General features: G+C 36.4%; 5 protein-coding genes across 7 annotated transcripts; 3 read left to right on the top strand and 2 right to left on the bottom strand.

The window, feature by feature from the left end:
- The first annotated feature begins 14,623 nt into the window (after positions 1–14,623).
- LOC131167765 (membrane-anchored ubiquitin-fold protein 3) lies at positions 14,624–31,312 on the top strand. Its single transcript, XM_058126648.1, has 4 exons — positions 14,624–14,876; positions 15,188–15,442; positions 22,270–22,440; positions 30,722–31,312. The coding sequence occupies exons 2-4, from the start codon at positions 15,313–15,315 to the stop codon at positions 30,775–30,777; spliced, it is 357 nt and encodes a 118-aa protein (XP_057982631.1). The 5' UTR covers positions 14,624–14,876; positions 15,188–15,312; the 3' UTR covers positions 30,778–31,312.
- A 443-nt stretch (positions 31,313–31,755) lies between these two features.
- On the top strand, positions 31,756–33,622 carry LOC131167763 (pollen-specific protein-like At4g18596). Of its 2 annotated transcripts, XM_058126646.1 has the most exons (3): positions 31,756–32,388; positions 32,470–32,798; positions 33,056–33,622. In XM_058126646.1, exons 2-3 carry the CDS (start codon positions 32,621–32,623, stop codon positions 33,400–33,402), a joined length of 525 nt encoding a protein of 174 aa, XP_057982629.1. In that variant the 5' UTR covers positions 31,756–32,388; positions 32,470–32,620; the 3' UTR covers positions 33,403–33,622. The 2 variants fall into 2 exon arrangements, with proteins under 2 accessions (XP_057982629.1, XP_057982628.1); XM_058126645.1 differs by having other exon boundaries at positions 31,756–32,798.
- A 5,811-nt stretch (positions 33,623–39,433) lies between these two features.
- Positions 39,434–42,646, bottom strand: LOC131167766 (omega-hydroxypalmitate O-feruloyl transferase-like). Its single transcript, XM_058126649.1, has 3 exons — positions 42,572–42,646; positions 41,537–42,007; positions 39,434–40,546 (listed from the first exon to the last, which is right to left on the bottom strand). Exons 2-3 carry the CDS (start codon positions 41,978–41,980, stop codon positions 39,689–39,691), a joined length of 1,302 nt encoding a protein of 433 aa, XP_057982632.1. The 5' UTR covers positions 41,981–42,007; positions 42,572–42,646; the 3' UTR covers positions 39,434–39,688.
- An 8,789-nt stretch (positions 42,647–51,435) lies between these two features.
- LOC131167768 (large ribosomal subunit protein eL8y) lies at positions 51,436–55,309 on the top strand. The gene is made up of 7 exons (XM_058126652.1): positions 51,436–51,602; positions 52,531–52,578; positions 52,763–52,964; positions 53,923–54,092; positions 54,203–54,331; positions 54,433–54,525; positions 54,865–55,309. Exons 1-7 carry the CDS (start codon positions 51,600–51,602, stop codon positions 54,994–54,996), a joined length of 777 nt encoding a protein of 258 aa, XP_057982635.1. The 5' UTR covers positions 51,436–51,599; the 3' UTR covers positions 54,997–55,309.
- A 781-nt stretch (positions 55,310–56,090) lies between these two features.
- On the bottom strand, positions 56,091–79,266 carry LOC131167767 (actin-related protein 2). Of its 2 annotated transcripts, XM_058126651.1 has the most exons (16): positions 79,108–79,236; positions 78,842–79,008; positions 77,267–77,377; positions 66,402–66,536; positions 66,215–66,286; positions 66,029–66,107; positions 65,780–65,829; positions 65,139–65,242; positions 64,962–65,030; positions 64,811–64,874; positions 64,301–64,369; positions 63,228–63,311; positions 62,334–62,392; positions 58,222–58,288; positions 56,562–56,645; positions 56,091–56,476 (listed from the first exon to the last, which is right to left on the bottom strand). In XM_058126651.1, exons 2-16 carry the CDS (start codon positions 78,881–78,883, stop codon positions 56,396–56,398), a joined length of 1,170 nt encoding a protein of 389 aa, XP_057982634.1. In that variant the 5' UTR covers positions 78,884–79,008; positions 79,108–79,236; the 3' UTR covers positions 56,091–56,395. The 2 variants fall into 2 exon arrangements, with proteins under 2 accessions (XP_057982634.1, XP_057982633.1); XM_058126650.1 differs by having other exon boundaries at positions 78,842–79,266.
- Positions 79,267–128,155: the final 48,889 nt, after the last annotated feature.

Genomic DNA, 128,155 nt, shown 5'->3' on the forward strand with positions numbered 1-128,155 from the left:
TTCGTCGACGCAGCTTGCCCAAATTACCACTTTACCCTTCTTTCGAATATTTAATCCATATATTACGGTTCGAGTTCTTACAACCTCCCCTCCTTACAAAAATTTCGTCCTCGAAATTTGGAAAATCTCATTACGAACTCAATCATACTACTGAATACATACATACTCTAAGAAGAACCGGCGGCCATTTATACGTAGTCCTGTCACAATACATATATACATACTCTAAGAAGAACCGACAACCATTTATATACAGCCCTGTCACAATACATACATACATACATACATACATTCCCTCACTTATGGTGAAGGAATACTGTGGTTACATATATACATGGCCTCGGGAGCTCATAATACAACAGGACTTTCCCAAAGACTAACCACACAATACTAATATGATAACAGAGTACTACATACATACATACCCATACCAACCCTGGTATCCAACTACTACTCAGAACAACTACGGATACTTTCGGCATATTTCCGTTTCTAATTCCCAAGAAACTTCCTCAACCGCGTGATTCCACCACAATACCTTTACTAACGGTATTTCCTTGGTACGCAACTTCTGAACCTTCCAGTCCAGAATCTGAACAGATTCTTCCTCATACGCCAAGGTATCTCCAATCACCAAAGACTCATAACTAATAACATGCGATGGATCCGACACATACCTCCTCAACATGGATACGTGAAATACATCATGGATCCTCGAGAGCACAAGAGGTAGTGCAATCCGGTAGGCCATCAGACCCACTCGTTCTAAAATCTTGAATGGTCCGATAAACCTTGGGCTTAAGTTGCCCTTCTTCCTGAATCTCATCACTCCTTTCATTGGAGTGATTCTCATAAATACCTTACCCCCCACCTCGAACTCTAACTCATGGTGGTGAACATCTACATAGCTTTTCTGCCAATTCTGAGCCGATTTAATCCTCTCTCGGATCAAACCCACCTTCTTAGATGCCTACTGTACAAGTTCAAGTCCGAACACCTGACATTCACCAACCTCATCCCAATACAGAGGAGATCGACACCTCCGACCATACAAAGCCTCGAACAGTGTCATCCCAACACTAGCCTGGAAGCTATTATTATAGGTAAACTCCACTAGTGGCAGAAAATGAATCCAACTAGCACCGAAGTCCAATACGCAAGCCCGTAACATATCCTCCAAGATTTGTATTGTTCTCTCCAACTGTCCATCAATAAGGGGGTGGAACGCTATACTAAAAGTAAGTTTCGTCCCCATTGCTTACTGCAAGCTCTTCCAGAATCGAGAAGTAAACCTTGGGTCTTGGTCTGAAACAATGGACACCGGTACCCCATGCATTCTTACTATCTCATGTACGTACAAATCCTCTAACCTACTCAAAGGGTAGCTAACCTTCATCGGTACAAAGTGAGCAGATTTCGTCAGCCTGTCCACGATTACCTAGATAACATCCTACCCATGAAGCGTTGGCGGTAATTCGGTAACAAAGTCCATGGAAATGTGCTCCCATTTCCACACCGGAATAGGCAAAGGCTGTAATAGCCCTGCCGGCCTCTGATGCTCGGCTTTCACCTGCTAACACGTCAGACACTGCTTCACGAACCGGGCAATATCCCTCTTTTTACCACTCCACCAAAAGGACTTGCACAAATCCCGATACATCTTTGTACTATCCGGATGCACCGTATACAAAGAACGATGCCCTTCCTCTAGAATCGTCCTTCTAATCTCATCATCGTTTGGAACACACGGCCTAGTCCCAAACTTCAATACACTTTCGTTAGAGATGTTAAAATCCGCAGCCAACCCCTGCTGCACTTTCTCCATAATCGCAGCTAACTCCGCATCATTAGCCTGCGCGACTCTAATACGCTCAAACAAAGTCAACTGGATCACCAAGTTAGCAATGAAAGCCTGACGATCACTAGATACCAACTCTACTCCAAGGCTTTCTAGATCCCGTTTGATATGATGCTGAGCTACAACTGCAGATACTGCTACATGCTCAGACTTCCGACTCAACGCATCTACTACCACATTAGCCTTCCCCAGGTGATAATTGATTGTGCAATCATAGTCCTTGATCAACTCTAGCCACCACCTTTGCCTTATATTCGACTCCTTCTGTGTGAAAAAGTACTTGAGGCTTTTGTGGTCAGTGAAAATCTCACACTGAACACCGTACATGTAGTGTCTAGATCTTCAGGGCATAAACAACGCAGCTAACTCGAGATCGTGCATGGGGTAATTCTTTTCATACTTCTTAAGTTGCCGAAAAGCATAAGCTACTACCTTACCCTGTTGCATAAGCACACATCCCAAACCCTTCAGAGACGCGTCGCTATAGATCATAAAACCTTCATTCCCCGAAGGAATGGTCATGATCAGAGCTACCAATCGCCGTTTCAGCTCCTGGAAACACTGCTCGTAATCCTCAATCCAATCAAACTTTACACCCTTCCTAGTCAACCGTGTCAGAGGCCTAGACAACTTAGAGAATCCTTCCACGAACCGACCATAATAACCCATTAGTCCTAGAAAACTCCGAACCTCCTGCACACTATTCGGTCTCGTCCAGTCAACCACAACTTCAATCTTGCTAAGATTAACTGAGATGCCGCCCTTAGACACCACATTGCCTAAGAACGCGACTTGATTCAACCAGAACTCACACTTATTCAGCTTAACATATTGTTTCCCCTCTCACAGAATTTGTAGTACCAACCTCATATGGTTTTTATGCTCTTCCGAACTCCTTGAGTATACCAGAATGCCATCGATAAACACCACTACGAACTGGTCTAGGTACTCATGGAAAACCCTATTCATCATATCCATGAACACTACCGGAGCATTGGTCAAACCAAATGACATAACCAAGAACTCATAGTGGCTGTATCTAGTTCGAAAAGCAGTCTTCACTACATCCTCAGATCTAACCCTCACCTGATGATACCCTGACCATGGGTCAATTTTTGAAAATACCAATGTTCCCTACAACTGGTCAAAGAGATCATCAATACGAGGCAACAGGTAACGGTTCTTCACAGTCACCTCGTTGATCTCATGGTAATCAATGCACATGCGCATCGACCTATCCTTTTTCTTCACAAATAAAACTGGAGCTCCTCAGGGCGATACACTTGGTCGGATAAAACCCTGGTCCAGTAGTCCCTGCAACTGCTCCTTCAACTCTCAAAATTTTACCGGAGCCATTCGATACAGAGCTTTAGAGATCGGTGCCTTACCAGGCAGCAACTCTATTGCAAACTCCACCTCACGATCTGGAGGTAAATCGGGTAACTCTTCCATAAACACATCTGGAAACTCATTGACCACTCGAATATCCTCGAGCCTCAACTCCTCCCGCAATGGTTCCTTCACACAAGCTAAGTACCCCTGACATCCATTCAAAAGTAACCTCCTCGCCTGTAATGTCAATAGAATTTGTGGCGTCGAACGCACACAAGATCCCACAAACTCATACTCCTACTTCACAGGAGGTCTGAATAAACTACCTTCCTACGACAATCAATCACCGTATAACTAGAGAATAGCCAATCCATCCCCAGTATGACGTCGAAACCAGACATGTCGTATACTACAAGATTCACCGGTAGCAGCCTTCCCTGAATTACCACTGGCCAGATTCCTAACATCTTACTACAGTTCGTCACACTCCCAATTGGCGTAGCTGTAGACAACCTCTCATCCATCACTCGGGTTTCAACCCAATACAACTTCAAAAAACTAGCAGATATAAAAAATGGATTGCTCCCGAATCAAATAAAATAACAGCTCTATTCGAAAGTAGTAACATGGTACCTGTCACCACGTTCCCAGCATGTTCCGCATCTACTAGGGAAAGTGAAAATACCCTCACCGGAGTCGTGGTTGCCCGGTCGTTTCCCTGAGGCACCTAATTACTCCCACGGTTTTGGCTCTGTGCAGGCATATCCCTCCTTGGTGCCTGACAGCCCCGTGACATGTGGCCCGGCTTGCCACAGTTGTAGCAGTTACCCCATAACGACTGACATTCGCCATCATGCCATTTACGACACTTGGCGCACGGTGCGAAGAATGGATCCCCCTGAAAATTCTGCCGCTTGGTACTCCACCGATAACCTGAACTGTAGTTCTTCTTCTTCTTCCACTGTCCCTGCCGAGGAACACTCTGAGACTCAGAAGATACTGGCATCTTCCTCTGTTCCTGCACCACCTCATCTCCCCGAAGGTCGGTCTCAACTATGGTGGCTTTATCCACTAAAACAGAGAACTCACGCATCTGCAGCATCCCCATAAGACGGCAGATGTCTTTCCTCAGACCCCTCTCAAATCTCCAAGCCTTCTCATACTCGTTCGGAACCAAATACGATGCAAAACGAGATAACTCGATATATCTGAAGGCGTACCTCTGTACTATCAAAGTCCCCTACATCAGGCCCAAGAACTCATTGGCCTTCGCATTACGAGTGGAAACTGGAAAGTATCTCTCGAAGAATACCTCCTCGAAGTGGCCCCACGTCATACCCGATGGACCAGTTCTCTGCTTCTCAAGCAGACTCACTGCAGTCCACCAACACCCGACCTCTCCAGACAGCTGGAAAGTAGAGAAAAGAACTCTCTGCTTATCTGTGCAGTGGAGGACTTCCAAAATTCTCTCGGTCTTTGTGACCCAGTCCTCTACTATAATTGGATCGGGTCCTTTTGAAAATGTCGGAGGGTGCATACATGTGAATCTCTCGATGGTACACCTCGCATCGGTAAGAGAGCTCCCGTGTCTCTTAACACTCCGCCCGATCTCTCGCATCACCTGCCTCGTCAAACCACGAGGCATAGAAGGAGTCTCATCACTCGCAGTTCCCTTGGAAGCTTTTTCCAAGTTATTATCCTTGGGCTCCATTCTGAAAATACAATAGGAATCGGTTAGAATTCCTATATCGTACACAGTTAACACAATTAATCACCTAATAATGTTAATTACTAATCCCACGGGTCTAGGCCTGTCCTGCCACACCGACATGAATCCATCAATGGTTTGCTATGATCTTTATGAAATTGTCATTCCAGGAAGGACACAGAACACCGCCAATGAGTCCCCATTTAGCAACAACACAATCCTTGGCCTACACTACCCATTTCCTACATCCTATACTCTGGTATGTACACATCAATACACCTAACCAAGTCTACAAGATCTAACAACCTGGTTAGCTCTGATACCAAGTTGTCACACCCCAAACTCACAGATGGGTCCCAGGTGTGAAAATAGTAACCTAATTTGTCTCTGTATCAATTAAAACATACATGATACCATACAATAAGAGGGTCCGACCTCGTGGGGTATACAGATGCCCTATACACAAACACATATACATTCATACTCATCAAATACGCAGCAAAAAATGTTTAATCTATTCATATAACATACCATACCAGAGTCTATATAACTCTAGGATATACGAACCCATACAACACTAAGATATATAATCCCATAATTACTATACATACTCTGGGCGTCTACAAAAACCATCACGACAACACAGTTACAAAACTCGTACCTAATCAGGCACTAAATGTAGCTAAACGACACCCCCGCTTCCGGATGCTAGGATGCTAGTTTCGACTACCCGAAGGACTTGAAAACATTTGTATATACATTTAGGGTGAGACACCTCTCAGAAAGGAGGAAAGCAGGTTATATCAGTGTGTGGCATACCAATGTTATTTTACGTACAACATAATACCATACAATACGATACACTTCAAAAATATTTCCATACAGTTCCATATAGTTCTAGTATTTTCAAAAATCCATTCCAGTACATACGATACCCAAACAAACGGTCAGTGTCGTCACACTAATATGTAACTACTCTATGAAACCCGAAGCTTCACAGCCATTACGTTGCCAATATGAGCACCCAATACCCTATGGAAATCGAAGCCCCATAGCGATATCGTTGCCACTACGGTGTAGCGCAAACCCATCAGTGACCAGCCGGAACACACAGGCGATATTTCACACCCTCAGATATAGAGCCCGACACTCTCACTTACGATTTTGACAGCGGTACATGGCGTAGTATACGGTAATTAGCCGCCACATAGCTATTTCAGTGTATGGTAATTTGCCTCCACTAGCCAATTTCACAAAACCTGGAATCATTTTAGAGCTCATACTTCTATACATATCAGCGTACGGTAATTAGCTGCCACTAGTTGTTTTACAAATACCTAAACCAATTACATACAACCATACATTCTACACTTATTTGGTTTATGGAAAATCATATCGTTTTCCAATTCAAGTATACAGTTTTATACAAATATGGATAACAGTCATGTCAATAATACAATTTAAACATAACCAATAATTTTTCAAACAAAGTAGAGATGATCCCCGAAATCCTTAATTTTACTGAAAACTGTAACCCAAAAATCTCGTATTTTTACCCAATAGATTTCCCCAAATAAGTTATCAAAACATATATATGATCGTAACCTGTAGGTTTACCAATCCTGATTTCAAAAAGTAACTGATATAAACCACATCCCCTTACCTTAACCCGAATTCCAACTACGAACTCTACGGTCCCCAAAATTACGAACTGAGACTCCAAAACCTATAAACCACAGTACAATACAAGCTTACAACTCATACTACTATACATATTTAGAATCAGAAAAGAAAACCGAGCCTTACTTCGATTTGGCCCGAAACCCAAAACTGCTCGAAACGAGATTCCGATTCGCTAGAAACGTAGAGAATCCTTCCCTGATCCTCGCAGCAATGTCGGATTTATGAATCAGGCGACAAACGGCGAAGAAATCAAGAGAGAGAGATAGATTCGAGTTCTAGAGAGAGAGAGAGAGAGAGAGAGAGAGAGAGAGAGAGAGAGGATATTTAGCTAAGTTAGCTTGGAAGTAACTCAATTGGATATTTATAACCCTTTGACTCGGCCACCCTCATCAACGAGATGACGCCCTCGTCGACGAGTCCCCTATTACCTTCGTCGACGAGTCTGAGGTTCCAGATTTTCCAAAATCCCTTGGGATCTCCTCATCAACGAGACACTGAGTTTCGTCGTTGAAAACAAAAGGGACTTCGTTGATGAAGCTAGGTTCGTCGACGAAACTTGCCCAAATTACCACTTTACCCTTATTTCGAATATTTAATCCATATATTATGGTTTGGGTTCTTACAGAATGCACCCCCCTGGGTGAGGGCAATCGGACCAGCAGTTAGAGCTGCGTGTACTCGCGAAGTATGTTAGCGGAGAGTATAGATGACTATTGTTTGGGTGGATCCCCCAGGACAATAGTCTAGCATTCGGGCCGTACAACCAGTGCCATGGGGATGTAAATGGCGTGTTTTCTACAGGGAGTGTCTTAGATGCATATCTGTTAATTTATGTGAATACGAATAATTAATAAGATAATTTCGAAGGTTTGCTGAGAAAATGAGTGCTCTAGTAACAGTAATGGTATTAGAGTAGAGAGAAGCTACTTGTATGGGCAGATAATCTTCCCTATCCTCGGCTAATTGTGTGTGTGAGTGTAAAATAAGAATGTTTTCATAAGTGTGTCTATCTACTTAGTGAACTGGTTATTTTCTGTACACCAAATGCATGCTGGCCACACACTGACATTAACTTAGTCTTTCCCTTACTGAGCCGGGCCTCGCCCCTACTTTACAAACTATCTTTTTAGGAAATTCTAGAGAGCGGGTCTAGTAGGCTAGAGGAGCTAAGCTAGAGGTGCAAATTTATGTAGGTAATGTGTAAATAGAGATTTTATTTTTGTTTAGTTTTATGGGATGTAGTTATGTGGAAATGGATATATTTGTGTATAAAGATAGTTAGAACTCTGGTAATGTAAATTGAGGATTTTATATTTTATTTTCGCTACGTATGTGTGTTTTATATTTGATGAATAAGATATCAGGTACATTGACGTCACTAAAATAGCACTCCGGGTCCACGTGGCGGGTTGGGGTCGTTACAATATATATATGTATATAATTAAATATTTTTACAGTTTTAAGGTTAAAAGTTTAATTTAACAATCATAGTATATGATTATTAAATTTATTTGTTATAGTTAATAGTAAAAGTTTTATGCAAAAATTTTTAAATTTATATTTATTTTAGAAACATTTTTGAAGTTATAATATTAAATATTATTTTACGAAATTTTAAAAGCTTATTTTGGTCACACACTAATAATAATCTTATTTACTTACTGAACGTCGTCTCACCCCAATCATATTTTACATTTTAAATAACTCTGAAGGGCATATCGGAAATCAGGTATAACAAGCATGCGGGTGGGATAGAAAAATAAAACTTGATTAGAAATATTCGTATGATGTCAGATAATTATGTTTGTGTAATTTTTCTTCTTTTGAAAATAATGATTGTAATACGGTTAATTAGTACTCTAATTTAATAATAATCGAATTTATTTACTTCCGCTATAATTCAATGGTACAAAGTAAATATCTCAGATCCTTCGGGATTAGGGTATTATAGTGAACCTAAAATCAAACAATTTTAATTGGTTAAACAAGCTTCAAACAACTATACATTGACCTTATATCCATGATTAAGTAAATCAAACTCTATATTTAAAAAATATATATTTTTATGCTAAAAAAATAATTTAAATAACATATTTAAAAATACTTTTAAGATAACGATTTAATTAAATTTTGAGATAAAAGACACTCACCTCCCTTAAAATTTGATAAAAAGATAGAGATTTTTTATAAGGTTTAAAAAAATTCACGAATCTCTCCATGAGGTTTGTCAGAATCAGGGGTGGTAAAACGGGTTAATGGTCCGGGTTGGGGCGGGTTAAGAAGAGCAAGACAGAGCTGCCGAGTTGCAACTAGAAACACCGAATCCAAAACAACACTTGTAGAGGAAGACAAAGCAGGAAATATAAGGAAAGAAGAAAATAATTCTTCTCATTCTATTACCTCATCTAGAAATTACAATGCTATTTATATAATACAATGGCAGAAAATAAAAAAACAGAAAGAATAAAATATAACTGAATTTGTTTTAACAAATACAACTGAAAGTTAGTTTGTAAAACAGATATTGAAAAACTGCTTGAGTTGCTGGAGATGAATTTCTGCAGATGAACTGCAGCTCTGTAGAAAATACAGAGGAGAATAATTAGCTGATACGCCCCCTCAAGATGGTAGTGGGGAAAATACATTCAACACGCCAAGCTTGCGTAGAAGAAAATGAAAAACATCAGAGCCCAAAGCCTTGGTAAAAATATCAGCTGTTTGATGATGCGTGGAAACATGAAGGAGACGTAAAAAACCAGCCTGAACATTATCACGAACCAAGTGACAATCAATGTCAATGTGCTTAGTTCGTTCATGAAAAACGGGGTTAGAAGCAATGTGTATTGTAGCTTGATTATCACAAAACAATGAAATGGGCAAAGAAACCAAAACACCAAGATCACGAAGCAGATTAGTAAGCCAAGTCAGTTCGCAGGCAGTGGTGGCCATAGCACGATATTCAGCTTCAGCAGAAGATCGTGAAATAGTTGTCTGCTTCTTAGATCTCCATGAAATAAGAGAATTGCCAAGAAATATACAAAACCCAGTAACAGATCGACGAGAATCAGGACAACTTGCCCAATCAGAATCAGTAAAACCAGTGAGCTTAAGAGTAGAATGAGCAGGAAAAAATAAACCCTGTCCAGGAGATGATTTCAAATATCTGAGCACACGATGAGCGGCATAAAAATGAGGTAAACGTGGTGCATCCATAAACTGAGAAAGAACTTGAACAGAAAAAGCAATATCAGGTCTCGTAATTGTTAAATAGAGTAATCTGCCAACAAGACGACGATACTACAAAGGATCATTAAGCAATTCACCATCAGATCTGGAAAGCTTAAGAAATTGGGTCATGGGAAATGAAACTGGTTTTGATCCAAGAAAACCAGTATCCTGCAAAATATCCAAAACATATTTTCTTTGACAAAGAAAGAACCCTTTAGAAGATCGAGCAACTTCAAGTCCTAAAAAATATCTTAAACAACCAAGATCTTTAATTTTGAAGTTGGAATGTAGAAATTGCTTAATAGCAGTAATGGAGTCCATACTGGAACTGGCAAGAATGATATCATCAACGTAGACCAAAAGAATAGTAAAATGTGTGGCAGATTGTTGATTAAAGAGACAAGAATCAGATTTAGACTGAATAAATCCGTAATCAATAAAAGTTTTGGCAAGCTTCGAAAACCATTGCCGGGATGCTTGCTTCAAACTGTAAAGACTCTTATGAAGTCGACAGACCAAATCATTTTTTCCTTGAAATGTATAACCAGGAGGTAGTTTCATATAAACCTCTTCATATAAATTCACCATGAAGAAAAGCATTGTTTACATCAAGCTGATGAACAAACCAGTGTTTTGTGGCAGCAACAGCAAGTAAACATCGAATTGAAACCATTTTTGCAACCGGAGAGAATGTTTCAAAATAGTCAATACCTTCCTGTTGAGTGTATCCCTGTGCTACTAAACGAGCTTTAAATCGCTCAATTGAACCATTTGAATTATATTTAATACGATACACCCATTTGCAGCCAATAGGTTTGTGACCATGAGGTAATGATGTAAGGGACCAAGTTTTGTTTTCTTCAAGTGCCTGTAGTTCAGCATTCATAGCTTCACGCCATTCAGAAAATTGTACAGCTTGATGATAATATTGAGGTTCAAATTGCATAGAAACATTTAATACAAATGAACGATAAACTGGAGAAAGATGAGAATATGACAGAACAGAGGATAAAGAATATGATTTACCTGAAACATTCTGAACTGAACTGTGAAAAGAAGAATGAACTGAGTTATTATTTCTGGCCAAAGAACAAAGATAGTCACGAAGATAAGAAGGAGGATGTCTGGATCTCATTGAATGTCTAAGAGGAATGGCATGTGAAGTGGATGGAGTAGAAGATGAAGATAAGGGAATAACTGAAGATGGCAAATTAGAAGAAAAATTGAATTTAGTAAGAACAATATCTGATGACTGAATAGGTAAAGGAATATCACAATTTGAATGTTTTGTAAGATAATCAGATGGTAATGTGGCAAAAGGAAAAATATTTTCACGGAAAATAACATCTCGAGAAACAAAAATTTGATGATTTTGTAGATCAAATAATTTGTATCCCTTGATGCCAAAAGGATAACCAAGAAAAATACAACGACGAGAACGAGCATCAAATTTATGACGATTAAAAGGAAGAGTGCAAGCAAAACACAATGCACCAATGACTCGCATGTGAGAGTATGAAGGAGACTTACCAAATAAAACTTCATAAGGAGTTCTATTTGACAAAAGAGGAGTTGGTGTTCTATTAATAATATAAGCAGTAGCCAAAATGCAATCAGACCAGAAAACAAGAGGTAAATGAGCTTGAAAACGAAGGGATCTAGCAACATTAAGCAAATGCTGATGTTTTCTTTCCACAACTGAGTTTTGTTGTGGAGTTGCAACACAAGATCGTTGATGTATAATCCCATTTGAATTATAAAAGTCTGACATATGGAATTTAGAACCATTATCAGTTCGTATAATTTTAACTGTGGTCTGAAATTGATTTTGAACGAATGCAAAAAAAGATTGAAGAAGTAAACGAGTTTCAGATTTAGATTTCATGAGATATATCCATGTGCATCTTGAAAAATCATCAACAATGGATAAAAAATAACGAAAGCCTTGTAATGAGGGAGTTGCAAAAGGACCCCAAATATCAGCATGAATTAACTGAAAATTAAAAGTTGAAACAGATTTACTAAGTGGGAAAGATAATCTGTGTTGTTTAGCAAGTGGACAAATATTACAAGGTTCATTATTACTTGATGGAGAAAAAGAAATACAATGATGTAACATATGTAATCGTTGAAAAGAAATATGTCCTAATCGTTGATGCCATCGATCATACGATTGATTTACATTATTTGAAGAAAAAGAGTTAACAGCTGATGAATCAGAATGAATTTTATTTGAGAAAGGAAGCAAGTAATAGAGGCCATTAAACAGTTGGCCCAGTCCAATCGTCTTCCACAGCTTCAGGTCCTGAATATAACAGAAAGAGGAAGAAAAAATTAGACAACAAGCCAAAGACGATGATAATTTGCTAACAGAAATGAGATTGAAATTGAATGAAGGAATACAGAGAACATCATGTAAAATAAGAGATGATGATAGTGAAACAGTTCCTGTATTAGTTACAGGAACATGGGTACCATTTGGGAGATTAACAAACGATTGAGCTGAAGAAGTTATTGTAGTTAACAGAGAAATATCACCAACCATGTGATCAGTGGCACCCGAATCTATAATCCAGGAAGTGGAAGAAGATAAAAAAGAAGAACAAGTAGAAGATATACCTGTCATAGACATTGAAGGTAAAGAAAAACTACCATTGGAATTTGTTGATGCAATGAGAGCTGAAGATGATGGAGGTGAAGGATGAAGTAGAGCCAACAATTGATTACATTGTTCTTGAGTAAAAGGTAAAGTATGAACATCTGAAGTGACTTGATTTGCAGAAGATTCAATTCTTTTGGATTTTGTGAATTTAAAACCTGGTGGAAAACCATGAAGTCTGTAACATTTATTAACTGTATGGCCTGAAATTCCACAATGAGAGCACACAGGTCTGTCTTTCTTAAAAGACTTAGAAATATTTGATGATGGTGAAGAAGCTGTAATCATAGCAGCAGAATCAAAAATTGGAGTTGAAACAGATATAAGCTGCCGTTGTCCTTCATCTCGAAGAAGAAGAGAAAATGCCTTGTTAATGGTGGGAAGAGGATCCATCATTAACAATTGTCCTCGTATTGCTGAAAAAGAATCGTTTAATCCCATGAGAAATTGAATAATGTAATCAAATTGTTCACGATCAAAAATTTTCTGAAGTGCTCCACATGTACATGACGGAGAACAAGAACAACATGGAGCCGGCCGATAATATGGATTTGTGAAATCATCTATGGTACATGAATTTGTAAATGTGGAAGAATTTGCGGAAGCCATGAAAACAGAGACTCCAAAAAAAAACACAGCTATTGCTCTGATACCATATAAGGAAAGAAGAAAATAATTCTTCTCATTTTATTACCTCATCTAGATATTACAATGCTATTTATATAATACAATGGCAGAAAATAAAAAAACAGAAAGAATAAAATATAACTGAATTTGTTTTAACAAATACAACTGAAAGTTAGTTTGTAAAACAGATATTGAAAAACTGCTTGAGTTGCTGGAGATGAATTTCTGCAGATGAACTGCACCTCTGTAGAAAATACAGAGGAGAATAATTAGCTGATAGGAAAAGCTTTCGAGATGATGGTCGATCGGTGAGAACTAGTAACTGGTTAACTGGTTCACTGGTTTAGGGTTTTCACTTTGCTGGGTGCCGAACTGCTAATTGTTGTCGCCGAAGGCTGAACATGGTTTGGGGCTTGGGCGAAATGGAGAATGAGGGTTACCCCATAAGCCACTTGCGAGTGACGAGTCTATGTATTGGGTAGCAGGGACTGCGTCCATCTGCGAGGGATGAGTTTGCCATTTTCTCATTTCTAGGTAGTGGACGTGGGTGGCTAGGTGCCGAGTGTCGAGCGTGAGACTACGTCTAGTTATCTATGACTCAACGAGTGGAGTTGTGGTCCTGTGGAGTGAGTCAAGTGACGAGTGGGTATTGGGTTACTGGTAGTAGGGTGATTGGGTGAGGTGAGGTCGTGAGACACAAAGGTTGTGAGGTGAGGGACCGAGTGACTGAGGGAGGGAGAGGGATATGGTAGGGTTAGGTTTTATTTTTATTTTATATATATATATATATATATATATATATATATATTAAGATAAATGAGTCACTCGGTAGGTGCCTTGAACCTGCCCACCCCGTTTATTAAGCGGGTCAAATTCGAGTTGAATCGTTTATAAAATGAGTCATCTTGTATTTAACCCAAACTTGAGTTAAATGGGCGGGTCACAGGTTACTCATTGAGTTTCGACCAATTTTGCCACCCCTAATAAAAATTGACTCAAATCTTTTACGATGTTTCAAAAATTTTACAGACCTCTTGTCAAAAAGACACAAGTCTCCCCTAAAAAAATTTGTCTTTTTGTAAAATACAAATGGAGGTTTGTATTTTTTGATAAACCTCATGAGAGAGGTTCATGAAATTTTTGAAACTGCAGGGGAGACTTTTGAAAATTTTGAAACTTTAAGGGAGGTCATTATTCTTTTGTTGGGAAGGTTAGTGCTTTTTGTCTTAATTTTTACCACAATTATTGCTATCGCCAAAATTAATTGGGCTTTTTAAAAAAAAAATTGGTCGTCACTAAACATTCAAAATTATTAAAAATCTAATAATTGTTTAACAAAATTATGGCAATTTTAATTTAACAATCTTGGTTGAAGTTTAAGTATCTAGATTATGAAAGACAAATGGCGAAATATAATTGGCAGACGTATTTGGACAAGAAGTGGCGAGCAACGGAAGATTAAAACCCGTCCTTACAGAAGTGGGCCCCTTGAACTGATATTTCCAAAAAAGTCGTGGCATTAGTCACTGACGAGATTCGAACTCGAAATCTCTCACTTTCCTGAGTCGGAAAATCAAAAAGAAAAAAAATAAAAAATAAAACGTAAAAGCAGATAATACACAGAGGAAGCCATCAAGAGCGGGTCTAGGGTTCCTCCGAGTTATACCTTGTCCTCTCTCTCTCTCTCTCTCTCTCTCTCTCTCATGGTTTGGATCCCGGGAAAAGTTCGTCAATATAGCTGTTCGTTTGCCAGTATCATAGTCGATCTCTTGCTGTAAAAGGTACATGTTCTTTCATCAATTTTTTTGGAGTTTAAGAATCAATTTTGATTTCTTTATTATTGGGGCAATTTGGACGGTTTTAGGCTGTTTCGGGCATCGCGTAAGTTGAGAGAGAGAGAGAGGAGAATTTTTGATTATGGACTTAGGTTGGGGCAGTTAGTTGTATGCGTCTTGCGATTCGGATTAGGTTTCTCTCCGACCGGCGTTTAAGAGTTCAATCATTTCTATTCTTTTATTCCTTTGTTGCATTTGTAGTTTGTAATTTGGTCAGTGATAAAAATAACGCGCATTGACTTATTTGACGAGCGTAGGTATGTCTGTTGGGTTTCCTGTGGTCTGGATTGAGCCTTGATTCGTGAAGATTGAGGACTGTTTGTTGGGAATTTAGCGGGGTTGCGTTTTCTTGAATTTTGGATTGCTGGGAAGTGAAGTTCAAATGCCGGACGAGGACCTCGTCGAGCTCAAGTTCCGCCTGTACGATGGATCAGATATTGGTCCGTTCCGGTATTCGCCTGCCTCAACAGTGGCGATGCTAAAGGAGAGAATTGTTACAGAGTGGCCGAAAGGTTCGTAGCTTGTCCTAAGTTTGCTTCTTGTTGGTTCTTGCCCTGCCATGCAGTGCATGGCAATCTATTTTATGGGAATTGGGAAGTTTATGTGAGTACAATTTTGTCCACTGCATTTGTTGCTGTTTGAGGCTGGACCCAACAGTTATTGGATTACTAAGAATTAGTGAGTTCCTAGATGGTTGCATGGTATTAGTACATGCCATGATATTAGCCTTGTTTATGAGGTGCTCATAATTTAATGGTAATCAAGTAATTTGTGACATATTGCACTATCCAAACTGCTGAAGGCTTCGTTCATTATGTTTTTACCAGTTTTCTGCTTTTGCAGTTTTAATTTTTAAAATTATGCCCTTGTATTCTTGTATGATGTTGTATACTTGAATCTTGAGAGTTTTATGGTTGTAAATCTTGAGTATTACTTACCAGCCAAATTTTAGGTGATGGGCTTTCTAATGTTTTTTCAACAAGATGGGCATTTTTTACAAAAATAATGAAATTGTCCTCAATAATTAAATCTAAGAATATTGCTGCTTTTTTAACACAGAGTTTTGTAATTTTCTTATTGATTTTACGTGTAGATTGTATCTTGAAATTATACTTTTGTTTATTAGAAATTTGCATTCCAAAGTGTTTATAGTTGGAGTGGTACTGATTCTTTTTCATGCTTGGCACTTCTAATACTTGAAAAAAGTCATTATTTTTTCATTCGCATCATTGCATTTGTTTCATCATTGTGGTCCAAATTCTTAATTTATTGGCAATTGGCGATGCAAGGTGAAGTTAAATAAATTAATGTTAATTTAAGTGAGTTCTGGGTTTACAATGATAAGTAATATGATCATATTCAAGTACAGCGTACTAAATGAGTAGATGAATCTTGTGGAATGTTGTGGAGGGCATGGTTCATAACAGTAATACATTATGTTTTGTGAACTTTTGAGGCTGGCAAGGTTCATGGTTAACACTTGGCAAAAATACACAAACCAAAATAGTTAAATTTACATTCATACATGTTAAAGGGAAAATGGTTGACATGTAAAAAATAATATACAAATTGTTAACAATGATCATGATTATCTTCACTTTCTCTGCATCTTCCCCTTGTTTCAACCAAATAAAAATGCAAAAATTGAACCATACACATACTTGTGTAGTATTAAAAATACACATGCATAAATAATAAACATTCGTAGAGGTTTTCTTTGGAAAGAAACTCCCTAGGCACAATGTGATTAGGAGTAAATATGGGCTCCATTGAAGTGGGTAGGAGACTCGAGGAAGTGGTATCATCTCTCATGTTTGTCCTGGGAACTTTGTGTACCAGGTTGTATGTCAAGTATTTCCTCTCACCATCCCAAACTAGGCAATGGAAATAGAGTTTGATTAGGTTGTTTGTGTGGCTGAGGATCTTTGGAGCGGGAAGTGCCTCGATTGTTGAAGCTTTCTTCTTTTCACCGTGCACCTATTAGCTCATTTTTTCCTTCCTATGGGGAGTATCCTTTTGTGCAATTTCCACTTTCTCAGACATCTCAACAAAAGAGAGGTCCATTTCTTCCAACCCTTTCCCTTGGAGCCAAATCATTTGGAAGGTTAAGGTTAAGATTTTCATTTGGACTGTGTCATTGGATAGACATAATATGCATGACACGTTACAAACAAGATATCTCTAAATGTATCTTATCCCAATATGTGTTTGTTGTGCAGCGAGTCCAATGAAATGAACACCCACTTGCTTCTTCATTATGGTGTCATCGTATCTTTGGAATGTTCTCTTTTTGTGTCTTGGAGAAGCACGAGTGGTGCCCCGGAATGTGAGAGATCTCGTCAGTGAATCATAGTTGTTCAAGTAGTTAGGGACATGCTCAATGGAAAGGGGTAGTTTTTGCGATCATTTGGACATTTTGGCTTGAGAGGAACGAGAGGACTTTTAGGGGACTCTCATCTAGCCCACATTCATTATGAGATAGAGTGGTTTTCTTGTTTTTGTTTTGGGTCATTTGACTCATTTCTCTTGGTTTCTTTTGGGGTTTGATGCAACCTGAGCTTCAAAGGGACCGGAGGGCAGCTCTTGTGTAATCTTTTTGGTCTTTTGATCTCTATTTGTTGTTCTATGTGGACATCTTGCCCTAGACTTCTTGTACTTTTGTTTGGATATTAGTAAACTTTTCTCTTATCCAAAAATAAATAAATAAGTAGATGACACTATAAAGCTTTAACAAAATACAACAAATCTGCCTGATTATGTTCTCTCGTTTGTTGTTGTAGTAACAAGTGGCTTATCTAGGTGGATTCCTAGATAATTATGTAAATTGATTATGTTAGATAAATGATTATGTTACTTCTGATTGTTTTTCAATTGTTTGTTTCACATTTATTTTAGATTTTATTTCCTTTTCAACAATCAACATAGTCATCATCTAAGCATTGAAAAAGTGCACTACATTTATGCAAACTAGTACTCAACAGTTCATTCGGGCAAAAAATGTGCTTGACACTAGTTTTGCAGAAGTGTGCTGCTCTTACAATATTACTCTTGCATGTTTGCCAGTTAGAGATAGAAAAAAGTTACTAATTTTGAGGAGAGGCAAAAATTAAGAGTGATAAGAAAGGGGAGATGATTGAGTCATCCCTTTCTATAAAAATATAGACTGTAAGCATATATATGGATTTTTAAAAAATAAATTGAATGTATATGTCAATAATTTGAAAAAAAAAAAAATTGAAATCATTCATAATTATTCCTTTATAAGGTTATGTTAAAAAAGATTCACGTTGCTATCCACAAGGCAATAGGATTCCACCTCAGTTAAGTGGAGTTTGTGTTTGTCATTTGATTATTTGTTGACAAAAAATTTACAATCTTGTAGGTGTTAGAACTATTTGTGTTCACCAAGAAAATTGTATTGCATCACAATAAATTATCAAAAACATTGTAATTTATATTTTGTGTAAAGCATGATTACATATTCAGAGCCTTCAATCCTAATTTACAAAAGCGATTTTTTTTTCCTTTAAATTTTCTTTGGTTAGGTTCCATTTTAGAGAAACTTGAGTGCCCATTTTGCTTTAGATTTTGGTCTTTTGGAAAGGATATTTCTCATCCACTTAACTTGTAATGGGCTATGTTTGGAGAATGGATGATCACCTAAAACAATGGCTTTATAAAAGGACTTCTCGTATGAAATCAAGCTATTGTGAGGTAAGTGGGAAGAATGGATTTCTGTAGATCACCTCAAAATGGAATAGGAAGGTAGCACAAAGTTAGAGTTGGATATATGTATTAAAAAGTGGAAGAGAGAGTAACTTGGACAAAGTACTTGAGCATCTATATCCCCACTGCGTTGAATTGCAAGTATTGATCTCTTTGTTAATTTTTTTAACATGATTTTCTTCACAAAATTAAGTTTCGCGGAACAACAGGAGATAGTGTAGACGCTGGAGTAGGATAACTAGCTTTATTAAAAGGGTAGCAAAAGAGATTTGAGGTGACTGTAGAGGAAGATTCTTGGCTAGCAGAAAGAGTTGGTGGTGAGATCAAGATGTCCAAAAAGCTGTGAAGACAAAAAAATTGGTTTAAAACATGACAAAAAAATAGAAACATGGAAAATTTTGAGGAGTACACAAAGGCAAGAAAAGATGCAATACATGCAGTTAGCGAAGGTAAACATACAACACATAGTAATTTATGTACTAGACTAGATATGGAAGGAGGAAAAGAGATGTATTTAAACTTTTTAGAGTTGGAAAAGAAAGAGTATGGACTTGGGTAATATACAAGAACAACAACAAACCAAGCCTCATGTCCCAAACCCAGCAGGTGAGAGGTACTATAGTGAATCTTTTTCCACCAATTTACTTGATATTGGGCAATTTTCTCCTACAATTTTGGGGTTGTTAAATCCTTAATAAATAAGAGGACATAAAAGATATGACGAAGTTACTTTAGTAAGCTATTTAATGAAAAATAATTAGAAGGCTTAAACTTAGAATTGGAAAATGAGTAAAAGGATGAAAAATTGAGATTTATTTGCAAAATTAGAGTTAATGAAGTTAAGTTTGTTTTAAAAAAGATGAAAAATGGAAAAGTTATAGGATTGGATAACATCACAATTGAAGTTTGGGAATGCTTAGGTGATAACATAGTTGTTTAGTTGATTAATTCAGTTAACACAATTATAAGAAACTAGAAACTGCCAGACAAATGGAGGAAAAACACTTCAATACCTATATACAAAAATAAAGTAGATATTCAAAATTGTAGTAACTATCGTGGAATTAAACTTAGTCATACTGTGGGAAAGAGTAATTGAACAAAGGCTAAGGTTGGAAACAAGGGTTTCAAAAAATAAGTTTCATTTTATGCGAGGGAGTTTGGCTAAAAAATTTATATATTTTATGAAGATTAGTGAAAAATTTCAGGAAAAAATGAGGGACTTCCACATGTTTTTAATTAGAGAAAGCATATGATAGGATGTCTAGGGAAGTTCTATGGTGTGTTCTATAAAAAAAAAAAAAAAAGGAGCATGCACTATGTATACCGGTGTCACTAATGTGCGATAAAGTAATGATTAGCATTAGGATTACAGGTGGAGAGTTTGGGGAATTTTCAATGACAATTGGTGTATATCAAGGATCTGCTTTGAGCCCTTATAGTTTTGCATTAGTGATGGATGAACTTATTAGGAGTATCCAAAATTAGTTTCCATGGTGTATGTTGTTTGGGAGGTTGGTTCCTCAGGGTTGTTCTCTAAATCTTTTTCTTCACATCTCCTGAAAGCTTTTCGCCATCCCCGACCCTTTCCTTTGGAGCCAAATCATTTGGAAGGCTAAGATTCCTTTGAAGATTCGGACCTTGATATGAACTATATTGTTCGATATAGTCAATAAGCATGGCATGTTGTAAATAAGAAAGCCCTAAATTCATGGAAAAAGAAAGCTTTGTTCATGGGAAATGATATATAGGGAGGACAAAAGATCCTTGAAAACAAATCAGGAAAACCCAAAAGAAACAAATATAAGAACAAGAGATAAAAGCAAGCTAACAAAGCCCTGCAACCGTGCTCATAGAAAACTGCAATGCCAGAACAACCTGATGAGAAAACTCACAGCAAAGTGAAGGAAGCAATCCTGTCCCAAATCGAATCAATAGATGAGGTGCAGGCTTGAAAAGTATGAGCATTTCTCTTGTGCCAAAGTACCCATAAATAGCAAAAATTATACACCACCACAAAGTCCTTGTATTCTTACGCATTCCATGCTCAATACTCTCAGAACAAAACCAAAGAGGTTGTTCCATGAACACCATGTCAGAGAGCAATGAAGAAAAAGATATCACTGACATAATGCATGATGTGCATCAGGAGATAGAGCAATATAAGTTCTCTAACTTGCAACAGATTTTTATTTTTTTTCCCGATAGTACCTGCAACGGATTGTGAGTATTTCACAATTTATAGACCGGAAAGTTCTCAAGTTTGTTTTTTTAACAGCACCAGTTAGCATGTCCCTTGTTATCCTTATTGTCAGTTTTGCTCTTCTTGTCACCATATGAGATCATTAAGGAGCTTGACTCCATTGTTTTCATCACCCTAGGAGCCCAGTAGGAGGTCAAAAAGAGTCATGCTCATACTATGCAAGGTAAAGAATGAGTATACTTTGTTTTTTGGTTAATTTGCATCACTATGGATAGTGATAGACGAATACTGATGACAGTTTCTTGTATTCCATACCTTTTTGGTGCACCTCAAGCGAATGGAAGAAAGGTGGAGTTCAGGCCCAAGGGGTTTGTTGCAAAGTTATGGAGTGAGGACTTGATTTCTGTTACCTTCTGATTTGGGGATATTTTAATGAGCAAAATGGCTAGCCTTTTACGAGCAAGAATGAGAATGAGGTGGATGGAGGTTGTTGCTAATTGTCGTGGGGGGCTTGACCACCAGATATATATGGGCTTCTGTTGAAGCTTTGGAACTTTGTAGACAGATTGACTTGCCGTTGCCATTAATGAGTTTTGTACTGGAGAAATTATGTTGATGATCTTTTCACCAGAGTTTCCCCCCCTTATTTCTCAAGTATTTTAGTGCAGAACAATGTTATGTTTTGGTTCATGGAAGGGCAACGGGATTGCGGTACAGTACATATACATTAGGTGTATACATTGATATTGGTGAAAGTGTGCAATGGCACTTCTATATTTTGGGGAGGAGATTGAGGTGCTTCTAAATCTAGAAGAGATTTTCCTTCGTGAAACAGATAAATAAGGAATAAAAATATATTTGAATTGCTAGATTTACTGTTTCCAGAACAAAAATGTATCATGTTTCAGGATGCTCATACCGATTCATGGTTCATTAGGGTGTTAGCGTTTTACAGTAACTGTGGTGTAGACCATATCTCCTACTGATCAACGTCCTTTATTAGCTTCAGTCTGAGCTCCTTTGTGTGTGAATGAGCATGCGCGTGTGCATGCATTTTGGTTGCTTGGAGATGTGCTTCTCGCATGGAATTTCTTATTTCTTGGTCTTTCGTGATAATTTATAAATCCCTGCTCTTTGAATCAGTTGGTTTTCTGGGTTCAACTCACTTATTGTGATTTTTTATTTATTTATTTTTTGCTTTTGAATTTTCATGCTTTATCAAACAAGGGGCTGAAAGATGTATTGGATTGAATTGGTTGTCCTCACCATCATGCATCTTGTTCTTGTTCTTGTTCATTGTCTCACCATCATGCATCTTGTTCTTGTTCATTGTCTTAGTCTTTCCTTTCTAGTTGCTCATTGGCATGTTTTTATTCTTTCATTAAATCTTAGTGTTTGGGTTTGTTTCAGATAAAAAAATTGCTCCTAAGGTTGCAAATGATGTCAAACTAATAAGTGCTGGGAAAATTTTGGAAAACAACAAGACCGTTGGGCAGTGTAAAGTGCCTTTTGGCGACCTTCCCAGAGGGGTCATCACCATGCATGTTGTCGTGCAGCCATCTTTGGCAAAAGCAAAAACAGGTAATTCTCATATACTCAAATTACTTTTACAAAAGCTGAACTATGGCATATGTTTTTGTGTAGGTACCCCCCTCCCCTCTTTTCATTTTTCCTCCTTTATGATAACTTGATGCATATCTACGAACTTTTTTGCTTCTTGGATAAAATCCCATGCTCCTGAGACTTGGTTGCTCTAAGTCCCTAGAGAAAGGGGAGGGATGGATTGACTTAGTAATATTTTTTACTGCTGAAGGTAGCAGTCCTTAGTATGTAGTGCAGGTTTTTCCTCTTTCTTGGCTATACACATATAAGCAGAGTCAAATTACGCAGGTGTAAATTTGCTATTCTTGCACCACTTTCCAATGTTGTGCTGTCAATTTTTCATGAATCTAACTGATGGATTTTAATATTCTATACTTGTGTATTGTGTATATCAGAGTTCGAGTTGGTCATATATTAACCATCCCATGTGCTGACAATTATTTTTGATAGAAGAAAATTTTATCAAATACCAAAATTGGAGCACATGATTTAGAGGACAAGGAGTACTCCCCAACCAGCTAGAATAGCTGAAGAAAAACTGTAACAGCTAGGAAAATACCTAGTTAAGAAAAACAAAAAAAAAAACAACATAAAAAACCCGTTACAAGAGCGCTTCTTCCAATCTCTAACAAGGTCAACAGTGGAAGACCCCCAAAGAAACCAGTGAGTGCATCCACAAGGAGGCTAGGAAAGCTGCTCTATATCCTACAGAAGCTGTGAGCAGGTTGATCAGCTTCTAGAAGTCCTAGCATTCCTCTCTATCCACAAGATGCAGAGCTTCTAGAAGTCCTAGCTGTTAGCCCTAGTGGCTAAGGGTTCTCATTCCAGCTTGTTTTGACGAAAACAACCCATTAGTGGTTCTTAGGTCTGCTAATATTTTTCCTCAAGTTTAGTTTAGATATACAAGACAATTCCAAAGCAAGCATAAGGGTCAGACATATATCGAAGAAGCAATGAGCAAATGACCATTACCAAAGTTCAACACATGGAACATCTGGAGCACAACCAACCAAAGCGTATATGAAATCTTACATTGTTTGTATAATTGTTGGGTTGTGTGAAAGGTAGGATTAATGTTGTAACTCTTGTGCGTGTGACGTGTTCAAGAGTAACTTGCAAGAGACGAGCAATTGCATATGCATTTAGTTCATAATAGGTTAGAACATGAAAACCGAGTTTACACATGTATATCGAGTCACTTAATTGCATAAGATGTCAAAACGTCTTTCAAACATGTTTTATCAAATCAAGACATCTTATAAATGGTAAAAATTAATTCTAGACAAGATTGGATTTTAACTTGAACAAAAACTATTTTTGAACTTGTCCAAATTCATTTAGGTCTTTATTTAAGTAAAACAAAGGGGCTTGTTGTTGAATATAGTGGATTCGTTGACTAGCACATACGAGGAACTTGTTGGTGTACATAGGGACTTGTCGACGAAGAGATCCTGAGAGCACCTAAAATCTCAGAGTTAACTCGTCGACGAATGCATGGGATTCGTCAACCAATGTATGAAGGTGGCTCGTCGACGTATACAGGGGGGCTCGTCGACGATGAGATACCGAGACCTAACTGAAACCTGCAGAAAAGACTCGTCAACGAATAATGGAGATTCGTCGACGAATACAGGAGATTTGTCGACTGACGCATGTGTATGACTCGTCGACTAGTCCATGGACTCATCGATGAGTGTCAGGCGGCGAGAAGTTGTAGGTGATCATGTGATGTAGCACTCGAAAAACAACGGTCAAGTCCTTAGATTCTGGCTTGGCTACTTTAGGAATGTTAGGGTCTCCAGTTATTAATTTCAAAGCCTCGAGCTAGTTAAACCAGTTGTATCCCGTGGGCCATGTGGCCTTAGGAAGACTTTGAACGGGGTAAAAATTACAGGATATGACCTCAGAGAACACTTGATCAGACAATCTAATGACAGTCCCCCTAACCGTGGAATAAGCGGCACAACCTCTACAAGATGGGGCAAAATTTGCATAAAACTCGTAAACCAACTCGTCATAGCGACTCAGTAAGATTCAACAAACAAGCTCCAACCCTCTTGCTTTGAGTTTTTCACACAGTTTGGAATTTTTTCTTCGAGAAACTTAGATGGAATGATCTTACCATGAATAATGTCCCACTTGGAGATATCATTTCGGTAGCGGTATGCAGCTTCTGAGGAGACAAAACGTCTGTCAGTTTCTTTTGCTGCCTTGCGGGATTGCTCGGTGGGAGGGTTTTGCGAGGAACCCTCGCCGGTTTCTAGTGTATGAGAAGACCCGACGGCTCACTTCTTTGATCATGGTGCCATGAAATTGGCTGGAGTTTAGGGCTTCAAGGGATGTGGGGGATTTGAGCTTAGAAGATGAGGAAACGTGGAGAATGGCTTTACAACTTCTCGCCACGCAAGGGCGGGCGAGACTGGGTCACTCTTGGAGATGTTTTTGCTATGTTTTGCCTTTGGAATGGTAAGGGCATCTATTTGCCGACCGTCATCGTACAACTCATGGAGGAGAATTTGAAAAGGCAACGGAGGTGCTTGCCTTACAATTGATTGCTCACGGTATTTTTTGACCACTTTGGAATTCTCCAAGCAGGTATGCATAGCATTGTACCTTCTCCAGAGGATGTCTACGCTGATGCTAACCTTCGTAGGATGTACTTTGAGAAGGATGAGGACACCAACACTTGGGTGAAAGCTTATGAGCTGTGCAGGGCACCGGTGGATGATGTGGAAGCCGCCATGGACGAGGATGAGGCAGCCGAGGAATAGCCAGTTGATCCCGTCCTAGAGCGCTTGAATGGAATTCAGTTTGCCATGACACAAATGGATTAGAGGAACTGTGCCCGTTTTGACTCTCTCGACACTACTCTCGCCACCATTCTTGCCAAATTAGATCTCCAGCGGTAGCAACCCCGTGTTTTTGAGAATGGCAAAGGGGGAGAAATGGTCATGATTGTGTTTGTTTTTGGATGGTCATGACGGTGTCTGTTTTTTTAACTATGGCTCGTAATGAAGGTGTCTTTGGAAAACAAGAAAGTTTTCTTGGATATTACTGACTGTTTGCATCCTAGATGCAAATCATCTCTTTTTGTTGTAAGATTAGTAATGAAGAACAACTGTTGGGATGCTTGATCCTTCATGGATATCACTTTGTTAAATATACTGAATTGTTTATGTTATAACTGAAATGCTTGAGTTGAAATGCTTATGTTGGAAATATTGAATTGCTTGTGTTGGATATACTGAAATACTTATGTTGGACATACTGAAATTTTTGGGTTGATCATACTGAACTGCTCGCATTGAATGGAACATTGCAAAATACTGAGTATACTGAAATGCTTGTGTTGAATGGAATATTACTGAGATATTAAATTGCTTCAGGCTTGTATATATGAAAAAATGCTCTATTTAAATGCAGCATGCTGCCGAAATTTTAGTTGATTTTTCCAAAATAAAATATGATAAAATGGTCATAAAATGCATACATCAAGGGGAAGGAATTATTCAAATCTTTTAAACATGTATGCATATTTTGAGGGAGAGCATTTTTAAGAAATATTTTTCAAAAGAACACCAATAATTTGCCATCATCAAAAAGGGTTCTCATTCCAGCTTGTTTTGATGACAACAACCCATTAGTGGTTCCTTAATATGTAGTGGAGGTTTTTCCTCTTTCTTGGCTATACGCATATTAGCGGAGTCAAATTACGCAGGTGTAAATTTTTGTGCTGTCAATTTTTCATGAATTTAATTGTTGGATTTTAATATTCTATGCTTGTGTATTGTGTATATCAGAGTTTGAGCTGATCATATATTAACCATCCCATGTGCTGACAATAATTTTTGATAGAAGAAGACAATTTTATCAAATCTGAAAATTGGAGCACATGATTTAGAGGACAAGGAGTACTCCCCAACCAGCTAGAATAGCTGAATAAAAACTGTAACAGCTAGGAAAATACCTAGTTAAGAAAAAAAAATATATATAAAAAACCCTTTACAAGAGTGCTTCTTCCGATCTCTAACGAAGGTAGTCAACCAGTTGGAAGACCCCAAAGAACCAGTGAGTTTCATCCACAAGGATTGCCTAGGAAGCTGCTCTATATATCCTATAGAAGCTGTGAGCAGGTTGATTGGCTTCTAGAAGTCCTAGCATTCCTCTCTATCCACAAGATGCAGAGCTTCTAGAAGTCCTAGCATTCTTCTCTATCCACAAGGTGCAGAGGATGGCAAAAGTGGTGTGCCATTCATCCTCCCAGAAGCGAACTTTTTGCCATTACCCACTTTGAACTGAATTAGAGGAAAGAACTGACTAGCAACGTAAGAGGCAAATTTCCAATGACATGCGTGGGATATGAAGCTCTGCTCTTCATTCTCCCACCCATCCTGTTTGATCTTGGACTTACTCTTAATCACCTTATTTTCTGGAGGGAACCTCCAAAGCCATTTACCTGTAAGAGATATGTTCTTGGATAACGCATACCTAATACCCAGGCCCCACTCAGACTTAGGTTTGCTAGCCATGTCCCATCTAAAGAGATGGTCACTTCTACCCTCCCTGGGACCCGACCAAAGGAACTCTCACATCAACCTCTCCAAAGATTTGCCCACTCTAGAGTAGACTCTAAACTAGGATAGGTAATAAATCAGATGTTAGTGAGAAAAGCACTAACGAGAGTGGTTCGGCCTTGAGGGAATAATAAGCCCTCTTCCATCCCTCCAATTTCCTACCCACCTTTTCTAGGACAGGATCCTAGAAGGCTTTGGAGTTTGGATTACCTCCAATGGGGAGGCCAAGATATGTTAGGGGCCACTGAATACATCCACACTCAATTTGAAATTCTGAAGTGTCTTCTCTCCCATGTTGATACCAGTCAATGTTTTAAAAGGTGAAGGCGTAAGCCTTTTGAGAATTTGTTTTTAAGATAAAAATATGTTAAATAAATTATATATATTTTAAAAGAAAGAAAAAAATAAGCAAAATCACAAACATAATGTAAAATATAAAATTAGATATACTTTGCAAACTACTTGTTGCTCATTCAAAAATTGCTGATTTATACATAACATGAATCATGACAAGAGATAGTATTACAAAGTTTAAACTATTTCATGATCTAATATACAACTCTCGATTATTTTGGAAAGGTTGAGGTCCAAGAGTTTTAGAAATCAACTCAATATTATAATATCCCTTTTATACAAACATGTAGTTAAAGTTTTCTAACCAATTCTAACTTGAGAATCACACACCCAAAACGCGTAACCCTCAACTAAAAATGCGCAAACGGTGTGCTTTTTGTCAAAATGCATAAGCCTCAGTATGTAATGTGTTAGCCTTTTTGAAATTTGGTATTTTAGTTTGAGCCTCATGGCGCTTTAGGCATGCCTTGTCACCTCAAGGCGAGCCTCGATTGAGCCTTTTAAAACGCTGATACCACTTGTAGCACTCTTGTACAAGTTGTTCTTAAGACCTGAGATCTTCTCAAAGATCTCAATCAACAGAATGGTTTTCTTGAATTTTGTTACTCTGTCCTCAAGAACTAGTTGGGTGTCATCAGCAAACTGGAGGCGCGATATCTCCACTTCCTCCCTCCTCAGCCCACAAACGAGCCTCTGATCACCCCCTAGCCTGTGTTGACAATAATTACATCCACTAGTGTATAACTTTAACTTTTAGTTTAGAGAGCCATAAAGGTGGAATTCTTATAGATAATATATCATCTGGAAATTTGGCCGTGGTTAAATAACTAGACTTAGCTGTTGTTTTGTGAAAAAACAAATCATATCAATGATTTAGACGGCAAAGGCATAAGGCGAGGCGTTTTACCCTCCGCAAGGTGAGGTGTAAGCATTTTGGGACTGTGTTTTTTTAAATATTTAATAGATAAAATCAATTTATATATAGTAAAAAAATGTGGAAATTAGAATAAATGTGGAAATTAGAATAATGGAGAAAAATATAAAAACATAATTTTTAAATATCATATAGGCCAATTTTAACTAACAAACACAAACAATATATGTTAAAAAATAAGCAAGAGCCATAAGAAAAAACCAAATTAAAGCATCACAATGTCTCATCATCCCAGATTCTATTTCTTAAAGGGGCCGCTGCACTTTACCTTGAGTTTTAGAGACAGTGGCAGAGTACTAGAGGGTTTTGGTCGAGAGAGACGAAGGCTGCATATGGTTGCCTCGGCAGAGAGACGAGAGGTTCGAATGGGTAGTCGGCGAGAGATGAGATGTCGGAAGGGGTCGTTGGAGGCAAATCAGTGGTTGTAAGGGATCGTCGACTCGTCGGAGAGACGAGAAACAGGGGGAGTATTCGAAGCCAGACTCAAGCTTTCGAAAGAGACGATAGCTCCAAAGGGTTCTTCAAAGGGAGGGGATATGTCGGAAGGAGTCGTCGGAGGCAGATCAGAGTTTGGAAGGGAACGTCGACTCGTCAAAGAGACAAGAAGCTTGGAGGAATCATTGGAAGCAGCCAACGAGTCGTCGGAGAGATACAAACCTTTGGAGGGAAGAAGATTCGTCGAGAGAGAGGGCGTTTTGCCGCTCCTATTAAGCTGCGTTTATTTATTTATTCTTTTTTATATTCTAAAAGCAGGTGCTCCCGAAGGGCGTTCGCCTTTCCAAATGGGGCATAAAAAGCGAGTTTTTCTCATTGAGGCGTACGGCTTATCCCCTGAAGCGTACGCATTTGGTGCTTTACGCCTTTCCAGTTGGGCATTAGGGGGTTTTATTCTCAAAATGCTTACGAATGCCTTTTAAAACATTGAATCATATAAAAAAGCTACAGAGTGGTATAAAAATTGTCATTTTCAAGCATGGTGCAATTTGATCCTCTCTCTGTAGATGCATGCACACAGTTGCACACTGCTTTTGCCAACCAACTATTTGATTCAGTTTTGGTCAACTGGGATAAAAAAATAAAAACTGTTAAATCCTCATTGGATGTAGTTGTCAACTTCAATTTAAAATGCAGTATTGACTTATATTTTCATTTAAATGTTTAAAAAGGAGTTGTCAGCATTTTCCAGTTTAGACCATGTCCAAGTCACTTGTTCACTTTTAGGTATTAGTTTTACTGTCTTGGGAGTTGAATGTCTCAAAAGGTGTACAGTTTTCTAGAATTTAATAATTTCACAAAGATACTTTCATGTAGGTGTTGCCCTTCATATTTTTACCAGCGCATTCAGTTGGACTGCTAGAAGATTGATGAAAGTAAACAGATAAAATATAACTCTTGTCCAGAGAGCCCATAATGCAACATTCAAACCAATTTTTGTCGATTAGCAATATAAGAGGGGCTCTTTATGTGCATATCCCTTTGTATGAACATGTGTGAAACGTCATTGACACCTCGTGTCTGGTTTGGAACTTGTTTTTCATTTGTGAAAATGAAAGCGCATGGAGAACACCCCCATTTTCTGGTAAGCGCATTTGTTAGTGGTTTTAATTAATTTAAAATTCAAGAAGAACTTCCTGTTGTTTACTGAAAATATTTAAAAACAATTTACAAAATGAGTTTGTTTCTTTGTTTTTGTTTTTTGTTTTGTTTTGTTTTTTATTTTGGGAAAGAAAACATAAATAAAATGGCTGTCAAACTAGCTTTTAGTTTTTCTTTTCTAGCGTGGCTGGTTTTGTTCATTAAGTGGTAGACAAAGATGGGCAAACCAGGCTTTCTGTGTTTTTATGATCTTTCTGTTGCATTGCTATGCATTTTGAGATTTAAATAACCGTACTCTTTCTTGTTTTTTGAATTATTAGTTTTCAAAAGAGTAGATTTTCTGCTCTGAAAATTTCTTGTTGCTTCCAGCTCCTTCACTGGACATGATAATTGTTTTGAGGTCAGTTATGGTCCTAGTACTACTACATGACCATGACCACCATTAGTACCATCATTGCCTAGGATTTCAAGAACTAGGACTAGCCCAAGATTTCAAGATTTTTTGAGTTTGTGGCATGTGAAATAAAATTTATGTGCTGTCCCTAAAAACACGCTCCTTACAATTTCCAGATGTAAATTCTTGCCATTGTTGTTGGGCAGCTAAAATCTAACTCGATTGGACTTGTTCTCTACAGTTTGACTTTTGTACTAGTTGGCTTTGCATTCCAACATCAAGGACCCATACTTAAGTGCAAATTTAATATTATTGTATGCATTGAACCGTATTAGAGCTTCTGATAGGACTATATATTTCCAATTTAGTTTCTGAAAGCTATTTTTGGTTGTTTGTCTGTCTGAACAGAAAAGAAAGTGGACGAGGCCCCAAAGAAAAACGCGTGTTCGTGTTCCATATTGTAGGAGAGCTTCTAATTCAGATTTCCGGCCTGTGGGGGCTACCCGGGGGGGTTCTTCTCAGGGATGACTGGACTTGGGAGTTGAGCAGAGCTGCCAGAGGTAGCTGGAGAAAGGCAAAATAAATTGTAAAATTGGTGCCATCCCTCCATTGTTACGTGTACGTCATCGTCATCGTCTGAGGGCATTCCTTCTGTAACGGTGTATGTTGGTGATTTATGTCTTTGCATTTTATTAAATGGGTGTTTAATGTATTCCTGTAGTTGCAGTCGTTTCATGTGTTACAATGCTTGTTGAATTGGAAACGTTTAAAAGGGCTATATACATAGGAGTTACTATAAGTGTGATCCATACTTTTTTAGAATAGCAATTGGTCTTGGTTTCATTTCACTCATTTGTCGTCTGTCAATGTACCATTTGAGTACACCATGGTGTGTTGATGAATTGATGTTGGAAACTGCGAGGAAGCTCACTTAACATTTCATCTTTGGTTGCATATGTATCTTAATGGAGTTGGTTTAGGGCATTTAAGCCTGCCCCCCTTTCTTTTTATTGCGTCTAACATCTATTAAATGACTCAGTTCTTTAGTCGTGCTATTTGATTTGTCAATATGCATGTATAACTCAAGTCAAAATCAGCTTGTGCTGTTGATAATAATAATAGTAATAATAATGATAGCAACAATGATGATGATTAGAAAATGATAAGAATATGGTAATATAGTATTTATTTGTGAAATTCTTTGAGTATGAAACCTCGGAAATTGCTTTTGGGATTGTCAAAATAGAACTCTAAGCATGAACTTGAACTTGTGTGAAGTTTGAGTGAACTATTATACAATTTTAGATTGAATTTTGTCTAATCCCACTGTTCTGAATTGACATTTGCTAAATATTACCACAATGAAATAAGAAGAAAATTTCAGAGAGAGAGAGAGAGAGAGAGAGAGAGAGAGAGAGAGAGAGAGAGAGAGAGATGTGCTTCAGAAGGGAAGATCACACTGTTAATTCAACACCAATGCAATGCAGTCCTGACGAGAATGCTGAGCAGCATATTAACAGCATCAGCATTTCCATTTCACGCCTATTGAAGAGTGGACATCACTCTTAATAGCATATCACAAGATTTCCATTTCCTGCAGGATGATGATACTCGCAACAGCCTCTCTCTCTCTCTCTCTCTAAATCTTCAACTTGGTCCATACAACCATTTAATGCATTATCCTTGTGTCTTTTGAAATCTAAAGCTCAAACGACACGCAGGAGAAGAGCATTACGCATAAAAGAAAAGAAAGGAAAAGTAAAGAAAAGAGGGAGGGATAGCAAAAGAGCATTGATTGAACTGGTGAAACCCACACAGCACCTGTAATTATTGTGTTGGTGTAAACAGAACAATGGAAACAGCACCAAATCAAACCAAGCACTGCTTCAAATCCTCCATTACACTAAACAGTTCACCTCTTTGATCACTTCCCTTCATTTAAGCTTCCATTCTTAGCTCCACCACCCCCACCCGTGAATCTGCCCAAGGACCCATCTTCCCTATCAGCACAGAAAAAATAAAAATAAAAAAATAACCCTCTCACTCTCTCTCTTTCCCATACAAAAACACACACGGTACTATCTGCCAAAAGACGTTCACATGTTTTTGTTGTTTGTGAAGGAAAAAGGTTACCGATTTCTCTTGTTTGTTTGCAGTTTGTTCTCCACTAGCTACAGGCCCTCATTTCATCAACACACAAACCCATCTCCAGGTACAATAATGCTTCAGAAGCAATTCATCCTCAGGTACTAACCATTTATCCCATCCAAAGTCTCCTGGGTTGAAGTGAACTCCTCTCTTATATTCATGGCTGCCATGAATCCTCTGGTGCTCCTCTTCCTTCTCTCATCTCTGTCCATTCCTTCACTCTCATCATCCAAAGCTCAACCAGCAAAACCCAACTCCCAAATCACTGTAATGGGTATTGTTTACTGTGACATCTGCTCCAACAACACCTTCTCCAGGCACAGCTACTTCTTGCCAGGTAATGTTATCCCAAAACCCCATCTCTAGCTTCAATTATCCTTCTGCATTTCACAAGATTTTTCTGTATATGGGTTCTTCATCCTCTGGAGTATACTGTATAACTATTTGTGGCCATTCTGATAGTTTTATATATATGGCCTGTGTACTGATAAAAAATACACAGAGAGTGGATGGGAGAGAGTTCCTCAACTTTACAGAAGGCTTTAGAGGGTTTTGGGTTTTAGGAAAAATGAGTTTTTGGGTTTTGATTCTCAGGTGCAGAGGTCAAAATAGACTGCAGATTCAAGGTACTTTCACCAAGAACCACAGAAGAGATTTCATTCTCTGTCAAAAGAACCACAAACAAGTTTGGCGTTTACAAGTTGGAGATACCATCAATTGATGGGATTCAGTGTGCAGCAGAACCAGCAATAGAGTCGGCCTGCCAGGCAAGTCTGATGGGGAGTTCATCCTCTTCATGTAACGTACCTGGTTACAAAACCACATCAGATGAGATAACCATCAAATCAAAACAAGCCAATCTCTGCATTTACAGCCTCAATGCTTTGAATTTTAGACCATCCAAGAGAGACAAATCTTTGTGTGGAAATGAAAAGAATTAGGGCTTCTGTGGTTCTCCCCATCTCACTTGATCTCCAAAATGGCATCAATAAGATGAGTTCCTACTTTGTTTATTGCATCAGTTTTTTTTTCTTCTTCTTTCTTTTTTGTTTGCTAGGTGTTTATTGCATTGCTTGATTGGGTACATAAGGTGTTCTATTTGTCATAGAAAACTTTTAAGTGCGTAATGATGAAGATCAGCCTTTCATCTTGGTTCTGCAACTGCATATGAATCAACTCGAAGCATGTGTGGGCTATGGTTGTGATGGTTTGAGAGCATATTCAATGTTCCAAATGTATAAACAGGCAACACACACAAAGGAACATGCATATATTGTTAAATTTCCGAAAAAATAAATTGCTTGGATTGACAATCCTGTCCTGTTGCTTTTGAAGAATCTCTAGTTCCCATTTCTCCCATCTAAACCTATCATCAGCACAAAGAACAGGGGAAAAGAGAAGAACAGAACAATATTGCATCTGTACGGCAAATCGACGTAAATAATAGAAAGCATGGTTTTAAATGGCGTCCATGAATTTTATGTATTTTAACATCCCATTACATACCACGATAGCAGCGGGAAGAAATCACAATTGTAGCGGTGGCTGCACATTGCTATGTGAAGCATAGGGGGAGAGGAAGATTAAAGTAAGAATGATACATGCAAATTTACTTATTTTTTTGTAATAGTCACAAGATATGTACTAATTACCAATTTGAAATTAACAAGTTTTTGTTAAGTAAATTTTGTTTTATTTTGGTGATTTTAGCAATTAGGTATATCGATTCTATATTCAACTTTAACATTCTTTTCTTATCATTCCTATTTCTTGCCTTGTTTCAGTTGTTAATAATTTATTTTTTAAAGATGAGTCTTGTGATTATAAAGTTATGACACTCTAATTTTATAGCTTGTGCAAAGTGTAGAAGATGACATACCTCAAGTGAACAAGTGTACAAAAATGGTACGAAGAAAATAGCAATGACAATGCCAGATGGTGAAGAGTAATTGTCAATAATGTTATTTTTCGAATCAAGTACGTAAATATGTCAATCCAGATTGTCAATAATGTTATTATCGAATCAAGTGCGTGAATATGTCAATCGAGAGTTGGAGTTTAATTTCTGATAATGCTAATATCGAATCAGGCAAGTGAAGAAATAAAAATTATACACCAGAGTGCTAGACCCTAAAGGAAAGAAAATACATTATCAATGAAATGATTATGATAAATTCCTTCAAGCCACTTCAATGAAATCCTAAAAAATTAATCCTCATTTTTCTAGAATTTTGAATTACTTAATATACTGTTAGATTAAAAGAAATATATCCCGTATAGAGTATGGGATCTCCACTAGTTTTTGTATATATCAATACAAAGAAGAGCATCCTAAATTAGGTAATTGAGCTTCATATTCAATTTGGTAATAATGCATGGGCATGAAGTTACAATATATGGGTGCAGGTTATGTGCGTTAATAGATTGAAGTGACATGTTATCTGCTCTAATCGATTCAGGTGACATTTGATGTGCAAGGAAGAGCGAGTTGTCATGACAGAAACATTTGCAGCTAGGGGGTGAGCGTAATTTGATTTTAACCGAATTAACAGACCAAGTTCGGTCAATTTGGTTTGATTAGTTTTTAATTCGGTTAGGTTTAGTTTTATAATTTGATAAATTCAGTTATTCGGTTTTCGATTCGGTTATGGAGAAAATGCATATTGGTTAACCGATTTAACCGAATCATGTAATTAATTAATAATTAAATATAAATGATATAATTTAGGGTTTCCACAATTTCCTAAATTCATAAAATTCCTAAAGTATGTAATTAATAAATTATGTAATTAATTAATAATTAAATATAAATTATTAAGTTGAATTTTGAAAGCATACGAATTATACACTCAAATTTTTTTCATAATTAATTATAACTTGTATTAACAGATGCTATATCACAGCAACAATAGTTATCTAACAGCCAGCTTTTCAGCTCTTCATCACAATGCTGCTATAGATCTCCTGCAATGCACAACAGCAGTTTCTCAACTCTCCATCCTTCAGTTCTCTATCGAATGCAACATAAAATTATTCTCTTAAGTTTCAGTATTAATTAGTTAAATTAGAACACAACAGAGTTAGCCATAAACAGTTACAGACTCTATTATCTAAGTTGTTACTTTATTCTATCATTGTTAATTCAGTTGCTGTAATTTTGTATATATACAATTGTAAATTCTCTCTTCAAATAATATACAATATTCAAGATTCTTTTACAATTTTAATATGATTAGGTTAAATTCGGTTAATCAAAAATTCAGTTCGATTGGGTAAGGTTCGGTTAAGGAGTGTAATTCGGTCAGTTCAGTTATAATGGAGAGTTAACTGAAAAAATTTGGTTAGTTGCACACCCCTATTTGCAGCAATAAGAGAGAGAGAGAGAGAGAGAGAGAGAGAGAGAGAGAGAGAGAGAGAGATTTATGCGAAAGTGAAAACATAAAAGGTATTTTTTTAATTGACTAAAATGCACTAATTAATAATATGCTCAAATAGAAATCTAAGGGACAAAAATTCAACCAATCAAAAATAATTTAAAAACTTAAAAATTTAAGATTTTCAGAAAGATTAAGATTTAGAGTTTGGAGGATTCTGAAACTACAATAATCCTTTTAATATATAATAATATATTAAGATATTTCTAAAACATTTTCCATATTTAAGTATTTCAATCATTTCCTTGATTGCCAGTCTCATACATGGCCATGGCCTCCATTTACACTATTATTTAAAGAGCTCAAACCCCCACCGAATTACCACAAAACACCTCCCTTGAGTCTCCATGTTTGCAACATAATTTGTCTTTCTGGAGGGTAATTTCATCTCAACTGCCCTCCCTAGGGTTAGCCATCCACCCTCTTACCGTTAGAGTTGACAAAATGGGTTCTCAGGTCAGATTTGGATAGGTGGAAATTAAATGAGTTTGAGTTTGCATTTAGGTTAAATTGTTTATTAATGACTGACTAATTTTTAAAATTTAAATCACCCGTTTAATAAACGGGTACCCCATTAAACAACCATTTAAAAATATAGTTTATTTATTTTAATTTTTTCTTTAATATTTCATCAAAATTGATTTAATTTTTTATTTAAAAAAACAGCACTTTTTCTTTTTTATAAAAAATGTAGCTTAAAAGTGGGCGGCCCAAAAGCAAAAAAAAAAAAGTTAAAAAAGAAAGAAAGAAAATGTAAACGGGTCATCTGGTGGGTACCTAATCCAAATCAGCCTAACCCATTTATTAAACAGGTTGCCTCATCCCAAACCCAACCCGATCTAAACTGACAGATGGCAGATCACTCATCAGGTTTTGACCAATTTTTCTACCCTTATCATAGGAAAAAGGGTGATTATCCTAGTAATGCGTTTCTCAGTAATGATATATGTGTAACAGAGAAAGTATGATGATTGAAGTAATAAAACTCAATCATTGAATTTCTTCTCTTTATAAATAAATGCAATCATTTGGAAGCAACCTTCTCAAAACACAAATCTACATCAATTAACTCTAATGTTCTCTTAGCTCTCCAAAGATTCATTTAGGAACATAATCTCTATAGTTCTTTCCTAAACATAAAATTCGAAAACTTTTCCTAAATAATCAATAAAAAGTAAGGCCCCATTCGGAACTCAGAAAATATTATTGAGAGGAAAGGAAAGAAAATGAAAATATCATGAAATCTTCATTTTCATTTTGGTTATCAAGGAAAATGAGAAATATATATATATATATATATATATATATATTGATCTTATACATTATTATAAACAAAAAAAATTGATCTTATACATTATTAATATTTAATTTTTTGTAATTTTTAATCATACTAAAATAAACTTTTATTTTTGATAGTATTTAATAGAGAATGCAAATGTAAGGTAAAATGATTTTCTTCATTATTTTCTTTTTCTTTTCTTTTCTCATATAAAATCTTTGATCCAAACGGACCCTAAATGAAAAATTTTTTTTCTTGGACAATAAGTTTCGGGGTATGAAAAGTTAGGTGTTCAATTAGTGAAAAACTAAAGTGTCATTTTTTTTTTTTGCAAACAACATTCTCAAAGTTGATGTATCCAAACGCTTAAAAAAATTTAGTATTGTGCATTTATTTATTTATTCTATTTGACTACAATCAATTAATATATTTTCCCTAAACTAGTGTTAGATTTTTTTTTCTTATCATGCAACTCCTTTACCCTTGATCTCAACATCCCAATGTCCAAGAATTTTTATTTTTATATTTATTTTTAAAAAAAATACTTGTATCTGTATCCTATAGTGCTCAAATTTTGTTTCCTTGAATCTCAAAGCTGCAAAGTGATTGATGCGATTCTAATCAACAAAATTTGATATCAAATGTTAATTTAATAATGAATCAGTATAATCTTTGTATTTTTATAATGAAGTAAAATGTCGTTTAATTTAATCTCCTTGAAAATCGATTTGCTAATTCAAGGGATTGAGATGATTCCTGAATGAGTTGATGGTGGACCTTTCAGACGATCAATTTGACGATCTATAGAATGTGAGTTTATGTGATTTTGGATATTTAACAAATCTGTCAATTGAGGGCACACTGATGGATCTTTCAAATGATCAGTTTGACGATCTGTGAAGGTAAATTTGTTTAATCTTTGATTTGTTTAATGAGATCTGCTAATTTGATGGATCTCTCAGATGATGAAGTTGATGATTCATCGAAAGATAAATTTGTAACTAATTTTTGTGAGTGTCGGCTTGATCACGAGCAACGATGCTTGGAAGAAGAATTGAATGACTGATGTTGATCAAAATTTTGAGTATTCCTTGATTGTCGAGGTTGTTGAAAAATGAAAGCCTAATGTTTGATCTTTACCTCTTTCTTTTTCTAAACCAAGTCCCTTCTCCTTTTTGCTTTTTCATGTAAGGGTCATAAAGAGTATTTATAGAAAAATTTAGAGTTATATGGAAAATTCACTTTGGGTCCTTAGTGAATTTCTAATATAAATTCTTTCCCCATGCATTGGGAATGCTTACATCGACCCATAAGTCTAGAACCAAATATATATTTAATTATTCATGTACAGGTCTTGATGAGAAGGAGAATTCTTTTAGTGATAGAATCTTCTTCTTCTTCTTCTCGTGGTACCTTTGGAACATGTATGTCAATTGATCTATGTTATTCGTCCGTCAAAAGTGAGGATTTATCAATAAATAAATGGAGGTGTCAAAAGAAAGATCTATGTTAGTTAATAGAATTTGAGTCCCTAAATATTGAGGGACATGCTCAGATGGTTGGTGAGGTCTCATTCTTATGAATCACCTAGTCCATCAATCCAAGCATAATAAGAAGTTTTTAGACAATTCGTGGATGTTACGGAAGACCCAAATCTTTAAGCAGAAGACTTGTACAAGTCCAATCCCGGTTAAGACGGGTTCGGGTCTATAAGCAGGTTAACCTGTGACCTATTCGTTTATAGACGGGTCAATCCGAATTTGAGTCGAATCATCCGCCGAGTGACCCGTTTATTTACCTGCGGATGACCCATTGATTTACCTATACATATCCATTTAACCAAGAAATGTAAGTGAGTTGAACTGAAGAATTAAAAATGTCTTAAAAATTGTACTAAAAAGGGTGGCATGCTTAAAACTTGCAAATCTACCAACACAGACAATGTTGTGCATGTCTTTAGAATTCATGGCCAACACAACCACTTTCCTGTTTATTTAACATCCGCTACTCTAGTATTGGTCCCACATCGGATGTGTATTAGGGAGATCTCGGACTTATAAGATTTGTTCATACTCCAATTAAGTGAGACGCTTTTTATAGGACAAAGCTGTGAAGCAAGTGAGTAAAAGAGAAACTACTATGCAACTTGTGCGTTCAATTACTGACAGCAATGACTAACTAAGACTAGATTACCCATTTCCTTGTTAAATAATCAGGATGTATGTAAATGTGACAGCTTGAACACAATAAACGTTGTTGTGTGTTGGAACATCACATACCTTGGTTTGCATTTGAGTAATCATCTCAGAAAGAGTTATCTTTTGAGTTTTCCAAGTATAACTAGGAAGAACATGAACAATTTCTTGTTGAGCTTAATCAGCCCAGAATACAAATGCCCATATAACTAAAAAGAACAGAGGAAAATAGAAATGCTGTGAACTTGCTAACCTTCTCTGAGTTCAAACCCCCCCACATAGAACATAAACTCATTCCTATTTTAACTTGGAACTTTATCTAGATATGCATCAAGTCCTGGAAGATCTTCATGGCAGGAGCAGGCAAACCCAGAAGCACATTAATGTTTTTCCTCTCTTTCCCATGAGATAGAAACAGTATCACTTCCTTCTCTGGCAGAGCCACCGGCCCCGATAGAACAGGCTCTCCCCAGCCAAAGTCTGTAGTGTGGAAAGGAAGCCTAGACCAAGTAGTGATCAGCAGGGTAGAAGCCAGGGAAGGCCTAGCTCTTGTTACTTCAAAGTAGTCTATAGCTGATCTCATGTAACTGTCATCAGCCTTCTTAATTGCCTTCTGAACTAGTCCAACTGCAAATGAAAGTGGATTCTCCAATAGTTCACCTGCTTTGCATATAGAATTTGTCAAAACAATCCCATTTCCAAAGTACCCTTTTGGCAGTGGAGGATTAAATTTGGACCTCCCATCAACAGCAAATAGCAGTTTAGTCTGTTGGTCAGGCAGAAACTTCAATGCCCGGCTTCGGGCTCTCCACACAAATGCTGAAAGGGCTTCAAAAGTAGTGCAGCTGCTTAAAGCTCCTCCTTCGATGGCTTTCATCTTGAGCTTTTGTAATTTCTCTGGTTCAAAACAGAAGGAGTTGTAGAGCATTTCTTCTTTATAAAGGTCTCCAACCATAGACTCGTCTTCAATCTCAGCGAATTCTTGGTGCGGATGTTCTATCCTTGGTGGATTACGGGCGCTGAGTAGGCTTCTGTTGAGGAATGGAGGGACACTCAGTGGCAGGCCCCTGGCTGTTTCACCCCACGAGTTGACAAATTCCATAGCACCGATCCCATCGAACATACAGTGGTTCATGCATAGCCCAAGAACAAATCCCCCACACTTGAATTTTGTCACCTGGATATTAGAATAAATGTAGACAGAGGGGAAGAAGAGAGCCCTTTGATACCCTTTATAACTTTGGTTAAAATTCATGCAATGTTTTGAAAGAAGATGAGAAAAGAATTAATATATATTTTTTTTTCGATTTCCCTGAATACTTCCACTTGTATCATTCCATACCCATACAAAGGGGCAGTTAATTAAAAAAAAGACAAGATAAGAGTCATAAATTGTGGTGTTAACATGTTTTATGTGAGCAGAAGTATTAACACAATGAAGAAAGGCATTGAAATCTGTGATAAATCATATGAGCAGCTTTCAGCATGAAACAAAGTGAAGGAACTCATGATGCTAAAATTTCATCACAATGCATAGTTGATGAAACCAAGGTCTTAAATTTCGATTTTGACTTAAATTTAGAAGCTCCAATATATTATAAGTAAATACATCTATGCTGTCCATGTCCCATGAGGTGGAGAAGTTGTAATATAATATATGCATAAAAAATTTTGTAAGATAATGTCATTAAACATATTTAGTGAATCAGTTAATACAAATGAAATTCATAAATCATTTAAATATTATTTATTATACAAATTATGATAATTTATACATGAATGGCTAAATAAAATGTTGTTGTGAGTTTACTTTTTCATAAATTTTAAATAATAATCTTTTGTTTCGATAAAAATAAATAAAATAAATTAATAGAGAAATTTCTCTTCACTTTTAAATCTCTCATTTGCATTCCGGGGAAATTTCATTGCATAGTTCAAATTTTGACAAGTTTCGCTAAAATTTCGAGATTTTGATAAAACTTGGATGATTCGTTGAAATTTCGATAGAAATTATGTAAGACGGAAATCGACTGCCATTTCGTCATTTTGATTTCGAGAAATGACTTCGAGGGTGACGGAAACCAAAAATTTCGACAATTTCGTGGAAATTTAAGACCATGGCTGAAACCCCTTTCATAAAAAACATAGTTATGGGTAATTCACTAACCTGAGCCACCAGTGGAGGTACCTCCAGTATGTTCTTTGCACCAGGAATGTCATACACCAGCTTTCCCAAAGTTAATGGATTAGGCTTTGTTATGTCCCCAATCTCTTGCACTGCACAGTTTGCCTGTGCCTCCACAAAAACAGCACCTTCACCACTGCAGTTCACAATGAGCTTCCCCTCCGAGCTGATCGTAAGCCTCCCGGAAAGTGGGTAGTACTGAACAAGAACCTTTCGTAAGGCATCCCTGATGACTTCTCCGGCCCTCTCATTCCCCCTTGCATCCAACTTGAAGCAGTATATAGTACGAACCATCACGGCGATGTTCTGATCAAGGTTTGAGAGGTAGTAGAGACCCTTCTCTGTTTCCTCCGCAGGAGTAACCAGACTTGGTTCTCCTCGGCTCACACCGAGTTGAAAGATCTCCCCATTAGCAATATTCTCCATGGAAGCAGGCTTCTCAATCTCCAGAATCTGAGCCAGAAATCAAGCAAAGAAGATATGTCTAGAGAGTAAATTAGGCAAAATGCTGATCAGGAAGAGTATTGTTTATGCTCAAATGGCTAGAAATGCAAAGCTATTAATTGTGTAAGCAGTCAAACAGGATGTATCTGAGAGTTTCCCGAAAGAAGAACTGAAGAAAATTCTGAGAACCCAAATCAAAAGGTAACAGAAATCGAACACTGAAGACTCAGAAACATGGATTGCAATGCAGCCAGCAACCCAATGGCCCTCCCACAGAATGGTCTGGTAGATTGGTATATATATAGATAGTTAAGTGTACGCGTCACAGATTCACAATCCCAATTCCTAACTCAATTATTATTTTAAGAAAATGCATGGGCATGAGTAGAGGTACAGTTTCTGTGGAGGGAGAGAGATCAGCTTCAACTCTTGATTCTTGGGTATAGTCTTCTGGAGAAAGCATCTGTCATACGGGTGGGAGTAGGTCGCTGGTCATGGAAAGAGAGAGAGAGAGAGTGTGTGGGGCAAATGGGTTGGAGGGGTTGGCATCCCAATTTGCTTACTTGGTCTAACCTGCACATGAGAATTCTGATCTTCTCCCAGTGCTAATAGCCCAATACTGGTTTTTCACTTCAATTGTATTGTCCTGCAAGCATTGCATTTGGTTTGGTTGTTTTTACCCAGTCATGGTTCACGGATATGCTGGCTGGCAGGCTACCTGACCTCTCCCATAGTCCACACTTCCATACCTTACAATAGAAAAATATCATAACCCCCTCTCTAAAGATCTTGTTGAGAAACCTTTTTCCCTTTTTGGGTTAACCAAAGAAATTTCAGTCAGTGCATCTTTTTTTTGGGTTAACTATTTTTCTATTCATTTTGGGTAGGGCCGTCTATGAAAGAAAGAGATTTGCTGACAACTTGCAAGATTAATTAGCTACAAACTAAGTTTCAACTATGGTCTGACTATTATGTCCAAACATAATCTATTCTCAAATGTAAGTAACTCTATGTTTAGAGCATTTTTGGATTTAGATTTGTATTGAATTTGGATCAAATGTAATATAAAATTATATTGAAATTTATCCAAATTTATTCAAATCTAAATCCAATATCTGAAATTCATGCTCTCAAATTCATTTTTCATTCTTGTAAATAAGTTCATGCTTTGCAACGGGACAATTTAAATGTGAAATTAATTTCAGAAAACAAAACACAAGTATACAACATATTAATCTAACGAATTCTACACATTTCATTCAAATATTTTTGAACAAATATAATATATGAGTAATATATATTATGATAAAAAATATAAGACTATTTGCAATTGTTAGCTCATTTTTTGTTTTACAATTAAATAAATTTCCATGCTTGTAAAAATTAACTATTTGTATTTGTTTGATGTTTTTGTAATTTATATTTTTTAAATTATACTAATAATAGTTTTAGTTATTTATATTCATATATATGTAATTAATTGTAATATTTGAATAACAATATCAATCTGGACAATTTAAAAAATTAAATATATCATTTTCTTATAATATAAAATACCTTCTCATAAGTTAAGTAAAAATAAATTTAATATTCAAGAATACTATTTTAACTTTCAATATATAAATAATAGTTTAGTTATTTGTATTCATATATATTATTGATTATAACAAAATAATATCAACTTTAATGGTATCATTAAAAATTGGGTTAATTTTATAATTGGTCATTGAACTTGTCGCTTTAGTTCAAATTGGTCATCAACTCCAATTTGATGTGTCTCTTGCATTGAAATTTTTGGAATTGAAATCGTGTCATTCAATTCATAATAGCAGTTAAATCTACTTAAGCGGACGCTTATGTGACATCCTAGTAGGGATGAGTATTCGGTTGAAAAATTTCAGTTAAAAAATTTCATTAACCGAATCGATCGAAATTTCATATTTAGCCAAACTCAAAATCGATCGAACTAAATTTCGGTTAAATAAAATATTTTAATATATATATATATATATATATTAAAATATCATCTCTAAAGTCAAAATCTTCATAAAATATAGTAAGAACAAGATGGTAAACACTTTTTTATATTGTCATTGTTCAATATCTTCACCATTTTCGTTAAATCTTCTTATATATAAATAGTTTAGTTTAATCTTGGAGCATAAAAATTGTTACAAGAATTGTGAACAACTTGGACAAGCAAAGTCATAACTATAGCACACATTACTCAAAAAACACAAAATACAGTACACATTTGTAAAAATAGATTGATTTAATGCACCGATGAATTAACCAATTATTAACAATTGCTTATGTTACATTTAAAAAAAATCATTAAAAATAAAACCATGATTTTCTTTCAATATACTTGTAAAGATTTTCAACTCGATTATATTTGCAATTTTTGCTTGAATCCTCCTTTTGATTTCAATATAGTCCACATTCTCCGTCGTAACTTACTTTTTTTCCCTTGTATTTGTAATACTTTTTTTCCCTTGTATTTGTAATTTGATTTAATCCAATTATTCACTGAGGGAGTGTTTGGTAAATTCAGGTGTTATTTATTGAATTGAGAACTTCAAACTTAATCTTGTGGACTAATTCTAACTGAATTTAAATATTGAGTGTTAGATAATATCCTATATATTTAAATAATATTTTAGTTAAGGAGCACTTTAGTCTTTGTATCATTATTAGGATTAAGTTTATTCATTAGTTCTAATTGTATTCAATATATATATAAAAAGCATAAAGGCAAATGTGTTTGCTTGCCTCTTGTGTAGCAACTCTCTCTCTCTCTCTCTCTCTCTCTCTCTCTCTCTCTCTCTCTCTCTCTCTCTCTCTCTCTCTCTCTCTCTTTGCAATTAAATCTCTTACTCTTTATTTTTTTTTCTCTCTCTTTGCATTGGATCATGAATGTTATCATGGTATCAAAGTCAGAGCCTGGTTCAACATTCTCCCTGAGATGTCGGGTATGTAGTGCCATCGATTTGGAGCCCAATGTGTGAGGGAGAAATTGTTGGATTATCTCCTATATCGGTTGTGGAAAAGGTTGGTGGTCAGTTATTAAGTGTGAGGGAAAGTTTCACCTCATGAGCTAACTTTTGGGGTTGAGAAGACCCTAGACCATCCTAACGGTATCAGAGCCCTCGGTCTTCTTCGAGAGAAGTGAATTGTGAATATCCACTGCTAGGTATTCAAGGACGGCGACAAGATAGACTAGAGCACTAGCGCTGACGTGCTCAGCAGACATCGATGCAACCTTGGTGGCTAGCTGCCTCTATGCCAGCAAGCTCTTCCGCTACAAGCCTAGAAGGCCGATCATGTGATCCCTGACGCCATCAACCACCGGAGTGATGTGAGATTGGATGGTCGATGTGGTTTATAAGAAGAGGTGAGCGCCCTTGGTGTACAGACCAGGTCTGGCAGACCCATCAGACTTACAGACTACACTTTTGACTTGGCAGTGATCAACCAACCATTGTCAAGTCCCGCCTTCGAGCCACACAACTCAGTCATGTGGGGGTAATACATGACAACAACCAGCTAACCTACCAGGAATGTTTTTATGTTATTATTATTATATGAGATGAAATATGTTTATGAAAATGCAGTATGTTCTACCATGTTTTGATGATATATATGTCTTCCCAGATTTGACAAAACGGTTACCGAATATGTTATGTATGGTATATGTAGAACACGAAATACTCATGTTGCCACACACTGGTATTAGTTTATTTCCCTTACTGAGAGGTGTCTTACCCCAAAATTTTATAAATATTTCAGGAGCCCCAGATAGGAGAGCGGGAATAGCCCCACTGATCTAGAGCTGTTGTTTGCCCTTTTTGAAGGGTAAGTTTTAGTAGGAACAGTTGGATTTTTGGTGGGAAATGTTCTTAGATTTTGTTTTTGGGATGTAAATACTGAAATACAGTGGATATAGCGACTCTGGTATTTATAGTAAGGTGATGGATGTTTTGTATTTATAATATTGTGATTATATGTTTCCTACTGCTTAGACTTCCGTTTTGTGTTCTGATGTATCCCTGGTACCCACGAGTCCAGGTGGATTATGATCTGCTGAGCTGGAATATGTGAAATTGATTTTATTATTATGAAAAAAAAATGTGGAAATTAAGCAGGTTGTCACAGTATGGCTCCAGTCGAATTGAGAGAGTTGAAAGAACAACTTCAAGAGCTGCTTGACAAGGGGTACATTCGACCAAGTGGTTCTCCTTGGGGAGCACCGGCGTTATTTGTGAAGAAGAATGATGGGTCAATGAGAATGTGCATCGACTATAGAAAGCTTAACAAGGTGACGGTAAAGAATAAATACCTGCTACCCAGGATCGATGATTTATTCGATTAGCTTAAGGGCACATAGATATTATCTAAGATTGATCTACGATCTGGGTATCACCAGCTGAAGGTGAAAGCGGAGGACATCCCAAAGATAGCATTTCGAACTCAGTTATGCCTTTTAGTTTGACTAATGCACCAGCAGCATTTATGGATCTAATGAATAGGGTCTTTCATGAATATTTAGACCAGTTCGTCGTGGTATTTATTGATGACATCCTAGTGTATTCTAGGAGCGCTGCAGAGCATGAAGTTTATTTGAGGCTAGTATTGCAAATGCTTAGGGATAAGAGGTCATATGCTAAACTAAAGAAGTGCGATTTTTGGCTAGAACAGATTGCATTTCTAGGGCATGTGGTGTCTAAAGAAGGGGTATTAGTGGACCCAAGTAAGATTGACGCAGTAGTGGACTAGGCAAGACCAAAGAATGTTCAGGAAGTTAGAAGTTTTCTAGGTCTTGCAGGTTACTACCGTCGGTTCGTAGAAGGGTTCTCCAGTTTAGCAAGTCCTTTGATGCGACTCATGAGGAAGAACGTGAGGTACGATTGGACTGATGAATGTGAGCTGAGTTTCCAAGAGCTGAAACAGCGACTGGTTACTGCTCTAATCTTGACTATTCCATCTAGTGTTGGTTACTTTGTTATTTACAGTGATGCCTCTAAAAAGGGTCTTGGTTGTGTTCTAATGTAGCAGGGCAGAGTAGTTGCTTACGATTCTCGTCAACTCAAAGAATACGAGAAGAACTACCCGACACATGATATGGAATTGGCAGTGGTGGTGTTTGCATTGAAAATTTGGAGGCTTTACCTATACGGTGAAAGGTGTGAGATTTTTACCGATCATAAAAGTCTTAAATACTTTTTCACCCAGAAAGAGTTGAACATGAGACAGCGCAGATGGCTTGAGTTGATAAAACTACGTGTAACGTCCTCAAAATTCTCACCATTTTTTTTTATAATAACAAATTACTCCAATATTTGAAAATAATGGATGCCTCTATGCAGCGGGAAACATAAATCATATAACCACATATGCATATATATATATATACACAATACCAGAATTTAGTATTTTCAATCATAGCTACATAATACCTTTTCTCTCTCCAGTGTCAACTACCCCAAAAATACAAAAGCCTACACCAAACTTACCCTATAACTAGGGTGACCGAGTGATCTCTATCCGCGAGCCTGATCTGCTCGCTTAGCTAGCTCACCTGAAAAATGTTAAAGTAATGGGGTGAGTTGACATTCAGTAAGTGGAAATATGCTATTACTAGTGTGTGGCGACTGAGTCATAAAAATTATAACATTAAAATTTATAAAACTGCATGATCTGGAAAATCTGAAAAACACAGCTTAAAACATTTGCATCATCTGAAATTTTATTATTCATACTGTTATATCATACTATATACAACAAAAGCGGTAAAATTGTATATATATAAATAACTGTGCTCTTTCCCTGGGACTCTATATGTCATGATTTGACCCCTCATGACAGGGTTGTGCGGCCCGTAAGTGGGACTTAACCTGGTCGGCCCTCTACGTAAGTCACTATACTCTACACTACCTCAGCCCGACAAAACTGCATACTCTCCTAAGCGCGGGATTGACAATTACCTCGTCAAATCGGCCCCCTCAACCCAACGAACTGGGGAGCTGCATACTCTCCGAGTACAGTTGACGGTACCCACACACTATTTAAGATATGTGGTTGCACTCTATCTGTATTAGCAACGGTACCGTGCTCTGTATTCTATATATGTACTGTATCTGTCTGTAATATTTCCACAGGGATCTGATACTATATATATACATACTATACTCTTTATACTGCTTTCATTATATTTCTAAATAACCATAACACTATATTGTTATACTGTAAATACTGTAATATCTGTAGCATATTGATGCTATAACTGTGTAGTCTGTCTATACTTTCTTTCTATATAATCTGTCTATACTTCCTTTCTGTATAATCTAAGTGTTATGGCATTTAGGAAAACATATCTGCCTATATACACTGCATATACTGTTTTGAATAAATATCTATATACTAATATATATATATATATATATATATATATATATAAAACTATCTATGTAATCATCTGAAATAAACTGTATATGTATAAAAATTCTTTCTGTATAAAATATGCAATTATCTAACTATATCTGTATAACTTTAAACACTGAAAAACTACATAAAACTCCATATCAATATTATATACTTAGGCCACACATGCTTTAAAAATTCATATCCTGTATAATATCTGGTATACATGCATACATATATAAAATTTCTGATAACGTAATTAAATCTCCTAGCATAGCATATTTCCCTTACTTTATCTCTGAAAAGCCTCTACTGTACTCTTGCTCGATACCCGCAGGGTTCCTAGTTCAACATCTTGAAAACAATATCCCACAGAACAAAACATCAGCATTTTCTTACCTACAACATTTTTTATAATTGAAGGAAAGACAAATACCAAATAAAATGCCTTACCTTGATATTGTAACAAAATCAATGTAAGAATGTCTTCCTAAAATTGTGAATGTCCACTTTAATCTTTACATTTGATTCATGAAATGCCTACCTTTAAAATTTTGATAACTATAATAGAGAATTCAATTGTTTATTTTTAAGAAATAAAAATAAAGTGGACATTCACAATGTAAGAATGTCTTCCTAAACGGGGATCTCAAAGAGGAAGTTTATATGTCTCCACCACCTAGTGTTCCTCATCATTTAGGAGAGGTCTGTAGATTGAGAAAAACTTTGTATGGTCTTAAACAAGCTCTTAGGGCTTGGTTTGAGAAGTTCTCTGAAGTGCTTGTTCTTTTGGCTTCCACTTAAGTGATCATGATTCTGCCTTGTTTACTTGTTCTACATCTGATGGGCGTATTATTCTCCTCCTTTACGTAAATGATATGATTTTAACTAGAGGTGTACAGATAAGATTGCAAAGTTGAAATCAGAGTTGGACCACCACTTTGAAATACAAGTTTTGGGACCCCTGAGATTTCTTAGCATTGAGGTAGCCTATTCTCATAAAGGTTATCTCCTCTCTTAGTCTAAATATGCAACACATGTCATTCAAAAAACCCGTCTTACTGATAGTTGAACTGTAGAAACTCGTCTTGAATTTAATGTTCATTATACCTCTTCTGATGGGGTTCCATTAGTGAATCCAACTCTATATCGTACTATTATTGGCAGTTTGGTTTATCTCTCCAACACTCGACCTTATATTACATATGTGGTTCATATTGTCAGTCAATTTGTCTTATCTCCCACTATGATCCATTGGGTTGTTGTTTTTCGTATCTTACGTTATATCAGAGGGACATTGTATCAAAGTATATTACTTTCTTCTACATCTACTTTAGAACTTCTTGCTTATTTTGATGCTGATTGGGCTGGAGATCCTATAGACCGCAAGTCCACGACTGGTTTTTGTATTTTTCTTGGTGACTCTCTCATTTCTTGAAAAGCAAGAAGCAATCTTTAGTTTCTTGTTCTTCTACTGAGGTTGAGTATCATGTCATGGCTTGAACTACTGCTTAAATAGTTTGGTTGCATTGATTACTTGCTGACATGAGTGTCTTTCTTGTTGAACCCACTCCTATGTATTTTGACAACACCAGTGTTATTCAGATTCCTCGTAACTCTATTTTTCATGAACACACTAAGTATATTGAAATTGATTGTCATTTCACACATGTCATCATCTTCGCCTTGGTACCATCTCTCTCCCATTCATTTCTTCTACCATGCAGGTGACTAACTTCTTCATAAAGTCTCACACTATTAGTCGTTTACAGTTTCTACTCAGCAAACTCTCGATGCTTCTGGTGCGCCATCATAAGTTTGAGGGGGTATGTTAGATAATATCCTATATAGTTAAGTAATATTTTAGTTAAGGGACACTTTAGTCTTTGTATCATTATTAGGGTTAGGTTTATTCATTAATTTCAATTGTATTCAATATATATATATATAAAACATAAAGGTAAAGGTGCTTGCTTGCCTCTTGTGCAGCAACTCTCTCTCTCTCCCTCTCTCTCTGCAATTGATTCTTTTTCTCTCTCTTTTTTTCTCTTTCTTTTGCATTGGATCATGAATATTATCATTGAGTAAATAAACTATTTCAAGTTTAGCATTTAAATATGTGTTGTATTATTCAATTTCAACCTCCTCAAGTCCCCACAAAAAAAAAAAAAAAAAAATTGATGAAACTAACAAGCAATCACATAAAAAAAAAATTTTAATCTAATATAATCAATATTTTCTCGTCATATATTTAATTAATAATTGTAGATTAAAATTGTAATTGTTGGGAAAAAATTATTATTTTAATTTTAACATATTTTTTTGCATTTTTATTTTTCAGCAATGGAATTGGAAATATATATATATATATATATATATATATATATATATATATCTTACTTATCGAGTCAGATATGAATTTTTTAAAAAAAAAAACAACAAAACACTGATATTTGACTAATTCACTTATTTAGTGAGACGTGACATAACCTTTATTCAGATGTCCGTTAGACAAAACAAATGTTTTTAATGATTCAATTACAATTCTAGGTATGTTAAGTAAGACCAACCCTAGATTTTTAAAAATGTATGACATAGAAGGCTAAAATAAAACTTCTGAAAGAACAAAATAGAATTAATTAAATAGACAAGGGACTAAAAAAATATTATGTTACGTTTTGCCCACGTAACAATTATTCATACAAATATATAAAAATAATAGACATTCGTATAATCAAATTTAAAAATAATTATTATTTATGTGTTGCTTAGTATTGCTTAATAAAAAAATTGTATTGTTATTTATTTTATAACAATAAAATCTTTTAATGTAAAATATTAAATTCTCATATTATAAATTTTACAAAAGAAACATGCTCTTTGGTCTAAGTAGAAATTTTTTCATTTTCCTTTCTCAATCATCCCCCATTTATTTAAAATTTCAAAGACAAAAATAAAATGAAAAATAAAAAAAATAAATTCTAATTTCAACTTTTAGCCTTTAGAAATAAAAAATTACATCCCATGTCCCAAATAGAAACGGCGTCACCCAAAACCCTAACCCTCATTTTAGCCTCCCTCTACTTAATTCTGTCTCAGTCCCTCTCGGCCGCAGCTCTCAGCCCCATAGCCGCCGCCTGCTCCGAGCGTAGATCCGTCTACGCCGCCTACCTACTTCGAAATGGCAAGTAGCATATGCATCTTCTTCCTGCTGTTCTTTTTCTTGTTTTTATCATGGTGTTGAACACTTTATTTTGTTCTTCTTTTTTGTTTTCCCTAGCTTTAGTCGTGCTGGTTCAGCTTCCGAGCTAGAACTTTAGTGCATATAGTTTTATTACTATTTCCATGCAATTCATCTTTAGTGTTGAACGGTGTAAACTAGGAATGCGAAGCTCTGCACTGTGGGAAACGATCTGACATTTCCACTGTCCGATTTTCATTTTTTTTTTTTGCTTAGCTGTTTTCATTATTTAAAATTTTCCTTGATCTGATTGCGGTGTGACCCATTTATGCTTATCCATAGCGTCTGGCTTTTAAGAAAACCATATAGGAAATTGATTAACAATGTATAGAAATTTTAGACTCCATTTGGATTAAGTATTTTGGGAGAGAAAAGGTGAAAGCAAAAAAAATGGGTAAATCGGTTTTTTCTTTGCATTGTTCTCCCTCAAATACTACTAGGAAGGAAAACTTACTCAAAGTATGATTTAGAGTGATTGGACTAATAAAAATGAAAGGTTAATGACATTTAAATATAAAATTTCAATTTTTTTAGCTGGTGGGCTAGATTCTTGATTTAGCTGATTTTGTAGCGGGTTAGTTTGCAAATGGGGGTTTTTATTTGTTTTTTATTTTTTAGGGGGTTGGGGTTGGGGTGGGGGGTGGCATTGGGAATGGTCCTGCAGGAGCAGGAATCCCCTAATGAGGCAGGGATGGGAACATGAAGTATGCCCTGAGGCAGACATTGGACAGTAGGCCGGGCAGGGGTATCTTGGTAGATGGTGATGGTAACAGCCATCTCAACCCAGATCCACCTTATTTACATCCGAAAGGATTTGCGATATTTTCATATTATTATTTTTTATATATATTTACTGTGGCATACTCTGCAGGCCCCAAAGAGAGGCATAAAGGTTGCAGCACCAGCCAAGAAGAAACCTGTGAGCTTCTATTATCCTGTTTCTTTTTTTCTTTTCTTGTACTTTGTTTGTTGTTGGCTTTTTTTTTTTTGTTGTCTTTCCCAAATTTTGCTTCCTTGAAGTTACAAGGTGTAATCTAAGCTTAAATGGGTAAATGATTCTTCCTTGTGTTCTATTTGCCGTTGGCATTATTTTTGGAATGTAGGAGAAGGTTTCTAACCCTTTATTTGAGAAGCGCCCAAAGCAATTTGGTATCGGAGGGGCACTGCCTCCTAAGAGAGATCTACACCGATTTGTTAAGTGGCCTAAGGTTGTTCAAATTCAACGGAAGAGAAGGATCCTGAGGCAGCGATTGAAGGTCCCACCAGCATTGAATCAGTTCACCAAGACTTTGGACAAGAATCTTGGTAAAGTCTAGAAATCATAACTTGTGCATTTGCATACATTTATTCTATTATTGAAAGCATATGTAATAGCCAATGGAATTAGGTGGGTAAGTTATTTGCACAAAACAATACTGTGAAATTGTTTGTTTGGATTATGCATTTGCATTTATCCTATAATTAAGATATTCATTTGTTGCTCTAACATGTTTATTTGTTTATATTGACATTTTTTATGAGTGCTTGGTTACTTGTTTCATACTTGTTTAATTTTGGCTTTATAAGTTGTATGGAACAAGAGATTTTGCAGTATGGTCTTCCTTTCTTGCCCTCAAATTGTTGGCATTTCCCTCTTTTGCTTTAGTTTAAAGGCATACTCATGAATTTTCTCAAAAGAAAGTTAGTGATGTGCTCGTGAAAGCGCACTGGTGGTTGTTGGACATGTTTATTGTTACCTCTCTACTAATGACTATTGTTTCATTTCAGAGTAGGAAATATGATTTTCATTGTCTGTTATAGAATGGTTAAAGATCATTCATGATGATAACATTTCATGACTATACTGAATGAGAGATAAATCTACCTCAATGGGATGAATTTATTGTGGGTCATGTCAGGAGTTGAATGAGTTGATCAATTTTTCATAGAACTGATAAAGGCAGGCTTTGATTTGGGTTGGGCATCTTCTTTAAGCCTTATTCTATGTATCATGAGCACAACGTGGTCATGGTTGTAGCAATCTTTCTCCTTTTCTATTGTCCTTCGTTCCATTTTCCACAGTTGGACTTGTGTAATTAGTCGTCTACTTGAACTATATTTATTCTTCTATTTGATTCTGTATTTACACTTGATTCTCTTTCTGCTTCCGCTGTATAGTCATATACAGTTGGCTTCGTTTTCCCTTTGAATAGAATTGTGTTATATTCTGAATTTGGTTACTGGCTAAATAATTTATTTTGGTGCGGTATCAACCTGTTTGCAGCCACAAGCCTTTTCAGGATGCTTCTCAAATACAGGCCTGAGGAAAAAGCAGCAAAGAAGGAGCGTCTCCTGAAAAGGGCTCAGGCAGAGGCTGAGGGAAAAAGCATCGAGGTTAAGAAGCCCATTGTTGTGAAATACGGGCTCAACCATGTTACCTACCTTATTGAGCAGGTTATTTAAACTATTCATATATGCATGCTGATATTCTCACTGCTGAATTCTGCTTATGCAATTTATTTCCTGAAAAAAAATAATGCTAATTACACGATTCTTCCTTGCAGAACAAGGCACAGTTGGTAGTCATTGCCCATGATGTTGACCCAATTGAGTTGGTTGTGTGGCTTCCTGCATTGTGCAGAAAGATGGAGATCCCATACTGCATTGTGAAGGGAAAAGCACGATTGGGATCGGTATTCTTGCTTTTGTTCTTAATCTGCAAACAGATGTTTAAATTAGTCTAATTCATTTTTTTGTTCTAAAATAATTCATTTGCATCTTTACTTTCCCTCAGATTGTTCACAAGAAAACTGCGTCCGTCCTGTGTTTGACCACGGTTAAGAATGAGGATAAGATGGAGTTCAGCAAAATCCTGGAAGCTATTAAGGTGAATAAGAATTGCAATTTTGTTTTTTTTCTTGTGCTGTTCACATGCTCATTGGTAGAGAGAATTAAAAATCATTAAGCATCATGTGAATTGGGCCTGTTTAGTTTTGGTAAATAGTTTCCATTCAGCACAATGTATGGTGTGCCTCTGCTTTCTTCTATCCCGGTTTTTTTCTGTGGGAATGTCTTGGAGGTGATTAAAGAACATTTACCAGCAAGGTTGAGTTTTTCCGATGAACATGTTTTGACATGTTGAAACAACCTTGTATTTGACATGGTAGCAATCTTGTTTTTTTTTTTTTTTGAATGCTGAACTGATGATTCGAAGTACTGTTTTCAGGCAAACTTCAATGACAAGTACGAGGAGTATAGAAAGAAGTGGGGAGGTGGGATCATGGGCTCCAAGTCACAAGCCAAAACGAAGGCAAAGGAGAAGCTACTTGCAAAGGAAGCTGCTCAGAGAATGAGCTAGAAGAGCTAGAACGATTGTGGCATTTTCAGGGACATTTACCTTTCATTTTTGTTGCCTTTTGTTCCTTTATTTCTTCTCATGATGATATCTTTTTCCTCCTGTTTTTGGTTGAATTAAAAAAAGAAAACCCTTCGGGTGTTTCACCCCCCCACCCCTTCTGTTCACTTGGGAATGAAAGCATCCTATTATTGGAGATTTAGAGAATTCATTACTTGGTTCCTCTCCCCCTCCTCACCCCTTTTTTTTTCTCCCTTCCTCGTGTTTCAATGACAGTATCTATGAATGCTGAGTGGTTTGCAGTTTCTTTTGAGAATTGATCATTCTTTAGTGTGACTTCTGTTTACCTTCTGGCTGGCTATATTGCTGATTTCAACTTAAGCTACTAATTAAATCTACATAAGCATGTTATAGTAATACAGATCTGTAAGTGAAAATATAGAAATGTACAATCGTCATTTTCTATTTTTTGTTTCCAGTATGACTTTTAGGACCTATTTGGTTTCAGTTCTAAGAATTTTTTCAACAAAAATACTCTGCTCTTCAGTTAAACATTTGCAGGACAAAGGGGGAGTTACAGAGGTGGTGTTTTGTAATTAATTGAAAATTGAAGATGAAAAAATAGGAATTATATTTCACATTGAGGTCTTTGAAAATGCTAACTGCTTATATGGTTTTCCAACAAAAGCATGAAAAGTATCTTGTAATTGTTTTTAAAGCTTTTTGTATAAACAACAGAAAATTGTAATAGTGCAAGAGCAACCATTGAAAGCTTTTGCAATGTTGAAATGAAAAAATCTTTTGGGTTTCAAAAGATTGTGGCTATCGTTCATCACAAAACTTACAATATTACCATACACTTAAAAGAGGAACCACCATGCTGAGTTCTTTGATTGCTTGCTGAAAGTCAATTGGCAAACTGCATGCTCTAGAACTTCGTCTACATTTCTAATAACGAAATCGAGCATATGCCCTAACAAAAATATATTGTCAATTTTGTATGTTGCCAAGCAGTAGGGTTCTTGTGCCTGCAAGCAATTTGTGAGCTCTATATTTTCAGCTGAAGTTCAAATGGCAGATTCTGATAGTCCCTAAAATTCATTTTAAAAATACATTTAATCATAGATTTATCATCACACAAAAAAATCAACACACTTTTACGTTTGTATATTTGAATTTGAGGCGAACTTAAAAATAAAATACAAGGATTTCATTTTATTTTCTATTATTCTGGCCATCGAGTACAAAAGCTGCTCATGGTTGATACAGAAATGAGTCACTAACATTCTAGTAAGTAGCTCAGAAATCTTTCTTTGGATGTTCGGGTGTTCTGACTACCATACTGCTGCAGCATTCTCAAAAGCAGGGAAGGTGTCGCCATGTTGGTACTGCCTTACAATAGTTATGCCTGGCCACACTTGCTCAGACAACCAACTCCGTCCTCCAGATAATCTTGTCTGCCAATCCAGAATTCTGGTGCATCCTGCATGAGCTAAATTTAATTAACCACCACAACGAAATCTGGTCCTAATAGAGAGGTAATTTTAAACCCTGGGGAGAGATTGCACCTTCATGATCCCGGCAAGAACTGCACCTCCTAAGTACACCATGTGCTTTCTTCGTGGTGGATCCTCAATCCGTAATCGGAGTTTCTGTTCAACGGAAAAGAACACGAGGAAATGAAAATACATGCTCATTGGCAAGCTTCATTCAAATTAGTACACACATACAGACAGACGATAGAAAATCTGTAAGTAGAAACCCCTTTTATATGGTTTGTATTTAATGGAAACCACATAGTTTTTGTTCATTATCCCTTCTACATGGGAAGGCTTGGATGGTGAAGACCAATGAGCCTAAACATCCTTTTCCACAACTCTTGTGTGGGTGTAGGTGGGGGTGTGTGTGTGTGTTACAGAGAGAGAGAGAGAGAGAGAGAGAGAAATGTTATATGCTACGGTCTTGAGTTCAAGAAAGATATGGAAAAGCAGTTGCTAGCTCTGAGAAATTTAAAAATTAAAATCATCTTCGTGACTAAGAAGGAAATTGTGCTATAACTACTGTATGTTATGCTTTAAATCAATATTGTGGTTGCCCAATAGATATGTTTCTATTCAATACCTAACCAATAATTTTTATACCTGCAAATTTTCTCCTCAAGAGTCATGGATTTGAAAAAGGGCAACATTTTATTATGTGAAGCTGGATTTGACCTCTGTGTAAAATGAAACCGATACTCATGGTGCACAGAATTGGATATCCCACCAAAAAAAAAACAAAACATCACTACACAATTTAGAAAGCATTTCAAATAAATCTCCGCTGATGCATACTATCATTCTCAAGATTTGGAGAAATGTCATTGTTTACATGAGATTCATTTTACATTATGACCAAATATTTTGTTACCGTTATGACCACAACTTTGTTTGGGAAGAAGTCAACGCTAAGATTGAATCTGAGGAAATGAAATGAGAAGACGTAGAAGTCAATCCTAAGACGGAATCCAAGGAAATGAAATGAGATGATGACATTCATGCACACAGGACACTTTTATACACACTAAATGGAAGGATTATACACTAGTTCTCATGATCCATCCTAGAGTTCTATCCAGAGAATTAAATCAACCAGTGATAATGTTGTTATTCTAAAAACATAGGCACATATCACGGCTAAAGCAAAAGCAGAGGCAACTACATCCGCCGACTGCTCAAATTGTTGAAACTAGGCAAAGACACCCCCTCCCCCCTCAAAATAGGAAAAAAAAGAAAAAGGAAATATTGGGCTCTTTTTTTTTCTGGTTGTGTGTTGAGGGTGTAGGATTGCACGAGTATGGTAGACTCAGCATGAATTCCAGGCTCTTTTTTTTTTTCTGGTTGTGTTGAGGGTGCAGGATTGCACAAGTATGGTAGACTCAGCATGAATTCCAACCCTTAAGACCCACTGGTCCCATAAAAACACCATGACTGTTTTGCATTTCAATTCCAAGTTCAAACAAATGATTACAGACTCATCAGAAGCAAGTGATTGCAGAAAACTTATGAATTTTTTTGTCAAGTAACTCACTTAATCTGAATAAACAAAAAACAATAATAATAATCACCAACTGGTGCAAGATGGAAACACATTATTATACTACCTTGATCAACAAAAAACTGAAAAACAAGAGCATGATAATTTTTATTTTCTTCTTTGAATCCACAACATGCAGAAGTCAGATCTTACCTTCAGCCCGTCTTTATTTCCCTTCAAAACCACGTCAAGATAACGCTCCAGAATTTCCTTCTCCAAGCTGCAAAATAACATATCACAATTCACTAGTTTCTTAATTCTAAATTTGATAAAAACCGGAACACTAATAATCAACATAATGCACTAGGTTCAACACTAACAAGAGAATTGATAAAGTCATGATTAAAAGATACGTTTTCCTGGTGTAAAAATGTCACAAAGAATAACAATAAAAGAGCAATCAAAGTATAACCACACAATATATCTTGCTTGTCATCTTATTAGTGATCATGATTGGAATTTCTTAGGCATCTCAGAGTCATGCCTGCATCTGAAATGACAAATGCCATATTAAGGAAAACTACAAAGACCCCGGCTGACTGAAATCCTTGAACCAAAGAGATGATCCAGAATTTCCTTCTCCAAGCTGTAGAAGAACATATCATAATTTCACTAGTTTTGGTCCTTCTGGAACATTGATAATCAACAAAATACACTAGGTTCGATACAAAAAAGAGAATTGCTAAAGTCAATGATTAAAAGATATGTTTTCCTTGTGTATAAATGTCACTAGGAATAACAAGAAAGAGCAATCAAAGTATAACACAAAATATATCTTACTTGTCATCTTATTAGTGATCATGATTGGAATTTCTTGGGCATGTCAGAGTCATCCCTTAGGCTGAAATGACAAATGCCATAATCTAAGGAAAACTAAGAAGACTCCAGCGGACTGAAATCCTTGCACCAACAAATGCCTTGTTAAAGCTTGATATACATTGTTGACCCACAACCTAATAGCTTAAGCTTTTAGGTAAAAGTGGTAATCCAACATGGTACTATAGCTGGTTACCAAGAGGTTCTGCGTTCTAATCTCATTGCACGTGTTTATTGTGTGGTGTTTAAAAAATTATTGTATTCCCTGTAATGGGTATTAACTACTGTGTGTTTCTCTCTCCATGTGCTGTTGGGCTTGATATACATTGTTAATCCACAACCTAATAACTTAAACTTTTAAGTAATGTGGTAATTAGGGGTGGCAAAAAGGGTTCACGGGCCAGGTCCGGACGGGTTCTTAACAGGTTGGGTCATAAGTGGGTCAAGTTTAAATGGGTCGCAACCATGTAAACCCTAACCCACCCGTTTATTAAACAGGTGGGTCACAGGTTACCTGTTTAAAAAAATAATTTATTTATTAAAAACTTTTAAACATACAATTTTAAAAAAAAACCCCCCCAGGCTGATCTGATTCTGATTCTCTGAAGATTTGAACACAAGTTACACAACCCGAGAGAAGCTTACAAACTGCCATAAAATGCTGTGTTACCATACATCTTGTCGTACATGCTTGTGAAGGATTTTTTAGTCAAAATTATATGAGCTTCTCGTTCTTGGCCTGCGTCGCTCACGAAGAAGAAGAAGAAGCAGCAGCACAGTGAAGGCTTCTCATTCTCAGCCTGCGTTGCGCATGAAGAAGATGAAGGAGCAGCACAAGACGGCATCAAACCAGCACAAAACCAGCGGGAGGCCTTCGTCTTGGAGTCTTCGAGCCTTCGAACCAGCAGCAACCCTTCGTCTTCGAGTGTTCGAGCCTCATTAGGCCAGGCATATTTGGGATGTAAGCCAGGCGGATAATTCTTGGCAGGGCTGGCTCAGGTTCTGCCTCTCCCACTCCAAATTTGCCTTGTTTACATCCCTAGGGGCCTTCGTCTTCGAGTGTTCGAGCCTTACGCCTGCAAGAGAGCTCGCGTTCTGCTGCAGAAATGGAAGGAGGATTGGAGGAGCAGCAGGAGGCAGCTGCGGCACAGGAATAAAGATTTAGGGACTCAGGGTTTTCTCTCAGTAGGGTAGGGTTAGTGGGTTAAATCATTTAAGAAGCCTAATAAACAGGTCACCCGGCAGGTGACCTGACCTGAACACGGATTGACCCGTTATAAACGGGCGGGTCACGAGTTGACTTGTTTATAAACGAATTGACTTTCATAAAACTAAACCCGTTTTAAACGGACGGGTCACAGGACCCGTCAGGTCATGAGCCGTTTTGCCACCCCTAGTGGTAATCTAACATATCTATTTACTTACACAAGACGAGAAGGCCCCTAGGGATGTAAACAAGGCAGATTTGGAGTGGGAGAGGCAGAACCTGAGCCAGCGCTGCCAAGAATTATCCGCCTAGCCTACATCCCAAATCCGCCTCGGAACATTATTTGTATCCCATCCCTGCCTCATTAGGGGATCCGCCTCCCACTGAGGTTTGAATCCGCCCTGCCAACTATAAAGAAGAAAAAACAAAATTTTTAAAAAAAAAAAATTCCTGCCTTTATGTTATCAAAATAACATATCTTATTTTAATATAATTATAGATAACAACATAAAATAATATAAAATAAAAGAAAAATAATATATTTAGAAGTAATGAACAATTGAATGAAAGTACTATTTTATACATACATATACACCCATACATATAAATATATATATATGGTGTAATAAGTGGGAAATATATTTTCCTGCCCTGGATCCACCTCGCCTAGAATACTGCTAGCTTAACCGAATATACATACATAATACATACATTTCCCACCCTGAATCCACCTCGCCCGAAATAGTACTAAACATTTTCCACTTATTGCTCCAAATTCGCCTCAAGTCACAAAAGTCATCCCAAATCCTGCCCCTACCCATTAAGTACCGGATCAGCCCCTATAGAATTGGATCAGAGTGGGATATTCACCGACATGAATCCATTTACATCCCCAAACATCTACGAATTTCACTTAATATATAGTAATCATTCTCTCCCCTTTTCTAGACCTCATCATTAGCAAGGCTTGTGCAGTGGACACTTTTCTTAAATATTCTCTCCTTTTGCATGTCCCAGAAACTTCTGCCTCTCAAACAAACTGAAATAGAAGCCTATGCCATAGTGATGCCCAACCAAAAGAATCTCAAGTGGCAAAATATGAAATGTCAATATGCACATGTAATCCAAGTCCCTTTGACTTCATAACTGAAAATTCAGTCGAGCGACCCCCTTGTGCATCCTAACATGGTATGACATGTATTCAAGAGAAAAGTCAATTTTTAAGAGAGAGAGAGAAGGAACTCATCATAAAGGTTTCTCTTGCTAGCGATGTCCTTTTCCTTCATATTTTAAAGCAACAACAACAACAACAAAACCAAGCCTTAGTCCCACTAAGTGGGGTTGGCTATATGAATCATTTTCCGTCAATTTATGCGATCATGGACCATTTATTTTGATAGATTCAAGAATATTAAATCCTTACTCACTATCTCCTCTCAAATTATTTTAGGTCTACCCCTACCCCTTCTACTGCCCCCCACAGTAATTAAGTCACCTTCCTCACAGGTGCATTATAAGGCCTACGTTGCAAGTGTCCATACCATCTGAGTCGTCCCTCCCTTATCTTATCTTCTATAAGAGCTACACCTAACTTACCACGAATATGTCCATTCCTTAATTTATATTTCAATGTTATATCACTCATCCATCTAAGCATTCTCGGCAACTTTTACTTTTAAGATATTATGTTTCTTCGTCACCCAACATTCCGATCCATATAGCATTGCTGGTTTTATAGCTGTCCTATAAAACTTCCCTTTCAATTTTAAGGGTATTCTACGATCACATAGCACACTTGAAGCACTTCTCCATTTTACCCAACTTGTTTTACTCTATGCATTACATCATCTTCGGTACGGATTCATATCATAGTGATCTGACAGGCTTGGCATAAAGCACCGATATATGTTTGGCATGAACTCTCTAAAAAAAGTTCACCCTTACTCAAATTTATTGTATTGAAAACTATAAACAAACCCAAATACCCATGTCCTTGCAAAAGGTGAGATATGTGAGCAATCAAGCATTGAGCCCAGACATTCAACAGCAGTGTACGACAAGCAGAATGAGAGTTGCAATTACCAACAAGATAAAGATAAAAAAACACAAACTTCCTAATGTGTCTAATGTTTTCAACTACATATGATAACTGAAACAATTGTATAAAAAATAACTCGTCGGTGAAAAAACTAGTCTGGTCCAAAAAGGTGTATCTCATGCAAGAAGGATTTTAGCATATTACCGACTAGGTAATCCAGGATACATAGTACTCCCTCCACTTAAAACTATATGCTGGTAGAGCTGCAAAAATTAAAATAAAATAGGAGTTAAAATGATTAAAAAGGAATATATAAGCACTTCAAAGTTCAAACCCCAAAATAGGAATAAGCGTGCACTACAAAACTTTTGCAGAGAGATGGCATGGGAGTGATTAGGAGATCTGCCTCTGAAGCATGTGTCTGTCAAAGGGCACCCAATAGAATTGACGAGTTGTATGATCTATGTTATGGTTAGCATAAGGAACCAACATGTACAAGACACACACAGAAGATGAAGAAATAATATATGGCTTTATCACCCACAACATCACACAGTATATCACTAAGGAATGCAAACAAAGAAAGGCAGAACACCACCCAAAAGAATTGAAAGATATTGTAAAAAATATAGCAATGCAAGCAGTTATTACTTAAGGCAACCATATATACATCAGCAAATTTATAGCATTAAGCACTGTTCAAAACTGACAATTGTGCATCTGTTATTCTGTAATAACTGGGCAGTTCTCTAACTTTATGTTTACTTTGGGAGAGAACTGTTTTTTTAGCCTCTTTGTGGTCTCATGCTTCTGGTGTTTTCAAGGGAGTGTTCTTTATTGATTTTAAATGTGACTGGGGATCTGTGCTGTGTTGATGTTTTCTTTTTATTTTCCTTCTTGATAAATTCTTTAGAGGATGCCTTACCTTCCTTATGTTCTTCTCCTTCTCTCTATATTGAATTTCTTCTTTTACCCCCCCCCCCCCCTCTCTCTCCCAAAGAACAAAAAAAAATCTTTATCATAATTCATAACCAACAAACAGAAACATCAACAGTACAATTAGTCATGAGGCAAAGTTTACTGAAATGACTAGAATACCATCATTCTGTTGTCAATGTCCATTTCCTGAATGCAGCGAAATACCATGTCTGCCATTCCATCGCCTTCAACATCTATGAGTTCCTGTATAAAACCAGCACATCAAAACTTCCATGAGTAAACCTCTTCAAGGATATGTTGCAACTGCATGCCTCACAATTCAAAATGAAAACCAACAAAAAACGAGTCTGAAAAGCAACATTATATGTGTTGGGATTGATCCAGACAAGAACATAAATATTTTAGTTAGAAACTCTAAAAAATAATCTTAACAATTTGTAGGGCATCAACAGGCTAATTTCTGAAAGAACAAAATACTTGGGGCACCTTGGTTGCAAGTTTCGACTTTTTGGTGCACCAGGCTGATTACACAAAAAACTCTGCTTGCCTTTTGAAGTTAAAATTTATCTCATGGATTTTATTGCTCTAGAATTTTCCACATTTAGAGGGGATTCTTAACCACCCAGGTGATATACACTTGTTCAGACTGAACAATTTCAAATATTCAGAAATATTAAGGATCATGTTAAAATTAACAGTAGAAATGATACCCTAAAATTTAGAATATTGTTTTTGGTTCATGCTGACATCAATTCAGTATCACTTAAAATTCTCATTGAGATCTGTTCCCCACCTGATCTCTATTGAACTCAAAGAAGCCCCATCCCAACAACTCGAACTCTCGAAGTCAGGAACAAAATCTTTTTCATCATTCTGCTCCATCAACAGATATAGAATTCTCCTAAATCATTGGTCAGTGTGTCTTTTCTGACAATTTCAATTCACAGTAAAAGATTTCTATGTATGCATAAAAGATAATGTTTGTTTTTTAACATCCAAATGCATGCTCAGGAATGGACATCAGGTATGGCCAACAATCTTTGTTTCCTAGCATAATGGCAAATCAATTTCATGATAAACAATGCATGTGCACTATGAAATGACCTTTGTCACAGAAAATCATCATGCAATTAACAACCAATGTTTCAAATGAGCCGATAAAATAACCTAGAAAACTTTAAGGTGTCATTGAATACTTAAAAATAGATTATTACAGGGAGGTACAAGCTTACTGGAGTAAAAAGGGCCTCAGGGGCTTGGAACCGTTCCGTGCCAACTTTAATGACCCTTCCATCTGGCAGCTGATTGAATTAAATCTTCCCCATAAATTAATTAAAAAAACAAATATATGTAGTTGTTCAGCAAAGAACTATAAAAGAAACCCAAAAAAAATTAAATAGAAATTGAAAATATAAAATCAAAACAGGGAAGCAACAGTATAAATTTGCAATAACAGTTTATTGTAATATATTTGACATAAGAAACACGACTGCATTTGATGTGCCACAAATAAGCAGAAATAAAACAAAAGATAGTGCTTATAACTTCCCTAACTATGACCCTTACAGCCTTGTCATGCCTAAAAGGCTGTCAAATTGAACTCTTATAGCGCTTATAATTTCCCTAAATTACAGCCTTGTCATGCCTAAGAGGATGTCAAATTGAACTCTTCTCCTGCTACAGTTTTGTGAAGAAATATAAAGCACTAAGAGAATCAACTTACAAAACAGTTATCAACTTACAGTATAATTTTTTACAAGGATGGTGGTCTCAAGCCCCAATTGATATTCTCTCTTGTAATCATAACTGATGGAAAAAAAAATAGATCAAATATTACAAACTAATGCTCCAAGTTCCACAAAAGCAGGCAAACACAAGAAGATGTAGTTTCACCTTATATAACAAAGTTTCTCCTTGATTTCCCTAACTGTCTCAAAATCAGCTTTTCTATTCATTGCATAGCTACAACAAAGAAAATTTAGGTGTTAAACAGTTTAAAAAATCAATTGATGAACAGAAAGGTGAGAATTACACTAATCTCACAGGATGATTTTAAAAATATGCCCTCACCCCCTCCTTAGAAGTAAGTCAACAAGATAGGATGTTATGTGTCGTCCAGCTACATTCATTCGCTTGGTAAGATGCGGGAATGAGTAACCATCTACAACTGGAACCTAGAGAGGAAACATGAAGAAATTGCACCGTTAAGAAATAACATAGAGATTAACAAGTATTGCATCTGAATTCCCACTTTTCTGAATCCCTCCTTGATTCCTAAACTGAGTTAATCAACAACAAAGATAATATAACAGTGAAATACCCAGCCACCAACCTCCATTTGAGGAGTAAAAATGAATATCAACTCTCATATTACCCACCAAGACCAAAATATTTCATAAAAACAAGACCTCATTTATTCCCTTAAGATGCTCCACCTGCAAGTTGCGATATAGACTAATATCCAATTTAGATGCCACAAACTGCAAACCATGGGAAAATGGAAGGGGGAATTTGGACATCCCATAAAGTAGAATCAGAACCCATGCACTCATGAAAACTTCCATAAAACATAAAAATTGACGCATTCTATAAAACTTATACATGCAACAAGTTTATTTCATTTCTATGAGAATATGCAGAAATGGTCAATAAATACAACCAAAAAGGTTACGATACTTCATAATATCCAGATAGTTCAAAGTGTAATATACCACATGAGTGACACCATCACCAGAGTCAATAACCAGTCCAGTCAATAAACCTGTAAGGATTCAATAAAGTCAAAAACAAAACCAATTACATGCCAGAAAAGGAAAAAAAATTAAATATAAAAATTATAATCATCATAATAAAACAGAAATTCAAGCAGGTTTTTTTGCAATGGTTTTGCAGACAGATTTCTTAACAGAAAATTTAAAAATTCATGTCAAATATTGGGGGGGAGCCATCCTAATTAGCACCTTGAGCATATAATGTTAAAACAGCCTGGATTTGAATGAAGACACCCTCAAAGTTGTATTTCTCAAACATGGTCTCCACCTATAATGCCATGTCAGACACAGATCATGATATGCTATCCATGCCAAAATTGAGAGTAATACATTACCAAGCAAAATTACAAGAAAACTGGATTATGCATCACAAACCATTTTTTCGCGGTTTTTTGAAGGATTAAGAGGTGGATCTGTAAGTAAAATCTTGCATTCTGTTGGATCTATCTGTTGAAAGCGAATATGGTGTTACTATTGTCAGGATGAAACTGTTTAAAAAAGTAAAGGGATTAAGCCCCAAATAATTGTTTATCACAAGAATCAGAAGCAACAGAAAGTTTACTTTTAATTCATTGAAAAATGCATGGTCCCACACATGACACATATCATCCCAATTTTGCACAATACCATTGTGGACTGGATAAGATATATCCAGTTGATGCCGCAAATCCGCACAAGCTTCTCCAACAACAATATCCTGTAAGAACAGGAGATGAAGATTGTCACAAGAACCAGAAGTACTGGAAAAGTTTACTTTCAACCATTGAAAAATGCATGGTCCATTGAAGAATGACCACAATAAGGACAAATCTATAAGCTTTAATTTCAAGGTCACATTAAGCACCAATTCATAAGCTAAAATTGTTAGGCTATTGTAAATGCAAGAAATGTCCACTTTCCCCTAGATTATGCAATTGAATCATACTGAACTTAGACGTGCACAATTACGGATTAATTGTTAACTATCTTAAGTATGCACCCTTGCAAGAGGACAAAAATGGCAGCGCACATGTCCAAGATTGGTTGCGGAAACACGTGGCCAATATCTCTGTACCAGTCCCAATCTTGGGATGTTCTACAGAGTCACAGCTTTGTGTGTTAAGGGGAGTCCTAACCCATTAAGTCTTTTCCTAGGCTACTCAAGAATTCATGAGACAAGTTCTTTTTTCTTCTCTCTCACCCTAACCATGCGGCAGTATGCCAGTACCCTATTAGGCCATCATTTTACACTTGCTCATTGGTAGAGTCATGATTAGGCATTCTCTTATTGAAGGATGACAACCTACATGTCTTCTCCTCTCCCCTTTAAATGCCCCCAACCATGCTTTGTCAAGGGTCTTTTGACACTGAAGCAATCAAGTGCTCTCTCTCTCTCTCTCTCTAACCTATGGATTATTACTAGCTTAGCAAATCTTTTAGCCATTACCACTAGCTTGAGCTTCTTGGGAGTTGCATGGTTCTCTCTAGGCCCTGTCTAGAGCATTCAGTACATGCGTACAACACAAACTTTCCTTCCCTTTCAAAAACCCCCTCTACAGCTATATAGTTTGAGATAGGAGATGCATATGTTCTCAACTTGGACATAACTGCAAAAGTTTTTAAGAAAAAATTATCGGTAGAGAAGAACTTTTATTAGTTGGGCATCAAGGGGATGCCACCCCGTGGTACAAAACTTCAACCACTTTGTAGAGTGTCATAAACATCAAGAATTACATTATGATCATTCATAAATTCCCACCACGCCAGCTGGAAACAATAGCAATCCACTGCTCTTTGCAAATCTGAAGCAACGTAACTGTATCTTTGAAGGCTCTCTTATTTCTTTCTTCCAACTTCCAAGCACACCAAAAGATGGCAAGAGGGATGAGATTCAAAGCCTTTAGCCTCTCCTTGGTGGTTTTGATTCCTTTCCAAGCCCAAATCTCCCCTCCCACAGAAGTTGTAGTAACCGCTGATATCTAGTCAAGGACAGAGCCATGTTCCACAAATTCCTTGTCTAGGGGCAGCAGAGAAGAATGTGGTTGACCGATTCTGCATCAGCCATACAAAGAAAACATCTATTTGTAATTGCAAGACCCCTTTTTTGTAGATTGTTTAGGGTTAAAATATTTCCATGTGTAGACTCCCAAACAAAAAAAGGCAACCTTTGAAGGGGCTGCTTTCCTCCAAAGCCCATTTTCATTCGTTGGGGATGTTTTGGTAAAAGAAACTATAGAGATTGCTGTAAAAGTCAGAGAATGCATGAAGTTCCCAATCTGCCACATTCTCTAGTAAAGGAACATCCAGAAAATCCCCTGATCAGTGATTTGGAGATGATGACTGATAACTGAATCTTTGTCACAAGCCAAACTATAGATGGAAGGAAAGGCAGCTCTAAAATTACTGTTGTCACCCCACATGTCATGCCAAAAGTAAGTCGTTCCCACTTGAAATCTCACATATTGGAAAAAATCCATCCCATCCTTTCGTGATGAATTTCCAAACTCTGCCCGTAGGGTCCCCTACTAATGCGTCTTATCCAGCCGTTATGCTCAAGACATAATTCGAAACAATGATTTTCCATCAAAAGTGATCTTTCTCTTTCATGAACCTCCACAACTATTTCCCGAGGAGGGCTTTATTGAAACTGAGGAGGGATTTCAGCCCTAAACCTCCTAAACATATTGGTTGTTTAACCACTCCCCATCTAAAAAGGTGATATTTAAACTCCTACCCAAGCTTCCCCAAAGAAATCTTCTCTCTATTCCCTTCAGTCTCTAGCAACTGAAGCTGGTCAAGGAAGGAGGGACATGAAATAGACTGGAATATTCGTCAAAAGTGCTCCTAATAAGGGTGAGTCTACCACCTTTTGATAAGAAGTTTCTTTTCCAACCTTCCAGTCTCCTTTCAAGCTTTTCGATAATGGGGTCCCAAACTCCTTTGTCTTCCAATTTGGCTCCAAGGCCAAGGAAACTAATGGGAAAGAATCCCCTCTTACAACCTAGAAGATTAGCAAAGAAGGTCCCCCCTCCAATTGGAATGAGCTCACATTTACCATGGTTCACTAGCCTGATACAACCTCAAACCCAAACAAAATGCATCAAAGGTCGAGGATATGAAAGGGATCATCTTTACAAAAAATGATAGCATCATTTGTGAAAAGGAGATGAGAAACTTCCATAAGCCTTTCATTTTTGCCTACCTTGAGACCTCTAAAGATCCCTCCTTAACTAGCTTTCATCAACATGAGGCTTAGCACCTTTAGTACCAAAATGAACAAAAAGGGGACAAGGGATTCCCTTGTCGCAAATCTCTCAAGGAGCAAAAGAAATTAGAAGGGCATCCATTTATAAGTACAAAGAAGCTTGGAGGTGATGCATTGTGCAATCCAACTACACCAAAAAAAGCTCCCAAAAGCACATTTTCCTGAGAAAATAAAGAATGAAGTTCTAGTTGACATAATTAAATTCTTTCTCCATTTCCAATTTGCACACTACTCCCCTATTTCCCTCCTTCAAATAGGCATCCACCACCTCACTAGCAATTAGGGCAGCAACCATAATCTGTCTTCCAGCCACAAAAGCATGCCGATACTACCAATGACTTTTGGTATTGCTTTTTTAATCCTCTCAACTAGGACTTTAGCAAAGATTTTATAAATGCTCTTCACCAAGCTAATAGGGTGGAAAACCTTAATGTTAAAAGCCCCAACTTTCTTCAAAACAAGAGCGACAAAGGTGGTAGTGATGCAACTAACAAATTTTCTTGATCTATCTAACTCCTCAAACACGTTTACAGTGCTATGCTCGAGAAGGCTCCAATTAGACTGAAAGAAAGCAAAGGAGAAACCATCCAAACCAGGCGCTTTATCCCCATTGCAATGTTTAATAGCTTGGAGGATTTCTACTTCGTCAAAGGGACTCCCTAGCCACCCCGCAGCCGAGGAACTAAGAGATCTGAAATTGATTCCATCCACTGTAGGTCTTCAAATCTCATCAATTCAAGAGCATTTGATACATGGTTTTGCTGCAGAATGCTAGCAAACATGTATATATGCATGCATACAAGAGATAAAAAATGCACTCTTGGAAGAGGTCAAAAATAGCAGTACACAAGCCCAAGATTGGATACAGAAACACATGGTGGGATATCCCTGTACCAGTCTCAGTCCTAGGGTGTTCTAGAGAGTCGTGATTGTTAGTGGTTATTTAGTCATTTGGCATTATTATTATTATGTGGTAGAGTTTTGTTAATAAGTGTGAGTTAGTAAGGGTATTATGGTCATTGGTATTGTACTTAACATAAATTATAAATAAAGGGAGACACCTATCATTGAAGTTAGTTCTTCCATTTTACCCAATTATTCAACATAGTATAGAGCAAGATCCAACCTAAACCCTGATTGCATGACCGCCACTTAATCAAACCCTAAACATCATTATACCACACAACCTGCTGCAGTAGAAGGATCATCAGTATCACCAAAGTCCAGCAGCAGCTTCAGCAGCTGCTGGAAAAAGCCGCAGTTGCTTAAAAAACCCTGGATGCAGGTGTCCTCTTCAACACCTCAAGGAATACTTCATATTTTGCAACACATAGCAAGCCACAGAACCTACCAATCTGCCATCCCTCAAAATTTCATAGCTAGAGGATCCTCCATGTGCCGGTGGAAAGCCAGCAATGCCGACACCACGCGCCAGCATGTGAAACTTTTTTGAGGAGCCGTTTTTCTCTGACTTTCTCCCAAATGTATTGAATTCCATCCTTCCTCACACCATAATACCAAGTTGTTTGTCATCTTTTTTGTCCAAAGGTATCACCTTTTTTAGTTGCTCATGCGCAGCATTACGGGAATGATTGCTTGCGCCTGAAGCTGTTGGTCAATAATTATAGAGTTCATTGAGGCCTGAAACAGTGGTATTGCAGTGTTCTTGATTCCTTTTTATCTTTCTTGTTCATTGTATGCTTGTGGTTTGCACCGATTGTCGAAATTTGTGTGTTGGGGGGGTGTCCATGAATTCCAGGGGGATGTTGTTTGCTGTGTGCTTCAATGTTCTACAGTATAGAGGCTGTTTGGTTCTATTAGAGCTGCATGTTTGTTTCCTTGGAATGTGTTTTAAGTCTCTTGGAGCAGGGCCAGCATTTATACATTGATTTTGTAGGGTTGTGGCAGTGCTATGTCCAGTTGTTGGTGACTCATTTGTGGTTGAATCAATAGTTGACTTTGTGCTTGATTCGGTTGGTCTGGAATTCACTTGTGGTTGTCTCGGTTGGTCTAGAAGTTCAATTTTGGAATCCTAAGCTGTGTTTCTAATTTGCTGCTGTATCGAGGTTGTGTGTGTTGGGATGGTGTCCTCAAATCCCAAAAGTGTGTTTACATCATCAGGCATTTGTTTAGGTGAACAACATGCTATAACTATCTCGGAGGGGGAGTATTCAAGGTTCCTACAGTATCAAACATTCCGACAAGCATCTCCATCACATTGCATATTTTGCTCAAAAGGGTAATCCTACAGTTTTTGTATGTCATTTAATATCTCTCCCACCAGTCCTCCGATTGTCAACTTTGGAGATACTGACCATGTGACAGGTGTAACTTCTTTTCTGCCCTCCAATATCCTAAAATTCTAGCTCAAGTTACCCTTGCTGATGGTCCACAACTACACTTAAAGGGATAGGAACAATAAACCCTACTCCCTCCATCCCTCTTTATTCTGTTTTATACATTCCTAAGTGCCCCTTCAATCTCATGTCAGTTAGTAAGCTTACAAAGGCACTAAATTGCTCTGTAACCTTCTTTCCTGATTTTGTGATTGTTCAGGATCTGAAGACGAGGAAGACAATTGGAACAGGATGTGAGGCACCTAGACTCTAATACTTTGAGTTGCTCTCTTCTCCCATTGCCTGCGCAGCTGCTGCTACACCGCTTCAAATCCATTGAAGCCTTGGCCATCAGTCCTTGGACAAATTAAAACAGCTAGTTCCTACCTTCATTTATGTGTCTAATCTTGAGAACGAGTCTTGTCGGTTGGCAAAGCATCATCATGTTGCCTTTGCTACCCAAGTCAATAAATGAGTAAATAATCCTTTCATGCTCATCCATTCAGATGTTTGGGGTCCGAGTCGCGTCACGTTGAACTTGGAGTTTCAGTACTTTGTTACATTTGTTGATGACTACTCCAAGATGACTTGGTTGTATTCAATGAAAGATTGTTCTGAGTTGTTTAATATCTTTTGTGCCTTATGTTCTCAAATAAATACTCAGTTTGATATGTTAGTCAAGATACTTCATAGTAATAATGCTATGGAGTACTTCAGTACCCAATTCAGTACCTATTTCACTAATTCTGGTATGAACCATCAATCATCTTGTGCCCACACTCCACAACAAAATGGAGTCGCAAAATGGAAAAACAAACATTCTCAAAGTCACTCATCCTCTGTCCTTGGTGGTAAAAAATCTCATATTCAGTTATCTTCCCTAAGGCTCCTTTGTTCTCTCTCCCTCCTCGTATATTTGGTTGTGTATTTTGTCCATCAGTTAACTCTAGTTGGATCCTTGCGCTATCAAATGCATTTTTCTAGGGTAATCCTATACTCAAAAGGGATATCAATGTTGTTAGCCCTGGGGACTACATAATCATGGTTTATATGTTTTGAGGATATTAACCTACATGTTGTTCCTAGTATTTCCTATCTTTGCAGATCATGTTTAGTACAGGTTCCAGTGACGAATACATGAAGTGCTAGATCAAAGGCAAAGATCGGACCGAGTAGACGTCAAGTAGGAAAGATCAGATGGACACTCACTCGGAAAGGACTCAAGCACAACCAACAGAAGATTAATTGTTAAATTATATGTAATAAGGGTTGTGTGAGGTAGGAACAATTTGTAACTCTTGCGGGTGTGTTTCTTGCATGATTTCTGAGTAAGAGTTGAGCAAATGCATGCATACTAGGACACATGAGTAAATAGGATTTCACCTAAAGTCACAAACTCAACTTTAATAGTTTTCAAAGTTAAAATCAAAGAGTTTGTCAAAAGAATCCTAAACTCAAAATATGTTTTCAAAGGGACAAGTTTTTAACATCATAGTTTTAAGAACATTTTTATACTTAGTCTCAATTGTGTCAAAACGAGCTTTATGTCCTAACCACTCAAGAAAGTCAAGTATATTTTCATAAAGGATATGACTAAACATATAAGATATCGAAATGAGTTTTCAAATATGTTTTCATAAATAAGATATCCTATATTCAAAAGAAATTTCTTAAGGACAAGTTTTTAATTATATTAGTGTTATAATATTTTACAAACTTGTCCTGGTTGGGTTTAAAACCTCAGTTATGCACCTATCAAATTTCCTGAACACCCTTCGGTATTTGGGGCATAACTTTCGCTAGAAAAGTCCAAAAAGGACGATCTTGGTGTACCTGGAAAGTTAAGAAAAAATCCCACAACTTTCATTTTGATGACTTTTTCTAATTTAGGGCACACGTCGACGAGTCCAGGGAAAATGTTTACGATTGCTGGCAGAGTGCCACTAATCGACGAGTGGGGGTCACTAGCTGATGAGACGCATTGTGAGCAGCGCAATAATGGCTAGAAAACGGCTAGTTTCTTTTGGGAATTGCTCCTAACGGTCCAATAACGACTAGAGTAAGGGTTTTTGGCTATAAATACAAATCCATACACTTGTTTAGCATGGTTTTTTATCATTCTTAGTGAAAAAAAATTTTGATTACAAAACCTAAGCATTTTGCATCTTAGTTCTTCATTTCAAGTGCTCAAGTCTCTCTTGTTCATTTATCTTGTGTGAATCATTACTTAAGAGATTAAGTGTGAGGTTTGTTTTGTAATTGCAATCAACTCATTGTGAGGAGCATCATTTATATACCCATCTTATTGTAAAGGTTCTTTGTGAACCAACTTGGTGAAAGTTCTTGGTGAACCAAACTTGCAAGGCTCTTGGTGAACCTTGTGGCTCTTGGTGAGCGCGGTAGGGATTTGTTCCCAAGTGTAGGGTTTGGTACCCGGGTTATAAGGCTTGCTCCGCCGGCGAAGGAGCACTTATAGTGGATTGTGGAATCCTTGACTTATTGCTAAGGTGTGGACGTAAGCTTAACCACGTGAAATCTCCAGTGTTAAGCTTTCTCTCCCTTCACTCTTTTATTTATGTCTTGTATTTGATTTACATTTCATAAATTGTGATATAATTGCTTGCAATCTTGTCAAGAGTTTTTATTTTGTAGAGAAAGCCCAAATACGCGAAAAGAGTCCATTCACCCCCCCTGCTCTGATTCTATATACTCCCGAGTGGAACATTTAACAAATGTTATAGCCTACTTTACATAGGTTCTTTGTCTCTGCTGATATCACCTTTTTTGAGTCTACACCATACTACTTTGATTCCTTAAGATTTGTTAACCTTAATAAGTCTCTTCCTCTGCTTTTCTTCCAGATCTTAACCTAATATTTGTGCCCAATACTCAAAACATCTTCATCCAGTTTGAGTCCTTCTCCCCGCTTGGATCATTCCAATTTGCAGGTATACACACATCAACTCAAGGGAGGAAAGCCTCCTCTAGCTTCCTTTTTGCCTTTAGTTCCCTTGTCATATGACCCTATTTCCCAAGATGTTATTCCGACCTATCGTTGTTCAAAAAGGTAAACATAGTTGTACCCAACATCCAACCTCTAATTTTGTTTGTTATGATTTCTTGTCACCCTCATATTACTGTTTTGTTAGTACTTCGCCTTTTGTTGCTCTTCCAAAATCTATTTTTGAAGCCTTGTTCCATTCCAGGGGGAGGCGTGCAATGATAGAATAGATGTGTGTTGTACACGATAATAATACTTGAGACTTGGTACGTCTTCCTCCTAATAAGTCTATGGTTGCTTGTCTTTAGGTGTATACTGTGAAGGTTAATCCAGATGGTTCCTTGGCTTGATTGAAGGCCCGCCTTGTTGCTAAGGGATATACTCAAGTGAATGGCTTGGACTATTCAAACACATTCTCCCTTGTAGCCAAACTCACCTCGGGTGGTTTGTTCATCTCCTTAGCCACCACCTATCATTGGCCTCTAAACCAATTAGACGTGAAGAAAGTTTTCCCATATGGTGATCTTCAGAAGGAAGTCTATATGGAGCAACCACACGGGTTTGTTGCTTAGGGGGAGTCAGGCATAGTGCGTCGGTTGAAGAAGTCACTATATGGTTTAAAATAGTCTCCAAGGGCATGGTTTTCCCTCTTCAATGTTGTAGTACTTGAGTTTGGCCTTCGACAGCGTGCAGTAGATCATTCTGTATTTTATCCTCATGCTCCATCCAAAAAGATTTTACTTATAATGTACGTGGATGATATTGTGATTACTGGTGATGATGATCAAGGTATTCAAAGCTTAAAGCATTTCGTCCAGACTAAGTTTCAAAGTATTTGGAACCATTGAAGTACTTCTTGGATATAAAAGTATCGAGATCTTGCACAGGAACAATCTTGTCATAGAGGAAGTATGTTCTTGATCTTTTAGATTAGATGGAACTGTTCAAATCCAAACTTGCTAATACACCCATAGATCCCAATAAAAAGTTACTGCCAAATATAGGTGATTTGTTGCCTAACTTAGGACAGTCCGGAGACTTGTTGGAAAGTTGAATTATCTTATAGTCACTTAACCAAATATATCCTTTGCAACAAGTGTTCTGAGTCAATTTCTCGATTCCCCAAAAACAAGTCATTGGGATGGAGCAATTCACATTTAGAGATATCTCAAAGGTGCACTAGGGAGAGGTCTCTCTTATCAGGATCAAGGGCACTCTCATATTTAGGTATATATAGATGCAAATTGGGTCGAGTCATCTTCCAACCAAAATCGACTACTGTCTCTTTGTCGGTGGTAATTTGGTGTCTTGGAAAAGTAAGAAACAAACTGTGGTGGTCAAGTCAAGTGTTGAGTCAAAGTATAGGGCTATAGCGCAAACTACATGTAAGCTTGTTTGGTTGAAGAACATGTTAACTAGGTTTTCCACATTCTCGGCCTGTGGAGTTAATGTATGATAATCGAGTTGCTATTTATACTACCTCCAATCCGGTCTTTCATGAGCGAACAAAGAAAATTGAAGTTAATTGCCACTTTATTTGGGACAAACTTGTATAGAAACTCATTACAACCACTTATGTGAAGTCTAAGTTTCAGCTTTCTGATTTATTTACTAAAGCCTTGGGAGGCTCGTGTGAAATTCATTTGTAACAAGCTAGGAGCATGCAATATATATGCTCCAGCTTTTTTTTGGGGGGGGTGGGGGGGGGGGGGGGGGGGGGGAGTCTTAGTGGTTATTGTCATTTAGCATTATTATCATTATGTGTTAGAGTTATGTTAATAAATGTGAGTCAGCAAGGGTATTATGCTCATTGGTATTGTACTTGACATATATTATAAATAGAGGGAGAGACCTATCATTGAAGTTAGGTCTTCCATTTCACCCAATTATTCAATAGTGACTTTGTGCATTAAGAGGAGTCTTGAAACCTTAAGTCTTTTCCTTAGCTACCCAAGAATTCACCACGTGTCATTTGTGATTTGTCTTTTTTCTTCTCTCTCAATTGACAATGTGCCATTAATCTATTAGGCCAACAATACACTTACTCATTGGTAGAGAAATGACGTGGCATTCTCTTATTAAAGGATGACAATCCACCCCTATAAATAATCACCAACCATGCTTTGGTGGGGGTATTTTGACACTACAGAAATCTCCTCTCTCTCTCTCTCTCTCTCTCTCTAAACCTATGGATTACCACTAGCTTAGGGAATCCTTTCAGCCATTAGACCCCCTTCACCTGTCACCATTCATGCTTGAGCTTTTTGCGAATTGCATGGTTCTCTCTAGGCCCCTTCTAGAGCATCTGTTACATGTGTACAACATACTCTCCTTCCCTTTCAAGAAACCCCTCTACAAACTACATGGTTTGACTGTTTGAGATAGGAGATGCATATGTTCTCAAGATGGACACATAACTGCAAAGTAAAATTTTGGCATTCAAAGAAATTTGATTTTCACCTTAACTTTAAGTGCTGTTATCGTAGAATACTAGCATTCATGTATATATGCATGCATACATACAACAAACAAAGACAACAATAACAACCAAGCCTTAAATCCCCCCATGTGGGGTCAGTTAGAGGAATCCTCTTCCACATTCCACACAATCACATGCATGTATGCATACATTGGGAAAAAAATGATTGTTTCTAATAATTTTTACGAGATTAGTATTGGATAGAAACCAAGCATACGGGACAAAGAGCTATTAAGTTTCTCAAATACCATTTTGGAATAGCAATTGCATTACCAACTCAAATAGTTGGTAATCTGGTATCAACTACTATAAATAACAAATTCATTTTAATATAATATGTGCTTGTACTTAATAGAAATATTTTCACCTTCAGCTCCTGTTCCATGAGGGACTCTTCATAACGTAGCATGGGCCTTCCCACCACGCAAGGAAATACAGAGGTGGGAAAATTCTCACCAGAAAAACCGCACTTGACATACTGCATCGAATAAATCTTGTTTCAGGCGAAATAAGCCAGGTAACTGAAATTGGTTAGCTAAGTAAAAAAGATCATTTAATTTACACTGCTTAATTTTTCTTCAGAGTTTTACACAACATTTGTTACACATAATTCATCATTGATAGTAAGGTCTAGTAAAGAAACCAAGAACCATCATCACTACGACAAGGTATCAGGCTGCAATATGGTGGGTGCTGTTCAATCCTTATTTTTTCATTCTTTTTGGTAACCATTCTAAAGATCAGAATTCCATCTTTGAAAGCCTTTACAAGTCAATGTAGTCATTCACTGCTACAATGATGTCCAAGATCACTTACACAAGACAGGCTTCTCTGAAACTACTGCAATGTCTTTATTTGTCCTGTGTGCATACAAGTTTCCACTTCTCAGGTACCAGATTAAATTATTGTTGTCAAACCAAATATTCCTAGCAATGGCATTAACCTTTCAAGATAACGCGAACTTGAATTTGCAGCATTTGCTTGCACATATGCAAATTTGTGCACTTTCAAGCGGTGGAATTTTAACTTATTCCAGGGGAGAAGTTATAGAAACATCTCCACAATTTTTGGCCTAGTAAATACTAAATTCCTGAGCTCATTATATCATGTACACAATGTAATGAATCATTGCAAGTGTACATTGCTTAGTTGATGTTAACAGAAACATCTCCATAAAGTTTAGAATATTAAATACTTAATCGCCATGTTTTTTCCTGAAAAAGGATTACTTCATTTAACTAATCCCAACATAAAACATCCATACAGAATGGAGGTTTCCAGCATACCTCCCCTTTGGACAAAGGAATCCTATTGATCACATGTGCTGGATAAAAACTTGCTTTAACAAACATAACCAAACATTTTGAAACTTGCAATATCAGAGAGAAAAATATTCAAACAACTCGAAGAGGCTTCACCCATGCTTAATTGTACTATAGGTAAAATTTCATAGAACAGTGACATTTAATGAAAGTGTACATGACCGCTACACACAATATTTATCCCAACATAAGCACCCAAACATCACATATATGAGAGATCTCCGTAATCTCTAAAATCAGACACCTCTGCCTCGCCAATTTCTTGTTTATGGATATCAACAAACACACTGTAGTTACGACTACTTGGTGTGAATTTCGGTTTATTCACAAACAATAACTGAAATCCCAACGTATTCACATAGACATCACAAATACGAGAGATCTCATCAATCTCTAAAATCAAACACCTCTTCCACGCCCATGGACATCAACAAACGCATTTCTATGTAATTAATGTAAGTAAGTGTAAATTTCGGTAAATTTCGGGGATCAAAGAACAAATTGAAAAATCAAGCGAGCTGGGATTCTTTGGCGAACGAATCAATGAGGGAAAAACAACAAGAGCGGAAGATCGAGGAACAAAAATGAAGAGAAAGAGCGAGAGAGATAGAAAGTGTTACGCCGGTGCCGTTGTCGCAGACGATGACGTTCCTGTTGTCCATCAATCCAAATCTAATCCTGCTATTGCTACTGCTACTGTTACTGCTGCTGCCACAAGGTAGCTCATCAATGGCCTAGCTTGAATCGGAGGAGTATCAAGGAACGCATCAAACTTTTACCGAGTTATCTGACAGGCGATCTCCTCCGTATCAGATACCAATACTCATCCAATACACTTCAAATACGTATCAGATGCTTAATTAACGACTGAATACTCCTCCAATACCTCTTTCAATCGTTCAAATTCCGAGTTCAGTATCCAAATGGCTGTTTCTCCGCCGTGGAGCGTCGTCTACGGTGGGATGTGACCGCAGGAGGCAGCGGTTGGTGGCAGTGCTGGAGGAGTTAAGGTGGACATGCTTAGACTTATACAAATTAAAAATATAAACAATGTAGCCTGTTTCTGAATTTTATTAATTTTAAAAAAAAAATTTTTAAAAATTTTTTTTTATTTATTCTATATTTATAATTCACAATATTCTCACAAAATTTCTCAAACAAAGTATTCATATTTTCATTTTAAAAGATGCCAAGCTCGAAATATACACTATAAAAAATAATCTAATTTTATTTTAAAAATTAAAAATTCGGTTATGAAATGATTTGAACTTAATAAAACAATATAGTTTCGCCAGCATCTATAAAAGTTACATTTTTATTATTATTGTTGTCATTTGAAAAATAATTATAGTAATGTAATAGCTTTCGAACCTTTGAATTGTTTAGTAATTTTTTATTTTATTTTTATTTTTTCTCTTAATATTTTGTTTATAACAAATTTTTTAGTGTTTCTTTTATTTTATTTTTATTACATAGAAACTCAAGTCACCAACGAGTCATTCGGATCTCTTAGTGCGGCACCCCAAACCTACGGATCAGTGTCCTCCGCCCCCAGGTCTCGCTAATCAAGGTAAAGTCTGGATGCGGACACGACTTCCGTGCATCAGTTGCCACCAAACCTACGAATCACTTGTTTTTTTATTCATTGAGTTTTATATGTGCTATAATATTATGTATACACATTTTTTTTTTGTGAAGTATCACTTGAACAATTTAAGAATATTTTAAAAATTAAAAGCTATTTCATCATCTTTCTTGAAAATAAATTAAATATGAAAATACCCACATGTCCGCAAAAAATTTAGCTTCTAAACAAAATTTGAAAATTTTATATCTCAAAAGTATTGCATCCCAAGTATTTAAATTCTCACAAATTGCAATACTTAGAGAACATCTTAAGTATCATGAACTATGTCACATAAAAATAGTTTGAACATGCATTATTTCAAAATACAAAATTAAATTTGAATTTTAAATTGTATGAAATTAAAACACAATTTAATATAAAATTATATTAAATTATATATAATTTCATATCTAATCTTTGAATTGTATGCTGTCAAAGATAAAATTTTTCGATTGCTTCTTTTACACGATTAAGCGTCATCTTTTGAAAATGTCAAATTTATCCTTATAACTATCCATAATTATTCTAAAAATATTTCTTTAACTATCTACAACTTTTTCAAAATATCCTTATGAGTTATGATAATGTCAAATTTATCCCTATAATTACTCATAATTATTTTAAAAGATTTCTATAACTATTTACAACTATCTCAAAATATTTTTATACTATTTTATTTTTTTATAATTTTTAAAAAAATTTTAAAAATAGAAAATCGTAGCCCATCATTAATTATTTACAAAATGGGGTGGTGGGTGTTGAGCAGTTCCATGATAATGAAAATCATTGAATGCTATTGCTTTTGTTGTAAGGTTTTTAGAGGATGGGGTTTCTTTGAATCGACATCTATATGTGTGTCTTTAGAAAAAGGAAAGAGGAAACGCTTTAATTTGTTGGCTTGCCCATGGTGGATTTGTTTGCTTTATAGAATATATCCAATTCCCCTTCTGTTGAACTTTAGCTTTCTCCATTTTGTCTTCTTTTTGCTGTACAATCTATTGCATTTCATGTACATTGCAACATCTTTTCTTTTTCTTCTTTCTTTTTTTTTATTTTATTTTTGCTTCTTACCTTTATTTTGATTGCACGATTTTTATTTTTTTTACTGCTCGGTGTCAGAATCTCAGACCCAATTCAAACGGGTTATTATCTGCGCTAACCCACTTACCTTATGATAAAATAATTAGAGTATAAACTATTTTTATAGGTACAAGATTTTCCTAACACACATATGATGTATGACTAACATTCTCTCCCATCCAAATCTTTGATCCCTCATCAAACCACTTGTGTAGAGTCTCACATGATAGTACTATTCTTTGGGTAACTTTGATACCAATCACGTACTCTGGCAAAGTATTATCCGTTTTGTTTTATCAACCTTATGATTTTTGTTATATCAAGTGATAAGGGGAACTTGTGACTTTAGTGTCCTCAAGGTCACGGATTTGATTCCCCCTCGAGGCATTACGTCGGTTAATTATCAGAGGTGCATCAATGACCGGATGGTTTTCACTCCCCCGGGTTTGGTGTCGCATCATAATGTCCAAAGTGACGCAATGGTAACTGAAGTCCCCAAGTTATCAAAAAAAAAAGTGTCGCATAGTTAGAACTCAAATCATCCTTTTATAAGTCCAAAATTTTCTCATTATACATTTGATGTGGGATTGTGACATTTGACTAGTTAGAAACACAAAACTTAACATTATGTTTGGATCAAGGATTCACTATTTGTTTGATTTAGCGGAAACGCTATTTATTGGAAGAAGATAGAATATAATTTAAATTTTAAAAATCAAGCAAATAGTTCTTCCTTATATATTCCTAATTATTTCATTCAACAAGCATTTTAAAAAAGAAATAGACATCCGCATGATGAAATTTGGGAATAGTTATTCCTTATTACGAACTCATACAAGTTTCATATTATTATTTGTTTTATAGTAATAACATAATTTATTGTATAACTAATTGTAACTAGTGTACTAAAATTAATCTATTCCTGAGAATAAGAATTTTACAAATCAAACATAACCTTAGTTTGATAAAAAGAAAAATAAGAAAGAAATCCATTTTTCATTGAGTTCTCTCTCAATATCAAATAGTGATGAAAAAAAAATCATTCTAATATAATCAAAAATTAAAAAATCAAAAATTAATCATATTTAAGATTCAATTTATATTCATTAGGTTGGTATATATTATATTTTGATTTTATTTTTCTTTAATAACTAAACATGAAAAAAAAAATTCACTAATGTTTTTAAAGTTTTAAATAGGACCTAAAATTGTTCTCTCAAATGATGACTTTTTCAAATATGAAATATTGGCTAATATTGCCAATGAAACTTCACATGAATGGAACTACAATTTGTTTTACATTTTTTTAGAAAAAAAGAGTTTTAGCAATTTGGTGGTATGTCTGGTTGAAAAGAAAAAAAAAAGAAAATAATATATATATATATATTGTAATGACCCGAAAAATAATGGTATTTAAATAATAACGAACACAGGGAGTTCGTCGATGAGTGCATAAGTTGGTCTCGTCAACGAGAAAATACCAAGAGAGGTTTTTGGGTAGTCTGAATTTCGTCAACAAAGAGGTAGGGTTCGTCAACGAAATTACTTAAGGATTCGTCGACGAATTCGTCGACGAATTCGGCTTTATAAATAGTTGAAACCCATATTTTTTTATGAAAATTCAGCGCAAAATCTCTCCACTCTCTCTCTCTCTCTCTCTCTCTCTCTCTCTCTCTCTCTCTCTCTCTCTATGTTTTCCTCCCCTTCTCTCTTCAATTCTAGCTCCATTTCTCGCTGGATTGAAGATCTAAGGTCACCACGACGCTCCCGGTGAAGTTTTTTACAAGTCTGCTGGAGCTGATCGTAGAGGGAAGTTGGTTTGAAATTCATCCCAAATTCAGGGTAAGGTGTTTTATTCAGAATCTACTTTTCCTGCAGTTATAGGAAATGTTATATGTAGAAAAATACTGATATTTTGTTCTAGGGGATGTCGCTTTCAGGGTGTTAAGTGGAGAACCCTGCGGGTGTAGGGCTAGAGTTCAGTGAGAGTTTTTCAAAAACTAGGTAAGGGAAATATGTTATGCTAAGAGATTTGATTATGTTAACAAAAATTTTACAGTTGCGCGTATACTTATTATTATATCGTTTTTACAGAATATGAGATTATAAGGTATGTGTGGCCTGAGTAGATATTATTTGATGTAGAATTTTATATAGATTTCCCAGTATATGATGTTATACAGAATGTTATGTTTTCGTAAGTACCATAACACTCAGAGTATACAGACAAGTTATACAGATAGAAAATACAAACAGATTATACAGTTATAACATCAAAATGCTATAGATATTACAGTATTTACAGTATAGATTATTAGTGTTATGGTTACTTTGTAAACATAATGAAAATAGTAAAAGAATATAGTATATATGTATATAGTATCAGATCCCTGTGAAAAGATTATGGACAGATACAGTTACAGAGCACGATACCGTTGCTATATACAGAATAAAGTGCAACCACATATCTCAGATAGTGTATGGGTACCGTCAAATTGTGCTCGGAGAGAATGCAGCTCCCTAGAACACTGGGTTGAGGGGGCCAGTTTGACGAGGTAGTAGCCAGTCCCGAGCTTAGGAGTGGATGCAGTATGGCCGGGCTGAGGTAGTGTAGAGTATGATGACTTACTTGGAGGGCCGACCAGAGTAAGTCCCGCCTACAGGCCGCATAACCCTGTCATGAAGGGTCAAATCATGACATACAGAGTCCCAGGTAAAGAACACAGTTATGTATATGTATACAGTTTTACAGCTTTTATTGTTTATAGTATGATATAGCAGTATGAATGATAGAGAGTTCAGATGATACAAATGTTTTAAGCTACTATACATGTGTATTACAATTTTTTCAGATCATGCAGTTTTAAATACTATTATTATAGTTTTATGACTCGGTCGCCACATACTAGTAATAGCATATTTTCACTTACTGAATGTCGTCTCACCCCATTACTTTATCACTTTTCAGGTGAGCCAACTAGGTGAGCAGATCAGGCTCGCGAATAGAGAGCTGACTTGGTCACCCTAGTTGTAGGGTAAGTTTGTGACATGATTTTGTATTTTTGGGGTAGATGATACTAGAGTGAGTTATTGTATATGGCTATGGTCTGAATGTACTGAATTATGATATTTTTTAGTATATATGGTTGTATGACTTGTATATCCGCTGCGTAGGTATGATTATATATGGAAAAAAAAAATGGTACAAATTTTGAAGACGTTACATTTTGGTATCAGAGCCTAGGTTGCTAGGTTCTGTAGACTTTAGAATGCAGCGGAAAATAATATCAGAATATAAGAAAAAGAATTTGACGTTTTGTTCTATGATCTGGATACAGGATTTCATGGTGGTTTCTGTATTTTTCCTAAGGTGACGATTTCAGGAAAGTCATGGTAAACTACTGACAAGTCATGTGTTTGGGTTGCAGGATTGGATTTTGGGATTAGGATCAGGAGGGATGGTTAATAAAAGATTTGAAGTTTTAGTTGAATAAGTTAGGCCTGTGTGGGAACTAGGATTCTGAAACGGTGTTCTACATATTTGCAGGATGGACATAGGAGGCAATAGCGTTCACGCCAGTGGGGATGATGGAGCGGGTCCTTCTAACGCGGGAGGTGGAGATTTAGATGTTGTGCTATGTAGTGTGGCTCAACAAGTTATGGTTGAGATAGCATGGAGCTCTAAAGAGTAAGGAGGTTCATCTTGAATTCAGGGATGTACCATAGGGAAATTTATAAAGATGAATCTACTAGCCTTTTCTGGAGCGGTAGACCCTGCAGTTGCTGAGAACTGGGTGCAAGAGGTAGAGAAAATCCTGATAGTACTTCATTGCACCGATGAGCAGAGGGTCTTATATGCTACATATAGACTAGAAGGGGAGGCCGAGAGATGGTGGACAACTATTAGGCTATTGGAGGAGCAAAGGGCGATTCCAATACCGATGACCTGGGCTCGATTTAGGGAGCTGTTCTTCGATAGGTACTATCCTGCCTCAGTCAGAGAGGCTTGAGTACAGGAGTTTCTAAGTCTGTCCTAGGGGTCGATGACGGTCTAGCAGTACGCTGCGAGATTTATCGAGCTCTCGCGTTTCTGTCCCTATATTGTCCCCGATGAAGTGAAGAAGGCTAGAATGTTTGAGAGAAACCTGAGGCGAGATATTTATAGACAGGTGGCGGTACTGAGGATTCAAGATTTTGTAGAGTTGGTTGATAGGGCTATTATAGCAGAGGAGAGTCTACCCAGGGAGACTGAGACAGAGAGTTAGAGGAAGAGAATTGCGTCCTTGAGTTTTCAGGCGGGTCCTAGTCAAGGCCCTTGGAGAGGAGGTAAATCTAGAGGAGATTAGAGACAAATGGTAGAGCATAGGGGATTTTAGAGTGGACAGTTTCCTGCCATATGTCCTAGATGTGGATGGTGACACCCTGGCGAGTGCCGATTGGGGAAGAATGTCTGTTATCGCTGTGGGAGGCCTGGCCATATGGCTCAATCTTGTCGGATACTACCAGGTTATGTATCAGCTCTTAGGCCATTTTGAGGAGGATACTAGGTGCCCCGCGGAGGTCAGCAAAGAAATACCGCACCAGTGAGGGTTTATGCATTAACGCCGAGAGACGCCGAGACGACTAGAGACATGGTCACAGGTACCCTTACTATTTTACCATATAAAATTGTTGTTTTGTTTGATACAGGTGCCACCCACTCTTTTGTATCGACGGGGTATGCCAGAATAATTGGGGTAGAGACACAGCTATTAGATGTAGAATTATTTGTGGGTACGCTGATGGAATCTGTGGTAAAATGCAGGAAGGTGCTTTAGAATTTTCCAGTAAGTATTCAAGAGAGAGTACTGTTAGCCGATCTTGTGGTCCTTGATATGCAGAGGTTTGATGTGATACTGGGCATGGACTGGCTAGCTACTCATTACGCTAGCATAGATTGCCACCAGAAAGAAATGATTTTCAGACCCCTAAGCGAGTAAGAATATAGATTCGTGGGATCACGCGTGCATGCCTTGCTACAGCTAGTGTTAGCTATTCAGGTGAGGAGACTACTATAGGGTGGTTGTCAGGGGTATGTCGCATACATAAAAGATTTACCAAAAGAAGAATTGGAACAAGCTGACATACCAGTAGTAAGGGAGTTTCCAGATGTTTTTCCAAACGAATTGCTTGGTTTGCCGCCTGACCGTGAGATTAAATTTACTATAGATCTGTTGTTGAGGTCTGCACCAATATCTAAAGCATCGTACTGTATGGCTCCAGTCGAGTTGAAAGAATTGAAAGATCAGTTACAGGAATTGCTAGACAAAGGGTTTATCAAACCCAGTGTGTCGTCCTAGGGAGCGCTAGTTTTGTTCGTGAAAAAAAAAAGATGGAACCATGAGAGTGTGCATCGATTATAAGGAGATAAATAAACTGACAGTTAAGAATAAGTCTCCTCTCCCTAGGATTGATGATTTATTTGATCAGCTCCAGGGGACCCAGGTTTACTCTAAAATTGACCTGCGGTCGGGTTATCATCAAGGGAAAGTTAAAGCAGAAGATATTTCGAAGACCTCATTCCGAACCAGATATGGGCATTACGAGTTCTTAGTGATGCCATTTAGGTTAACTAATGCACCAGCAGTATTTATAGATCTAGTGAATCGGGAATTCCATCAATATTTAGATCAATTTGTGGTTATGTTCATTGATGATATACTGGTCTATTCGAGGAGTTTTGAGGAGCATGAGCATCATTGGAGGTTGGTGTTGCAGATATTGAGAGAAAGGAAATTGTATGCAAAACTAAAGAAATGTGAGTTCTGGTTAAGGCGAGTTACTTTTCTCGGCCATGTGGTCTCTAAAGCAGGTGTATCAGTTGATCTGAGTAAAATAGAAGCAGTGGTGAGTTGGGAAAGATCGTGCAGTGTTCAGGAGGTTAGGATTTTCCTGGGATTAGCAGGCTATTACCGGCGTTTCGTAGATGGCTTCTCCAGGTTGTCGGGTCCGTTAACACGACTTAAGAGGAAAAATGTGAAGTTTGTTTGGACCGATGATTGTGAACAGAGTTTTCAAGAATTAAAGCAGTGGTTGGTCTCGGCACCGGTTCTGGCTATTCCATCAGGAGAAGAAGGTTTTGTGATATACAGTGATGCCTATTTGAAGCGTCTTCGATGTGTGTTGATGCAGCACGACATGGTTATTGCGTATGCATCTAGGTAGCTTAAAGAGTATGAGAAGAACTATCCCGTGCATGATTTGGAGTTAGCTGTTGTGGTGTACGCACTTAAGATCTGGAGGCATTACCTATATGGTGGAAAGTGCGAGATTTTCACGGATCACAAGAGCCTGAAATATTTCTTCACCCAGAAAGAGCTAAATATGAGACAAAGAAGGTGGCTAGAGCTTATTAAAGACTATGATTGCACCATTAGTTACCACCCACGGAAAGCGAATGTGGTATCTGATGCTTTGAGTAGGAAATCAATGGGACCAGTACTAGCAGCCATGAAGATCCCGCATTCAATTTTGATAGGTTTGGAAAGGCTCAGCATAGAGTTAATAGAAGAGAGACCTCAGGCAATCATTGCCAGTCTAGTGGTTCAACCTACGCTATACGAGAGGATTAAAACAGCTCAGGGTGATGATGCTGAGTTGGCAGAGGTGATAGCTAGAGTGCAGGATGGTCAAGGAGAGGAGTTCAGCATATCAGATGACGGAGCCCTACGATTCCATACTAGGCTATGTGTTCCTGCAAATACTGAGATCAGGAGAACTATATTGGAGGAGGCTCATAGATCCCTATACACGGTTCATCCCGACAGTATAAAAATGTACAGGGATCTGTGAGGGTATTTCTGGTGGAGTGGAATGAAGAGGGAGATAGCCGAGTTTGTTCAGCAATGCTTGACGTGTTAGTAGGTTAAAGCTGAGCATCAGAGACCGGCAGGATAGTTGTAGCCATTGTTTATTCCCGAACCAGTACGTCAGGGTTTGAATGCGATTTGGGTGGTTGTTGATCGTTTGACGAAGACCGCTATTTTCATTTCGATCAAAGTCGGATATTCCATGGACAGATTGGAAGAAATATATATTTAGGAGATAGTTCGCGCCCATGGTGTGCCGGTATCCATAGTCTCTGATCGAGATCCTCGATTTACTTCACAATTTTGGACGAGTTTTCGGGAGGCTATGGGTACACAGTTAGCATTTAGCACTGCTTTCCATCCCCAGACAAATGGATAAACCGAAAGGACAATTCAGACACTAGAGGATATGCTTCGTGCTTGTGTGCTTGATTTTGGAGGCAGTTGGATTCCATTTATGTCGTTAGTCGAATTTGCTTATAATAATAGCTATCAGACTAGTATCAGAATGGCTCCATACGAAGCATTGTATGGTAGGAGATGTCGTTCTCCTCTCTTCTGGGATGAGGTAGGTGAAAGGTGAGTTTTGGGTCCAGAGATGGTGTAGCAGGCGTCCGACAAGGTCCGACTAATTAAAGAAAGAATATGTACAACACAAAGTTGGCAGAAAAGCTACGCAGACACTCGCCGCCGAGAGTTAGAGTTTGATGTGAGAGATCGAGTATTTTTGAAGATAGCTCCTCTGAAAGGAGTTATGAGGTTTGGAAAGAAGGACAAGTTGAGCCCTAGGTATATTGGCCCTTTTGAGATACTAGAGAGAATAGGGTCACTTGCCTATAGGCTAGCTTTGCCGCCAGCTTTAACTCAAATTTATGACATGTTTCATGTTGTTATGTTAAGGAAATACATCCCAGACCCATCCCACATAATCAGCTATGCAGAGATAGAACTCAAGGATTCACTAGCTTATGAAGAGACGTCAATACAAATTTTAGACAAAAAGACACAGGAACTACGCACGAAAGAGATTCAGCTAGTGAAAGTTTTGTGGAGGAACCATGCTGTAGAAGAAGCTTCATGGGAACTCGAGGATGAAATTAAAAAGAAATACCCACATTTGTTCCAAGAGTAATCAAGTAATGTAAATAGTTAGGTAATGTTTCTTTTGCAAGTACATGTACTATTTAGTTAGTAAGTAGTTTCAAATTTTATTTGTGTAATCTCCGAGAACATAAAATGTAACAACGGTATTCCTCCTCCATAAGTGAGGGCAGGTAATAAAATAAGTAGACTGTGTTGCCTTTAAAGAATGATGAGATATATGAATAGTAAATTTCAATGACGAAATTTTATAAGGAGGGGAGAATGTAACGACCCAAAGAATAATGGTATTTAAATAATAAAGAGGAAGGGAAATGGGAACAGAAACAGAAGGAGGCAGAAGCATTCGTCGACGACGTTGCGCTTTGAATGTAATAACCCGAAAGATTTTTACTGAGGGTCTCGTCGACAAGAAAATACTGAGAGGGGTCTTTGGGCAGTCTGAATTTCGTTGACGAAGAGGTAGGGTTCGTCGACTAAATTACTTAAAGACTTGTAGACGAGGTGACGTGTCTCGTCGACGAATTCGGCTCTATAAATAGTTGAAACCTAGATTTTTTGATGAAAATTCAGCGCATAATCTCTCCACTCTCTCTCTCTCGCTCTCTCTCTCTCTCTCTCTCTCTGTTTTCCTCCACTTCTCTCTTCGATTCTGGCCCCATTTCTCGCCAGATTGAAGATTTGAGGCCACCACAACGCTTTTGGTGAAGTTCTTTGCAAGTCTGTCGGAGCTGATCGTGGAGGGAAGTTGGTTCGAAATTCATCCCAAATTCAGGGTAAGATGTTTTATTCAGAATCTACTTTCCCTACAATTATAGGAAATGTTGTATGTAGGAAAATACTGATGTTTTGTTATGGGGGATGTCGCTTTCAAGGTGTTGAGTGGATAACCCCGTGAGTGTAGGGCTAAAGTTCAGTGAGGGTTTTTCAGAAACTAGATAAAGGAAATATGTTATGCTAGGAGATTTGATTATGTTAACAAAAATTTTATAGTTGCATGTATACTTATTATTATATCGTTTTTACAAAATATGAGATTATAAGGTTTGTGTGGCCTGAGTAGATATTATTTGATGTAGAATTTTATATAGATTTCCCAATATATGATGTTATGCATAATGTTACGTTTTTCTAAGTGCCATAAAACTTAGAGTGTACAGACAGGTTATACAGATAGAAAATACAAACAGATTATATAGTTATAACATCAAGATGCTACAGATATTACAGTATTTACAGTATAGATTATTAGTGTTATGGTTATTTTGGAAACATAATGAAAACAATAAAAGAATATAGTATATATGTATATAGTATCATATCCCTGTGGAAAGATTATAGACAGATACAGTTACAGAGCACTGTACCGTTACTATATACAGAATAAAGTGCAACCACATATCTCAGATAGTGTGTGGGTACCGTCCAATTGTGCTCGGAGAGGATCCAGCTTCCCAGAACACTGGGTTGAGGGGGCCAGTTTGATGAGGTAATAGCCAGTCCCAAGCTTAGGAGTGGATGCAGTTTGACTGGGCTAAGGTAGTGTAGAGTATGATGACTTACCTAGAGGGCCAACCAAAGTAAGTCCCGCCTACGGACCGCACAACCCTGTCATGAGGGGTCAAATCATGATATACAGAGTCCCAGGGAAAGAACACAGTTATGTATATGTATACAGTTTTATAGCTTTTATTGTTTATAGTATGATATAGCAGTATGAATGAAAGAAAGTTTAGATGATACAAATGTTTTAAGCTACTATATATGTGTTTTACAATTTTGCCAGATCATGCAGTTTTAAATACTATTATTATAGTTTTACGACTCTGTCACCACACACTAGTAATAGAATATTTCCACTTACTAAGCGTCGTCTCACCCCATTACTTTATCACTTTTCAAGTGAGCTAGCTAGGCGAGCAGATCAGGCTCGCAGATAGAGAGTTGACTTGGTCACCCTGGTTGTAGGGTAAGCTTATGATAGGGTTTTGTATTTTTGGGATAGATGATACTGGAGGGAGTTATGGTATATTGTTATGGTCTGAATGTTTTGAATTCTGATATTGTTTAGTATATATGGTTGTATGACTTGTATATCCGCTGTGTAGGTATGATTATATATAGAAAAAAAATGGTGAAAATTTTGAGGACGTTACATATATATAATGGAGAATAAGGAAAGAAAAGAAGGATTTCTTTTCCTATTCGAGTTGGGTATGTAGTAGGGTTGTAGAGACCCGGAAAACATAATATTGAGAATAAATAAGAAAAGGATGGAAAAATGGGTGGGTGACGAGAAAATCGGTGATGATTTTTTAGAGTATTGAGAATACCGTCAACGGTTATACGATTTTAACGCAGGCCGGTGATAGGTAAAATGGTAAAAACTGAGCCAGTTAAAGAGAAAATTGGCGACAGTTTCTTGAGAGCCTGAGAAAATTGGCGACAGTTTTCTCTGCAGTGCAAAAATAAAAGGGATCCTGTAAGCATGATTTTGTTAAACAAACAAAATCTTTTCTCTCTCTCTTTCAAACCCTACGGTTCTCTCACCCTCTCTCTGCATTTTCAGCCTCGTTAAAGCTTGGTTTGACGATCCGAAACCACCATGAGGTTTGTGGGAGAATTCTCTACAACTTAACCAGAGTAGATTTTCAATTTGGGGTTCCAGGGTAAGTGGATATTTTAAAGTTTTAATGTTAATTTGGAGTGTATAGAATCTAGGGACTACTGAATGATAAATATTCTGGGAGTTTAGTTGAATGATTTGGGGAAAATGTGAATTTCAAGCTTTTGAGCTTCAGATGCCATGGGGTGTAAGATTTGGATTTTAGTGGATCTCTCAATAAGCCAAGTAAGAGGAATAAATTATAAAAGTATTTTCTGAAATTACTAGTTGAATGAATATGTGAAAAGGGAAATATGATATTTTACCAACGAAAATTATGATATGTATATTAGACGAAATTGTGTAGCGTATGATTTATACTAAGAACACGTTTGAAACTGGGTTGTGTAATTTGCACGGAGAATAATGAGAATATGATAAAAACATATATGGAAATGTTTTGTGCAGTAATGAATATAAGAGAAACCCAATGATGCTTATATATTGAATTGTAAAGATATGAGAATTGTTTTATTAAGAAACATTGAAAAGTGATATGTACTTAAGAGTATCTTCGGAGAAATGATGAAATATGAAATATGGAAATGCTTTACTGAGAAATATTGAATAACGTGAAATGAGATACATATATATGTTATTATGAGATGAAATGTGTATTGAAATGATGAAAATATCATTGATATGATGAGATGAATTGTGAATGTTGGAAATGAAAATATTGCGATGTGAATTATGCAATATAAATCTTGAAATGTGAATATTGAGATGGGAATACTAAATGGTGAAAATTGAAATGAGAATACTGAAATGTGAATATTCCAATGTAAATAATGTAATGTGAATGATGAATTGTGAATGTGAATAATGTAATATGAATAATGAATTGTGAATATTGAAATATGAAAGTGGAAAAGTGGAAATGTGAACCCTGATGGATGGATTGTGATAGAAAGCATGGTACCGATGCTAGCGGATGAAAAGTGCAACCACACGGTCTCATGGTGAATGTGGCGTGGCAGTCGAATGAGCCAGCGAGAATGGTAGTTTTGCCCCCTAGAATCCAGACCAGGGTTAGGCAGGTCATTCGCACTACATATAGGTATATGGATTGTTTATTTTGATCTAACCGAGTGGGCCAACTGTAGTTTAGATCTACCCTTTGGGTTGCACAACCTCGACCATGAGGGGAATCATGGCATGGAGAATATATTCATGGTAGCACAACCTCGACCATGGGTGAAGCATGACGTGGAAAATATCCTCAGGACAGCCATGAGTTACAGATATGGATGTATTGGTTATCGAGGACACTCATGTGCTAGATGATGAAATGAAATTGAAAGTGAAAAGAAAGAGCGTGAGTTTAATAATATAAATAATTAGGGCGAAGTAAAACTCTCCACCCGAGGGCTTATTGAGTAAGGTGAGTGTCCTAATAAGTATCAGTTGTAGTCGTACCTGAATTATTCGAGTAAGGTTACAAACGATATCAGAGTAGAGGGGAGTTATGTGTAATCTCCCCTATCCTTAGGAACCTGTGCTGATAAATAAGGATTGCATGTGAATGAATTTGAGGAATGGAATAAAGTTTACAAAAGCTTGTGTTTTATATTTATATGATTATGAATGCGGAATTGGTATATTTTTCTTAGAAGGTATTATCACTAAAATAAATATATTATGATATAATGAAACTCATATTGTCACACACTGTAAATAATTTATTCCATCTTACTGAGATGTGTCTCACCTAATTATCTAAATATTTCAAGGAACCATGATAGGTCAGGAGATAGAGCTCCGAGATAGAGGGAGCTGATATCTTGATAAATAGGGTGAGTGATTAAGCTAGGGATGTTTGATTCCCCTAGAGTATTTTGTGCTTATTTTTGGGAATGTGTTAGATATGTGTACATATAAATGGATGTATAGTACTATGGCTATATGTATTCTAGATGGATTGTATATATTGACTTCCGCTGTTAGCTAGGTTTGTTCGAATGAGAATGACTGTTTACCTGGTACCCATTTCGGGTCGGGTTATGTTTAAATGGTATCAGAGGTGTTGACGTAGCCGATATGTGATTAATATGTTTTATTTATATAAGGAAAAAAATGGTATGAAAAATCGGGGCGTCACAAGGTTACCCCATTCCCCATTTCATATTTCGTTCCTTTAGGATTGAGTAAGATCGATGTTGGAATAGAATCATGCATGATTCTAGTTCTTCTTTGATTGCATAATTTTTTTTTTAAAAAAAGTGGATAACAACAATTTCATCCAAATAATGATTCCCTTTAGTAAAAGAATAAGCATTGCAGCATCTTTTCATGCAATAAGAATTCTATTCATGTGTAAGATTTCTTAAAATTGAATAGTTTACAAGCATTAAACATTTTTTTGTGTCAACAGTTTTTGACCAAATGCCAAAAATAGAGGATTGATAAGGTTTTGCCTTTTTATTTTTTTATACCTTTTGTTTTTACTTTTTTTGCTGTGTTTTTGTCATTTTTGACAGTTCTCAGTGATTAAGGATGGTCTAAAACTTTTAGTTGGGGTCTGACAGTGATTTTGACCTTGTACACATAAATCGAGGTAAAATACCTACTTGTGATTTTAATGGTGATTTTGACTTCAAGCACGCAAGTCGAGGTAAAACCTTTGTTTGTTCAGGCTTTTTGAGTCTTTTTATGCCAAATCTAACTGCACTGGATGATTTGGAGTAATCTCAAATGATAAGCAGAGGTCATAATGATTTTGATTTTGAGTGAGCAAATTGAGGTAAAACCCTATCATTTCTAGATTTTGTGACTTTTTTCCCTTCAATTATGACTACACTAGATGATCTAGAGCAAAACAAAATGGTAAAATAGTGTCACTCAATAATTTCGTCATTTGGCATGAAAATCAAGACATAAGCCCAATCATTTTGATTTTTTGATTCACTTTTTGCCAAATCTGATTGCATCAAGTGATCCAAAACAGTCTGAAATGATACATAGGCAATTTTATAATTTTAAGCTTTTGCACTAAAAATAAAGCAAAATTCGGGTTTTTTTTTTTTTTTTTTTGTAATTTTCTAGCTTTTTTGGATACTCCTAGATTTTTTTGCCATTTTTAGTGGATCCCACATTTTTTTCCTTCAATTTAATAATTTTTTTAAAAATTAAATATTGCAATATTTAATTTTTTTAAATATAAGATTAAAACTAGAATAATTTTCCCAAAAAATAGGGAAAAAAATGTAAGCATGTCACACCCATGCAAAGGTGCTTGCGCACATGTGCTAGCAACTAAACAAACGATGTCATTTTAGTGAATTTTAAAATTAAAAAAATGGGGGGAGGGGGAACGACGTCCTTTTGGCACATCTCCCTCCTTCTTCTCCTTCTATATGTGGCTAGCCACTTCTCACTATTAACACCAAAAGGGGCTCCTATCCCTTCGTTTTTTGTCTCTTTCCTCCTTCTCTCTCTTCCTTTCCCATCTCGTGCCGCCCACGCCACTCCCCCATCTTCTCCCATCAACTCCCCCCTGTCGTAGCCTTGCTAGCCACATTGCTAGAGCTGCAGTGCCACCCCACCTTTTTTATTTTTTATTTCCGTTTTCCTCTCCCTCCCCTTCCCCTCCCTTCCCTTCCTCCATAAATCCCGAAGGGATCTCCCTTACTTTGGGGGCACTCTATCTCTCTCTCTCTCTTCTTTTCTTATTTTCCTTCTTCTTCTTCTTCACTCCTTTTTTTCTTTTTCCTCTTCCTTTTCTCTCTTCTTCTCCTTCTTCTTTCATTCCTCTCTGCTTTGGCCCTCCTCTACCATGCTTTCGCACAATAGTTTGAGCGGAAAACATACTTTTAATGACGAAATTAAAATCGTCACTAATGATGCATTTTTCATAACGGTTAAAAGTTTCGTCATCAATGCCTTAATTATTAGTGACGATTTTATTTTCATCACTAATGACTTATTATTAGTGATGATTTTTCCTCCAGCACTAATACTTTTGTCACAAAAAAAAAAAAACCTTTTTTGTAGTGTGCTTCTCTCTTATTCTTCTTCTTTTTCTTCTTCTTCTTATAGCAGCATGTGTGTATGTGTTGTGGGTGCAGCATGTGTCTGCTCTGTGTGTTTTCAGGGTGCATGATGTGTGTGTGTGTGTGTGTGTGTGTTCTTGGGGTATATGTGGTGCGTGCATGCATGTTCATGGTTGTGTATGTAAATGTGTGTGCGAATGCACATATGCATTTATATGCATGATTGTGCATGCATGTATGAATGGTGGACACATATGTATGTATGTATGCATGATAACTGACTTACTTGAAAAATGAGCAGCACAAAAGTTATCATAAGTATAGGAGTTATATCGTGTAATACTCAGTCCATGGGTTAGATTGTCTTCTTAGGGAATGCGTTTTAATCTCAAAATTTACGTTTGTCCAATCGAAAACAAAACAGTACTGAACTCAGTTCAGATTTGGGATTTTCAAGATTGTTCAATTTCACTTTTGACGAATTAAATGACGAATTAAATGACACATAATTAAATGATACGATAAAAAAAAACACAAACTCTAATAAAAACCGACCCTAAATTAAATCAAGCTTCGATGAAAGTTAAATCTTACGAAGTTTAAATTAAAAGAACGATAAATAAAGAAGAATTAATTTAAATGCTTCAAAACTAAGATTAACATTAATTAAAAATGAGATGAATAAATAAAAATTAACTTCGGAAAGAAGAAAAATTAAAATTGGGTAAACAAATATTCAACTCCTAACTACAAAATAGCCTCAAATAACTAAAAGAGAAATTACCCAACTATGATTTTAAAAGAAAAGAAAAGAAGAAAGAAGAGAGAGAGAGAGAGAGAGAGAGAGAGAGAGAGAGAGAGAGTCTTGCTGTTGCTGTGGAGGGTGGTGGAGGTCTCGGCAGTGCTATGTGGCTGCTCTGCTGGAGATGCTGGAAGCTTGGGAGCTGGAGTGATTGCTAGTGGCTCTCGGGGCTAGCTAGTGGAGGAGGTTCTCGGAGTGTTGATCTACTTAAAGAGATTGTTGCAGGGGTCGAAACTGGTACAGGGGGCCTTACGAATTATTGCAAAGGCTGTGGATGTTCGAAGGTTGTAGGAGCTGCTAAGGCTTTGCTAGAATGGCCGGAGGAAGGAGACAATAACAGGAGGAAAGGAAAGAAGAAGAAGGGAAGAAGAAGAAGAGAAGGAGCAAAGGAAGAAGGGAAAGGAAAAGATAGTAGAAAGTTTGGCTGGGGGCAACGCCCAACAGGGAAGAGAAGGAGAGAAAAAAAATATTTAAAAGGAGAGGGACAGGTTAGCCCTAACGAGACCCGAGTGAAAATCCACTTGGAGGACCCGACCCGGCTTACATGGCCGGGTCACATAAAAAATCATATATATATATATATATTTTTTCATTTTTGTTCTCTACAAACACAGCCCATTTTGAACTTCCCGAAGCCTGTTTCACTTGAAACTCAAAACACGGAAGTTGTAGATAATCCTTTCTTCTTTCTCTATAAATTTGAATTGTCTCAATTAGAGCTCACACGGAAAAGTTATGAGCGAATTACGAACTGGTTCTGGTTTTGACTCTCAAGAATTTTTCTGCGATAAAAAATTATCAAAAATTCATAAATTGTTCAATAAAACTCAAAAATGATAAATAGGGCACTTTGTTAAAACATTAGATGTAATTAGACATTTAATTAAAAGTAGAAGTCATAATGCCTGGATTAAGATGCCTAATTACACAGTTTTAGCGCGTAATCACACCCCCCCAACTAGCATTTTGCTAGTCTCTAGCAAATGACGTGAATGAATTTCAGGGTAGTGCCCATAACTACGAACTCCAGTGAATATGAAATTAATACACATGCGACGCAACCATACCGTTTGACATACAAGAACATAGCTGAAGTTCACACCGCTCGTTCATACTCAGTACACACAATTCCAAAGAACGTCACTCATGCAAGTTTCATCGTTTAAATGTCATTCAAGAACAATATACTCACATGAAGTTAATCAGCGGCACAGTTCAGAGTTAATGTAGTCATATAAGTTCGAGTATAAATAGGTAAACTCTCGAGGTGTGTGTGATGCATGTGACTCTGTACACCTAGGATACTAGTGGACACCTATAGGACGGTCGCTTTGACTCGGCATAACTGGTATACCCTCAAGAACACTCAAAAGGAATGGGTTCACTCGTCATATGTAAGGAGGAGTGTCGCGATCAAACATCCCACATATTTAAAGGAATGAACACTAAGTATATGGAGTGGACTAGTTTGGAAAGGATCTAGCCTATCTATAAGGTGTCGGGTTCTTCACCCAAGCATCTTCTCACCTACTTGCCATATCCAACTGAGACCACCCTAGATCAACTTATTCACAAACTTCTTGTGAAAATATCCGAGGCATTAACAGGTTGAAGAATCTTCTTATGTGAAAAATATGTGTCGTGTCCTTGACTTTTTGTGATATCTACATGGAGCCGGCATTAGCATTTCATTTCATGCACATGTGTATTTCTTGTTCTTTCTTCTGCTTATTCTTCATTTTCTATCTTTTCTTGATCAATTAGGACAATCTTAACACTTCTTTTGTTATCTTCATACCATCAATGGGAATTGAGCTCGAATAGTGGTCCATGAACTAAGTCTATCTCTAGGGGTGGCTCAACCTTCACATCTTGAGTAGGCTACAAGACCTAGGTTTCTATCTCCCCACTAGGTGTCACCTCTAGGCTAGCAAATCAAAAACAAAGACTAGTGTACAAGTGATCATCCAAAAAAAGAGAATTGAGTTCCATGAACTCTGATTTGATGTTAACGCTCAAAAGGACGATAATTAGCTCAAGGATATCTGACAAGGTGTCATAGTCGCCACGGGTGTTCTCTTAGTGCTCATAGGAAATCCTAAGTGCAATGAATCACGTGAATGTGTTTATTTAGCCTTGTGAGATGCCATGTAAATACAAGAAATTATATAACCAGATTAACACAAATGTACTACTAATCAATTCTTCATAAAGTCACAAAATCATATAAAGAGAAACTACGCATGATTGACTCAAGTGTGTCACTCTTAAGTTATACGCAAGTATGTGAAGGGTATACGTCAGTGTTAAACATGGCATAATGCAGCTAATTCCTTAGTGATCTTCCTTTCTTTCACTTTTTATTTTTTGATTTTGAATTTTTATTTTATTTTTTTATAATATAAAACTCGGTACGTATACGTGCACAGTGTCACATGTGAATGCTCCTCCCCCCCCCCCCAAATTAACGTGGAACATTGTCCTCAATGTGAAAGCATAGGGGAAATAGAAAAGACTATGCATGGGAAAAGTAGGGCATACCTGAGTGACGAAGTAATGGAAAAGAAAAACTCAACTACGGGAAAATGGACCTGAAAATTAACTAAAAATAAAATAAGATAAAATAAAAGGAAAAGAAAGAAAAGAAAAACATCACAATTGTCTGGCAAAGGTTTAGGAGGAATTTCGTCTGGTGGCCGCAGGTCTATAAATTGCACTAGTGGGTCTCCAAATTTGAGTCGCCATAGTGGATCAATCTTTATACTTGCATGAAAATCAGCCTCAAATGAATTAATAGTCATCAAAATACCAAACAACACATGTCCAAATCAATCCTTTTGTGTTAACAAGAAAGAGTTTTTATTCAACATTGTGTTTAGGAAATTTGCTTCTTTTCGAACTAACGTTTGAGAGAAAGTTAATGGAACAAGTACTTGTAGTTCTTCAGAAGCATTAATATTAAAAGTTTTACCTGGTTCCTTGAAAATAAGGCTCTCACCAGTCTAGTCACCCTCTTTATCGGGTGTACATATTATCTCACCATTGTAGGGGTCTACCTTTACATTGGGCTCCTTGACATCTGATTCAGGCGGGAGTGACAGTTCCACGGTTTCTGAGCTCTGAGAGTGAGGTACCACATGTTGGTACTCCTCATTGATATCAGTCTCCTCATTAACTAACTGCTCCACTTCTGGTCCCGTTTCCTCTGATTTTTCTTTAATCTCTTCTGGTTCAGCTGTAACTTCTCGTGTTGAGACAACTGGTTGTCCAGTGATGAGCATTTCAAATTGGGGAACTTATTTCTCGTTTCTTAAAGTGACGGTAGCCTCTGCTTTCTCAAAGAGAACATTGTGCATTTGTTGTTGTGATTTCTGGTACTCTCGAGGACTAGGTTGATGTTCCGCGAGCGATTCCTTTTTTTCTAAGATGTCTAATTGCGTGTTGATCGCGTTAATGGTATCCCGCAATTCATTATGATGATCGACTTGAGTTTGCATGAACTGCTGTAGTATGCTCTCCATCTGTGTCATGCTTTCCTCAAACAGGTCTGACGACATACAACTCGGAGGGATCTGTTGTGGCTGGTATTGAGGTGGAGGAATATCCGGGTGGTTTGGTGGCTCGGTGGCTCGTATACATCTCCACCACCGATTGTGCTGATAGGGTGTGCAGTCATGGGTGCTTGAGTGTATCGTGTGTTCCGCTATGGGACACTTTCAGCTAGGTAGTCAAAAAATGATAATACCTTATCTAGATCCTCGCTGACGGGCTCTTCATTAGACATGGTATGGACAAAGTACTTGCAATTAGGGGTAAGAGCAGTATAAAAACAATCAGCTAACCTCCATAAGTCAAACCCGTGATGTGGACAAGTACTTAGTAGATCCTTAAATCGCTCCCAGCAAACCCGAAATGTCTCGTCATCTTGTTGCACAAAATCAAAAATCTATTCCTGCAAAATTTGAGTTTTCTATGAGGGGAAAAACGTATGCAGAAATTCACGCTCCATATCAGACCAATTAATGATAGAGTGAGGTCTCAAAACTGAAACCAAATCTGTGCCCCATCCTGCAAAGTAGTAAGAAATAAATTCAGTCTAATAGATTCATCAGTTCTAGCATGAGGAAAAAACATATTGCCAATTAATTCAAACTCTGCTAAGTGTTGATAGGGGCACTCAAAATCCGTCCTGTAGAACTCGGGTAGTAATGACGTCCTTCTGCACTGCATCATGAAATTAAACTCGTCATTAGGCAAAATAGTGGAAGAAGATGCAGTGGCATATTCAAGTTGCAAAAAGTCTATTATCGTGCATGGTACAGGTGCAGCCATTTGTATTTATTATTATTTTTTTCAACTCAAATTTTTTTTTTCTAGTTTTTCTTTTCTTTTTTTTTTTTTTTTTTTTTTTTTTTTTTTTTCACAAAACTAATTAAAATGACTGGAAAAACACTAATTTGAGACTAAGACCGACATTCCCCGGCAACGACACCAAAAAATTGACTCACTTGAAAAATGAGCAGCTCGAAAGCTATCCCAAGTATAGGAGTTACGTTGTGTAATACTCAGCCCATGGGCTAGATCGTCTCCTCAGGAAATGCGTTTTAATCTCAAAATTTACGTTCGTCTAATCGAAAATGAAACAGTACTGAACTCAGTTCAGATTCAGGATTTTCAAGATTGTTCAATTTCACTTTTGACGAATTAAATGACACTTAATTAAATAATATGATAAAAAAAAACACAAACTCTAATAAAAACCGACCCTAAATTAAACCAAGCTTCGATGAAAGTTAAATCTTACGAAGTTTAAATTAAAGATCTAAAATAAAGAGCAATTAATTTAAATGCTTCAAAACTAAGATTAACATTAATTAAAAACGAGATGAATAAATAAAAATTAACTTCGGAAAGAAAAAAAATTAAAATTGCGTAAACAAATATTCAACTCCTAATTACACAATAGCCTTAAATAACTAAAAGAGAAATTACCCAACTATGATTTTAAAAGAAAAGAAAAGAAGAAAGAAGAGAGAGAGAGAGAGAGAGAGAAAGAGAGAGTCTTGCTACTGCTATGGAGGGTGGTGGAGGTCTCGGCAGTGTTGTGTGGCTGCTCTGTTGGAGATGTTGGAAGCTTGGGAGCTGGAGTGATTGCTGGTGGCTCTCGGGGCTGGCTAGTGGAGGAGGTTCTCGGAGTGCTGATCTACTGGAAGAGATTGTTGTAGGGGTCGAAACTGGTACAGGGGGCCTCAGGGATTACTGCAGGGGCTGTGGATGTTCGAAGATTGTAGGAGCTGCTAAGGCCTTGCCGGAATGGCTGGAGGAAGGAGACAATAACAGGAGGAAAGGAAAGGAAAGGAAAGGAGAAGAAGGGAAGAAGAAGAAGAGAAGGAGCAAAGGAAGAAGGGAAAGTAAAAGAGAGCAAAAAGTTTGGCTGGGGCAACGCCCAACAAGGAAGAGAAGGAGAGAAAAAAAATATTTAAAGGGAGAGGGACAGGTTAGCCCTAGCGAGACCCGAGTGAAAATCCACTTGAAGGACCCGACCCGGCTTGCATGGTGAGGTCATATCAAAAATCTAATATATATATATTTTTTCTTGTTTTTTTCATTTTTGACGAACACAGCCCTCTTTGGCCTTCTTGGAGCCTATTTTGCTTGAAACTCAAAACACGGAAGTTGTAGATAATCCTTTCTTCTTTATCCAAAAATTTGAATCGTCTCGATCGGAACTCGAACGGAAAAGTTATGCACAAATTACGAACTGGTTCCGGTTTTGACTCTCGGAAATTTTTCTGCGATAAAAAATTACCAAAAATTCATAAATTGTTCAATAAAACTCAAAAATAATAAATAGGACACTTTGTTAAAATATTAGATGTAATTAGACATTTAATTAAAAGTAGAAGTTATAATGTCCGAATTAAGATGCCTAGTTATACAGTTTTAGCGCGTAATCAATAACATGATGTATGTGCAGTGCATGATGAAAGATGATGAATACATGCATATATGTATGTGTATGGATGCATGACTATGCATATTCATGAGTGAAAATAATGTGATGCATGGATGCATGTATGGATGTATATAGATGCACGTATACATATGCATGGATGCATGATAATGAATGAATACATGGATGCATAATGCATGTCATGTAATGTGGATGTATGCATGGATGCTTGTCTGTGTGGAGGCATGACATGCACGTTATGCATGTATGTATATGGGCATGATATAAGATGCATGCATGTGTGTATATGTATAATTTTAATGTGTATTAGTACATCTATAGGGGTGTATATATGTGTGTGTGTGTGTGTAGTAGTCTATATATATAACTCTGTGTGTGTGATTGTGTGTTTTATATATCTTCTATGTAGCGCCCTAGAAAATTATAGGCATGAAAGTGTATAAATAAATAAATAAATATTATTATTAATTATTAATTAATTAATTAATTAATATTAAATTGAATTAATTAAATAAATAATATAATAAGATATATATATATATATATATATATGAAATTCTAAAAGCAATTACAATTGTAGAGACACGCCCCCCCAAATTTCGTCTCTCTCTCCTCACGACCCCACTCTCTCTCTCTCTCTCCCCAATTTCTTCCCCGATTCTCGGCCGATCGAAGAACAGAAAATACCACTGAGTTCCATTCTCGGCCACCAACATTTTAACTTGAGTGGATTCGTGATTAGGACGTCGTGGGCACTACTCCTGTGATAAGGTAAACTCTCTTTCTCTCTCCTCAGTTTTTTCTCAAATCTTTAACCAAATCAACGATCGGATACCACCACGGGGTCCTAACATCGATTCTTGTCATTTTAATCCAATCAAATTTTTAATTTGGGTTTCCTAGGCACCACTCCAAGGCTAAGGTGAGGAGTGCAAATTATGTCTGTTGTATTAAAAAAATTAACCGATAAAATTATAGTATTTAATTATTAAATTGTAGTATTTGATTATATTATATTTTTGGAGATATTCCTGAGATTAAATTAAACTGTAGGATTTGATTATATTAGATTTTTTGAAAATATTCATGAGATTAAGTTAAACTGCAGGGATTTGATTAAATAGAATTTTCAGGGAATATTTTTGGAATTAGATTAAACTGCGGGGATTTGATCATATTGGTGTTTTTCATATGTTAGAAATTAAATTTAAAATGGGAAGTGGATCAAACCCACGTTTTTTGAATTTAACCAGCTAATGGGAATGTGTGAGCCTAGGAATTTTAAAATAATTGTAATGTGATTTCAAGGTTTTGTACTCCGAATCGCCGCAGGGTTGGGTTTTAGGATCTTCGCAGGAATTCTCTCAGTAAGCAGGTAAGGGGAATAAACTATAACAGATATTTTTGGAAAAATTAACTGGTTGGAATTAAGTATGTGAAATTGTGAATACTGTTTATGTTTTGGAAAAACTATGATATTGATATTTTTCCTATGATCATTATATTATGATTATCAGTTAAAAATTGTGTGGCATGAGGAATATGAAATAACAATTTTATTACTGAGAATGTGGTTGAAATTGAAATATGTGATAATATACCTAAATAGTTTTTATTTAGATGTGAAGATATGGGAAACCCAGTTATGTTTATATATACGTGATGATATAAGATTTATATACAGATGTGCTTTTACTAAGGAATGATGAAATATGATATACAAATATGTTTTTACTGGGAAATAATGATATATGAGATATACAGTAATGTTTTACAGAAACGATGAAATAAGAAATGCAGATATATTTTATATTGAAATGATGATATGTGAAATACATAAAGTTGTTTTATACTGAAATGTTAAATAGAGAATTATATAGAAATGATGAAATGTGAACACATAAATGCGGAAATGAGAACCCTGATTGATCATAGTTTACAGAGCATGGTACCGTTGCTAGTATTTGTGACTAGTGCAACCACATGTCTGGTATAGAGTGTGGCGAGATAGTCGATTGGGCCTATGAATGGTTGTGTTACCCCCCTGAGGTCTGGACCAAGATTAAGTAGACCAATCGTACTATAGACGCGTTCCCCCATTTTGATATAACTGGGTAGGTCAACCGTGGTTAGGTCCAGGCTTTGAGCCGCACAACCCGGTAATGTGGGGTGAATATATGACAATGTGAATATCCACGAGTTGGTTTCTCATTACAGACGTGATAATATGTAGTCATGAGCTACAGACGCGGCATGTATTATATACTGGTGGATGCTCATGAGTTAGAAAATATTTATGAAAAGTGATATAATAAATGAACAGCCATGAGTTACAGACGCATTGTGCTATATGCTAGTGAATACTCATGGGCTAGATAATGAATATGAATACGAGAAATGAAAGAGTATGTATATGATAAGAGAAATGAAAGAGTATGAATATAAAATGAAATATGAAAGTATATGTATATGATTATGAGAAATAAAAGCTTGTGACTATGAATATAAGAAATGATATCAAAACTTATGAAACTATGTTTTATATCTATATGATTATGAGTACATATCTATATATTTTTCTCAGATGATATATTCATTTAAATGAGTGTATTATGATATAACTAACCTCATGTGTCATACACTATCAATAATTTATTTCGTCTTACTGAGAGGTGTCTCATCCAGAATTTAAACATTTCAGGAAACAAAGACAGACCAGCAGAAAGAGCTCCGAGGTAGAGGAGACTATAGTACCCTAGTATTCAAGGTAAGTGTTTGAGGTAGTGGATGTATTTTGTGTAACCCCTAGACTATTTTATGAATTTTTGGGGATGTATATATGTGTGTGTGTGTGTGTGTGTGTGTGTGTAGAGGTCTTAGCACTCTGGTATTGTATAGCATATTGGATGATATTGTATATTAGGCTCAGACATTGTATGTAATCCGCTGCATGGATAGTATGTTTGGATGGACTGAATACCCGGTACCCCCTTAGGGTCGGGTTATGTGTAATATATGGTATCAAAGTTAGTTGACAGATGACAATTGATTATTATTGTTGAAAAAAAATGGTTGAAAAATCCAGTCGTTACATTATATATATGTATGTATTTTTAGTCATATGTGTGTGTGTGTGTGTGTGTGTGTGTGTGTTGTAATACATTGTAGTAGTAGTAGTATATATATATTCATGCATGTATTTGTGGGTGTTGGTATGTGTGTACTTTAATGTGTGTAAGTGTGTGTATTAGCATAAGTATTTCTCTTTATTTTTGTTTAATTTCCCAAAATAATTTTAAAAAAAATGTTGAAAAATCTAAAAAATATAAGTCTTTTTTGCATGGTTCCCTTTGTCTATTTTTGACTGATGATGGGATAACAGGGGGAATTCTACTATATAGTGTTTTCTCTCCCTTATCCCTAGGCACGATAGGAGGCTAGACCTTCAAGAATCGTATGATTTGAGAAGGATTAGGGCTCCAACCAATAGAATTAGATCAAACCAACAATTTTTAGTTTATTTTGAGTAAGAGCCTTCTTTTCCTCAAATATATTTTCAAAAATTCCAAAAATATTGAGTTTTTCAGTGCTTTCTCGATTTTTAATAAGGGTGATGATGGAGTCCTAGATTTTTCAAAATTCATGCATATCACCTTATGTTTCCATTCAAACTCTCTCATTTTCAAACCTACACTTTTCAAATACCGGTAATACAAGTCCAGTCTCTTTTTCTAAAAATTTTGGTCTTCCAAGTCGGTAATATAGGTCTGACATTTTCGAACCAACAATTTTCTTTTCATCAATCATCATCACTACCATTATCTTTTCATCAAAACTTAATGTTCTGAGGTCAACCCCTTTTAGAGTAATGTTCTAGGCTTCTTGAAGTCATGTTAGAGTGCTCAAATAGTGATTCTATCTATAGACTTTCTCTTTTATTTTCTTTTCCTTTTCTTTTTGAAGGCAACACCTATGTAAGTGTGGTAACTGTTGTGCGAAAGGGTGTCATTAAAGGTGCTAAGAGATTGATCGTTACTAAGATGATTGGCTAATCACCTTCCCTATGTATGAATGTACTCCCAATCTTATTGTTTGGTTTTCGTAGACCTTTTTTCAAAGTTTTCCTTTATTTTCCTCATATTTTTTTTTTAAAAAAAGTGGGCAATCTGTTTGTAACAACCCTAACCCAGAAATTAAAAGAAAATAAATAAAATAAATTTAAAAAGGGTATCAAGTAGGGACTCGTCGATGAATTTGTTTTCCTCGTCGACAAGCATTCTTTTGGGTTTCGTCGACGGGTACACGCGTCTCATCGACAAGGAATTGCCGAGAGTAAGGAAAATTCAAGTTTTTAAATGCCTCGTCGATGAACATTTTGACCTTGTCGACGAATGTTCTTCTTGGCTTCGTCGATAAATCCACGTGTCTCATCAACGAAATCCAGTTTATAAATAGGCCTTGGATCCTCTTGTCCGCGAATTTCTCTCTTCTATCTCATTTTCTCTCTTTGGGTTTCGGTTTCCCTACCTATTTTCTTTGAATCCGACCCGGATCGGAAACTACCATGAGATTTTTGGGAAGATTCTCTGCAACATAAGTGGAGCAGTTTTCAATTTGGAGTACTTGGGCATCACTCCAAAACCAAGGTAAGTAGGGTATTTTTAAGTTTCATTAATAATATGAAGTATATAGGGCCTAGGGAATGATAAAATAGCATTTTATTGAAGTTTGGGTTGATAAACTCGGGTTTTTGAATTAGGGTTTAGGTGAGTACCGCAAGTGACGTTACAGGGTTTCCGTGGGCGTAACTTAAAAAACTAGAAAAGGGGAAAATGTTATAACAGCTTTTTATTAATTTTAAACGGGTTAATTTTGAGTATACAAATAATGTGTATATATATATATATATATATATATTTGATTTATGCGATCAGTTAGGCATTTGAAAAATAATGATTTAAATTATATTCTACAATTGGGAAAATTCGTGTGGTGTGATAATAACTTTAATAAATAAATGGTTGCGAGTACTGCTTGATTACGATTGTTGTTTGCATATAGCTACTGATTTGATTATAGATTCTATTTGGTTGTGAATACTGTTCAACTGTGAGCATTGTTGGATTGTGAATACTGTGGTAAATGTGTTAATGTGCCTGGGTAATTGGTATGCAATGGATGTGTGATGTTTTATGGTTCATGTAAATTGCGAGTGTTGGCAGTGGTATGAGGAGATCATGATATTGTACCTGATATAAATCGTCATATGACGTTGGCAGTGGTTTGAGGAGGTTGTTATATAGACATTTATATTAAGGGGGTAAAACATTGGCAATGGAATGAGGAGTTCGTTTTACCAATTTACTATGAACGGGATTGTGTGTGTGAATTTGTAACCTATGTGGTTGAGAAGCTTCTGTAGTAACCTATGTGGTTGATAATCCTATGTGGACCAGTCCTGTGTGGACCGTGTAATCTGTGTGATGTTAGTCCTGTGTGGACCAGTCCTATGTGGACCATGTGTTTTGCATCGATGAGAGTCCGGTGTGGACGTTATATTTTGTGTGGATATGGACCCTGTATGGGTGTGAATGACGTATGTGTGTATCCAGCGTGGATTGGTTGTGGTATGTGTATGTATATGGATCTTTGTGAAATGATGGCATTGGATATGTGTAACTTTAATTACATAAGTATTTATGATAAAGTAAGTTCTCCACCAAGGGCTTGTTGAGAAAGGCGAGTACTCTGGTAATTATCTGTTGGTACCAGAGCAGAGGGAAACTACTTGTATAGGCAGGTTAGCTTCCCTATTCTCGGAGACTTTGTCTGGATACATAACCCGAGGGTTTACTGAGTAAGGTGAGTGCCCTAACATTAGTGTTAAAGCAGATGGAAGCTACTTGTATGGGCTGGTAATCTTCTCTATTCTCATGAATTATTAGTAAAAATAATTATGAATGTGTGTATGATATCTGATATCTGTGTTGCTATTAATAATGTAACTTTTCAGCTTCTTTTTTATTGATTATCAGATAAATATTTTCGATATGTATTAAACTCTCTACCACATACTGTTATAGTTTTTTCTTCCTTATTGAGAGGTGTCTCACCCCGTCAAATTATTATTCTTTTCAAATCCTTCAAGTGATTGAGCTTTGACAGCTCTGGGGCGGGGTTTAATTGTGAGTGGTTAAAAGAACAGGTTTATATACAAGTTTATGTTTAATTTTTCCTAATTATGTAATATGGAGGATTTGGTATACTCTTTTATGGGTTTGTTTATATATGTATATAGAACTTTGGTATTTTATTTGAGGTTGTCTATTTAGTTCTGCTGCGTGAATGGTATCAAAGACACCGGATTGGTCTCATAATGCCCTGAGCTTCACATGGCGGGTACGAGGTGTTACACTGTTTTTAAATGTTTCATCCCTTTTTCTTCAAAACTCATCTTCCTTTCTCATCCGAGGACCATCAATCCCTCTTGGCAGGTACTCTCCTGGATAGAATCTGGCGTCGATACTTTGCAATGGCAAGATTTGCAAATTGCTAGAATGAGCGATTTACAAATGCAATGGATTGTGTTTGAATCGATTATGCACTTTTGATTTCTTTTTTTCTCATTTTCTATTATAATTCCATTTCTCCCTCGAATATATTTTTTATTTTATTTTACTTTTGCAAACAAAATTAGTCATTTCTCAAAGGGTAAGAACATCTTTCTTTTCCTCCATTATTTAGTTAAACAATAAAAAGCAGCAAACTCAATTATTGATAAGTTTCTTTTCATATATTTTACTGAATACCTTGGGATATCAATTTTTAAAAATAATTTTAAAAAACTCCTTAACTCCCATTTTCCTTCATCATTACCCTTTTCTTTTCCCCTCATTTCCCCACTCCTTTTCCATAAAATTTTGAGCAAACATGAATCTTAGTAAAAGCATCATTAAAAAGCATGGTAGCATGATTAGCATCTTTCGAAAGCTCTTTTCAAAAGAACGAAATATATATAATTCATTACATGTGTTATCATCGAATAGCTTTCATTTACATAGATGAAAAATGATAAATATATAATTATTGAAATTCGATCTATGTTTATGTAACCTAGTGTAAAAGTTAATTTACTATTTACCTAGTGTGAAAAAATATTATCTAGTATTTTATATGCCCAAGATGGGCAGTATCTTGCAATTTTTAATAAACAAAGGCAATTAAAATTTTGTAAGGGAGGAGAGTCTGTCGCTAACTATTTCTCTTCTTCTTTTTTTTTTCAAATTTCCATTTTGATATTTAAAATTAAAAAAAAAAAAAGTCAAGAATGTGAAGATATATTTATTTTATTCAAAATTGAGTTTATTGGAAAATTATTAGTTGAAGGATTTATTAATATATATATATATATATATATATATAATATTTTGGTTTTTCGGTTTGATTTTGGGTTGGAAATCGAAACCAAAACCGAAAATCAAAATCCAAATCGGAAGTTATTTCGGTCCAATTTTGGGTTGATATTTAAAGAATTAGTGTAAATTTAAGACCGCTGTGAGTTCAAAATTATAACATTTTAGATCTATGTTTTTTTTTTTTTCCCCTGTTCGAGTTTGGAAAACTGGGAATTGGGATTACTTTAACTCACGTCGGGATTGGTGATCTTGGTTTTGTACTTTTTGGGTATTTTTGTAACGTAGTGTATTGCTCCGACGTGTTTGGTGGTTTGGGTTTTCGCTGAGAAAGTGTTTGGTGATCTGGGTTTTTGCTTCGAGGAGGGTTTATGAGGCTGGGGACAGCGTTCGGTGACTGGGTGGTTGGGAAATTTATTCATTTTAGTGACAGACAGGTTGGAGATACGGGTTTTGCTAAGAATTGAAACTGATGAATGGGTTTTGCGCTGGATTTGGATTTTGTTGGGAGATGTTGGATTTGTTATAATTTCAAGAAGAGCTATTAGATTCTGGCGCTGCGAATATATCGCTTCGTTTAACTTGTCTGTGATCTGTCTGTTCTACCCATTTGGTGTCTATAATAAGATGGCGAGCGCATCGTCATCTCCCACTTCTTCACCTTCAGCCGTTCCACCGGCTTCCGCCACTACTCCTCCGGCTTCCACCACCCGTCCTCCAGCTTCCACCTCTCCTCCTCCGGCTTCCACCACTCCTCCGCTGCAACCTGCTTCTCCTTCCCCTGAACCACCCACAACTTCTCCACCTCCAGACCCTCGTGCAACTGCTCCTTCTCAGACCAATGCCACTCTGCGGGCACCTGCAACCCCAGCAACTCCATCTTTGCCACCTACGGCGGTAGCTTCTCCCCCGGCGTCCCTCTCACCTCCACAATCCCAACCATCTTCATCATCACCACCCCCTTCTCCCAGTACTGATACGAAATATTTTTGGGAATAAAAGCCTTTTTCAACGACATAAAATATGTATCAAAAATATTAAACATATATATATATATATATATATGATAATTTAATAAAATAACTATTAATATTTTAAATTTAAATTGTATGCTTTATAATATTTGATGAACTTTCATGGATGATATCATCCCTGGTGAATATTTATGCCATTTGACCACAACACGCTTCCCTTGCAAAGAAAATGGTCAAACGAAATTTAACGTAAAAAATGGAAACAAGTTTCCTTTAAAATTTTGAAGAGAAATTATTTCCACCTCTCTCATTTTATTGTTGTTTTTGATAATTTTTTTTTTTTTTTGTTGAGAGGTTTATGTTAAAGTATTATGTACTAACATTTTTAAACATCATTTATTCAGCTCAAGGAGAAAATATATATACTTATTATCATTATTATCAAGAATAAACTAAATATGACAGTGATATACTTAGAATCGATAAATAACTAGTGTTTATGTAAAATATTAAAATATCATATAATATTGTGAATTAAAATTTGATACATCATATTTTTTAGGCCATTTCAAATATCTAATTTTTTATGCTTAATTTTTCTTAACTATCTATTTATAACCTACCAAATCACAATATATTATATGCGTTACATCTTGTCATGTTATAATTGTATCGTAACTTGTCAAATTAATTCTTTTTTACAAACTATGAGGTACCATTTGGTTAAAAAAAAAAAATGCAGAGTCACACAATTAGTTTTGATAAAAGAGCCTATGGCTCATTTTGAGCCCTAATTGGAGCATTTTAACAAACAATACCTATCAATTTTTCCTGTCTATTGGTAAATTTATAGTTTTCATATACTTTTGGTAGGTAAAATAAAATTTTTTTTTTAAAAAAGAGCCTTACCGCACAATAATTTTGTTGTGTTATATTAGCCTTTATTAAAAGTGCGACTCATTCACCTAATAATGCTAGCACCATTGATGTAGCAAGTACTATATATAAAGAAATTTTACTTAATAAAAAAACTTGCCACACCCATCAACATTAATATACACAGACTACAGATTTTGTTTGACGTCCCATTACACCTAAGTTTTTGTTGAGAATTCTACTTGTGAGTTTGTCCCACATTGAAAAATTTGAGTGGATGATGAGTATTTATATACATGGTTGGGTCCACCCATAGGCTCCTTCTGTCTTAACAAGTGGTATCAGAGACGACGGTTTATAACTCTGGGTGAGCGACATCATAAAAGTCGAGACATGAAGTTAATTCTCCTGACGTGCTAACAGTTGAAGGACCAAGTGTGTGACTAAGACCAATAAGGATCATCTAGCCTGGGGATGGATCCAAATAGAGTCAAGACGTGGGAGGTAAGATTGGTTTAGAGGCACGCGGAATGCAATTCAAGGCACGTAAGGTGCCAGTGGTAAGACCCACTTGAGCAACTGTTGGGGAATTGGACTTACTCCCAAAAGGGAGACGATTTCTGTTCAAAGGAGAACAGCTGGAACTCACAAGTGAGAGGGAGATTGTTTAGAATTCCACTTGTGAGCTTGTCCCACATTAGAAAATTAGAGTGGATGATGGGTGCTTATATGCATGGTTGGACCCAAGATCCAATAGGCTTAAACTTTTAGGTCAAGTTAGTATTCATCCATGTGTATCAAGCCTACCCATGGGCTCCTCTGGTCTCAACAATTTTTTTTTTCTTAGAAGAGAACATGTGCATGTCCATTACGATGCTAATGTCACCCCTGTGATATTATATCTTCGGGCTTAGGAGTAATTATTCGAAAGGAGGAGAAATACTTGCAAGGAACAAATTTTGTGCTTAAAATTTAAAATCAATCAATTAAAAAAGTTATATTAATATTTAGATGTTCTAAATGTCAAGGATACAGTGTGCTCGAGAACAAATTAAGAGAAAAACTAATTGTGACTTTTATGCGTGAATAATTTACTATTTCAAGGTGATATTTACCCCCACTCGAAATAAGAAAGAGGAGAGGGAGGAAAAATGAAATTTAATATGATTTTGATAATTAATCCTACCAGTAAGACGTAAATGACATCCTCTCAAACAATTATTAAATTCGAATATAAGGTATTCATTAAGTTAGTTTGTACACATGCATGTACCAAGTAAATAAAAAAAAATTATTTGACTCCAATCTTCCTCTAAATTCCATTTTAACTAGGGAGTGAAAAGTATTTTATACACTTCTTATAATTATATCAAAACTTATATGCGAGATAAAGAAACAAAGGCTTTATTACTTTTCCTTATATTACAATTACAATAACTCCGTACTAAAATTGTATGAATGAGACCCACAACATCGGGTCTCTGGTTGAGTCATATATCTCACTTATATTGATCTACATGCTAATATAATGTTTTGTAAATTTTGACTTAGTAAAGTGGAAGAACCATTCCTTACAATTTTTTCTCGTGAAATAAAAGTGTGGAGGGACCATCATAACGAATGCATTAATTATTAATTACACCCATTGATAACATTGTTCACACTATTAAGTATTACCTGCCTAAGAAACAATAATAAAAACATTATTTTTTCAACATGAGATACTACAAATTTATTGTATTGAAAATGGGCTCATCTATGAGATGATAAATGGGAGCAAAATTAAGGGAAGTTTATCAAGAAAGGAAAAACTCGTGTCAGGTCTAGTTTGCAAATGTAATTGTATGAGAATAAAATTGAATAAAAATAAATTTACTCCAATAAAACCTGACCACTAGAAATGTTAGAGACAACTTAGCTTCCAAATTTGTTTTGAGTTTGAATGTGATGATTTCTAATGCATTAAATGAGGAGAATGTTTTGAAATGGTAACCTTAGTGCCTTGAGCGTTATGTGAAACTCTATTTACCTTGAGGCGTTATGTGAAACTCTAATTAAAACGACATTCTTCTACAATTTGTTTTTATTGTGAAACTTAAAATGACCTATTTGTCACATGGGGAGGTCATCTGACTTCTAAATGATGCCTACAATGTAATTTATTAAATAAGTTCATTAGAAGAAGGTTAAAATCAAGGAAACAAATTAGAAGATAACACTCTAAAAACATAATCAATGTTACCTTTGTTGAGAATTTCACTTGTGAGCTTGTTTCATATTGGAAAATTTGAGTGGATGATGGGTGTTTATATACATGGTTGGGCCCAAGACCTAATAGGCTTAAGCTTTTGAGTCAAGTTGGTGTTCACTTATGTGTATCAAGCCCACCAATGGGCTCCTCTGGTCCTAACAAGTGGTATCAGAGGCTAGTTGACAAATTATAGTCAAGTTGACAATTTGAGTTATGGAAGCAAATACAAGTAGAATGATTAATCTCAAAGGTTCAAATTATCACATATGGAAAGGAAAAATGGAAGATCTTCTTTATGTAAAAGATTATTACTTACTGGTGTTTAGTGGTTGACAAATTGTAGTCAGGTTGATAATTTGAGTTATGAAAGCAAATACGAGTAGAATGATTAATGTCAATGGTTCAAATTATCGCATATGGAAAGGAAAGATGGAGTATCTTCTTTATGTGAAAGATTATTACCTACTGGTATTTAGTGCTGAAAAACCAGAAAAAAAGTCTGATGTGAAATGGACTTTGTTACATCGACAAGTGTGTGGGTATATCAGGCAGTGGGTAGATGATAATGTTTTGAACCATATTAGTGGATAGACAAATGCACGTTCTCTATGGAGTAAGCTTGAACAGTTATATGCTAGAAAGACTGGAAATAATAAGTTGTTTCTAATTAAACAAATGATGACTTTGAGGTACCAAGATAAGACACCTTTATCTGATCACCTGAATACATTCCAATGAATTATTAATCAGTTGACTGGAATGGGTATTAAGTTTGATGATGAGATACAAGGGTTATGGTTGCTTGGTTCATTATTGGACTCGTAGGAGACGCTCAGAACTTTATTGTCTAACTCCGCTCTAGAAGGTGTAATCACAATGGATATGGCCAAGAGTTATTTGCTAAATGAAGAGATGAGAATAAAAACACAGGGATCCTCTTCACAGTCAGAGATTTTGGTTATAGAAAAGAGGGGGAAAAGTAAGAGCAGAGGTCCGAAGAACAGAGATAACAGCAGAAGCAAGTCCAACAAGTTTGCAAATGTTAAGTGTCTTCATTACAGGAAAAAGGGACACATCAAGAAATATTGTAGGCAATTGAAGAAAGAAAACAAGAATGAGAAAGGGAAGGGAATGAAGAATGGAGATGACAAAGATGGTGATGATAGAGTTGCTACCACCACTCCTGCAGACTTCCTCATCGTTTATGATGATGAGATGATAAATGTTGCATACCATGAGACCATTTGGGTGATTGACAGTGGTGCCTCCATCCATGCTACATCTTGGATATAGATCTAGTGACTTTGGAACTGTAAAGATAGGCAATGATGGCTTGGTTAAAGTCATTGGAGTTGGGGATTTGTATCTAAAGACAATTAATGGAGTGATTTTAGTTCTCAGAGATGTGAAGCATATTCCTAACATTCGTTTGAATTTGATTTATGTAGGTAAACTTCATGACAAAGAGTACGGCAGCACTTTCAGTGATGACTAGTGGAAGCTCACTGGGGTGTTATGGTTGTGGCTCGAGGCATGAAGCACTCTGCATTGTTCGTTCTACAAGCAAAGATCTCCAATGACATAGTTAATGTGATGGAGGATAATGGTACAACACAGTTGTGGCACAAGAGACTAGCTCACATGAGTGAGAAAGGATTAGCTCTACTAGGGAAGAAAAGTCTACTATATGGACTAAAAAGTACACTTCTGAAAAGGTGTACTCATTGTTTGTTAGGTAAGCAGAGCAGAGTTTCCTTCAAGAATTTCCCTCATTAGAGAAAGTCAGAGATACTAGATTTTGTTCATTCGGATGTGTGTGGCCCTATGAAGACGAGAAAACTTGGTGGCTTCAGATACTTTGTGACCTTCATAGATGATCATTCAAGGAAGTTTTGGGTATATACCTTGAAGTCAAAAGACCAAGTTTTGGATGAGTTCAAGCAATTTCAAGCCCTAGTTGAGAGACAGACTAGGAAGAAACTAAGGTGCATCCGGACTAATAACAGTGGAGAGTATTTTGGTCCATTTGATGAGTATTGCAGACAATAGGGTATTCGACATCAAAAGACTCCTCCGAAAACTCCTCGATTGAATGGCATAGCAGAAAGGATTAATAGAACACTAGTTAAGAGAGTGAGATGTTTGCTTTCACAAGCCCGGTTGCCAAAATCCTTTTGGGGGGAGGCTTTGAGCACAGTTGTTCATGTGTTAAATCTTACACCCTGTGTTCCTCTACAGTTTGATGTGCCAGAGTGAGTTTGAATAGATAAGGATGTTCCCTATAATTACCTACGTGTTTTTGGGTGCAAAGCATTTGTGCATATTTCAAAAGATGAAAGGTCCAAACTTGATGAGAAAATGCGACTGTGTATATTCCTTGGCTACGGTCAAGATGAGTTTGGTTACAAGCTTTATGATCCAGTTGAGAAGAAAATTGTGAGAAGCACAGATGTCGTGTTTGTAGAAGATTAGACGATTCAGGATATTGAGAAGGCAGAGAAATCTATGTCTCGGTAGGGTGATAGTTTGACTGATGTGGATCCAATTCCTTTGAAGAATTCTCCATCTCAAGTTGAGAATGATGTTCAAGATGACCACCAGGCTAGAGATGATGTGGATGTTCCCTTACAGGTTCAGGGAGATGTTGGGATTGATGAGCAGTTGACAGTACCAGATATTCCACCTAAGATTCCATCCAAGAGGTCAGTTAGAGACCGACATCCTTCCACTCAGTATTCAGCAGAACAGTATGTGTCATTGACTGACGGGGGATGAACACAAGACAGAGTGGGTTGAGGCCATGTAAGATGAGATGCAGTCATTGCATGATAACCACACATTTGAGTTAGTGAAGCTACCTAAAGGAAAAAGAGCTTTGGAGAACAAGTGGATTTACAAGAAGAAGCCAAATGAGTTCTCTTCACGGCCACGGTACAAAGCTAGACTAGTTGTAAAAGGGTTCGGTCAGAGAAAAGGTATTAACTTTGATGAGATCTTCTCTCCAATTGTAAAGATGTCATTGATCCGTATAGTACTCGGCTTAGCAGCTAGTCTTGACTTGGAAGTTGAGCAGATGGATGTGAAAACTGCCTTCCTTCATGGTGATTTGGAGGAAGAGGTTTATATGAAGCAGTTAGAGGGTTTCAGAGTGAAAGGGAAAGAGGATTATGTGTGCAAACTGAAGAAAAGCCTATATGGTTTGAAACAAGTACCGAGACAATGGTATAAGAAGTTTGAGTGTATTATAAGGGAGCAAGGCTACAAGAAGACAACTTCAGATCACTGTGTATTTTTTCAGAAATTCTCTGATAATGATTTTATTTTCTTACTGCTTTATGTGGATGACAGGCTAATTGTTGGCAGGAGTGCTTCAAGGATTGACCAGTTGAAGAAGCAATTGAGTAAGTCATTTGCTACGAAGAATTTGGGGCCAGCAAAGAAAATTCTTAGCATAAGAATAAGTCGTGACAAAAGTGCCAAGAAGTTATATTTGTCACATGAGGAGTACATTAATAAAGTGCTTGGGAGGTTTAATATAGACAAAGGTAAAGTGGTTAGCTCTCCTTTTGCTACCCACTACAAACTAAGTACGAAGGAATGTCCTTCTACAGATAAAGAAAAGAAAGACATGGAATGAGTTCCTTACGCCTCACCAGTAGGAAGTTTGGTGTATGCAATGGTTTGCACAAGACCATATATAGCCTATGCAGTTGGTGTAGTTAGCCGATTCTTCTCAAATCGGGGAAAAGAGCACTGAAATGTAGTGAAGTGGATCATGAGGTATCTTTGAGGCACTTCTAGTTTGAGACTTGGTTTAGGAAACGGACAACCATTTTTAGTTGGCTATACAGATGCGAATATGGTTGGGGATGTGGATACTCGTAAGTCTACTTTGGGCTATTTAATAACTTTTGCAGGTGGGGCTATAGCTTGGCAATCGATACTTCGGAAGTGTATTGTTCTTTCTACGACAAAGGCAGAGTTCATTGCAGCAATGAAAGCGATTAAAGAGTTGCTATGGGCAAAGAAGTTCTTGAGAGAACTTAGTTTCAAGTAGTAGAGGTATGTGTTGTTTTGTGATAGCCAAAGTGCTATTCATCTTAAAATACCGAGAGAGAGTTTCTGGAAGTCTGAAATTCGTCGATGAGGGTGTAGGTTCATCGACAAACTTTCTATAGGACTCGTCGACGAGGTGATGTATCTCGTCGACGAATTCGAGCCTATAAATAGCAAAAATCCGGATTTAAACGCCAAAATTAAGAAAAATCTCACTCTCTCTCTCTCTCTCCCTTCAATTTCTCTCTCTTCTCTCTTCGATTTTGGCTCCGTCACTCACTGGATCGACGATTTGAGGCCACCATGACGCTCCTGGGAAGTTCTCCTAAATCTGCCGGAGCGGATCGTTGGTGGAAGCGAGTTGAAATTCATACCTGAGTTAAGGTAAGACTTTTTATGCAGAATTTGGTCTTTCCACAGTTGAAGGAATTGATGTACTCGAATAAATACTGAAGTTTGGTACTGAGAGTTCTCATTTTCAGGGTGTTGATCAGGAAATTCTACGGGTGTGAGTCTAGGAATTCATATGGGCTTTTCAGTTGTCAGGTAAGGGGATAAATTAAAACATTTATTTTTCATTAAAAGTACTATTATTTAATAGTAGGATAATTTTCAGAAAGCATGTGATTATATATGAGTATAACTGAGAAAATGTAAGTTTGAGAAAATGTTGCAATTGTACAGGAAATGTGTTTTCATAACGGAATATATGGTTTCATTCAATTCGTGTGGCATGAATATTATTTTATGTATATATTATACCATGTCAAGTTAGATTTACAATATAAAGCATGTTGATAGATATTTGCAGGAATAATATGATAAATACTAGTAAATTATGAGTTCATAATATATGATATGTTATTTGGCGCAAGGTCGCAATTGATGTTTGGCACGAGGCCGCATTTATTCATGTTATTCGGTGCGAGTTCGTATTTATTCATGTTTTCGGCTCGAGGCCATAATTATTATGTTAACGTAAGATTCATAAAATGATATTATTTGATTTGTGATAAACAATATATGATTATTTACTATATATTATCAGAACCCAGATGTTAGTTTAGTTCAGTTTAAGGAGTACGGAACCGTAACTTATAGATCAGATATCTATGATCAGATTGGTGCTAACCACCCCACGATGGGGTGGGAGATGGATAGTTGATGTGACTTTCAGTGTAGAGTGTAGACATCCACCTGACAGTCCGGACCAAGGTGTGACGGGCCCATCGTACTTACAAACATTTTTGACTCGACAGTGGTCGGCCAGCCATTGTCGGGTCCCACCTTTGGGCTGCACAACCCATCATGGGGGTTAATACATGACATCAGCTAATTATTCATCCTGGACAGTTTTCAGTATTATATATTATATCAGATAACACATGATTAGTATGATTACTTGAAAGTATGGAATTATATGTTTATTTAATCATATTATGACTTATGGTTATGGTATATGTACTACAACATTAAATATTTATGTTGCCACACATTTGATTTTAATTTATCTACCCTTACTGAGAGGTGTCTCATCCCGCATATTAAATGATTTTTCAGGAAACCCGGAGGGACTGGCGGGTCAGGGCCGTCGCTAAGTGAGTTGAGCTTCCCTACTAGAAGGGTAAGTTTGTTTCTAGGATCATGAGATTTTGTTGTAAGATCCTAGGTTTATTTTGGTATTTTTCGGAGATCGTATATAAACACAAGTATTTGGTAATGTAGTTAACTTTGTATTATGTATTCTATGGTTTGAGAATGTGATTTATATTTACTGTTGCTTAGGTTTCCACTGTGTTTGACAAGTGTCCCCGATACCCATGGGTTTGGGTTGACTGTTTTATTTATTTTGCTTTTATTATACGAGTAAATAAGCAGGTCGTTACAGCAACAGTGCGAGCCTCTCTATTTATAGGGAGGTTGGGCAATCCTTTTGGCGCCAATTTCCTTTTCCAACAGAATTCCTTGCGCTCGCAGGGAATATTTTGTTAACAAACTTATTATGTACTCATGTGATTGTATTTTCCTTTTGCTTTATGAATTTCATTTGATCACTGGCGTGTTGTAATTTTTTGTGCGCAGGTGAACATGGGAGGTCCTAGCTGGCAATAGGGCATTGGAGTGCTTTGAGAGATGCTCTTAGGTAGCACTCGAAGATTGGACTTCCTGACTTTTTGTATTTATTTTTTTACAATTTTCATGTATTTTCTGCATGTACCCTGGGTTGCTTTTTTGCAACATCTCTTTGTACCGTTTTCTGTATATTTCCATGTATGTATTTTTCCTGTGCCTTTCTGTTGTAAAACTCATGCATGTACATCTCTTTGTGCGGACTTCCCCTGCATGTGCTCCCCCTTTGCTTGATAACATTGTGACATATGCATTTCAATTTTGACTTTCTGTTGACCAATTTGTCTAAAAGACATCTAGTAATAAAAATGACTTTAAGTCCTAACCACAGTACCCGAATTTTTGAAATTAAAATACCTACTCCATTTAAAATCTTGGACATTAAAAACTTGATTTTCAACAAAAAACAGTACTTAATTTTGAAATTCAAACCATAGTTAAAAGAATCAAGTTTTTAAAATTAAAAATTAAAAATGACTCAATTTTTCAAAAACAATCACTTTTATATGGAAATTATTGGACATTAACTAAAATTAAAAGAACCTACACTAGGATAAAAATTGGGTTTAAAACAAGAAAAGTCAAAACAACTCAATCGACATGATTCCAAATTTTATCCTCAACTAAAAATGAAAATTGGGGAGACTCAATTTTTAAAGTGAAATTAAAATTTATCTGAAGCGTCAGGACTTATTTTGGAAAATGATATTAACTTTGGAACTAAAAGGGCTCGATTTAAAAATGACCGACATTTGGACTTGCCCCTGCAACTAAAGTAATTTTTATGAAAACTCAGTGTAAAAAGGACACAAAACTTTCTTAGAATACCCGGACTCCTCTTGAAGTTTATTCTGAAATGATTAGGACTCTACGTGGGACTTAGACTTGAAAATAGAATGACCAAGATTCGGTCAGGCTTAAAACCAGTTTTATTACACCAGATCTTTGAAGAAGACTTGGTAAAAGTTAGGGTGTCTACACGACTAATGGAGTTTCATCAGACGACTGACACTTTTAGGCTGTTAATATTAAGCAAACAGAGTCGAGACAGACGATTGACCCTTTAGGTCACTGTCGACTGACTCAATACTGTGTTTTCAAAATATGCTGAACTTAAAAGGCATAGGCGACTGACCTTTAAGTTACAGTCGACTGAAGTTTTTGTTTTAACTTTTAAACAGCGAAGGAAAATTTCCAAAACTAATTTCTTGACTCCCAAACTTGGAGAAAATTTGGGAAATACGGCAAGTAACTTGGGGACAATGGTAATATGCTTTATTACTCTATAAATACTTGTTATTTTCACAAATAAAATACAACAATCAAGCACATACAAAATACAAATTCAAAGTTCTCTTACTGAAATATTTTCTGAAGTATTGTTGTGCTTTTGCTGAAACAACCCACGGTTTTTTTATCTTTTCTATTGAGAATTTCAATTCACATTAGAATCCTGGTGATATTTTACTAAGCTTCACTCTTCTATATTGTTTATTGGTAAAGTATAATGTATTTCAATTGTACAAATCTGCTCTAACTGAGAGTTTCACTTGTTTGAATAAAAGTTGTTCTTTGTTTCTTGTTTTCTTGACGATTTAAGATTGTTGGATTGTTGCCTAGCGAGAGGGGATTCTCGTTAGAGAGGTAAATTCCACATTTAAGGGAGAGAGGTTGTAACTTCACCTAGTAACGAAGTTGGGAAAGGAAAATCCTCACAGCGTGTTACTTTGGGCAAGGACGTATGTTTCTAGCCGAACCTTATAAAAAATCTGGTTTTCAGCTTTTTTTTCCCTAATTTATTTACTTTATTGCAAGTATATAATTTGTGTGTATGCTTATTGAGAACTTACTGCATATTGAAAGTTGTTGAATTACTGATTTTGGTTCATACTTGAAATCAGGAAAGTTTAAACGATTGACAAGCAAAATGACATAAGCATCATAAATAGTATGATAAAAGCAGTTCTTCTCAGATTTCAAGGATGACTAACGAGTTCTTGTGAACCTGCTATTACTTTGGAATCAAACACGAATATTCGATCCAAAAACCTTGGAGCAATCTTGAGAAAAAGAAATTTAAAGCAACAATTTTTCTGATGCACAAGATCGGTCAAGGCCGCAAGTGCAGAGCATACTTATTTGAATAAAAGTAAAAATTTGAATAATTTTAAGTAACACAAACTTTATTAATTATTAAGAAGGACTTACAGAAAGAGAGGGATGGGAGAAGGGAGAAGTTGAGTGGAGCTCGAAGACTCAGGCTTTCTCTAAGAAAAATTAAACCCTCAACTTGGTGCGAGAAACAACCTAGAATGAACCCCTTATTTAAAGAAAGACAGGCTAGGACTTCACACAAATTGGAATCCGGGGAAATGAGTGCGGGTGCTCATTGGGCCCCATCGACCACTCACAAGTCACGCGGAAACCTTACAGACTGTCGAGCCGACACAAGACGACGAAAATTTTAAATAAAGGTGACAGCACATGGACGGCTGCATTTGTGTGGGAGACCCACCACCTTTAAATAAAATATCGTAAAATAATTACAATCCTGGCCGAAAGGTGGACAGGTGTAAAAACACTCCTCACTCATAATTTACAATAGTAAAATGGCAGACTGTTCTGCCACACATGCCAAGACGATAACTGATTTGATAAGCATCTCAAGAAGGGTGACAGGATGGCCTGTCCTTCAAAAAAAAAATCATGATAATTATTTGGAACAGTCTTTATCTGGATCGTTCATGAACTTGTACCAAGATTCAATGTCGGATCCAAGCAAATTGAAGTTCGGAGCCTGAGGTGAGTCGGGTTCGGATCCGGACTCGTCAGATGCAAGCTGGGCAATAATCTTGAGTAACTTTGCTTTTGCCGAAGACTTTGACTTCCTTGAAGAAAGTGATACTGTTGACATAGTATCGTCTTCTTCATCAATGATAATCTTCTTTTTCTGACTTTGAGTAACTGGTTCTGGGCTTGAAGATTTTGAAAGCCAGGCGCGAACCTTACCTTCTGGCATAATAAATTTGTCCCACCAACGAATTTTAAAAATTCTTTGTAAAGTTCTTGAATGCCCGAAAGAACTATCTTCTGGAGAGACAATAACATAGTCCCAGCAAAAGATCCAAGTGATCATGAATAATGAGCAGAAGAACATGAGGTTGGCAGCTTCTTCACAGCGACCCTTTGAATAGTCAAGAGGAAGCTTAAAATTTTTTCTGAATAAATCAAAATCATTTTTAATTTCTTTTGGGAAAATACCAGCTTCGGCACCAAAATAAGAGAACCAGGTTAAAAACCATTTTGGGAAGGTTTTGATAATTTTTTGGTCAAAATGCACAAACCAAGAGTGAGTAAAATTTCTGATATAAAAAACATAGTACCAGGCATTTTGATAATCTCGATAGTCATAAGTTTGAGGAATAAAGACTCCTTTAAATTCTTTTGACGCTCGAGGATATTGTCCCCAAACTCCTGGAGTAATGACCTTCAAAATTTTGATTTTTGAAAAATTTATTTTTTGAGGTTCTTGAAGATCATAAGTATGATCAATGATAACAGAGTTGGTTTCAATAAGGATTAATTCGTAAAATCTTCTGTCTTTGATAATATCAGGAGTGTCAAAATGACATCCTCTGAAGAAACATTTTTTGATAACTTCAAAAGGTTGAATGGCATCCCACTCAGGTTCAACCGGAAATAAATCTTCATAAATATTCTTGGTAAAATATCCTTTTGGAGGACCTTTTGATGAAGTGGATGATCGGGAAGTAGCTTTTCCCTCAATAACATCTTTGAAGCTTGGGTTTGAAGGTTTTGGGAGACTCTCCAGTGGGGAGAATCTATTTGTTAAAGCAATGTCTGGGGCTTTTGAGGAAGAGGCTTTTGAATAAAAGTCACTAGCAACTTGCCTTCTTGCCATAATTACCCTGTAAAAATTCTCTTGTTAAAAAATCTGGAATTGAATTTGCATTTCCTTTAATAAACTCAATTTTGAAGTCAAAAACTGAGAGGATGGCTTGCCATCTTGCAAAAATTTGTTTTGAAACAAGATTTTTAACATCCTTTTCAATAATATTTTTTGCACTGGCACAATCAATTCATAGTAAAAATTCTTTATTGATAAGATCATCTTGAAACTTTTGAATACATAAAACAATTGAGAGCATTTCCTTTTTAATTGTGAAGTAATTGGCTTGAGGACCTGACCAGGCTCCTGAATGAAATCTCACCAAAGTTTCTTTTGAATTAATTCTTTGCTTAAGAATACCTCCAAATCCTTCGTTAGAGGCATCTGTCTCTACGATCATAAATGCTTCTGGGTCTGGAAGACTAAGACATGGTAAATTTTTGACAAGGGTTTTGACTTTAATAACAATTTGAGTACATTCTTCACTCCAATTTGGGGGGTTTTTCTTGGGTCTTTTAAATAAAGGTTTAATTAGGATTCTAAGATTTGGAATAAAGTCTGAGACGTAATTGAGACATCCTAAAAATCTTTGTAATTGATTCTTATTAGTAATTTCATTTGGAAATCTTTCAGCAAATTCCAATGATCTTTGAATAGGAGTAATTTTATTTTGGTAAATTTGATGTCCAAGAAACCTAATATTGGTTTGGAATAATTTAATCTTTGGTTTAGAGACAACTAAACCATTTTTCTTAACAATATTATAAAATATGTTAAGATGTTTGAAGTGTTGACTAATTGACTCTGAGTATACAAGGACGTCGTCAATGTATACAATAGTAAAATTTGTATATTTGTTAAAAATTTCATTCATAATATTTTGGAATTCTGAAGGAGCATTTTTAAGACCGAAAGGCATTACATTCCATTCGTAGTGTCCGAATGGTACTGTGAATGCAGTCTTATACTTGTCTTCTTCAGCAATTTGTATTTGCCAAAATCCCGATTTCATGTCAAACTTTGAATAAATAACAGCAGTATTAAGTCTGTTGAGTAAATCTCTTTTATTAGGTATAGGATACCTAATCCATTGTAAGACTTTGTTTAAGGGTTTGTAATTGATAACAAGTCTTGGAGCACCTCTCTCTATTTCAGCTTGATTCTGAACATAGAAGGCTGCGCAACTCCAAGGAGATTTACTTCTTCTAATAAGTTTTTTGTTAAGTAATTCTTGTATTTCTTTCTTACAATACTCAAGTAATTCTTTATTCATTTGAATTGGTCTAGCTTTTGTAGGTATTTTATCGTCATTAAATTCTTTTGTATAAGGTAATTTGACAGAATGATTTTTTCTATTCCAAAAGGCATTTGGTAAATCTGAACAAACTTCTTTTTCAAGTTTTTCTTGTAATAAACTTATTTGCCTTTTGACCTCTGGAGCTTGAATTTGTTCTTCAATCTTTTTATGATAAATTTCTCTAGATAATGATTTAATATGTTTTTGTTTATTTTGAATAAGATTAATTTTACTTGTTCCTAAGTCTTTGAGAGTATTGATTTCTTTTTCATGCATTTTATCAATAAATTCAAACGTAATTTCTTGATTACAAATGGAAGTAAAAATTCCCTTTTCATTAACCGTAAAAGGATAAATCATTGTGAAGAAAGGGGTTCCAAGAATAATCTCTTGTTGCATATTTTTAACAAGTACAAAGGTAGTTTTGAGACAAATGTTATCTTTACAAATATGAGCATTAGAAATTTTGTATTGTATTTTGAGCATAGAGTTTGTTGCACTGAATAATTGAACTTTTGTTTTTTCAAAATAACAAGTAGGAATAAGACCTTCTTGAATGCAGTTAAGATCTGCACCTGTGTCAAGTAGGGCACAACCTTTAAGAATAAAATCTTTGTTAATTACAATTTTAACGTTAGAATACCATTTGTGAATGTTAACCTTTGATAAATAATTAAGAAATCCTTGATTAATTTGAAAATCATCTTCATCTTCTAAAATGATCTTCTCTTTTCCTTTATTGTTAATTTTTTCAAGTTTTGAATTTAAAATAAACATTTCTTGTTTGAATTCTTCACCTTGTTCTTTTAACTTTTTAATTTCTTCTTTAGTTTGATTTACTTCTCTTTGTAAATCTTGTATGGTTAAATTTTCTTTTGGTAATTCTTTAGTTTTAAATTTGTTAATTATTTCTTCTAAATTATAACCTTCACTAATTTTGGGAAGTTTATCTTTTTCTAAATTTCTTTTTAATTTTTGTAAGTATTTATTCTTAATTTCTGGTTCTTGAATATGTTCAATCATTTCTAGAATAATTTCATTTGTTTTTGAAATAACATTGACAGATTTTGAACATCTATTACATGAACAAAATCCTAAATCTTCTTGACAAGATTCTTCTGAAGAAGTGTTAGATGATAATTCAGAACTTGAATTTATTTCATTAATAAATTCTTTTTCAGATGAGCTTGAATAAGTGGTTTCTGAATCTTCTGAACTACTATTGATAATTAGATTTAGCATTTGTCTTTTTAATTTCGTTCCTATGTTAAGTCCTTTTATTTATTGCTTAACTCTGCAGTCTCTTGCATAATGTCCCTTTTTACCACATTTGAAGCATGTTTTTTGATTCTTAAATTTTTGAGGTTTATCTTTCTTTTGAACTTTTGCATTTTCTTCAGTTCTCTTCTTTTTCTTTTTATAATATTTTTTGTCGTAATTCTTCTAATATTTTTTTGAAGGTTTATATTTCTTTTTTAAATGTTTTCTTGAAGGTGCTTGAATCTTTTCGTACCCGTATTGGGCACAAAAATCTCCTAGTTCACCTTTGTTTCTTTTGAATTCAGATTTCATCTGAGATTGTATTTTAAGTTCATTATATAACTTAAGACCTTCATGATTAATTGTGCAAACAATTTGGCCATAAGTGATTGATTCATAATTTGTACCTAATGTTTCTTTAACACGATCCCTAACTCTTTGAGCAAAAAGCTTTGGTAACCCACTTATAAATTTTTCTTTCCAAAAACCAGATCTCCCATCTGGTCTCCCCATGACTTTAGCAATAAATGTATCTTTGTACCATTGAAAGTCTGATAATTTTGGACAAGTAAGGTTAAGAAGAATAACACTATTCTTCTCATGTTGACTACTTTGTTCTCCTATGAATTGTCTAAAGATTGACCAAATTAAAGCTGCAACGGCATCACTTTCTTGTGTAGCGATTCCGTTCTCTTCTTTAACTTTCTTTGATTCGTAAATTTGTCTTTTTTCAAAAGGAGTAAGATAGTGATCCCACCATTCTTTAAGTGTTCCAGTGAATCCATGAGTAAGAAGAGAAACAATCTGTTCTTCTGAAACTTTATGTGAATGTAGTTTGTAGGCAGTTGCTGCCATGGCCATTTGATGTAAAAAGGAATGAAGTTGATGTTCAGTAAGACCGTCAATTCTCCATTCATGAATTTCATTTCCTTGAAAATTTCTTTGAGGAAGTAAGTCATTTGATTCTTCTGATAAAAGACTTGGTGGTGTAGGCTTTTTATAATAGGTTCTTTGACTTTGACTTCTCCAATCTTTGATTTTATTTAAGTCAAAGGTTTCTTCCGTAAAATTTGATTCTAAAGCATTAATGGCTTCTTCTTTAGTTATTGTATTAATTTTTAGGTTTGAAGTTTCGCTAACTAATTCGTCAATTCTTTTAATAAGCAATTCGTTTTGTTTGTCAAAGTTAAAATTCTTAAGATTATGATCAAGTATGTTAAATTCAATTGGTTCTTCTATTTTTTCTTTTGATTTACTTGATTCTCCTTTTTCGTAAGTACTGCAAATTTTTATCTCAGTAAGGTTCTCTAACTGTTGTTCAATTCTTGTTGTTTGAGAAGCTATTGATTTAAGCATCTAATTTGTATAATTATTTTGACTAATTATTTGATCAATTTCTCCTTTACCTTTTGATTCTTTGTAAGGTGAGGCAAAGATTTCATTCCCTTTATAATTAAATTTGATTGAGTTTTCTGGTGGATGAACAGCTTTGACAAAGTAATTATCAGTAGTTTTCCAATTTTTTATTGGATTTTGAATAACATTGATTGTCTGTCTTTCTTTGACAAATTTGAAGAAAGGGATTTCTTCCTTTATTTGATTCATCCTTTTAAACCATTCTTCTCTAATTTGTTCTCTTTCTTCTTTATTATATTTTTTAAGGAATAATTTTCTATTTT

The sequence above is a fragment of the Malania oleifera genome, chromosome 11, assembly GCF_029873635.1.
Source record: "Malania oleifera isolate guangnan ecotype guangnan chromosome 11, ASM2987363v1, whole genome shotgun sequence".
Lineage (NCBI taxonomy): Eukaryota > Viridiplantae > Streptophyta > Magnoliopsida > Santalales > Ximeniaceae > Malania > Malania oleifera.

Coding starts and splice junctions, on each gene's coding strand:
- LOC131167766 (XM_058126649.1), bottom strand. CDS start 41,980: ATGGAGAATATTGCTAATGGGGAGATCTTTCAACTCGGTGTGAGCCGA. Junction 40,547..41,536: donor TACCTCCACTGGTGGCTCAG/GTTAGTGAATTA, acceptor TCTAATATCCAG/GTGACAAAATTCAAGTGTGG.
- LOC131167765 (XM_058126648.1), top strand. CDS start 15,313: ATGCCGGACGAGGACCTCGTCGAGCTCAAGTTCCGCCTGTACGATGGA. Junction 15,443..22,269: donor TGTTACAGAGTGGCCGAAAG/GTTCGTAGCTTG, acceptor GGTTTGTTTCAG/ATAAAAAAATTGCTCCTAAG. Junction 22,441..30,721: donor TTTGGCAAAAGCAAAAACAG/GTAATTCTCATA, acceptor CTGTCTGAACAG/AAAAGAAAGTGGACGAGGCC.
- LOC131167763 (XM_058126645.1), top strand. CDS start 32,621: ATGGCTGCCATGAATCCTCTGGTGCTCCTCTTCCTTCTCTCATCTCTG. Junction 32,799..33,055: donor GCACAGCTACTTCTTGCCAG/GTAATGTTATCC, acceptor TTTGATTCTCAG/GTGCAGAGGTCAAAATAGAC.
- LOC131167767 (XM_058126650.1), bottom strand. CDS start 78,883: ATGGACAACAGGAACGTCATCGTCTGCGACAACGGCACCGGC. Junction 77,378..78,841: donor TCTGCGACAACGGCACCGGC/GTAACACTTTCT, acceptor TATTCGATGCAG/TATGTCAAGTGCGGTTTTTC. Junction 66,287..66,401: donor CATTTTTCAATGAATTAAAA/GTAAACTTTCTG, acceptor CGCTTTCAACAG/ATAGATCCAACAGAATGCAA.
- LOC131167768 (XM_058126652.1), top strand. Junction 52,579..52,762: donor CACCAGCCAAGAAGAAACCT/GTGAGCTTCTAT, acceptor TTTGGAATGTAG/GAGAAGGTTTCTAACCCTTT. Junction 54,526..54,864: donor AAATCCTGGAAGCTATTAAG/GTGAATAAGAAT, acceptor TACTGTTTTCAG/GCAAACTTCAATGACAAGTA.